We start from the raw sequence: 144,179 nt of genomic DNA, 5'->3' as shown, positions 1-144,179 counted from the left end.
ATGATGGAGGGGCAGTATAGGGAATAATTAATGATGGAGGGGCAGTATAGGGAATAATTAATGATGGAGGGGCAGTATAAGGAATAAATAATGATGGAGGGGCAGTATAGGGAATAATTAATGATGGAGGGGCAGTATAGGGAATAATTAATGATGGAGGGGCAGTATGGGAAATAATTAATGATGGAGGGGCAGTATAGGGAACAATTAATGATGGAGGGGCAGTATAGGGAATAATTAATGATGGAGGGGCAGTATGAGAAATAATTGATGGAGGGGCAGTATGGGAAATAATTAATGATGGAGGAGCAGTATGGGAAATAATTAATGATGGAGGGGTAATATGGGAAATAATTAATGATGGAGGGGCAGTATAGGAAATAATTAATGGTGGGGGGGGCAGTATAGGGAATAATTAATTGTGGGGGGGCAGTATAGGGAATAATTAATGGTGGAGGGGCAGTATAGGGAATAATTAATGATGGAGGAGCAGTATAGGGAATAATTAATGGTGGAGGGGCAGTATAGGGAATCATTAATGATGGAGGAGCAGTATAGGGAATAATTAATGATGGAGGGGCAGTATGGGAAATAATTAATGATGGAGGAGCAGTATGGGAAATAATTAATGATGGAGGAGCAGTATGGGAAATAATTAATGATGGAGGGGCAGTATGGGAAATAATTAATGATGGAGGGGCAGTATAGGGAATAATTAATAATGGAGGGGCAGTATAGGGAATAATTAATAATGGAGGGGCAGTATGGGAAATAATTAATGATGGAGGGGCAGTATGAGAAATAATTGATGGAGGGGCAGTATGGGAAATAATTAATGATGGAGGGGCAGTATGGGAAATAATTAATGATGGAGAAGCAATATAGGAAATAATGATGGAGGTGCAGTACAGAAAATTATTAATGATGGAGGGGCAGTATGGGAAATAATTAATGATAGAGGGGCAGCATAGGAAATAATAAGTGGTGGGGGGAAGCATAGGAAATAATTAATGATGAAGGAGCAGTATAGGATATGTGCAGTGTACAGAGGAATTTCTTATTTTTTTTTATTTTTTAACTTTAGTCCGGCCCTTCAACGGTCTGAGAGGGACCGTGAACGGCCCTCTATGTAAAAAGTTTGGGGACCCCTGATTTAGAAGAAGTTATGATAGATATACCAGGCAATATAACCGGATAGGAAGAAGACAGAATTATTATAAAGGTATCGTTGGAATAATTGCCAAAGGCTCTCTTCAGCAGTGATAACATTTGTTTTTGTCCCTAACTTTTCAGTTACGCTTTACAGATTTAAAAAAAAAAATCATTTTGCTATATTCTGACGAAAATAACCTTTTTCATACATTGGTGTTATTTTTTAAAGGCTAAAGAGACAACACAAAAAAACTAATGTGTTAATGAGCGATATATATCGTAGTGGCAGAACGCCTGAGGAAGCCAGTCCCCTCCCTATACATCTGATGCATGAGCTGAGGTGTTTATGTGGCTTTTCGAAGGAGACTGTGATTTTTAGCTTCTCATGTGACTTGTTATGCTTAGTGTCTCGGCGCCCTATGTGTGTGGATGGTACTTTGTGTGGCAATATATCATTCTGAACACTAGCTTTTAGCCATACCGGCTATGGGGGACTAGGTTTGTCCAAGCACAGAAGTTATTGACACTTTTATGTGTTTTTAATGTTTTTTTTAAATCTTTTTCTGTTTTCTGTGTGCCAATGGCAGGATTGGATGGTCAGAATAAAAAGTGGGACTTTGAAGGACTTTAAAGTACATCTACAACCAGGTTAAAGGATAATAAACCTAGTACACTTACATACTAGTGTGTGCCTCCTCTGGAAGGATCTTCTCTTCTTTTAGCTTTTTACGCCCTGTAGTTAATTTGCATAATTGTTAAAGCCTTTTTTCTTAAACACAACGGCATAAAAAGCCTAAAGAAAAACATTGCCTTTCAGAGGGGGCACACACCAGTATCTCAGTGTGCTTGGTTTACAATCCATCATCCTGGTGGTAGATGTCCCTTAAATACATTATTTTTGGTATTTTGATTATTTACTTCAATTTAAATGTATTTAGTAGAAGACATTTCCCAAAGAGAACGACACAGATGTTATTTTAGTTGTTATTTTTGCTATTCTGTAGGAAACATTCTACTGATTTCAATTTTTTTCTCACTGGGACATTTATCAAATAATTTATTTGCTGCAAATCACTGAATGTCCAAGAACCTTGATTTCTGTGAAAATGATTCTCTTATCCATCATCAGCTATAGCTTCTTCACAAGATATCAGTGATTTGTTTTTCTTACAGAAAGAAGAATATCCTGTACATAAAAATAAATCTACGCTCTTCCTTTACTCTTTTATATCCAGCACTGCTCATATATTAGACTAATAATAGGATGTTTATACCCAAAAGATGTCAGTTTTCACATTCAAACAAAGGGCACAGACAATAACCAGTTTTCGACTTTTTTTCACTTCATATTTTTAAGGATTTGGTCTCATGTTTGGTTGTTCTTCCCTTGCTCGCTGGTAGGGGTTTTGTCTGCCGGGACCCCACGGATCACCATGATGGGGGCTCCATTCTTACTAATTGAGACTGAACATCTGAATCTGGCCAATAAAACTAATGTAAGCCCATTCTTATGAAATGATGGACAGGTAGGTCAAGCATATGCCCTGCCGCTCTGTTCACAGTTCTATGGCAGCGGGCGGAGATGGTCAATCTTCAACCGATCTCATAGAATTTAGGGGAGCCGCAGGGCGGATGCTTGGCCTGCTGCTCCATCCATAAGTGAGAACGGGATCCCTGTTCTCCTAATTGGGGGATCCCATTCTTATAATCGGCGTTGGTTCCAGATATCCTGTGGAATGGGGATAACTACAGTAGTTGGTATAACCACCTTACTGATCCTGACACTATATTATTGTCCCCACCGTATAAAATTCCATGGATTCTCTTAGAATGTCTCACTTTCTGTTGCACCCTTCTAAGAACCCCTCACATTTTGAACCCCTCTTGTTCATGATGGTCCCTTTTTTCTTTTTTGCTTTGAAAAAGAATATAGAAATCAGAAACTCACCTTTCCCCATTCCTCTGCAGCAGTCCTCATCTCCTCTGGGCTGTTCAAAGGGATGATGCCATCAAGTCACAGTAACAGTAGGGGCTTAATAGTGATGTGGGGAACTGAGGGCTCCCTTCTTCACCACTAAATTCAACTGTATCAGCATCAGGAGGACGCATATAGAGTTGAAGCTTAGGATGACAGGGCAGATCCTGGAAATCCGCTTATCTGTCTGACATTGGCCTTACAGAGCATAACACACTTTCCTCCATCACTTTTACACCCTTTTTCTTTTTTATTTAGCTCATCATTCTACCCGCTTCTATGTTTTATTGTTGTCTGTATGTGGTTGTTGCCCATATCTACTAATTTCCATTGTGTTTGATGTACTCTAATTATCTATGTATTTCATGTATTCACAGATATGATGTCATGTTATGTTTATTTTGTGACCATTGCTAAGATCTGAATACTATTCTGAAGTCCAGAAATAACCACTTTAGACATTCAGGACATCTCACTGCAATCACTGTATAAACAGTGAACATGAATGATCCTAATCCTCAGTAACCACAGAGGGTCACAGAGAATTTAGTCGTTGTGTTTTCAAATATTACAATATACAGGCAGGTTATGTACAAGATAGGGTCTGGAGGTTTGTTCTTAAGTTGAATTTGTATGTAAGTCGAAACTGTATATTTTATAATTGTAGATCCAGACAAAAAAATTTTTGGCCCCAGTGACAATTGGAGTTTAAACGTTTTTTGCTGTAATGGGACCAAAGATTCTCAATAAAGCTTCATTACAGACTCCTTACAGCTGATTATTGCAGTCTGGGAGTATAGTAAAGCATCTACAGAGCTTCACCAGAGGTCAGAGGGATCTGTCTGTAACTATGGGTTGTCTGTAAGTCGGTGTCCTCAAGTAGGGGACCGTCTGTAAGTGAATGTCATTAAAGGAACAATGTATAGTAAATGAAAGGAATTGTGTATCAGGAGATTTATGAATGCACAGTGTAGATATGAGGTTTGGTTACAGATACATGGGGGGTTATTTATTATTGGTTTTCCTGTTTTTTTTGTGTAAAAAACCCTCAAAGTAGTCGCAAGTTTTTTGAGACTTTTCACTGTTAAAGTCTCACAGGACTATTTGCACCTCTTCATTAATCTGTGCAAACATAGAACTACTGCAAGTGCAACGCCGTGCAAAGCCAGATTCACGACTTGGGATTTTTTGTAAAAAGTCTCATAAAAAGTCTTACAGTCACTCCAGTCCCTTGGTCTATGTGCTGGGACTTTTTATGCATTTTGAGACTTTTTGAAAAAAAATCCCTTACAGAAAATAGACCATAAGAACATTTATTAAAGGGCCAAAGCCACTTTAATGAATCTGATGGGCAGCGGAACAACAGAATTGCAGATTAGAGGTGGAGAAATAAAACAAAGCTGTATAATATATTAGAATATGGGTGGCACTGTATATATTTGTATTAAAGGTATTCACTATATGCTAAAATAAATTTTAGGGAAGCGCTCTACATCATAATAAGAGTTTCCATGCTCCAGCACAAAATAAAAAATCCAACTTTTATTTCTTCATGTCTAGCATGGCCCCCTTTATAATGAAATTTCCAGCATGGCCCCCTTTGTAATGATATGTCTAGCATGGCCCCCTTTGTAATGAAATGTCCAGCATGGCCCCCTTTATAATGATATGTCTAGCGTGACCCCCTTTGTAATGAAATGTCCAGCATGGCCCCCTTTATAATGAAATGTCCAGCATAACCCCCTTTATAATGATATGTCTAGCATGGCCCCCTTTGTAATGAAATGTCCAGCATGGCTCCTTTATAATGAAATGTTCAGTATGACGTCCTTAGTAATGAAATGCCCAGAGAAGCTCCCTTTATAATGGAATGTCCAGCATGGCCCTTTTGTGACTTCTTCTGGCCGTGCGGACAGAGGCACACCTACACACTTTTCCTGTATACACATTATGAGATGGCGCATCTGCTGACGTAACAGTGTGTGCGCAGGCAGAGCACATAGACGTGCCTCTGCCTGCACCGCCATAAGGAGCTATGAGAAGTGGAGCATCGGAGAGAGAGGAAGCGGTGGAGAGTAAGTATACAAGTTTACTATTGTTATATACTGGTGTTTAAGCCGAGTGGGGCTTTTTCAACACAAAAATTGCGCTGAAAAACTAGGCTTATACACGAGTATATGCAATACATTTTATTCAGCATTCCACCATAACAAGCATCACGTTTCGAGTGTTGCCACTCTTCATTATAGCTGTTTCTGATTGGTGGGGAACAATTTTAGAACATTTTAGAACGGTGTTCACCCAATCACATGTTAGGACAGCGCTCTATATACTTACTCTGGGGGATCAATAACACTGCTTAGTTAGTAATTTAGTAATTTTAGTAATTTTGGGCGACTTTATCGGATAAGCCTTTATTGAAAATTTAAATGGTTAACTAAGTCCGACCCAAAATAAAAGGACACATCTCTGTGTCATGATATAATTAAACAAAATCCCCCCAAATTACACCAAATCTCACCTTCCGTTAGGTGCAGGGGGAGCATATGCTGACAGCCCGTAGTATAATGCTGCAAAACTAATCTGAGCCTCGAGCTGTAGAATGAAGAAGGAGCCGGCATATTATTGGATTACATGGATCTGCAGGATATTACACCACATAACAAAATCGGGATATTTTGTGTATGGCTGCGGTGCCGCGCTGTATAGAAACAAGTGTGATATGTTAGACAGATACAAGCATTTGTTTTACACTCCTTTGCCAGCTAATCACACCTCATTGTTAGGAGTGGAACAAACAGTTCTCATTCCACCTGAGAGAACAGCAATAAAGAACTATAAGTAGCGCAGGCAACAAAATTATTCTAAAATGTATCCATTATAACCGCTGTCATTTATCCCTGCCAAGCCTTACCTCTAGTGATCCGATTTCTAGTCTAGAATTAAAAAATATGTTCTTTTTGCTGCCTGGTAGCTCCATTCACCTGCAGACTAAAGACGCCATTATTCCAATATAAGGCAACATAATGCCAGGTGTGAGTTAGTGCAGCCATTTACTTCCTCCCTGCAGGGCCAGAAATAGAGCATAAACTGCCATAGACATTCGCTCTAGTCCCTATTCCTCTTACTTAGTCTTAAAAAAGTTGTTCATCCTAATGCAGATACCAGAGGGTTAATAAATAACTTTGGGAGTAGCATAGCAAAACCCCAGTTTCAATATGATACTTGCAGGAGCTTTGACAGTAATGTCACAGTACAGAGATAATACACACTGTGATGTCACAGTACAGGGATAATACACATAGTGATGTCACAGTACAGGGATAATACACACTGTGATGTCACAGTACAGGGATAATACACACAGTGATGTCACAGTACAGGGATAATACACACAGTGATGTCACAGTACAGAGATAACACACACAGTGATGTCACCGTACAGAGATAATACACACAGTGATGTCACGCTACAGGGATAATACACATAGTGATGTCACAGTACAGGGATAATACACATAGTGATGTCACAGTACAGGTATAATACACACAGATATGTCACAGTACAGAGATAATACACACAGTGATGTCACAGTACAGGTATAATACACATAGTGATGTCACAGTACAGGGATAATACACACTGTGATGTCACAGTACAAGGATAATACACACAGGGATGTCACCGTACAGAGATAATACACACAGTGATGTCACCGTACAGAGATAATACACACAGTGATGTCACGCTACAGGGATAATACACATAGTGATGTCACAGTACAGGGATAATACACATAGTGATGTCACAGTACAGGGATAATACACATAGTGATGTCACAGTACAGAGATAATACACACAGTGATGTCACAGTACAGGGATAATACACACAGTGATGTCACAGTACAGGGATTATACACACAGTGATGTCACAGTACAGGCATAATACACACAGTGATGTCACAGTACAGGGATTATACACACAGTGATGTCACAGTACAGGGATTATACACACAGTGATGTCACAGTACAGGGATAATACACACAGTGATGTCTCAGTACAGGGATAATACACACAGTGATGTCACAGTACAGGGGTAATACACACAGTGATGTCACAGTACAGGGATTATACACACAGTGATGTCACAGTACAGGGATAATACACACAGTGATGTCACAGTACAGGGATTATACACACAGTGATGTCACAGTACAGGGATAATACACACAGTGATGTCACAGTACAGGGATTATACACACAGTGATGTCACAGTACAGGGATAATACACACAGTGATGTCACAATACAGGGATAATACACACAGTGTTGTCTCATTACAAGGATAATACACACAGTGATGTCACAGTACAGGGATAATACACACAGTGATGTCACAGTACAGGGATAATACACACAGTGATGTTACAGTACAGGGATAATACACACAGTGATGTCACAGTACAGGGATAATACACACAGTGATGTCACAGTACAGGGATTATACACACAGTGATGTCACAGTACAGGGATAATACACACAGTGATGTCACAATACAGGGATAATACACACAGTGATGTCATGGTATAGGGATAGTTAACACAGGGATGTCACAGTACAGGGAGAATACACACAGTGATGTCACAGTACAGGGATAATAAACTTGTTTACAAATACACATATTTACCATTCTACACATGTGACATGAAAATGTAGTTTTTCTGTTTGCTTCTCATCCTATAGAAATTCAAGATGTTTGAATACTATTTATTATCTGTTTTAGGGTTACAGGCAGTACAAGATAGGTTCTATATGTTTGTTATTAAGTCGAAACTGTATATTTTATAATTTTAAATCCAGACAAAAAAATTTTCTTTGCCCCAGTGACAAATGGAGTTAAAATTTTTTTTGCTCTAATGAGACCAAGGATTATCAATAAAGCTTCATTACAGACATCTTACAGCTGATCATTGCAGCCTGGGACTATACTAAAGCATCCAGAGACTTCACCAGAGATCACAGTAGGGAGAGGGGTCCGTCTGTAAGTCTGGTGTCCTTAAGTTGGGGACCACTTGTATTTCAATTAAAGTGAATTCTTTTACTTAGAACTTTGTGTATTTGTGATGGGGTTTTTATTTGTGGAGTAGGCTTGCATTATTCGCATAGGGAGGCCACTTGTGTGCCTAGCTGTTTTTTGAATATTTCCATGCTTGTGAAATGTTTTGGGATATAAAATTGGTGGGTTTTTGCCTACATTGTTCTATTGTGTAAAACCCCTAAAGGGCGGTGGTATTCTTCTTATATTTGTAATCCATTTCTTCTAAAATCAACTTTTAAAAACTATGCTAAAGAGCCTTAATGCCCATGGGGGCATTACCAGAGCCCCTCTGTGCTGCATATTCACAGGCTGTGATCCTAACTCCGTCAAAAACATCAAAAGGTTTATCTCTGCTGCAAGGTTCCTTTGTTAATAACCAAATAGAACAGTAGCTCCCTATATAAGTCCCTCTTCCAAAGTAGAAACTGTACAATGATCCAAGCGGATAAGAGGGTATTCAGTCTTACTAACCACAGGGGTCCTCCGATCTCCAGGATGCCCTTGGGTTGTATTCCTCATGGCACAGTAGCCACAGGTCTTCTGCTTCTGGATCATCTCGCTGGTTCATGCTCCAAATCTCATTCAAAGAACAGATCACAGCATGGTGTGATAAAGAACACTTCAAATCACTTTCAAATAGATTTTATTAAGCTCACAAAAATAACCTGAACTCATCTCTGCTCGTCCGCAATCTGTAGACGTCAGCGGGCTCAGGTCCGGAGTCTGCAACAATGTCTTAAGACGTTGGTAGATGCGGGAGCAGGACCAGGTCTCCGGGTGTCGGAGACACAGAGAGACCCTAGGGAGAATGGAGATTACCCTTCTCCACTCCTCACAGCGTTGCATGAAGTAGTGCGATGCATAGAGGAGCAGAACCGGCACTGCCCTCGGCTTTATAGACCCGGCGGTCACGTGTACCAGGTCTAAAGGGGTGAATCAGAGCTGCTGAGTCTGATCAGCATCAGCCCTCACAAGGGCCACTTCCCCCTGTAACTAGGGCTCTTATAGATGCCTCAGTTATGGGGAAAAAACTTGTAAAAGAAAAAAAAATGTGAAGATGCGAAAAAAAAATCCCCTACCACAATATAAAAAACATCACCAAAGTAGCCCCGTTTACCCAAGTCTATACATATTATACATCAAAACAACCAAAACAAAATAGTGAATTCATAAATGATGTTAATTTTGAGTTAATTTGAAATTTTTATTCAAAAAAGTAATATAAATTTTTTAAAAAATATATATTTTTTCCACTTTAAACCACTAAACCGTAACCATAAAACTAAAAATGTAAAAAAAAGGTTTTTAACTTTTATTGCGTTTTAGCTAGGTCTATGTGTCCCACAGAAAAAAGGAAGCAAAAGTTTTAAGGTAGCACACAAAAAAAGAAAAGTGATGGCCCTTAAACCGCCACATACAAAAATTTGCTAAAAACACCCAATCCCCAGAGCCTTTTCAGGCCAATCACTAATGAGTTAAAAAGGTCTTGTTCCCACAATGTCTCCTGCGGCCTGGTGCGCACACTGGCTTCCTCACTTTTAAAGCGCCAGCGAGCCGCTGATTGGCGCTGGCCACCCTGTTAATTCAATAAATAGCCGGCCCTTTCCTACATACCCCGCCGAAACTTTGTGCCTTGTGACCTAGAGAAAGCTTGTTTCTTTATGTCCTGCGCTTGTATTGTGATTTCCCATTGTGACCTTGATTCTTTTCCTGCTCTTCTGCTGCCAGCCCTGACCTTCTACTTTGCCTTTGACTTCAATCCCATGCGGCCTGTCTTGACCTCCTGCCTGTCCCCGACCACGATTCTGCTTTTTGACTCTGAACTTTGCCTTGGCCACCACGGCGAGCAAAGTCACGCCTGTGGAGCGTCCTGGTGGTATCCCGCTACACCAAGTTCAACCCGTTTTGTAGCGGGCTCTGGTGAAAACTGGGTGCCACTTAGATTCCGCTCCCAGCTGTCGGCTTTTGTCATCGATCGCGGTGGTACAGTGGCTCCACTACCCCTGATCCTGACAGGTCTAAAATAATTCTGCTATAAACAGCAATGTGATCCAAATCAGGATAATCACAACCAGCGTCACCCTCTTTATTATCCTCTTCAAATTCATAGATTTGTCACCATACATAATTTTGTTGTATTTCTCACAAAATAATGAATTCTATTGTTTGTTGTTTATCTGAGGTTGTTTTTATTACATTTTTTATATGTCCTTATATGCAAAATAGTATCCTTGAAGGAGGATGTCCCTTCTTCTTTCTCATGATTGTATGGGCATCATTTGTATTTCCTGATTTGTATTTCCTGATGAGTGAGTTTTTATTTTTCCTTTGTTTCCAAAATATCAAAGTAGCACTTTCTTAGGTTCTACTTTTCTCTCTATAAAGTAGTCTAGTCCGGAGATGATCAAAAATCATTTGTTTTGCCCTTCAGTGAGGAGCCATGGGAGAAGCTGTCAGTATGACATATAGATCATAGAGCAGTGGATGAAGGTGAATGGTATCCGTGTGTATTACTGTCACTTATGGGAAGATGTTATAACATTGTCAGGTGAAGGATATTTGTAGCAAGGATATTGAAAGTATTTTGTATGTTGTTAGTGAACATACATAAGCAGGTCTTCCATCTTCTTGCTTGGAGATGCACATGATTAAATAGGTAATTTACAGGAGGCAAGCTGGGAATCAGGATAAAATGCACCGCCAGCACCGACCGTGCATCTCCTCTAATGGGTAAGGTCATCTCCCTGATCCGCTCAGTAATGCTACATCTCATAGAATATGGTGCTCCCTAAGTAATATTTGTAGACCCATCTACAAGGTTAAAAGCTGCTTTGAAACCAGATTCTTGCTGTTTATTTCCAAGGACAAATTTATCGGGGTCCATTTGTTATCAATATGCTCATAGGAACAAAACTTTATCCAAGTTAAATCACCTAAAGTATTTACAGATAATGCAAACTGTATAAGGGTATATATATATATATATATATATATATATATATATATATATATATATATATATACACAGAAGTATAATAAATTTTGGCTTTCACCAACTATATAAATTTTAACTGTCCTTGAATTTTCTTCAGGGGTAGCAGCCATAGCAGCTGCTATGGACCTGCAGTGTCAGGGGGCCCAGCCACCCTACCTGCCTCAATAAAGAATGGTCAGTAATACATTCATTTAGCCCTAAAATTTACACTTTTCCAAGAGATAAAAATTGGCACCTTTTTGTAGGCATTTTAGTTTTTCCGTTAGTGGGGCCGTGTGTGGAAAATTTTTTGGCAGGATGATATGCATTTTCCAGTGTTACAGACATTTTGGGGTTGCTATGCCCTATTGTTGAAAAACATATTAACTTTTTTTTGGTGGTGGAGGAGTGGAAGAGCATCAATTCTGTAAGTGATTTTTGACTTAATTTTTTTGGGTGTTCACCATAAAGCGTATAGAAAAAGCTTAACAAATGGAGCGAATAATACTGAAGCAGTCAAATATATCTGAAGCACGGCAATTCCATTACTACAACTTAACATCTACTTCTGATCAATAGAATTTTGCATATGCATCACATACAAACAAAAATGTGTATAAAAAAATCTGTGTACCTTTAACACCTGTACACGGTAAAAAAGGATTGGTCTTACCACAGCCTGGTAAAGCCACTTGGTCAGGAGTCTCAGGGAGAAGGTGAGTACCAGGGAGCTCTGTCTCTTTCCCTTCTTATTATCTGTGCCCTTACAAGCCCAATGACTCCTGCCCTTACAAGGACAGTACCCAGAAACTGTCCCTGTAGGTGGCTATTCTGGCCCTTAACGCACACATACCTACGCTCCCTACACGTTTCGTCCATACTTTGACTCCACAGGGGATTTAGCGGTATAACTCCCGCAGCCCTCCACCTTCACAGAGGGCTAAGATATGACCAATAATGCCGATCCACACTTATGGCTGGCGACCAGCATTGTAGTTCCCCTGGTCTATCAAACATGGGGGGAACAAGTTAGTATTGGACCTCATCAAGTGAAGACTAATCTTACTAATAAAGGAATGAAACCTCCTGTTACATCTCATGTTTTGGAAATGTATATAATATTTAGAATTGTCTGTTTGTCTGCAGTGTTCGTATCTAGATTTGATTGTAAGATATACTGTTTTTTTTTTACTGGAAATGTACTGATGTTATACCTATTTGCTGGCATTTACTTACCTGGTCCTGCGGAGTTCAAGTGTATTGTCTGACGATAATGCACTGTGCCGCAATTCACTACGATTGTGCGCCGATATCCTCCATGTGTCACTTCCCCACTCAGGTCCGACAGAGTTCACCTTCTTGTTCAAGGTGCACGTAAGTACATTTTCTTTCAACACAATTTAAAACTTAAATCCCGCACTCAGTCCGAATCAGTCAGATCGTCCGACGGCACGCCCGCTGATTTCTGTTGCATTGAAGTCAGTGCAGCTGTGCCACAATCCGATCCCCTACGACACAATCCCAGCACAAACACCTGTTAAATACCTGTCAAAGCTGCGCAAATCTCGAAAAAGGCGAACAGTCCGACGAAAGTGCGATCTGCAACCTTTAGTAAATAAGCCCCATAGCGATATTCCTGATTTTTGTGGGGGTCAGATAATGTTCTAATGTTTATGGAGGCATCCAATCTCTCCTTTTGAATGTGATGTTTAAGGAAGGAGGGACCAAGTATTTTAAATTTGACAAGTCCAATCATTTTGTTCTCAGAAGAAATAAGTAGCCTCAAGCTGCTATAGGGATTATAAAGTTACCAATTTCTGCCTTGGACCCCCTCACCACTAACTGCTTGGTCAGGTAACTGCTGGCCCTCAACATGGCTGATGTCCCATGGAAAGAGGCTTATTGCACTTTTCCCCACGGACCTGGAACAGTTAAGCGGAGTGTTCTTGCCAAAGTGGAGGTGATACAATTAGGCAGTTTCAAGGTGGAAGCAGCCACAGGCTTGAGATGCAGAAAGGAAAGCATGGAGCCTACAGAAAGAGAACATACAGATCCTCAGACCAGATCTCCCTTCCTTGTAATGGAACCTGGCAATAATTTAGGTTTCTAATTTAGGACAAACCTCTGCAAGTATGATGGTGGCCTATAAGTAGAAGGCAAATATTTATTTGCCAGCAAAAAGGCTAAGTTAGAGTCAGGATCTGTTATAGATAAAGTGTGGCCTTGGGCAAAATTAAACCTGTGGCCCTAAGTACTGAAATACAATTTTTCATCCTAAAACATGATCACATTGCAATTATTTTACAAAATTGTGCTTACACAAGCTTCAACATTTATGTTCACACCAAATAAACCGGTCGTATGATAAATATCCCCCATTGTACTTAAACCACTACAATTGCAAATTTGCTAAGAATACCCGGTCAATAATGAATGCCCTTAATAAAGGATGTATGGAGGGGAAAATAGCTTATTCACTACACTAGTATGAAAGATTCTTCCGAACCAAATCAGAAAAGTTTTGGTTTTGATCCGGTGCCTGAAAAATACCAGATTAGCACCAAATCTACAAACCAACAAATAGATTATCTCTACATATAAATTTACATAATTGAACCAAGCTCCACTTCAATTATCTTTTGCCTTCACATCAAAGGATCGGAAGTCATGTAAATATCCCATTAAATGTACAGAACTAATGAGATTTCCTCCATGGCTGGAGACGTTCCTGGATTGGCATGTATCAGTGCCTATGCTCGGCTATTAGGCCAGTGAAAACATGTTTCCCAGCAGATTTGTGAGACATATTCTCCAGTTGGAGGGAGCGAGGGAGTGCATAGAGGCGAGGAGGGCCACTGTGTGAATCATTTATGAAGCTTAATAAATATGCTAATCTGGAGCGGTGCAGGAGAAAGGCCTGGTGCTCTGCCATGTTAATTATTAAAACCTAACTATTTCACAAACGGAAGCCGCTCGCTTAATGGTGAGCTTCTATAAGAGTAAAAGGCATCGGGCATTGGAGGTCTGGCCAGAGTGTGCTGTGCCGGTATGCCCTCCACCGGCTTCAATCTGATTATCTGCCAAGGTCAAGAAGAAGCTGCTGGGTCTGTAGCCCCCTGCAGAACCGGCAGCCGCTTCAGAGATGTGCTTCTTTTAGCTCGTCTCCATCTCACTCCCAGTTGTCTTGCATTTTTTGCTTACAGCTTATTAACAGGTCACCGCTTTTGGCTGCTTATTAAGTATAAATATACAAAGCGTTACAAGTCTAAATCAACAGTCTGGGTCATTCCGTAGACTGCTGGGTCATGGGGCAGAGCTAAGCACTCATTGGCGGCTACATACAGCGGAATGAAAATAGTCATGAAGTGCAAAGACTATACAAAGGCCATTCTGTGTGTATATACTTAAATATTCTGCCAGAGATCAAAGGTTTGTACAGTCACAGGCCCGGTAATAGAAGAGACTGGATAATTCAAGACGTTATCATTATCAGACATAAGAATCAGAGTGTTCAAGAGGTTAAAGGGTTGATACAGTTTAAAAAAAAAAAGTAATTTATACAAGTTTACAATTTTGGCTAACCAACCTGAATTCTCAACCCATGATATATACTACATATAGGGGGAGATTTACTCTGGCTTCACTGCCAGTTTTCTGGTGGAGATAGCATGCAAATCTCCCCCCCTCCGCATGCCACATGGCCATGTAGGGTGGTCCATGGGAATGCAGGGGGCTATATTAGAAATCTCCACCATATCAGACCTGGACTAAACAGGTCCGGCCTGGCAGAGATTTCTACTAAGAGACCACAGCCACGGGCTAGTGTGGGAATTTTAAGACTGGCGGTTAAAACCTTAATAAATCTCACCCATTTTCCTTATTTTTGCAATGCATAGCTCCTTTAATGTAGTCATGACTTACGGTACTCATCCAAGATTTGATTTGCTGAAGCTTCGCCTAATTTATTTCTCGTAAGATTCAAATCATATACAAACCGATGTTGCCACAAATTGTCCTGTAAATTGATATCTAACACCCCCCCCCTCCCGACCCCCCGGTCCTATTAAACATAGTTATTATAATAAAAATCTTGTTTCATTCCCCTTCTACATTTTTTAATTGTGGTTAGTGTAAGGTATAAGGTTAACGATATGCCTAACCCTAATCCTTGTACTAAGTTCTGAGATGATTAACATAAGTAGCGCTAGTTATAATAATCTTTATATTAATCTTTATTTATATAGCGCCATTGTATTCCATAGCGCTTTATAAATTAGGAGAACGTATACACATCAAATAAGACAGAGTAAAAACATAGTCATATGGAACGAAAGGAGTGAAGGCCTTGCCCACAAAAGCTTACAGCCTAAGAACGTGGTGGTCCCCATTGACGCCTATGGCACAAGGATGTCTTTTTAGTTTTGTTTTTATGCAAATTCTTTTATATGCAGCCTCTTGGTGCACCTGTAATTTCTCTTGACATCTCTCTTATAGAAAAAAAGATCTCATAAAATAACAATCTCAGGACTATTGTTCTGTTATTCTTCTTGGAACATATGTGCTACATGTGCAACATCCCCCACCGGGGCCTAGCCCTTTGAGGTGAGGCCTGGAGACAGCCGGGGCCCGCGGTACCGGAGTGGCTGGTGGTTGCGGCCTAAGCACGCTATGGTCACGGTGCTTGGTACGGGGGAACCGGAGGGCTGTCCTACAGCCTGGCAGGTCTCCAGCAGGGTGGTGTTGGCAAGAAAAGATGAGGGAGAGGCTGCTATAGCGGATCTCCCTGGGGCAACCCCTTAATGTCCCGAGTGTGAGTCTCTGGGTGATGGACAGGGTGCCAGTGATGAAGGCAGCCGTATTAGCAGGGACCAGACGGAGACAGAAGTTGAAGAAAACAACTTACAGTTCTTTATTTGAACCGCAGGAACCGCAGCAAACGTGCCTTTAACAAGATGGTGGAGTACTGGAGAGGTATTTGGAGGGAGCCACAGGATGTAGGTCACCAGCCTGGATGTAGAGGGCAGGCTGGGAGGCAGCTGTGTCCTTAGAGGATGCTTCAGCTCGGTCCTGGATCTCTTCAGGTATCACCCTTGAAGGTAGGATGATACCCCTTTCCTCACTAAACTAACTCTAGTCTTATTCTCCACTTCAGGCAGGGGCTAGGCTCTTCCTGCACTGCTCCGGTGTGCTAGAGACTCTGAGCTGCTGCTCAGCTAACTACTCTCTGCATGCGTCCTGCAGACCCAGAGGGCCTGACTAGGACCGGTCTCTTCTCCCTTCTGGGAGAGACTGCTCTCCTCTCTCTCCTGAGAGAGACTTCTCTCCTAACTCTCTAGAACATTCCTGGCCAGGGGGTTTTATTACCTCCCTTTGGTCAGGTGGTGGCTGCTCCTCCAATTACCTCTCAGTTCACAGAGACAGGATGTAACACAGATCATTGGATACTGGACTTTTACATCATATACAGATTTAACTTCTGCCTTGCCAGGCAGGATTAACCACTGCAATGTCCCCTGTGTGATGTGGTGACATGTTATGGGGCTTATTCGCAAGCACCCACTCGCCATTGCATCGGCGAGGGTGTTGCACATGTGATACCCCAAAGGGTATCTTGAGCATAAATAGTGCAACTAGTCACAACCCATTGACAAGTAGAATGATATCAATTTATTTGTACATTTCCAGGAGGAATAACAGAGGAATGGAATGCTGATGAAATATTTCAAAGAATGCTCCAGAAATGTGTTATATTATTCATCATCCTTAGTACTGCTAAATATAGAGCAACAGTTATATAAACTAATGAAGCTCTGAAATGAGATAAATGTAGCATGACTGTTATAAGAATTGCAATTCTTCTTACTTCTCATAGTACTGTGTATCAGCTGCAATGGGAAGCTTAAAGTTTTATATTGCTGCATTATCATTGTAATGATGGGATCAACAATTAAAGGGGCGGTCAGATGGAAAACTTTTACTCTCCACTGATTCTAATTTTGGGATGACAAATCCCTTTGCAGCTCACTTAAATTACATGGTAACATATATACTGCATAATAAATTTACAACTTGGCCCCAGCTTCGTTTAGTGCATTACATTTCTTAATATTTAATAGTTTTGTATGCTGGAATAAGTTCACGGCTGGGGTAATCCATGTATAATGAAGGGAACCTTACAACAGAAGTGGAATGAAAAGAACCACTACCAGTATGTTGTGAAGCAGAGTAACATCTTCCAGATGTAAATTGGTTGTAAAACATGGAGGTGGAGAGTGCTGAAGTCAAGCTCTCCCCACCTCAGAATTCCTGTTCTGCTGTGATCAACATCATTCACCACACTTCAGTAGAGACGGTTAGTGATATCCCTGGATGTAGGGCTGTTAATTACAGTGAAGAGGGCATTCTTAGGCAAGGAGAACTTGACTTCAGCAATGAACTCTCCGCCTCGGTGACTTTATACAACTAGTTTACATCTCACTTCAAAGTTGATTTTCTGTATGATGTCACTACAATAGGCCGAGAAACGTGATCTAGAAGGTGTTAATCTGCTTTACAATTAACTGGTAGTGGTTTATTAGGTCCATTTCTGATGACAGATTCTCTTTTAGTTCTAGTTAGAAGTTAATGAATATTATTTAATAAGTTACCAGGGTTCAGGGTGATTTCAGGGAGGTCCAAAACCGATCTAAGAAGTTTTCAGATTACAGGAATACAGTTACATTTGCCTGTCTTTTGGGTCCCTCCAAATATGCAGTGAATTTAGCATTAGTCAGACATCACAAAGTCACATTGTGATGTTGGGTGCCCCGTATTATCAAAGACTTTAATTAAGAAGTGTTATTTTACATTAAAAGCGTCAATTATACCTAAAGTTATCACAGGATTTTGGATACCATCCAATATCCATGCTGAGTGAAAATAACACTAAAAGTTAATGAAAGATAATAATTCTTACATAATATAAATATTATTTTTATATTATTATATCATTGCAAAATGATTGGTTAAAAATAAATAAATAACTGAAATGGTAATTTGACAAAAGATCATTTTTTGTGATATTTTAACCCGTTCCCGAAAAAATGCCCTAATAGTACAGCACAGTGGAAGGTACTTCACGATGCGCGCCATACTATTGCGGCACGCGTTATTGTGCTGGCTTTGTAATATTTTCATGTTATGGCATATTATGGCCACTTTTACATTTTTTTTAAAAATCCGGAAACATAGCATAATAACTAGAGAGATGATGTTTCATACAATTATAATCTGGGTTCAACAAACAGTGGGTACGGAAAGTATTCAGACCCCTTTACATTTTTCAATCTTTGTTTCATTGCAGCCAAATGGTAAGATCAATAAAGTTATATTTTATGCTCAGTAACAAACACTCTGCAGCCTATATTGACAGCAAAATGTAGATATTTTTGATAATTTATTAAACAAGAAAAACTGAAATATAACATGGCATTCAGACACTTTGCTTTGAGACTCTGTATTTAATTAAACTCATTAGACTTGATTAGGAAATTGCATGTCAGATCACATGAGAATCATAAGTCTAAGGAACTGCCCAAGAAGTTCAGAGACATAATTATGGCAAGCCACAGATCTGGGCAAGTTTACAAAAGAATTTCTGCAGCACCCAAGGTTCCTGAGAGCACAGTGGCCTCCATAATCCTTAAATGGAAGAAGGTTGGGACTCACACCCTCACACCTCCCCAACAGCATTTTACCTCCAGATATGAAGTATTACCATACTAAAGAAAAATTGCATAACAACCTATGGGATGCATTCTAATTTTTCCATGTGATATAACTCCTGTCCAGTACGATGTGCTCCCTCTGTGGGACCGAACATGTTCAGGGGGCCAAAGGTTCCTTATCTTAGCTTTGAGGAGTTTTCTTATCTGTCTTGCTTAATTAAGTATGTATTATTTGCCCTGAAATTCAAACATTAAAATCAAGCAAGATAAACCAGGGACACTTACTCATAGATCCAGACTCTATGACTGTAGGATTATTCTTATAGTTATCCATGGCCTCCTTTCTTCTAAAATCAGCTTTAATAATTATGATAATGAGCCAGAGGGTGTGGTATGGGTGTGTTATCAGAACCCCTCCATGCTGTAGCTTCAATGGCCCCCACAGCGCCCAGTAAGTAATGTCCTCCCACAACCCCTACTAAGTAATGTCCCCCACAGTCCCCCCAAGAATGGATGTCCACAACAGCCCCCCAAACATGGATGTCCCCATAAACCCCCTTCTGCAATAAAAGATGTTTCCCACAGCCTTCCACCCCAAATTATGTTCCCCACAGCCCACCACAGCAATGGATATCCTCCATTCTTACATCGTCTCATTACAGTTAAAAATTTAAATAGACCCTAATACTCACCTATCTTTAGTGTTGCTTCCCTTTTCCTGCCAATGTGCGGGATGGAGTGCAGTGATGTGTCTCCTGCTCCTGCCATTATAGCCAGCTGCTTTAAGCAGGAGATATGGTGTTGTGGTGTCATCATGTCTTCTGCTCTATGCAATGGAGGACAGAGGCCACAGCTCCATTTCCACCAATAATAATAATTCTTTATTTATATAGCGCACACAGATTACGCAGCGCTGCACAAAGCATGACAAATTGTTCCTTGTCCCCATGGGGCTCAATCTAAACTACCCACCAGTATGTTTTGGAGAGTGGGAGGAAACTGTAGGAAACCCACGCAAACACGGAGAGAACATACAAACTCTTTGCAGATGTTGACCAGGGTGGGATTGGAACCCAGGACCCAAGTGCTGCAAGGCAGAAGTGCTACCCACTCAGCCACTGGACGCAGACATGGTGAGATAGGGGAAAGCTACCTGGACAGCGGAACAAGTGTCCTGCTGACCAGGGGACATCAACAGTATGGGCCCTAGATATTTCAGCATAGTGATGCCCCTTATATGGATTTTTAGAAAAATAATTGAATGGGAAATGGTAAGAAGATCTGATGACATGTTCCCTTGCTGAAATGCAAACAGACAAAAATAGACAAAACTGTAACTGGTATTTCCACTGGGACATTTTTGAATATGCATGTACCATAGATGCTAGTCCTACCTGCCACGGGTGGTCCCGCAACCCATATCACGGGTCGCAAGCTCACCCATACCTCTTGCCCCCCGCCCAAGAAAAAAGGAAGGTATTTGGATTCAAATACCTCCAATCCCGGCTCTCACCACAAAAAATGGACAAGATCTCCCTTTTCCTCAGGTGCACGGACCGGTCAGGAGCACAACCGTAAGAACAGGATACCCGAGCAACAGCTACAAGTCCAGCACGACGTGGTAAGGAGATAAAATCGTTACTTTATTTTCATCGTTAAAATGCTTCCATAGAGGACATCACAGTTGGCGTCACAGACCGACGCGTTTCGACACAGCAGTGTCTTTTTCAAGGTCTAATAAAAATACATGTAAACTTACCATTTGAAGGAACCGCGTCCGGAAGCTCCGCCCACGTAACGCCCATCAGCGAGACACGTGATCGGGGCAAACCGGACTGCGATCCACCCAAATCATATAAAACATGATATTACTATAAAAGATGCATAATCTATATAGATAAACAAAGGCATGGAGAAAGATACACTTGGTTATTGTCTACACTTCAAAATTTGTCAATAAACTTATTCTTCATGTTGGTCAGACAAAGCATAGGGTATAACATTTAAACAGACAAACGAGGAGGAAAGGATACAATAAAGCTTCGGAGACCTATGTGTAAAATACAAAAATAGGCAGAAAGTGGCCTTTATCACACTATTCAGGGTATCCCTATTTCGGATATAATGTGGAATATTAATAACATAGGATAATATCCTGTCTAGCATTAAGACCCTCAGGTATTCTGGTCCCCATTAAAAAAAAAATCCAAAAGGACTCGCGATTTAGTAATTTTCTTTGGTGGTCACCCCCTCTCTTGGGGCGATTGACCCTCTCGATGGCTTGCCACTTGAATCCCACACTGCTTTTATTGTGAACATCCCTAAAGTGCCGTGAAACGGCAGATATATTAAAGGAATTATTAGTAATATCCGACATGTGTCGGCGTAATCTGACCTTTAGAGGCCCAGTAGTGCAACCCACATATTGAATTCTGCACATCGTGCATGAAATAACATAAATTACATATGTGGTGTTGCAATTTACATAGGACTTCACTGCAAACTGTTTGTTCTTCGAGTAAGAGAAGACTTGGTTGCCCTGTATGACATAAGGACACATTTTACACAGCCGGTGTCCACATTTATGGTTACCCGGGTGTGCAAGCCATGTTGGAGTAACACTAGTAGCACTTTGATAAAGGCTCGGGGATAATTGTTTACCCAGTTTAGGGGCTCTTTTGGGAATAAATCTGACCCCTTCTTCAATGATATTATATAGGTCTGGATCTCGTGACAAAATGGGGAGATTTTTCTTAATGATCCTCTTGATGGCATTAAACTGTCTGCTAAACGGGGTGCTGAACGTGAGGGTGTTGTTGGCTTGAATGTCTCTCATATTTTTTTTTCTGTTGCTGTCATACAGCAACTCTGACCTACTGACTGTCTCTATATGTAGCTCTGCCTGCTTAATGATGTTAGGTTGGTACCCTCTCTCCTTAAGTCTGTTGGAGAGGGACAATGTTTCCTGCTTAAAAAGCTTTGCCTCCGAACAGTTTCTTTTAGTCCTGATTAACTCCCCGTATGGAATGTTGTTCTTCACATGTAAGGGGTGGCACGAAGTAGCTAGTAGAATGGAGTTACCCGCACTTTCTTTACGGTATGGGGCTACACCTACTTGTTGTGGGCCACCTTTCAAAACAATATCCAGAAATGGGACACTTTCGCCCCCAAAATAAAAAGTAAAAGCCAAGTTCATATCATTTTTGTTCAGGTAGAGGGCAAACTCCTGGAAGAGAGACTCGGTCCCGGTCCACACCCACACCAGGTCATCTATATATCTCCCCAACCACCTAATAGACGCCCGGTGCGGGTTATCGACCGAGAACACAAATCTCTCCTCCCATTGGATCATATAGATGTTGGCCAACGAGGGAGAAAATTTGGCCCCCATGGGAGCTCCCTCTACCTGAAAAAAGAATTGGTCATTGAACAAGAAAAAATTATTTTTTAGCAAAAATTCCGTGGCTAGCATTAGAAATTCTTTAAGTTCACTGGTATAGTTGCTATATGTATTTAAATGCTTACTTAAATATTTTGGTCCAAGGACATGGAGGATGGACGAATAAAGCGCCACTACGTCCGTGGTGGCCCAACTAAACGAATGATGCCATTCCAATTTATCTTGCCCCCCGCCAGCATGGCGCACGCGCAACTTATGGGTTCCCGGCTCCTGATCTGTCCTGTCCGGCCCCGGCTGCTGCTGCTCCGTCCTCCTCCTCGGCCATGTGCGCGTTCCCGACTCCTAGAGCGCGTGCTCTAGCTTCTGCAGATTTAAAGGGCTAGCGCACCACTAATTGGCACTGGCCTTTCTAAGGTAAACTATTTAACCTTGCCTCTTCCTGTTACCCTTGCCGGATCTTCATGCCTATAGCCTTAGAGAAAGCTGTGTCTATGCCTTGTGCTGTTTGTGTGAATTCCCGTTGTGACCCTGGTTCCGTTTCCCCCCCGCTGAAAAAAGTAAAGGGTTGGGAATGGTCCCAGTGATTGGACTACCCCTTTTCGGCTTGGTCATCAATGTAAGATATAAGGTTTCCAACACCAGAACAATCATTGAGATTAATTAACAGATATAGTCAATAACTAAATAATAACGACACCTATAATCCTTTTGACATGCTGTGTGTACATATTCCATTAGCTATACAATGATCTCACTTATGGTCAGTGCTAGTTATTCTGCTTCCATGACTTGGATTTGATCTGTTCATTGTATCATAGGTTAATTTCCATTCTGCTCAATAGCTGACAAATATTCACATATTTATGTTCATTATTATTTATTGTCTCATAAATAATCTGTTTAGATTACATTACATTATTTACAGATGTCTCCCCCCCCATAACATCCGAAATAAATGCCAACAAGCTCTACTCTAAAATGTAAAGAAAGACAATAATTTTATGTTCTGCTTAATTATAAGCTTTGAGCAGCAAAGCATTGTGTCTGCATTGTTCTCTGGAGCACTGTAAGTGCGCTATTTAGTAGCTGAGCTAACATGCAAATCTAACACTGTCTACGGCGGCTATTAACATTCATGCAGTGACTGTACAGAGAGAAATGAGGACAGGGCGTGAATTTTGCCCCCCAAAGAAGAAACCCCTATGGGATAAAGAGCAGAACATAAAGGCAACAAGTAAGTTCCGCAATATAAAAAGAGCGCGGCTGGAAGGGTGAAGAACATCTGCCGGGGCTTTGTGAGCGGTGACAGATAATGAGGCACCTGGGAAGGCTGCGATGCTCGATCAATATCCCAGCCTCAACGTGTGATGTTCTCAAACTATTGAGTGGCTTGAGGTTTCAAACCTATATTCTCATAAGATGTCTTATAAGCTAAGAAAATCGATACATAATAGAAAATTTGGCAGATAACGCATTAAAATGGAAAAGTCGTGCTTACTTTCTCTATATCCCCAGCCCTGGCCGATAATGATTTCCTATGCAAAGCTATTTTATAGTATTAGATTTTAGAATGTTCCACTGATCAACTTTCAATTATTGTAACAAGAGTAAAAGAGAATCTTGTGGGGCTTCCAGCATATCAGCGACCAATGTTATATTGATAGATGATCCAATAGACCCAGGGGCGAAACAATTACAGTCACAGAGGGTGCGACTGCGACCGGGCCTGCTGGTAGAGAAAGGCCCATGGTTCTGCGTTGTGCTGCACTTTTATACACTGCACAAAACACATGTGGTTGAGCTGCACAGCCATGGGCCCCAGTGGCATAACTTGAAGCTGATGGGCCCCTGTGCAAAGTCTGTGTCAGGCCCCCGACTATAATGTATTGTTTATAGTACTAGTTTTTTCATATGGGAAAGTGACACCTTATGAGCCCCCTATGCCTCTTGGGCCCGGTTGTGACCGCACCCTCTGAACTCCCTCAAGTTACGCCCCTGGCGGGTCCTACTTTCCCGAGTGACATTCACCGCACCTGCTATTGCATGGTAGCTTCTAGTGTGTATGATGTCACGGGAAGGGGAGGGGCCTCCTGGGAAAGGGGTGTGGCTTCCTACACAGTCTCTTCACAGTGAAGTAGGTAGAAAAGCTGTAATGTCTGACTACATGTTGTTGAGGAGAGAGAACACACAGGAGCAGTGTGTGTACATGTGTATGGAGGTGAGGGGGCTTGACAGGAATGGATGTGATGGTTGAAGTGAGGTCAGGTGAACTGCTACAAGATATGTATGTTACATGGGACTGTGTGCCTGGCGGGGGCTGAGGTTGCATGAGGTTTATATTACATGGGACTGTATTTTCTGGGAGGGTAAGGTTTATGTTACATGGGACTGCACGTCTGAGGGTGAGGTTTATGTCACATGGGACTGCACATCTGGGGGTGATGTTTATGTCACATGGGACTGCATCTCTGAGGGTGAGGTTTATGTCACATTGGACTGCATGTCTGAGGGTGAGGTTTATGTCACATGGGACTGCACATCTGGGGGTGAGGTTTATGTTACATGGGACTGCACGTCTGGGGGTGAGGTTTATGTCACATGGGACTGCATGTCTGGGGGTGAGGTTTATGTCACATTGGACTGCATGTCTGAGGGTGAGGTTTATGTCACATGGGACTGCATGTCTGAGGGTGAGGTTTATGTCACATGGGACTGCATGTCTGAGGGTGAGGTTTATGTCACATTGGACTGCATGTCTGAGGGTGAGGTTTATGTCACATGGGACTGCATGTCTGAGGGTGAGGTTTATGTCACATGGGACTGCATGTCTGAGGGTGAGGTTTATGTCACATAGGACTGCACATCTGGGGGAGAGGTTTATGTCACATGGGACTGCACATCTGGGGGAGAGGTTTATGTCACATGGGACTGCACATCTGGGGGTGAGGTTTATGTTACATGGGACTGCACATCTGGGGGAGAGGTTTATGTCACATGGGACTGCACATCTGGGGGTGAGGTTTATGTCACATGGGACTGCATGTCTGGGGGTGAGGTTTATGTCACATGGGACTGCATGTCTGAGGGTGAGGTTTATGTCACATGGGACTGCACGTCTGAGGGTGAGGTTTATGTCACATGGGACTGCACATCTGGGGGTGAGGTTTATGTCACATGGGACTGCATGTCTGAGGGTGAGGTTTATGTCACATGGGACTGCACATCTGGGGGTGAGGTTTATGTCACATGGGACTGCATGTCTGAGGGTGAGGTTTATGTCACATGGGACTGCACATCTGGGGGTGAGGTTTATGTCACATGGGACTGCACATCTGGGTGTGAGGTTTATGTCACATGGGACTGCACATCTGGGGGTGAGGTTTATGTCACATGGGACTGCATGTCTGAGGGTGAGGTTTATGTCACATGGGACTGCATGTCTGAGGGTGAGGTTTATGTCACATGGGACTGCACATCTGGGGGTGAGGTTTATGTCACATGGGACTGCACATCTGGGGGTGAGGTTTATGTCACATGGGACTGCACATCTGGGGGTGAGGTTTATGTCACATGGGACTGCATGTCTGAGGGTGAGGTTTATTTCACATGGGACTGCACATCTGGGGGTGAGGTTTATGTCACATGGGACTGCATGTCTGAGGGTGAGGTTTATGTCACATGGGACTGCATGTCTGAGGGTGAGGTTTATGTTACATGGGACTGCATGTCTGGGGGTGCGGTTTATGTCACATGGGACTGCACAACTGGGGGTTAGGTTTATGTTACATGGGACTGCATGTCTGGGGGTGCGGTTGGCAGTTGAGGCAGGGTACATATAATTTTTTAATATATTTTTTTAATTTATATAATGAATTTATATATTTTTTTTAAATTTTGCTTTCCCCGTCCCAGCCTGCACAAGGTTGTCCAGAGTTCTTGGAAAACCCCTCTAAGTGTCCCAATTTTACCAGTTGAAACAATGGTAACTATGCACCCCACTGAACGTATCGTGGATGATAAATTGGTTCATTTGGTTACTACCGAGGCTACTCCGCCCTTATCTGATACTTTTGGGGTATGAAATAAGTATTTTGTCTATTATATGAATTTCATTGCTCTTACAGTAAGTCTAAGTGGAAGAATATAGAGTGGAAGAACATTTTTACATTAATTACCCCTCCACCATTGATGAACAGCGTCATGTACACATTAGTAGCTCATTCCACAAGTTCAAATGGCAATAAAACAACCTTTCTCCGCAAAAACATGTCGGAGAATAAATATTAGTTTAGACAAATGGCAGCCCTATTACCCTTCATTCTTTCATGTGACATTTACCTGTGAGCCACTTTCACAAATTGCTTGGTGTGACACAATCTAATACCCATAAGGCATTGCAATGCAATTTCTTCCAAGTGCCTTATTTCCAATCACTTACTTTTTTTCTTCAGAAGTGTCTACAGCTCATGGCGAACTCTGATGTGTGACAGTCGAATTGTAGGACTTAGAACTTGGCAGCTTGTCGATAGCGGCAATGTCAATTGAGTTATTGGGATTTGGTTTTTCTTTTTTTTTTTTGTACCTCGCTGTGAAGTGTTGATTACTACATGATGTTAGGATGCTGCAACCTCTCATACATTATATGAGATACTAAAGAGGAGAGGGAAACAGTCATCTACAAAGACTATTATTAAGAAGTGAGCAAATTGGGCAGCAGAACAAAAAAATATCTGGGCCAGTTTGACATTTTTTTCTAAATTCTCACAACTGTCTAGTTATTTTTTTTTAACAAGTGAGATGTGAATACTGAGGGTGGACACAGTTAAATGTAACTTTTAATAATCCTTCTAAAAACTCCATCTTATATAAAAACTAAGTAGTCCACCTTATATCAAATTTAATAAAGTAGACACAGGAGAAACTCAAAAAGGCAAATCAATGTTTCCACCACCATGCCTGACAGTGGGGATGTTGTTCATAGGCAGCAGTTCTCTTCCTCCAATCATGGCAAGTTGAGCTAATATTTGTCTCGTCTGGCCACAGCACCTTCTCCCAATCACTCGCAGAATCATCCAGGTGTTCATTAATAATAATTATAATATGGGCAACTTTAGATGGGCAGCACATGTGCCTTCTGGAGTAGGGGGACCTTTTGGACACTGCAGGATATAAAACCATTGCGGCGTAATGTGTTACCAATGGTTTTCTTGGTGACTGCGGCCCAGCTGCCTTGAGATCATTAACAAGTTCCCTCATGTAGTTTTAGGCTGATCTGTCATCTTCCTCACGATCAAGGATATCTAACAAGATGATATTTTGTATGGTGCTCCAGATCGATGTGATTTTGTATTTCTTCCATTTTCTTACTATTGCACCAAGTGTTGTCTCCTTCTCACCCAGCATCTTACTTGTCTTGTACAGGTCTATGATCTTGTCCCTGACATCCTTAGAAAGCTCTTTGGTAGAGGCAGACAGTAGGTGTTCTCCTTAAAGAGACAATGCCAATTAAGGCCACCTTAAAGGCATGTGGAGACTTAAAGCCATAGATGCTCCACTAGGGAATTCTGGGAAGAATGCAAATAAGTTTTCCAAGGTGTTAAATAGAAAACAATACCTCCTTACTGTCTGACCCTAGTCAATAGCCTCTCACATAGCCAAATCAGTTCCCTACGCTGTACTGAGGAGACCCAACCAGGTTGAAACAGCTCTGTCTACAGTTGGTAGTCTGTTCCTTCTGGAATAGATATACTGGTTTGGCTTAATCCCACACCATGTTTTTAGACTTCTTGTAGGTCATACTTGATGTTAAGGGGGCTGCCTTTCAAGGTAGCAAAAGGAGGTATTGTTTTCCATTCAACACCTTAGAAAACTTACTTGCATTCTTGGTAGAGTCAGAGACGGACTTGGATTTTACAGCCAGCCAGCCCCCTGAGTATACAGCCACCCCCGCGAGTATACAGCCAGCCGGGGCTGGGCTACTGGACTGAGGGTTGTTCAATGAAAGACGGCGATATTATAAACTGTGCATTGTAAGTGGGCGCCCAGGGGAGAAAAGTTAGCTTCATACCAACTGTTACACACACACATTTGTTGTAAAAATACATATATAGATATAAAAATTTTGAAAATATTCTGATATATTACATTCTATTGCATCCTAGAAGCAATATCTTTATAATACATTGGTATATGGAGCACTCTACTGCCCACGGCATTGTAGTACCTATCTAGTTGTAGTCCTTCTTTCCAATCCTCATAGACTGCTTTGGTTTTGTATATAATACTGGCAATATTCCACCGATTGAAGTAATGAACTATCTTTCCATCTTGCATCTCTGTACACAATAACCTTGAATCCCCATTCACTGGCGCGATTCTTCTTATACATGTGTCATTTTACATGATTTGCAGGTCTGCCGCTTCCAGATATTAGTCAGAGCAAATATCCCTTGCCGGATCACGAAGGGCCATGGAAGAGAGTTTTCATTAGGAATATGTTTCTTTTCATCTTGTTGCTATGCGTGAAATCGGAACATTTTCTCTGTGACTAGGCCGTGAAATCTACAAGCAAGAGTCATGGTGCATTGTGGGACTATTAGTGTGATCAATCCCCAGTGCGGGACACCTTCAGGAAACCACTAATAAGGAATTCTGGTAGGAATAAAATAAAGCACGAGAGAGGCGAAAAGTATAAAAAAAAGAGCAAGTGCTAAAAAAGAAAGAAAAACAACCAGAAAAAATATGTCTGTATCAGGAAAATAACTTCTTCTCGTAAACATGCATTTTGCTTTCATCGTTTTTACACAGCTGCTATGTATAATTAATAGGTAGCAAAGGGAATTCTTTACATGGGGTTTAAACACTATCTATTTTGCTAAGCTGTGAGATATAGGTCTATCATCAGAGCTTACTCTATGTCTTATAAATAAAATGCATGAATCTGCGCTACAAGATGTGGATTTAGTATTAGTGCTCGCTCTCAGTGGTAAAAACAGAGCACATCGGGGGAACACTACAGAAAAGAGCACTCGCTCGCTGCTGATCATCTGAGAAGCCTTATGCTAATGACAGAATCGTTTGCCGGATTTATTCATTAACTGGGATTATAAATGACCAGAGCTTAGACAGGAATCATTCATTCACCATTCCTAATTTCCCCTTGAATTGGTCAAGTTTAAAAAATCCCTTTAATGAATCATTAGTGACTATGAAGAATGAGTGGGATTGTTAATCAAGATTAATCCAACCAGGCCTACTAGGATAACAGAAATCTCTCTGGTGGGACTAATCTCTGACATAATAATGGACCTGGAAGGTCCACCTGGAGAAACCTTCAATTTCTGCTAAGCAATGTGGAAAATATACTTAACCTGCTCCAGCTCTCCAGCTCCCTCTGGTATTTTCAGTTTTTGGACCTATGCCCAGCCAGATGGTAAAGCGGTCAGAGGGCTCAATTGGTCCAAATAGTGGCCTCCTTGGGACACAAGGACTTCACTTCAATTGTTGTTCTGTAGTCTAAAGCTAACATTCATTGGGTTAAAGGGGTTGGCCATTTTTTCATGGCATGACTGCCATGGGCCCTGGACTGTAGGACTATTAGAGCCTCTTCAACTCTGGAATCACTTCTTACATAAGGGACTACAATCAAGCTTCTTGGGGAATGGAGGATGTGTCCCTTCTGCATGATCTTAATCTGCAGTTTCAGGACTTAGGGACCAAAAATGTACATGGGTATTGAGAGCAGCAACAAATGTACTAGGATTTCATGGGTGAAAGTCATTTTTCAAATCAAATTTTAATGAGTGGTTTAGGTGGCCATGGCCTCCTAGAAGACTTGGGCCTTGAGCTACCGCCCAAACCGCCTATATTATAATCCACTACTGACACCGCCTTGTAGGTAATCCCTGAATGTTCAAGTGATTCAGCAGTCCTGCTACTTACTTTTGTACTGTGTGCAGACCCTCGGTGCTTCTCTCTTTATATCTCAGATCGCTGGTGAATAGGAGGAGCTACAGTTATGAAAAAAAGGTTATGAAATTTCTTTTTTTCCTCAAACCAACCCACTAGGGGTTTTCCAGATTCCCGGAAAACCCCTTTAGGATTTATTCCTTCCTACTAGAGTCTATGAGATGAATTATAAATATTCTAGTTAAATACTTTAAAAGGGGTGTCTAAATCTTTATATTGATAGCCTGTCTTTAGGATTGACCAGCAATAACTAATCAGTGCCCAGCCAGTTGTTTGTTCACAGCAAAGTGCATGGTTCTTAAAGGTAGCCTGTCAATATGAAATTATGGAGTGGATTTGACTAGAAAACCCCTTTATTTGAGCATGACTCAGAGCTATGTTTCCTATCCAAATCTGAATTGGATGTTACAGTAGGCTAAGGGACTCTGACTTCTAGTATTGGTGATCGAAATTAGATTACAAAGACTGTTCTGATGTCAAAATTTGTAACAAAGTAAACAAATTCTTGTCCCAACATATTTTCTTGTTTATTTTACCATAAAATGTTAAACATGTACATATTAAAATGTATATAGCAGTACATCAATTTTTCAGACAAAGTTACATGTAAATTTCATACATGATCACAATATGCTATCAGACTTTCATAAGAGTCTTACTTTGTGCTTGGTTTTAGAACTGTAAACAGCTGTATTTTATGTCTATGACAATTATGTCAGAAATACATTGTTTCTAGGTATGTTCTTAATATCTCTATATAAAGATCAATTTATTGGGTCTTGAATCGAGTAATACTGAACGGCTTGAGATCATATATTGGTTGCTTCCCAATGCTGAGCTCACATAGTATCTTCCCAACCAGAGGTGATAGTTTAAAGCCGTGACCTAAGGAAAAAGGATAGGAGAACAATTAAAGTTTATTGATGTTTATACCCAGTGTTCTTCTTAGTCCAAGGTCTGAGGGGTTCCGTTTAAAGGGATTTTAATAACCTTATAGAGATAAGTCATAAATGGCCACTCCATTCATTAGATATGTAAAAAATACCTGATTGATGTAGAGCAGGTTGCCCTGACAATGCAGAAGAATATGTGGCCGCGCATGCGCACCTCTATTCAAGTCTATGGGTATGCTGAAAATATTGAATGCCATTTGCTCAGATGTTTTCTGATCTCCCTTTAGGCTTGTATGGAGATCAGCGGACTTGTACCCCCACCTCTACATTCTGCCCAGCTACAGGGCAGAGGTCATCACATTCTGTGGACATATAAAGACCCTAGATATAATAGGGGATGTCCAACACAACTTTTTACCTGCTTGTATAAAACAAACTAACCTGATCTCTCTGTCAAAGTGCTGTCCTCTTGCTTCCAGCTGATGGACCTCTGGCTTTTGACCAGTTATGTGAAGATCAAAGGCATCTTATAGCTGTAGTCATCCACTGGCCTCAGTGGAGACTCTAAACACATGGCATGTCGGAGACTGATCTTAGTAGTGATCTGCCATGTGTGTAGAAGCCACCTTTGAGGCATGTTAGGTGCAGCACTGACCTGTCCTTGACAAGTAATTTGGAACAGGAGGAGTCAGGTAAGTTTATTTTTCTTATCTAGTGGTTAGGAACCAATAACTATGATATTTCCCCAGGAATTGTAAATGGAGAAAGCAACTGGAAAGAAAATGCACTCTATATGCAATAAGAACCAGCAGCACCACCACGTTATATAGAAGTACCAAGCAGCATTGATCTACATAAAGCACTTGGGGCGATAAAAAAATGTACTGTAAGCTCCAGAACTCTGGCTGTCCTCCCTGTTCCTTCCCCTCTTTCTAGTACAGCAGAAAATGGGAATACAAATACTTTATGACTGAGTGCCTATATATCAGACATATACATCTAATAGGTTTTTTACAGCAACCAGATGAGACTCCAACCAGCAAAATTTGTCCGACAACATCTCTCACCTGAAAATCCAGATCCTATGACAATGTTTTTGTGGAGAGGATGGTAGTCCAAAATAAAATTGCAGTCTGGGGTACTCTACAAAGGAGAAAATATCTGGGAGATGTGTAATATACAGTTGTAGTCAGTATATGGTTGACTCTGTGGGGGAGATTTATCATCAAGTTTTTAAGTTAAACTGGTCTAGTTGCCTATGAAAACCATTCAGAGTTCAGCTTTCATTTTATAAACAGCTGTGGGAAAATGAAAGCTGTGATCTGATTGGTTGCCATGGGCAACTAGAACTAGTTCTGCTCTAAGAGACTTATGATAAATCTCCCCCTGTGTGTCTCCGGCTTCTTTCTTTAATGCATTGTATATGTGCTCCAGGGGCATGTAATATCACTCCCAGCACACTCAACATTCCCCCTCGTCTCGCCCCGTGATTCGCAGACAGCTAGTGATGTCACCCTGGTGTCCGCAAGTCTCGCACATCCAACCGTCTGTGCAAGAAAGTGTGGTCGCCATGCACGAAACTTACATCTGTCTGTGGATCAGCGGGCGGGACGAAGGGGAATATTGTAACTCCTCATTTGCATATTTTTGTAAAGTAATTTTTACGATACGCCCATTCCAAGACTAATCTAAAATGGTGCCATCTCCTAGAGACCATATCGAGCAAGTAAATTAGGGCAGTCTACCATCAGTAAATCTGACGGTGTATGTCCTTTAAAGGTGAGCACAACGAGCTGCTTAATGACCTACATACATAAGGTAAAAGTAAGTCAGACTTTGCAGTTTCAGTGGGAATAGCCAACTACCGTATATGTATACAGATTCCTGTTTTTATCAAACAAAATGTATCATGCACAAATTTGTGTTCCTCTATAAGTTTGGGCATCATGATATAGAATAAACACATGGACACTTGGCCAAAATGAACATCCATTCGTATGGATGAGAAGAATATCTGGCAGCTATGGGTATGGCCAACCACTATTGAAGTTGTGTGGACAACTTTAGGTATCTACCTTCGAAGACCTTCTACTTGGCTTGTGTAAATGCCATGCCTAATGTCAGACTTGACTACAAGAGTTCCCGAGGATCCTCAGGGGGACCAGGTTCTAGCCAAAGGCTGTACTCCAGAGGTGCAGCAGAAGGCAATCCAGTTTGAAGCCTACCTGGGTATATTTCCCAGGGGCTGAGAGAAGGTGGGCCCAGGATAATTTTATCAGGTGGGGCCAAGGAACCCCAGTCCAAAACGAGCTGTGAGCACTTTATTAAAAGTGACAATTCATTGCAGCATATTTTTTACTCATTCCCTCATAAAAAATGCAGAGCTTTTAAATTTCTCTTACCGTATACATGCACTGTTCTATCACTGCAGGTTTGGGGTGCAAGTCAGGAAAGTATTGGCTGACAAATTTGCAGAGAATTTGGATGTCTTGGATCTCGTTGGGTTTATCCTGGAGCTCACGTGCTTCAGGGTCTGCCTCATTTCCACCATGAAAGCAAATCTGCAAAACCGTAGTCATTTTATGACATATCACAGACATAAGGCACACTCTAAGCCACCATGGGAATTGCAAGACAGCCTATTTGGTCAGAAATATTCATCTACAGGTGCTACTAAAAAACGTTGATGTCCCTGTACTGTATGATCTTACAACACATACAGATATTGATCATTAGCCTTATAAAATCTAAAAAAAATCTCAAAATTTTACATTTGGGGATGTCACCAGCTTTCCCTTGCTCCCTTGTAGCATAGTGTGTGCTACTTTTATCACTCTCCTTTTTTTCCTTCTTATTTGCTTTTCCATTTTGAAATTTATACTGAACTTTGTCTTGCTAACAAGAAAGACAGAAACTCACGGAGCTGTCAGATTAAAAGCAAATAACCAAGTTACACATTTAACTCAAGAGAGGACTCCAGCACGTAGTCTGATTCAATCCATTCACAATGGTGCACAGAGCTGGTCTGAAGCAAGACCCATATAATTCCAAACTAAGAAAAAAGAAAAAAAGAGTGCCCCTGCACAACAAGTGGTGGATTGAATAAAAATTGTCTACTTTATCCATGAAAAAAAACTCTCCATACATCCTGAGCACCGGTAAAACAGCCATGCACACATAGGGGCACATTTACTAAGGGTCCGAACGCTGCATTTTTGTCGGGTTTCCCGACTTTTCTCCATTTTGCCCTGAATTGCCCCAGGCCTTTGGCGCACGCAATCGGATTGTGTCGCATTGGAGCCGGCTTGCATGCGACACAAATCATTGATGTGGACGTCGGCGGACCTCAGTGGGGGAAGCGATGGATGCAGGAAATTGGATGCACGATCCTCGTCGGGATTGCGAAGGGATGGGTAGGTAAATGTGCCCCATAGACTGAAGCGTTTCGACTGATCTTAGGCTCCATTCACACTACCTAAGGGGAGATGTAAGTACGGCCCCAAACTTGCAGCCATACATCCGTCCTCCATGATGGCACCAGGGAGTTATACCATGCCACACACCCTTGGCACCGTACAGCTCAGGACATTTCCAATTTTTTTCCCATGTACAATCTCTCCATGAATTGCTATGGAGAGGGGAGGGATCCCCCATCCTCCTCTCCAAGGCTATGGCCCGGCGGGCATACCTTTGTGTGCATACAGCCTTAGTCTTGGTCTCAGTCTATGTGTTCAAGGTTGTTTTTCCTATACTCAGTATGTATGGACTTTTTTCATTTTTTTCATAAATAAACTAGATAAGTTTTGTTGAACCCACCATTTGTAGTTCTAGATCATTCTTTTTTCAGTGCTACAGATCATCCCTCCCCTCTCCTTGAGGAGGAGTGTAGTACGGCTGCACCTACAGGAAAAGAACGAGCAAGCTCTATTATTTCTTGTCCATGGTACTGTATGGTGGGAGACATGTCTATTCATGTGGAAGGTGATATTGCCTATTAAACTGAATGTGGTTGTATGCTGCCTGTACCGAATGGTACGGTATGGGTAGACTACAACTGAAAAAATCTGAGCTGTAAGAAAACATCACATATTGCCTATTTTATTCCTCCTCTATACACACTGGACTACTGATTGATACAAGGTTTAGTTAAAGGTGGGGAATTCTTTTTACTTGCAAAAAAAAATCTTTAATTATTCTAGGCTGCAACAGAGTAACGCAATATAATTTTAGCTATGTCAACATTTCCGCTTGAATCGTGTTTCTTCATATCCCTATAGTGTTGGGTCTAGACATACACAAACCTGTTCTCATTAATTAGTGAAATAAATTATAGGAAATTAGAAGTAATTATTTAATTTTCGAGTATATCGCTTCATTTACATATTGCCGAACGATCTTTGAAAACCATGATAAATTTGGTTAGATTTTGCAGTTACCAGCTACGTTCACTTCTTATGGAAAAAGACATGCAATCAGCGTTTCTAAAAATCGTACATAAATGACACAACAGACTCCAAAATGGGCTATGTATTATGATGCTGAGTTTTAACTGATGCCCCCTTTGGGTCACTTAGCACCTTTTTGGAGTCTTTGGTCTAATTCCCTATTGGCCTGGATATTTACAATTCTGTTGAAGAGGGGAGTCCTACACAGATTCTTACCCCTTAGTAGCAATGGGAATAAGACCAACCATAGCTGGATCTCCACTCTTTAAACACCTGAATAGAGCCGCATCTATGACACGTGTGCCCACCTACAGTTATTGTGAATGTTCCTATATTAAATACTAATAGCTCTATAATACCATGTCAGACCATGAGTATGCTATGGATGATTTTTTATAATATTTTTCCTAGTTAGTTGTGCAAATTTGTTAAAGACAGGAATCTCTCTCACTTTGATTTATTGTTTTTGTATATTTTTGTTTGCTAAAATCTTGAATATGTCCTGTTAAAATTTCAACATCATCTATAACTTTTGACCACTTTGCCCTTTTTGCAATTGTTCTCATTGTAGAAAATGAAATCAAGGTTAGTAAGTATTTTTATAGAACTTACTTTTGGAAATTATTTTCAGTGCAGGTATAAAGCCAAGACTGTATTTTTGTATTTTATCTTATCATGATCTGAATATAATGGTAGTCCTGTTCCCCTTTATTGTAGATGGACCTTTAGCATGGTCTTCTTGTAGAATAAGTGCACCATAAGTACAGTACATGTCAAAACAGAACACAGCAAAGCTTTAACATGTCCAGCACATTCCTCCAATTAAAATGATAATTTATTTCAAGTTCATTAAAAACGTGTTGTGGTTCAAAGTACAGAGCTGTATAATGTGAACCACATGAAGAGGTTTTAAATGAACATGGAAAAAAACTATCAATTTAATTAAAGAAAGTGCTGGTTTAATGCGGAAGAGGAATACAGCAGCAGCAAGTAAAAATCTCCCGTAGGCATTGACTTATGTAGGTGTTAAATTGGACTCCTGCATTCAACAATTTCAGTTTGGTAACATTATCCCAGCACTATGGAAGACTTCCTTAAGACACACTTGCAAAGGATTATTTAAACTTTTTAATAATTTATGTGTAACGATCCTGTCCAGCAACAGCACAACCACAACCAGACTTGGCACTAGCTGTCAGCATGGGTAAGTGGTGGTAAACCCACCCTTCAACATCTCTGCAGGCTGTGGCCCTGATGCAGCAGAAAAAAATGCCCTGACAAGGGTGAACCTACTATCACGAACCTGCCAATCCCTTAGTGACCATACAAGGTGACAGGTAGACTTACTTCATTTGGCAGCTGTTGGATGGTCCAGAGGACAGGTAACTGAAATACTGAGACTGACCAGTGTTCACACTAGTCTAGAGAAAAGTGTCAATCCAGAACCAAACAAATCTGGGACTGGAGAAGAAGGGTACCACGGAGAGATACACGACACTGTTGGACAAACAACAGGTACAGACAGACAAGAAGAGTAGGACAGAACCTTGACAAAACCAAGATTGCAGCAAAGGTACATAATCCTATAGCAATAGATTGGTCAGTAAGCATAGCAGGGGTAAAATACACAGAAAAGCAAACAAAATAGCACTAGATAGTAAGAGAAGACTGAATAACCAGCACCCTCTGAAGGAACTGAGCAGAATATAAAGCAGGCAATGAACACTGCTTCTAGCACTGACTGGTTCAGCCATCCATCACTCAAACCACAGCTGCAGACAAACGAGCTTAAAACACACACCCAGCTTTCCCAAGGAAAGATCAGAAAGGGAGCTGTTAATCAGAGGCAGTTCTGATTTTCAGGCACAGAAGCCTGAAACCTGATTCCATTTAGAAGTTCTGACAAAATGTCTTCAGTTAGCTCCCTCTACTGGTGGCAGTCAGAAGTTGGAATTATATGACGTAAAGGGCTGAATTCTATCTCAGAAATTTAAGACTTAGTCACTGGAATTGGGGTCCGCTGACTTCCTTCCCGCAGCCAGGCTGATATGCGGCCACTCTCTGTTTAACTCTAAAGGAGCAATTAGTATACAGTTTTTGTGAGTTTTGTCACTCCCTTCTAGCTGTGAGTAGGGGATCAGCAGACCCTTGTTCCCACGATAAGTGGATAAGTGTGGATCCCGGAGTTAGGACCTATCACACCTATTATTATTCATGACATGTCCTTTGAATATATCATGAATAATCTAGTTGGGAAAACCCTTTAAGAACAATTAATTGGCTGTGAATTCTTGATTATTTTCTACTTATATGGGAGTTCCAAAACCAGCAAGGTTTACATAGTTTTGCAGCCCTTTAAAGATTTCATAGGAATGAATGGACTGTGAATAGAGTCACTCGTCCAGATTTCTGAGGGATCCAAATCTATATTTGTGTCATAACTGGAAGAGTTGTCTGAAATCTGAAAACTACATTGGAGGAACAAAAAACTATGGATCTGTTGATCCATAATGAGGTTCAAGATTTGTGGGACTCAATATCGGAAAGCTATGATGCTCCATATATACAGTCCAAATAATAAAGCAAAATAAGGAGACATCCAACATTGCGTCATCTAAGATGCACCTTAAAGAGCCCCGGATACTCCTGGGAGGGTAGACCGTACACCTCATGCTCTTCTCCATTTGGATTTACAGCCAGGAATGTAGGGAAGTTCTGCAGGAGTCCCGATTTTCCAGGAATCTTTTCTTTCCAGTAACAGACATTAATTCTCAGTGTCTGGGAAACAAAGAACATGAGACATAGTAAGGGAATCACATTACTGTCATGAAACATTACAACTACCGCATACTATACATGATTTAATAAAGTCAGCTAAATAACTACATTATATCTTACTCGTACACACTGTTGTCCTGTAACTACATTACCCAATGCTACTTAGCATACAATAACCAACGTGCAACTTGCACAATGTAAATTATTCATCATGCTATATGGTAATAGGGAAAGTGGCTCACTACAGTCAATGCTAGACTTGCATATTCAATAGAGTTTAAACAAAAACTAATTATATTGATTTTGAGCGAAATATAGTAGTTGGTGCAAGTTAATGTTGTTAGTCCTATAAGATATCTTCAGTATAACCCCGGAGGATATTACATGGATAGTGCTGTGTTATAGGAGGAAATCTATAATGGGTTGACAAGACCTTGTACATTTCTGCATGATACTTATGGCCATGACAGGGATGACCGTTTCAAGTCCTTGGTACAATCTCCCATACCGGTTGTATATTGGTAGCATCCATCTTCCACAACATATCACCTAACACTAAATTACAGAATATCTGGCAAACACGCACTAAACAGCCTGTGAGCCCTCTCCATGCACCGCGGCCGACCCATGACATGCTATCACAGGTCGTTAAAAGGGTTAAATACTAACACTAGAGAACAGAATTTGTCCAGCAGATGGGAAATTAAAAATGTGTGGCTTTTAGAAGGAGGGGAGTAACACAAAACTGAAATGCAACAACAGAATAGGACCCAGTCTTAAAAGAGAACCTGTCATCATGTTTTACCCCAGGTAGGGTATATAGAATATCCCTCCTTTACGTGAAATCTTGTTTTTCTATGTAAATATGTCAGGCAACTATTACTATTCTCACTTCATTTTCAAAGAGACAAATCAAGTTAAAGGAAATCTACCACTTATGCATTACGAATCAAACATACCTTGAGAATGCTGTATCTACACTGATGCAGAAATATATCTTGTTTAATCCCTGAGCTGAAAAAACAATAATAAAATTATGATAATGAGGCTCTATCGCTCCTGTGGCTGCCCCAGCTCTTCTCCTCACCCTAATTATCCACTGCTCCAGAGAATGCTGTATTCACTGTGTTTTCCCAGACAGGCAAAGTAATCAACTACTGCACCATCCCCGAGTTGCAGTGTATGAGTCATCCAGCTCAGGTTGATTAGTCCTGTCTGGACAGTTAAGGAAGCTCCGTGTAATGTGTTTATGTAGACAGCCAGGGCACCCAGCTTTCCCAAGGTCCTGAATCTTATAATTGTTTTTTGAGCAGAACTACTCGATTAAGGGAAGATATGTTTCGGCATTAGTGTTGGTATCTTTGTATCTTTGCTTCACAATGCATAAACACAAATGGTAGATTTAAGTGGTTGCTAAGAGAGCATCATTTCAGAAGTCCCTGTATTCTGTTCTATAACACCTAGAAACATACTTTTTGCGTCACATTAAAGTTAATGATCTTACATTTTAGACCACATCAGACTTATGGATCTGTGAGCTACAGAACTAGAGATATAGGCGGTTGATGGAAATGCAATCTGTAGAAATAAATCCAGCTCCCATCTATTTTAAGTGCCTTTTTGTAGCTCACAGAACCACAAGCTCACTGCAATCTGAAAAATGAGATTCTTATCTTTAATATGACACAGAAAGCTTGAATCTAAGTACTACAGAAGCAAAGATAGGGGCATCTGAACTGAAACTACCCCTGGAACCGCTAAACTTGACTCATCTCATGTGAAAAGCGTCATATTTGCCTGACTTTGGGTGATATGTGTAAGATTTGACATAAAAGTGGGGATTCTAGAAAGCAGATTTCATACCCTACTCTAGTTGACTTGTAGTTTAGCGGGGCAGAACCTGGTGACAGGTTTCCTTTAAGGGGTACACACTTAAGGGGGAATTGGTACTGTTGAAGTGTATGAGAAAATAGGTGCAATCTTAGAAGTTTTTAGAATTGTTATAATTGACAACTTTGTAGGCAAATTGACAAATGCTTTCTTATGTATCCAGAATGGTAAGAGAGAAGGATCTAGATGTATTTGCACTGATCTAATCCTTTGATATGACTGTTCGGATGAGCTCGGCTTTGCTCTCCTGTCATAAGTTATTTCATTACTTACCGCACTGACAATAGTCCTCTGTTACAGTGTCATCCTGTTCTTTTGGCAAGGTTTTAAAATCCTTTGAATCAATATAATATTTTAGTGTTCCCCAGTCCCCACACATCATTCAGTCTGCTGTAATTGTTTTATTATCACAGAACAATTGAATCCTATGTACATTCTCTAATGTTCTCCATAATAAGTGGATGATTTGTGCACATTAATATGAACAAGCAGGAGATGATGAGCGAGAAATGATGGCAGCTTTCTGATATATACGGATTCATGGGAAATTGTAATGTAAAGCCATGAGAGCTCGGTACAATGGAGCAGTTATTTTCAGAATGTATTGCAGGATGATGCATAATTATATCGTTACCTCTGATTTCTACCCCAGGCGTTATATGAAACATGAATGTCGTATATATAGCTTGGAGGACATGGTAGAGGAGAATAAAAGGAATTAAAAGAACATAATAAATGATTCCATCAAAAAGATTGGGGGATTGCCGAAGGTCATACATTGGCAGCACAAGGTTGTGCACTAAACTTCTCTACTTTGTGCGTTTCCTTCATAGATTCAAATATATTTTTGGGGAATAGACAAGAGTAAATTTATATATTATTAAAGGGGTTTCCCGTGAAAAAAGTTAGATGATCGGTGTGTGTCTCAGTGATGAGACCCCACAAATCACGAGAACGAGGAGTCCGGTGAACCACGGCCCTTGGCAATCTCCATCAGTTCCATAAAGATGAATAAAGCAGTGTCACAGATGCACCTGCGATCCTTGCTGTGGATCGCGGGCACACCCGTGCCCCTCTATGTGTCGCGGTTCCCAGTGCCGCTGTCCCGCTCCCCGGCCTGGACTCACCTCTCCATGCTCCTGGCTGTACTCCTGCTAGGCCGAGCGCTCCCACTGCTCTTTAAGACTTAAAGGGCCAGCGTCCTCCTGATTGGCTCATGCTAATCCGGCTTGCCTTATAATCCGGCACCTCCCTTCACTCCCTGCCGGATCTTCAACATCATTCCTGCTAAGAGAAAGCCCTCCTGAGTTCCCTGTGTATCCTGTGTTCCTCTGTGTTCCAGCGTTACCAGCGATCCTCTGTGTTGCTACCATTGCTGTTACCTGCTGTGCCTTCCAGGGTTCCTGTCCTGGTGTGCCCTCCAGGGTTCCTGTCCAGCGGAATCTACTGTCTGTGCCATCATCACCAGTGTTCCTCTGTGTGCCAGCGTTACCAGTATTCCTTCGTGTTTCCTGCTGTCATCTCAGGTTTGGACTGTTTCCTGCTGTACTACCTCGGCTGCCACCGCGGGTCTCATACCACCTCCCGTGGTGGTCCAAAGGGTCCACAGACTCTTCCAAGAGACTTTTACACACTTTCCCTCCTCAAGTGTGACAAGCAGAATGGACATGCCTGGCCATCTGGTCATCTCCAGGAGGGATGAGGGGCTCCAATGGAGGCACTTTGAACCCCATTGGATCTCCCCCCCACCCCTCCGTTCTCATAATCTGTGGGGGTCTCAAAAAAAATTACAATTTTATATCTTTATGTTTGAAGACTGAAATGTATGAAAAAGTAGAAAAGTTCAAGGGGGCCGAATACTCTAGCAAATTAGTCAAAAGTCCTACATAAATTATACTGTCTGCAACGATGATTTGTCAAAACCACTGGTAAATTCACCAGATTTATTTTTCTCTATCTTCTTTATCTTTGAAAGGCGCTTTTGTATTAGCCTGTTAGTTGGGTTCCTTTCAAGTAAACCTATCTGAAAGACCTGAAATACAGCTGTATCAAGTATCAGGATGCTTGATGGGGTGTACCTTGATGCAGTCATGGCTGACTGATATGTGCTACATATTCTACAATAACACGTGAGAGCCTTATGTTGCATCAGAAAATCTGTTTCAGATTTCACCACAAATTTTTCATATTTGCGCCAAATTGCCCCGGATTGTGGCGCTTCGGCGCTGGCATGCATGCGACGGAAATCGGGGGCGTGGCCATTGGAAAACGTATTTAAAAAAAAAAAAACGTGTCGCTTGACACGCACTTACCTGCACCAAGAAATAGAAGGTGAACTCCGGTGAACTCCAGCGGACCTCAGCGCAGCAACGACACCTAGTAAACATCGGGCGCACAGACTGTAGTGAATCCCAGCTGGACCCGAATCAGCGTCGGAGAACCTGCCGCTGGATCGCGACTGGACCGGGTAAATAAATCTGCCCCATTGAGTCCCTTGTGTTATTTCAGTAGGAGGTACCAGTTTTTAAGCAGTTACAAGCTTAGAACCCACTTGGATCATATTATGATGTATCCATGTATGTTTTTTTTTCTGGTTAGATATGACTGCAACAAGTAGCATGAGTAGCTACTGCCTGACAAATCTAGATTCTTTAACACCCCTCAGGTGGAGAAACTCTATGGATACTCTATGGATACAACTCTAGTTCTGTCAGACTTGAATTGTCCATACTAAATAGTGCAGTATAAATGGCTGGACAGAGATGACTTCCCCCTGCAAAGGAAGATTTCTTCATTAAAACAACCTCATATGACATGGTAACTAGAGATGAACAAATCTATTTATTGGTTCATAGGTTTGGGATGAATCTTCTATTTTTCAGTCACTTGGTCGAAGCCAAAACTCTTCTGCTTTGCTTCAGAAAAATCTTTAAAAATGGCAACTAGCTACATCCCGGAGCTTATAATGGGGGGGGGACTTAGCAAGGGAAAATGAAAACAATTTTTTTAGAGGACTAGATGGAGTTATACATCAATTTCCTGTACAGTTCGAAAGACATCGGTTTGGATCGAATAGATTCCGACCAGTAAAGAATCTTTTGAAATATTGGTTGAAACTTCAGTAAAGTGAATCTAATGGGAATGATGTGAAACTCTAATGATAATGTATGATCGACCTTACAAGAACACTTTTCTAATGCCATAAATACCCATGATGCCATGCTCCACATCAGCCCAGCTCTTGCTAGACTTCTTTATAGCCACTTGGTCCTGATGCTCTCTATGAACTCTTCCAGTGTTGACATTGCGCCACCCACCTAAATCACTGTATCTTCATAGCAAAGTAAATTATATTATTCAATGTAGGATAATAACGTGCAGCTGGATTTGTAAGAGCCTAATACATACTATTGTATAGAATTTTTCAGTAATTAGTTTAACTCATCAAGACTAATGCGGCTTATAAGGTGAATGTGTAATTATCATCATTATATTTATACCTTGTGCACCGTGACTACATAATCAACGGTAATTGTAGAAACATCTATTAATGTGCAGGGTCATGATCCTTCAATCCACACATAGTAGGTGAATAATATACATAATTGCATATACTTGCAAACTAGATAATAGGGATAGATTTATGAAACTGTCCAAAAGAAACATTTTATTGCCTACAGCAACCAATTGCTGGACAGCTTTAATTTTTTAAGAGTGTAAAATTAAATCCCAGCTGCACTGTGATTGGTTGCTTTTCGGCTAGGCATCAATTTGGTAGGGTATCAGACCCCAATCACTCTGATATTGATAATTAATTACTAAAAAACATCATAAATATATTTAACACAGAAAACCATTTAGAAGCACCCTCTATTCTTCGTAATTTTCCCAAGCACAATCATCAGAATGCAAAACACTTTTTGGAAACAGGTTAAATAATTACAGGATACATTTTAAGGGAACCTGTCGTCAGGATTTCACATTTTGACATAATGCCCGGCTCCCATAGACTTTTAAATACATTTTCCCTAATGACTTTTATAATTAACATTAACTTATTTCACTTACTTTTAAAAGTACCATATATAATCGAGCATAAGCAGAGATTTTCAGCTCAAAAAATGTCCCAAATGTCCCAAAAAACCCCATAAACTTGGCTTATATTCGAGTAAAAAAAAAAGAGTCAATTCTCATCTTTCCGACGCCCTTGCAGGTCTTCTTTTCCATCTGTCCGGCAGTGGCAGGTCCATGTGACATTACAGGCTCTGACGTCTGAGCTATGTGGTGCACAGACTTGCCACTGCCGGATGGATTGACGAGAAGACCTGCGGGGGGTGTTGTTAAGGTGAGTATTGACTTTCTTTTTTTTATGAATTGGGCAAACTGGTGCTGGCTGTATACTGAGAGGCAGGCTGTATACTTGGGCAAACTGGGGCTGGCTGTAAACTGGGATCAAACTGGGGCTGGCTGTATACTGGAGTCAAACTGGGGCTGGCTATATACTGTGGTCAAACTGGGGCTGGCTGTACACTGGAGTCAAACTGGGGCTGGCTGTATACTGTGGCAAACTGGGGCTGGCTATATACTGGGGTCAAACTGGGGCTGGCTGTATACTGGAGTCAAACTGGGGCTGGCTGTATACTGGGGTCAAACTGGGGATGGCCGTATACTAGGGTTAAACTGGAACTGGCTGTATGTTGGGGGTAAACTGGGGCTGGCTGTATGTTGGGGGCAAACTGGGGCTAGCTGAATGTTGGAGGCAAACTGGGGCTGGCTGTATAATGGGGGCTGGCTGTATACTGGGGGCAAGGCTGTGGCCAATGCATTTCCCACCCTAGGCTTAATGTTAATTTAAAAAAGCAGATTGGTAATAAGTATTAAAAAGGTCATTAGGTGGAAATATCTAACTCTGGACAACCTTTTTAAAAACTGTTTCTAAAAGTGTAAAGACAAAACATGGTCAATGAGGACCAGGCTGATATAATAGAAAATAATAAAGGTGTAACTTGAAGCTGTTATGTCACGAAGCAAAAAATACACCAGCCCCCCTTACCCCTCCTGCCAACTATAATGTATCATTTATGTTGTGATAAGATGGACAATGCTTTATAGTGCTGATCTCTTTGTATGGCAGTGAGACACAGTATAGGCTCCCTTAGGTTCTGAACTTTGCTCTGCATAAAATATTGTATTCATTGAGCCAATATATTTATATAATACAACATTATCAGTAACACCGTTAGTTGCATTCCTGCTGCTTTCAATCACTCTAGTAGCAAAGTTGTAGGAAATAAGTATTGTCAGACCAATCTATAATAATCAACCCCCTCAGAAGAGGTTCATAAATTAGGAACACATCTACAGTGTCTTGCTCTCTTAATGGCAACCGGCACCGGTTAAGACAAACGACCCTGTTATTTCTCTATCTAGAGCGTTCATATAAAGGGAAAAGTAATCCCTAAAGGGGGTGGGAAATTGACAGCCACACAACACTTGGACTTTGTGTTGTTACTTAGAATGATTCTCAAGGCTGCGGGAAAAGAAACTCGATGGCAATATACGGTAAGCTGTTTGTTGGGAGAAGAGCTTCTAACACATTGCCTTGATATATATTGCCCTAGGGAGGATGACAGTCCCAGAAACCTTTTAAAGGCAGTTCTGTTTCAGGATCAAACTGTAAATCAAATGAAAAGGTAATAAGTAATTCCTCTACTCGCCTACTTGAAAAAAGTGGTTTTATGATAGATGCCAAAATGGTTTAGCGGTGAAATGCTCAGGAAAAAGAATTTCTCACCTTCAGAGGCAGTTCAAGGCCAAGAGGGCTGAGCACCTTCTGGGCCCATGGGCCTGCCGTGATGACTAAGTGTTCAGCTTCAAAGACACTAGAATTGGTTGTCACCTTAACCACCTGTCCTGGCTGTATGTGCTTCACCTTTTCTCCATCTCGGATCACTCCACCCATTTTTAGAAATTGTTCCTGTATGAGAATCAGAAAAAAACGTCACAACTTTTTGGAACAGTTTGTAAAATATCAATCCAGGAATTAGGGGCTCAATGCAAATGTCTACATCCCAAACACCTCTTTGCCTTGAGGGAATCATATTTTAGGAATAAAATAAGGTAAGTTGGCATGTATTTTCATTACGCAACATTTTTCAGTATTAAGTTGCTATGATGTTTACTACCATAAACTGCACATAAAACACTGCCCCTTGAGATATATGTTATGGGCTTAAAGAGATGCTGCAGCATTAACGATAGAGAATCCTGACCAGTCTAGCTGTGAATCACATGCTGAGTGATGTACACCATCTACAACAAGCTGCAATAACATTATTGTGTGTCTCTGTCTTCACCCGGCAGCAACTTCCTTCTTTTGTCCCTCCTGCCCATAGACTTCTATGGAAAGCTTGTAATCTGATCCCTCAATGAGCTCATGATCTGATCTGGCTTGTCTTCACCAGAGGTCACAGTGGGCAGAGAGGTTTGTCTGTAACTAGGGGTTGTCCTTACGTTGTGTGACCTGAAGTCTAGGACTACCTGTATAGTCACCTTTGTCGACGTAAAAGAAAAACTTGTTTATTGATTTGAATTTGGAATACACTGGGAAACTACTTTTTATTCAGTTTTGCTTCACTTCATGAACATGGCAGCTCTGTTAATATGGAGGTTTATGTCCTGCAGAGAATTGGACTATATTTGTTCGGATCGTTTTACATTTGTATGGTCAACGTTAGAGTCTGATTACATGGGCCAAATGCCCATTAGCTTTCACTTTCGTGCACCGTTTTTGGGTATTTGCACGACTTTCACAGGTATTTAACAGGTGTCTGCGCTGGGATTGTGTCGCATGTGATCAGCTGCACTGTTTTGATGCAATTCAAATTGAACTGATTCGTACTGAGCGCAGGATTTAACTTTCAAATTGTGTTGCAAGCCCAAGCACTTACATGCACCAGGAAGAAGAAGGTGAACTCTGGTGGACCTGAGCGGGGAAGCGACACATGCAGGATATCTGGGGCACAATCTTAGTGAATCGCGGCACAGTGCATTATCGTCGGACAATGCACTTTCGGTGACCTCCGCAGACCGGGTAAGTAAATTTTTCCCAATGACAAGTTGTTCTGCACTGACAAAACATTTAGTATCTAGATTATCTTTTGAATATATGTTGTGAATATATCGTAAGTTAACAACCAATTTTTCATTCCTTTGTCCCTTTGGAACATAAAAGTTGTCCACGTTTATATCAAGGATGAATGTTTGTATTGATGATGATTTAGGCCTTTGTCATTTCTCTAAAATGCGTCTTCTTTTTGTCTAGCATTACTGTATAATGCATAGAAAGGTTAACTATGGCCCTATATATCTTTACGGGTGGTGCAGTATGGCTCTGTATTATCAGAGGATGTACAAAGCATAATTTCCATGTATAGGTTGTCCCTTTTCACTGTAACTGGTCAAGCTGTTACCCTACCTGGTATTACTCGATTTATTCATAGATACCAAGGCAAAATGTAGAACAATAAAGAAATGTAAAATAAGAGACTCCAGAATTGTTATCCCATTGGCAATTTGTGTATTTACTATGACACACTTGTCAGGAGAGGTGACAGGTCGTCATTAATTGTAATCTACATGACAGCCCGAGGTAGCGTTTTTCAATCATGTACAAGAAGGAATTAAGAAAAACTTTAATTAAACCTCATAACAAACCCGACTTGTAAACATCAGTCATATTGTGGCGCACAACCCTTCTAATTTGTCTGGATCTTTAATTAGATATAGATCAAACATAATGTACGGAAAAATGTTTAAATTGATCCCGTTTTTTCTTTTTTTTTTCTCCATCAGATGAACTTCGACGAAGTGAATCAGAACTGCCGCAGTCTGGTCTAGTCCCTGAAGAGTTACGTTGTTCTTTCCACCGTAAAACAAAGAACTATTTATGAACAAAGCAATTTCACACTTTGGGTACGTGTTCTCTGTAGAATGCAGACATGTCTGTACTGGAAATTAGATTTTTTAATTCTTATGCAGAAATACATTTTAATCGTTAGCTTAATCTAATTATGGGGAACGTTCCAAAGAGTCTAATGGGGGACACGAAATGTGTTGTTTATCAGCCGGGGTAGGGATGTATAATTATGTGTACATGCCTTAGTGCTTCTTATAGTCATAACATGGGGCTCTAATAGGGATCATCATGGGAAATTTTTTTTACCTGCACAGCCCGTAAGGCCTTGTCAGCACTCAAAACCCCACCATCGTGGTCACAACCGGCAACTTCTTCGGGGTTTAAAGAAAATCCAGGATATTTCTGCTTGAATTGCTCTTGCATGAGAGACTCCCATGGCAACTTCCTTTCTTCCAAATTCTTCCATATTGTTTCAAATTCTTCATTTCCAGGAGGGGCTATAACCACAAGGCCTGTTTTTCTGTCAAAATATTATAAAATGGTCTAAAAATGTATTCTATCAAATCCAAATTATACATCTCACTAAAGTCCTGAAGCCACAACACCACAATTGGTATATCTGCCAATCCTTGGCTGGTGTAGATCTCAACTATTGCCCGCTCCAGTTTTCTGGCAGTGTTTATTATAAATTTGGCTAACCAAGATGTCCCCGTCCTGGCCTGCCTTGTTCCCCATTCTGCTTTCTTTAAAAGTGTTTCACGTGGCAAAAAAGGTACAAAAGGGTCTCTATAGTGCAAGCTATATCATAGATATAAAGTACAATCCATATTACAGGCCCTTAGGAGAGTCCATATTTCAGACCTATACTATAGTCAAATTTACCAATAGTACTGTGGCCCAGTTTTTCCTTCTTTGTAGCATAAAAACATAGAAATGTGCTCTTACGATGGCCCTGAAGCACAGAAACCACACAGAGACCTATACTGAATATATATATATATATATATATATATAAACGTGTGCTGAGACTAATCCCCTTCCCAGCTGTCCCTGCCTATTGCCTCAACTTACCCAGGGTAGAATGGGACAACTGGATGATGTTCCCAAAATGATGTGTGTACTTATAGGTGAGAGCTATGATCTCAACGATCCGCTGTGGGGTCAATGGGTCAAGGATTTTGCCTTTGTTTACATACACTTAGGCTTAAAAGGGTTTTCCAACAAAGTACATTTGGTCATCCTTGTTGGCAATCCAGACATTTACTACAGCATGGTGGCTTACAGTAGTCTTTTCTACTTTGGGTGGAGTTGAGGAGACATCCTAGAGTGTGGTCATGAGATATGGTGGATAGAAGCATAGGGTCAGTAGTGACCGTGGCACGTTCACATTTATCATAGATTCATAGGTTAAATGGATATTCCAATGCAATTAAAATGGATGTAAAATAACTCAACATTGGACCATGTACTCAAAATAAGGTTACTCATCATCTGGACCAGGCGCTGCCCAGGGTCCTTAGGTGCCTTATGTCCGAAACAAAGAACATGCTCTAGGATGTTTGCTTGGCCAATCAGTGGTTGAGGAGGGCCACCTCTTTGGCTATTGATTGGTTAAGTGAATTGTGTTTGACCTATGATGTCAGGGGATCAGGGAGAGCTGAGTAACTTTTTATTATGCTAATGGTTCATTCGGATCATACTAATCTATTTTTGTTCACACTGGAATATCTTTATGGTTTCCTTCAAGAAAATAAAGTAGTCACCTGCTGCAGTTTCCAGGTGTTTTTCTTAAAACTTGTTTTATTGTGCTGAAATTATACTTAAACCTGGAATTTTTTGGATAAAGTCCTTATTTGATGAAGATTATTAACAGTCCCTGCGGTATGTAAACGGTTAACTTTGTGTCTTTCCTGGGAAATTGCACACTGTGGTCTCTAAAGACATTTACGTTACATTCTGTGATATCCCTGAAGTGGCTTAAAATAGATGTATTGTTAGATGAAACGTTGTGGAAGAAGCACAGCTACAGCCCTGTATAGTTGGTGTGTGGGGGGCTACATTAGTGCATATGGAGACCTGTGAGTGGCAGCTTGGAAATGAAATATGTAAGGTGGGGTATGGGGGATTTTTTTTTTCAAACAATTTTATCATAGAGGTGAAATTGCCCTTGACGGGGAGTCTCAGCTAGAAATAGCAATGTGCACACAAGAGACAAAGAACGCGTAGAGTACATAGTGATTTTCATTTTAACACTGGAATACAGCTGAAGACACCAGAAATAGCTATTATATTCTGTTCAGCAGGGCCGCAGATAGAAGACAATGAAATAATAAAAAAAAAAAAATTAATAAAAACGACAATGCTTGCATAGACTAGTCCAAACTAATGAGCAGAATACAATTTTAATGTCAAGGTCACATGAAGGTCAAAGTAAATTTAAAACTTTTACTCCACTGTAATTGCCTGGAATGTTGTAGTCGAGAAAACGTATATTTCTATTTCTAATTGGACATAAATTAAATATGTTCTTTATTTATGAGAATTCCCCCCCCCCCCATCAAAAACAGATAGTCTTACCCTGTTCTGCATGCACCGAGGCCTCTCCCCGGTGCGGCACAAGAGATGCGCTCCATTCAAATGAATGGATTTCCTGCACAGTTGAGCTTCCTTACAGTACACAAAATAAAGTGCTTAGAGTTTTGCTTGGCTCGCGTGGAAGGAAGGAAATATTTATAATCACTATTTTTCTTTCAACACTTATTGAAAAGAATATATATATGCAATTATAGGCGAAGGGCTCCATAAACTATGGCAACGGGTGAAAAGGACAAAGAAATTAGAAAAACAAATGTACTACTTTACTTTAATGCACTTAAATTATTTATTCTGGTGCATGTGCTCTGCATGCCAAATGGTAGGTGAAGAACTCCCTCTGTATATATATTATAATTAGAGATGAGCGAACATGCTCGTCCGAGCTTGATGCTCGGTCGAGCATTAGGGTACTCGAAACTGCTCGTTGCTCGGACGAATACTTCGCCCGCTCGAGAAAATGGCAGCTCCCGCCGTTTTGCTTTTTGGCGGCCAGAAACAGAGCCAATCACAAGCCAGGAGACTCTGCACTCCACCCAGCATGACGTGGTACCCTTACACGTCGATAGCAGTGGTTGGCTGGCCAGATCAGGTGACCCTGGGATAGACTAGCCGCTGCCCGCGCTGCTCGGATCATTCTGTGTCTGGATGCCGCTAGGGAGAGAGCTGCTGCTGGTCAGGGAAAGCGTTAGGGTGTTCTATTAGCTTACTGTTAGGCAGGAGTGATTCTCAAAGAACCCAACAGCCCTTCTTAGGGCTACAATAACGTTCTACTTTTTTTATTTTAATTTGCATCTAGTACCATTTTGTGAGGAATTAGCAGGGGGACTTGCTACCGTTGTGTTTAGCTCTTAGTGGCACACATATCCATAGCAAAGACCGAAGTGGGAAAATTTAGTAGGGGTTGGATTTCAATTAGGCACTAACTCAGTGTCATCTCATCTGACAGTAGTGTGCTTTGATACTTGGCTAGAAAATAGCCATAGGAGAATACAAAGAGCTTACTTACGCATACAGTAGCGTTCTATATATTTGATTTCTGGTTGATCTGCTGGTGGCTGTACTTTCTGCAGTGCATGTACTAGCCAATTCTGAGCAATTTGTAGTGAGACTTGCGACCGCTGTGTTCTGCGCTTAGTGACGCACATATCCATAGCAAAGACCGAAGTGGGAAAATTTAGTAGGGGTTGGATTTCAATTAGGCACTAACTCAGTGTCATCTCATCTGACAGTAGTGTGCTTTGATACTTGGCTAGAAAATAGCCATAGGAGAATACAAAGAGCTTACTTACGCATACAGTAGCGTTCTATATATTTGATTTCTGGTTGATCTGCTGGTGGCTGTACTTTCTGCAGTGCATGTACTAGCCAATTCTGAGCAATTTGTAGTGAGACTTGCGACCGCTGTGTTCTGCGCTTAGTGACGCACATATCCATAGCAAAGACCGAAGTGGGAAAATTTAGTAGGGGTTGGATTTCAATTAGGCACTAACTCAGTGTCATCTCATCTGACAGTAGTGTGCTTTGATACTTGGCTAGAAAATAGCCATAGGAGAATACAAAGAGCTTACTTACGCATACAGTAGCGTTCTATATATTTGATTTCTGGTTGATCTGCTGGTGGCTGTACTTTCTGCAGTGCATGTACTAGCCAATTCTGAGCAATTTGTAGTGACGAGACTTGCGACCGCTGTGTTCTGCGCTTAGTGACGCACATATCCATAGCAAAGACCGAAGTGGGAAAATTTAGTAGGGGTTGGATTTCAATTAGGCACTAACTCAGTGTCATCTCATCTGGCATAGTAGTGTGCTTTGATACTTGGCTAGAAAATAGCCATAGCAATAGGATAGCATTGTTTGGTTTTAAAAACTCAAAAAAAAACAAAAAACACAAAAAAATACAAAAAAAAACAAAAAAAAACAAAAAAAAGTAAAAAAAAAAATAAAGTTATAACTCTCATTTTAAAAATGTTTAACCCGAGGGCTAGGGGTAGAGGACGAGGGCGGGGACGTGGGCGTCCAACTACTGCAGGGGTCAGAGGCCGTGGTCCTGGGCGGGGTGAGACACCACCTGCTGATGAGGGAGCAGGGGAACGCCGCAGAGCTACACTCCCTAGGTTCATGTCTGAAGTTACTGGGACTCGTGGTAGAGCACTGTTGAGGCCAGAACAGTGCGAACAGGTGATGTCGTGGATTGCTGACAATGCTTCGAGCAATTTGTCCACCACCAGTCAGTCTTCCACGCAGTCCACCCATGTCACCGAAATCGCCACTCCTCCAGCTCCTGCACCTCAGCCTCCTCCCCCCCAGTCTGCCCCCTCCCAGGAAAATTTGGCATTTGAACCGGCATACTCTGAGGAACTGTTTTCTGGACCCTTCCCACAGTCACAAACCACTTGTCCGGTTGCTGCTGAGCAATTTTCCGATGCCCAGGTTTTCCAACAGTCACAGTCTGTGGGTGATGATGACCTTCTTGACGTAGTGGAAGTGTGTAAAGAGGTGTCCGACGATGAGGAGACACGGTTGTCAGACAGTGGGGAAGTTGTTGTCAGGGCAGGAAGTCCGAGGGGGGAGCAGACTGAGGGATCGGAGGATGATGAGGTGACAGACCCAAGCTGGGTTGAGAGGCCGGGTGAACACAGTGCTTCTGAGACGGAGGAGAGTCCTCGACCAGAACAGGTTGGAAGAGGCAGTGGTGGGGCCCAGGGCCGGTTCTAGACAAAGTGGGGCCCTGGGCAAAACTAAAAGTGGGGCCCCAAAATAAAACTATTTTATGACCAGTCACAGTCAGCAAGAGGCTCCTTTAGTATGGTAAAACAAACTGTAATATGGGAGAATTTTATAGGAGATAGATAAATGATAGGGAGTTTTATGGGCAGCATAGTGGCTCCGTGATTAGCACTACAGCCTTGCAGCGCTGGTCAACATCTGCAAAGATTTTGTATGTTCTCTCTGTGTCTGCGTGGGTTTCCTCCGGGTCCTCCGGTTTCCTCCCACACTCCAAAAAATTACTGGTAGGTTGATTAGACTGTGAGGCCCATTGGGGAGAGGGACCGATATTTTCTGAAAGCAGACACTTGCCCCATTTTCAAAATTGCATCAAAGAGTTTATAGACATAGGCGCCTTCATGCAATTTTGATTCAAATTGAAACATTTTATTAAAAATACTTAAAATTTGACTTTGATGGCAAAAAATTTGATACAAACATGGACATTTGTAGAGTTCACAAATGTGCCCTATTGATATGTTCACATGAATAAATCCACATAATATCACTAAAACTGTAATAACTAGATATCTGCTTTTCAGCTAGACATTTTTAGACAGTCACAACCTGCAAAATATATCAATAAAACAGAATAAAAAGTAAAGGCGCCATAAAACCTATAGAATTTTGAAAGCAGCCAACCAGGCGATGCATTTGGCAATTAACATTCAAAATTTCCTCTAAAATTTGTACAAATCCAGATACTTGTATAAAGAAAATCTACTTTCCTAAAACAGTAAGATGTGAGGAGAGCATACAGACCCCACACCAATATACTGTATTCACCAAAATATGCAGCAAAGGGAACTGCAGAAAATTCACACATATGTATCATTGTCTGTTCCTTACACAATGGTTACCCAAATAATAACTATATATCCATAAACCTCTCTAATGAGATAATAAGTCACATTTAGATCTGCGCCAGTGTTTTAGCTGCACAATAACAGAATCCTCCACACTTCATAAGAATGAGAGTGAGAATGTCATTACATCGGTGGAAACAATGGAGGATGATGGGAAATAAAAACTTTATTCCAGGACATGTGTGTGTTTTTGGTGTTACATATAACTTTATGGACATGTTCTGTAGTCACATTAAGCGAAGAGGATGGAATGTTCATCGTATCATTCAATTTTCCCAACAAAAAATAACTATCACAAAATAAAAGGGAATAAGAGAGAATGGGCCACATTTATCACTTTTGTGCGCCTAAGTGTAGTAGTTGCGCCTAAATTCTGGCGCACTGTTTTCCAGAATTATCACAAGCTACAACCATCTGTGATAAGTATATTTTCTGCCTCTTATTAATCACTTTACTTTAACAAAGTTTAGGCGCAATTTTGGCACACTTTCGTTGATATGTTAGATTCGGGCACTTACATGTGATCCTGCTACAAGCTCCTCTCTGCTTCTCCCACAGCCCAGAATGAAGATAACACTCACAGCAGCACCCAGGTGTGTGACACCCAGCACCCAGTGACCTCCTCAGCAGTGGCTTCTCCTGGAGGGGATCCCCCAGTGCTGGTCTCCTGCTGCACCCCTGTAATTCTGCACAGTATCCCCCTCAGACACACTGGTGATACTGTGCAGAATTACATGGGGACACTTGTCAGTACTATGTGCAACATTCTGTAACGTTCTCTTCTCTCTTGCTTTGAGCTCAGGATTCTGCAGAATGTTTTGTAAATAGAAGGTGATGAAGTGTAAATAGAGTCTGAAGCTCCTGTCTGCAGAGTATCTAATGACTGTATTATCTGTACTAGTGTCTGCAGAGTATCTCATGTCTGTATGATCTGTTCTAGTGTCTGCAGTGTCTGGATGAGCTTTGCTGCTAGAAATAAGCTGTTCTGCACAGGGGCTCAGTGCTTTCTTTTCAGTTAACGCCACCTTCGGGCTGGAGTGTTTTTGCGCCTAAATGAAAAGTCGCAAGTGATGAATATCATTAGGCGCATCAAAACATCTGGATTGCTAGGATAAATGAGGGAAAGCTGGTTATTTTTGCTGCGCAGCTAGTTTGGCGATTAGTTGCAAAAATGGCACAAAAACAACAGAAAAAAACGATTGATACATGTGGCCCAAAGTGTGTTCTTAGATTTGCATAGAGAAGGGTTGAAAACATCAATATTAGTTGATATAATCCCTTCTCAAAATGTAGTACTAGTAACATATAAAGTGAATATTTCCATTATCTGTGAGGTGCAGCAGCTCCTGTGTGCAGCTAATACTCCCTGCAGCCTGATGGCTAAGAATCTGGAGATGGGGGAGACACTTCAGGGGGCTGTATCTCTGGTTCTGTGACTCATAGAACCTCAATTCTTTTTTCCTATGAAAGAAGAGAGGCTCCTCTTTTATATGAATATAAATATTATAATATATTGTGTTTCTAAAATGTAGAAAAACTGAGATATTTATATATAAAAATGTCACCTGATATCCTCACTTTAAACCTGAATATCTCTGGATCCAGAGCACCTAGAAACAAAATTCAACATTCATTTGAAAGAAGAGATTCTCACCTTTCTCTCTGGGGGCCCTGGGCAATTGCCACCTTTGCCTACCCATAGCGCCGGGCCTGGTGGGGCCAGACGGAGAGGCAGGGCCAGAGCTGGTGCATCAGCGCCAAATGTGTCAACTAGTGAAGCTCCCGTGGCGAGGGCTCCTGCGGCGAGGGCTAGATCTTCAGAAGTCTGGAGGTTCTTTAAGGAAACACCGGATGACCGACGGACTGTGGTGTGCAACATTTGCCAAACCAGGCTCAGCAGGGGTTCCACCACTACTAGCTTAACTACCACCAGTATGCGCAGGCATATGAATGCTAAACACCCCACTCAGTGGCAACAAGCCCGTTCACCTCCGGCCGTGCACACCACTGCTCCTTCCCCTGTGTCAGCTGCTAGTCAGCCCCCTGCCCAGGACCCTGCCACAAAAACCCCATCGTCGCCTCCACGATCCTCCACAGCATCCACCAGCGTTCAGCTCTCCATACCCCAGACGCTGGAGCGGAAACGCAAATATAGTGCAACCCACCCGCACGCCCAAGCCCTTAATGTGCACATCTCCAGATTGCTTAGCCTGGAGATGCTGCCCTATAGGCTAGTAGAGACCGAGGCCTTTCGCAACCTCATGGCGGCGGCCGCCCCTCGGTATTCGGTCCCCAGCCGCCACTACTTTTCCCGATGTGCCGTCCCAGCCCTGCACCAGCACGTGTCAGACAACATCATCCGTGCCCTGACCAACGCCGTTTCTGACAAGGTCCACCTGACCACGGACACGTGGACGAGTGCTGCCGGGCAGGGCCACTATATATCGCTGACGGCACATTGGGTTAACTTGGTGGAGGCTGGGACCGAGTCTGACACTGGGGCTGCTCATATACTGCCGACGCCGAGGATTGCGGGGCCTACCTCGGTCCAGGTGTTTCAGGCCTACTATGCCTCCTCCTCCTCCCACCCCTCCTCCACCTCCTCCGAACTACCATCCGTGGGCACGGCGCCATCAGTCGGTAGCTCTAGGCACAGCAGCAGTGCCGTCGCTAAGCGACAGCAGGCGGTGCTCAAACTGCTGAGCCTAGGCGACAAAAGGCACACCGCCCAAGAGCTATTACAGGGCATCACGGCGCAGACTGATCTGTGGCTGGCACCGCTGAACCTCAAGCCGGGAATGGTTGTGTGTGACAACGGCCGTAACCTGGTGGCGGCTCTGCAACTCGGCAGACTGACACATGTGCCATGCCTGGCCCATGTGTTAAATCTGATAGTTCAGCGTTTCCTCAAGACATACCCCAATCTGTCTGATTTGCTCACGAAGGTGCGCCGCATCTGTGCGCATTTCAGGAAGTCCAGCCCAGATGCTGCCACTCTCAGGGCAGCGCAGCGCCGCCTCCAACTGCCCGCTCACCGACTGTTGTGCGACGTGCCCACGAGGTGGAATTCAACACTGACCATGTTATCCAGAGTTTACCAGCAGCGCAGAGCGATTGTAGACTGCCAGATGTCAACTTCCACCAGAACTGGTAGTCAGGTCAGTCAGCTTCCTCAAGTCTACAATGAGGAGTGGACGTGGATGTCTGATATCTGTCAGGTGCTGAGTAACTTTGAGGAGTCAACACAGATGGTCAGTGGCGATGCCGCCATCATCAGCCTCACCATCCCGCTGCTTGGCCTGTTGAAAAACTCTCTGGTCAGCATGAAGTCGGAAGCTTTGCGCTCGTCACAAGAGACAGGGGAAGAATATTCCCTTGTTGATAGCCAAAGCACCCTCAGGTCTGTTTCTCAGCGCATATCGGAGGAGGTGGAGGTGGAGGAGGATGAGGAGGAAGAGGAGGAGAATGTTGGTGAGACACAAGAGGGGACCATTGTTGAGTCCTTTACTGTTCAGCGTGTATGGGCAGAAGAAGAGGAGTTGGAGGAGTTGGAGGAGGAGGAAATGGACAGTCAGGCCAGTGAGGGGAGTGAATTCTTACGCGTTGGTACTCTGGCGCATATGGCAGATTTCATGCTAGGCTGCCTATCCCGTGACCCTCGCGTTCAAAGAATTTATTCCAGCACCGATTACTGGGTGTTCACTCTCCTGGACCCACGGTACAAGCAAAATCTTTCCACTCTCATCCCTGCAGAGGAAAGGAGTGTGAGAATGCATGAATACCAGCAGGCCCTGGTGCACAAGCTGAAACAGTATTTCCCTTCTGACAGCGCTAGCGGCAGAGTGCGTAGTTCTGCGGGACAAGTAGCGAGGGAGAGTAGGCGAGCAGGCAGCTTGTCCAGCACTGGCAAGGGTACGCTTTACAAGGCTTTTGCCAGCTTTATGTCACCCCAGCAAGACACTGTCACCTGTCCCCAGTCTCGGCAGAGTAGGGCTGATCTTTACAGAAAGATGGTGAGGGAGTACGTAGCTGACCATACCATCGTCCTAAATGATCACACAGCTCCCTACAACTACTGGGTTTCAAAGCTGGACATGTGGCACGAACTGGCGCTGTACGCCTTGGAGGTTCTTGCCTGCCCTGCCGCTAGCGTCTTGTCCGAGCGGGTTTTCAGTGCAGCTGGTGGCATCATCACCGATAAGCGTACACGCCTGTCGACTGACAGCGCTGACAGGCTGACGCTTATTAAAATGAATAAAGGCTGGATTTCTCAGAATTTCCAATCTCCACCAGGTGAAGGAAGCTCAACCTGAATAATTGATCCACTCCTCCTCCTCCTCATTTTCCTCCTTCTCCTCCTCTTTGTACAGTAAAGCAGAGGAAAATGGCTATTTTTTGACAGGGCCCACTGGCTCTTGCTATAGTACTTCATGCATTTAATTTTTCTGGAGGGCCACCTACCCGGTCCTCTGTTTGAAACAATTTTTGTGAGTGCCACATACAGGCACTCAATCTATTCCATTTTACTGCAGGGCCACCTACCTGCTCCTCTGGTTTGAAACATTTTTGGGACTGCCACATACAGGCACTCAATCTATTCCATTTTACTGGAGGGCCACCTACCTGCTCCTCTGGTTTGAAAAATTTTTGGGACTGCCACATACAGGCACTCAATCTATTCCATTTTACTGCAGGGCCACCTACCTGCTCCTCTGGTTTGAAACATTTTTGGGACTGCCACATACAGGCACTCAATCTATTCCATTTTACTGGAGGGCCACCTACCTGCTCCTCTGGTTTGAAAAATTTTTGGGACTGCCACATACAGGCACTCAATCTATTCCATTTTACTGCAGGGCCACCTACCTGCTCCTCTGGTTTGAAACATTTTTGGGACTGCCACATACAGGCACTCAATCTATTCCATTTTACTGCAGGGCCACCTACCTGCTCCTCTGGTTTGAAACATTTTTGGGACTGCCACATACAGGCACTCAATCTATTCCATTTTACTGCAGGGCCACCTACCTGCTCCTCTGGTTTGAAACATTTTTGGGACTGCCACATACAGGCACTCAATCTATTCCATTTTACTGGAGGGCCACCTACCTGCTCCTCTGGTTTGAAAAATTTTTGGGACTGCCACATACAGGCACTCAATCTATTCCATTTTACTGCAGGGCCACCTACCTGCTCCTCTGGTTTGAAACATTTTTGGGACTGCCACATACAGGCACTCAATCTATTCCATTTTACTGGAGGGCCACCTACCTGCTCCTCTGGTTTGAAAAATGTTTGGGACTGCCACATACAGGCACTATCCAAATTAAATTGTCTCCATAGCAGCCTCCACACGTTGTCTCCATTGCTACCTCCAAAAGTCGTCCATATAGCTGCCTCCATACATCGTCCCTTTATCAAACGAGGTGTGTCAGGCAGAAATTTGGGTTGTTTTCATGGATTACACATCAAAGTTGTTAACTTTGTCGCCACCCTGCTGTGTTATTCACAAAATATACTGGCAAACTTTTACCATTTAGGGATATTATTTCAGCGCTTCTTGCGCATCTGTTTACATTCCCCTCACCCGCCATATCCTAAACTTATAAGAACGCTACTACACTTGATCTTATACAAAAGGTTCTTAGAAGTGCTGTTTGGGGAGTAGCCTAGAGACAGGGGCTTGAATTGGCGAAAGCTCGCCTGGCAGCGGAGCGCCAGCTCCATGCGCATCATGCGCTTCTTGCGCATCTGTTTACATTCCCCTCACCCGCCATATCCCAAACTTATAAGAACGCTACTACACTTAACTTGGTGCAGGCTGGGACCGAGTCTGACCCTGGGGCTGGTCATATACTGCCGACGCAGAGAATTGCGGGGCCTACCTCGGTCCAGGTCTCAAAGGCCTACTATACCTCCTCCCACCCCTCCTCCACCTCCTCCTCCTCCGAATTACCATCCGTGGGCATGGCGCCATCAGTCGGTAGCTCTAGGCACAGCAGCAGTGCCGTCGCTAAGCGACAGCAGGCGGTGCTGAAACTGCTGAGCCTAGGCGATAAAAGGCACACCGCCCAAGAGCTATTACAGGGCATTCCACATCAAAGTTGTTAACTTTGTCGCCACCCTGCTGTGTAATCCACAAAATATACTTGCAAACTTTTACCATTTAGGGATATTATTTCAGCGCTTCTTGCGCATCTGTTTACATTCCCCTCACCCGCCATATCCTAAACTTATAAGAACGCTACTACACTTGATCTTATACAAAAGGTTCTTAGAAGTGCTGTTTGGGGAGTAGCCTAGAGACAGGGGCTTGGATTGGCAAAAGCTCGCCTGGCTGCAGAGCACCAGCTCCATCCCAAGATCCAACTAACATAGTTGCAGCACCTTTAATCTACTACTAGTTCACTGCCTCCATAATAATAATAATAATAATCTTTATTTATATAGCGCCATCATATTCCGTAGCGCTTTACAAATCATAGGAAACAAATACAAATGTATTGTAACAGAGCACAACATTTGTATGGAACAACAGGAGTGAGGTCCCTGCTCGCCAGAGCTTACGGTTTATGAAGATGATGGGGTAACACGAGGTAAAAGAATATTTAACGGTCAAGCCATTCTTCTTAGGGAATAGAACAAAATATAATAAATGGAATTGCTGTCGCTTGAACCACTCAGCCGTCATCTTATATACCAGGTCCAGGGTGAATGGGACTGCAGAGAAGTCTGGTGCCTGTTGGTTGCTGGATAACAGATGGGAGGACGACACAGGACGGGTTAGTAGAAGAGTTAAAACTTCATGCAGTTAATGAGTGTTATAGGCTTGCCTAAAGAAATGGGTTTTAAGAGCACGTTTGAAACTTTGGAGGTTAGGTATTAGTCTGATAGTCCAGGGCAGAGCATTCCATAGAATTGGTGCAGCTCTAGAGAAGTCTTGGAGACGCGAGTGGGAGGTCCGCACTAGGGTAGAGGTTAATCTAAGATCACTGGCGGATCTAAGAGCACGGGTTGGGCGATAGACTGAGATAAGAGAGGAGAGGTAGGGGGGTGCAGCATTATACAGAGCTTTATGGATGAGGGTTATTATTATTTTAAACTGTATTCGAAAGGAGACTGGCAGCCAGTGCAGCGACTGGCATGAACTGTAAGCATACATGGTCCCCTTATCAAACGAGCTGTGTCAGGCAGAATTTTGGGTTGTTTTCATGGCTTCCATGTTAACTTTGTCGCCACCCTGCTGTGTAATCCACAAAATATACTGGCAAACTTTTATCATGTACCGATATTATTTGAGCGCTTCTTGCTCACCTCCTTTGGTTCCTCTCTGACACCCATTGGTTTGAAGCCTGAGTCCAATTAGGGTATGTCGCCATGCCACTCTCTAGCCTGCTGCCGCTGCCTCTGCCTCTGCATGCCGTCCCCTGTAGTGTCAGGGTCAATTATTGGATGTTTTACATGCTATCTAGCTTCATTCTGTCACTCTGTCATGGCCATGCTGTTGCCCATAATTTCGGCATAATGGTGCGATTAAGCAGCCTCAGAGGCATCCATGCATGCTGCCCCTGCTGTTTCCTGTCCATTTCCGTGGTGTTTCCATCCTTTTCTGAGGTTCCCAGGTGTTTGGCCAAGCTTCCCTGTGCAGAGCCTTGGTCCCCTTGAAAAATGCTCGAGTCTCCCATTGACTTCAATGGGGTTCGTTATTCGAGACGAGCACTCGAGCATCGGGAAAAGTTCGTCTCGAATAACGAGTACCCGAGCATTTTAGTGTTCGCTCATCTCTAATTATAATCTAACTGTAGTTTAACGTTAGAGCTGAATTGCCTCTCTATCAGCTTTGATGTAATCATACTTTTCACCTAGAAGCAACAGGATAATTTAAGAAATGGGCAAAGGAAATACACATCAATTTATTAAAGGGGTTATCCGGGTTTAAAACATTTTTTATGTCCGGGCTGGGGAGGGCTATTTAAACAAAATAACATGTACTTACCTCCTCCGGTGCTGCCGATGTCCCGCGCCGCGGTCCGTCTTCTCCGTGCGCCGGTTTCATTACACTGCGCACCATCTCCCAGCGCTTACAACGCTGAGAGATAGGGACGCATGGGAGGAGCCGTCCACATCGCGGACCGGAAGCTCCCTGTGCGCGGCTTCCGTGCCCCTGTTTGTTTACAGGGGCACGGATCGAAGTGACCGCGGCGCGGGACATCGGCGGCGCCGGAGGAGGTAAGTACATGTTTATTATGTTTAACTAGCCCTCCCCAGCCCGGCCATAAAAAAAAATTTAAACCCGGATAACCCCTTTAAACTTATTCCGGCTCTCTGGATCTCTGTGCCTCAATAATAAAATCATTAGGATAAGTCTAAATGCAACACAACACATTTCCAAGTTTTCTTAGTTACCCAATGTTCTGTGCAGAGCCAAGACAGGTTGGAAAACTAGAAGAGTGAGCTAAAGACGTGTTTGTACATGGCTTGGGACTGCAAATTCAAATACATATTGCTTTGAAGAGCTGATAAAATTGTATGAAGTCCTCGCCAAAGGCGGCAAATTGCGGACCCCTTTTAGGGGCGGCATATCGCCGCTGGTAGAAGGGCCAATGACTGGCAAGTTTGGCAAGTTTGTACTACCTGAAAAATAAATTACATTGGTGCCTTTAAGGCACTGATGTAATTGATGGGCAGACCGGTGCAGCACAGCTGCCGGCATGCACCTCTCTGTAGGACACAGGCCGGCATGCATGATCATGTTAACACGTACGCTGGGCTTTGTTACTACAGAGAGGCTGTGTATGCTGGGTAGGCTGTGTATACAAGGGGCGCTGTGTACACTACTTGGGAAGGCTGTGTATACTGAGGGGAGGCTGTGTAAACTGGGGGAAGGCTGTGTAAACTAGGGGAAGGCTGTGTATACTGGGGAGAGGCTGTGTATACTGGGGAGAGGCTGTGTATACTACTGGGAGAGGCCGTGTATACTACTGGGAGAGGCCGTGTATACTACTGGGGGAGGTTGTGTATATTGTGTGAACTGGTGAGGGTCTGTATGTAGGGGCTAGATTTTAATGAAACTGGGTGGCCTTATATGTAGTACTGTAAATCATTTCGTTTAGAAGTATGTATATGGGGGCTAATAGCCAAATAGGGCACCCAAAAATTGTGGGTACTGTGCTACTATTATTTATTCGGGTGACTATATAAAGGATGTTTTATATGGGGAATAGTCTGTTCTGTCATGTTGTGAGGATAATATATATTAGGAGCATGCTCCATTATACTGTTGGTGACTGTGGTATTTTTAAGAGTGCCGTGTGGTGTTGAGCTGAAGCATGGGGGCCACGGGGCGGCAGCATTCTCAAGTTTTGCCCCAGGCAGAAAAAGGCTAGAATTGGCCCTGAGTACATAATATCTGAATATGTGGATAGATTTCTGTCTGTCTAGGTTTTTGCCACAACATATGACAATGGAGGCCTTAAAGGGTTGTCCACTTTAGCAAATAATTGATATAGTTTGTGTAAGGAAAAGTTATCCAATTTTTCAATATACTTTCTGTATCAATTCCTCTGTTTTCTAGATCTCTGCTTGCTGTCATTCTATATTAAGCTTTTTGGTTATTTCCAGTCCATAGAAATCTGTCCATGGTCACACAGGTGAGCGGCTCATTATATCACACAGCTCTGATTACTCTCTGTGATATAACGAGCCGTGCACCTGCGTGATCATGGACAGATTTCTATCCACTGGAAGTAAACATAGAAGCTTTCTATAGCAGGAAAACAAGCAGAGATCTAGAAAACAAAAAAATCGATACAAAAAGTAAATTGGAAAATTGTATAACTTTTCATTACACAAACAATATCAATTATCGGCTGAAAGTGGACAGCCCTTTTAATTATATACATGGTATACAGGATATACAAAGGTGGATTATGGATATTGTTGTGAAGGGTCTGGGAACAGAATAAGACAGAGACTCATCCCCGTCCTAGTTGTCCCTGCCAACTGCCCTAACTTACCCAGGGTGGGACAACTAGACGACGTTTCCTCCCTGCACCAAAGTTAATTGGTAATTGGTAATTGCTGAGAAACCTTTATAACAGACAAAGATTATATTCAATAATCAATATACAAATAATGAGCGGGCTATTTGGTATGATAAACTAGGGAAAATTTTAGGGAACTAGAGACTGTTTTAGTTTCTGAATTTTTAATGCCACCATGTGAGTTCACTGCAAAGGAGCCTAGTGAGGCGCTGTCGCCCAGGGGCCTACTGAGACCTGGAGCCGGCCCTGATTCTACACACAAACCTTTTCTTAGCTTATGAGCATTCGTATGTGTAATTTGACTCATCCACTTTACTATAATTATCATTTTTACTCAAACTGCTATGGAATCTAAAAGAAAAGGAGAGTAATAAATTGCATGAAAAAACTGTTTCAAGATACAAAGTGTAATCTGAGACTAAGTATACATAGAAATTCTACTAAATATATCAATTAATGGTTTACTATAATGAACTAAAAGACATAAATGTGAACGTGGTATTAATGTGTAATAAATAATTTACATTAAGTAAATAATGACATTAATACTTATTCAAGTCAACTGGTTGGGTTTGTGTCGGTGCTGTGAAGATATCATTGCTGTGACTGCTGATATGATATTGAGCCTGGTATAACACCCAGTCCTATGGTTCTGACCCTGGTGCCTGAGTAATACTGTGATACCACTGGTGCCATTTGCACACAGTAATATCTGCAATTACCCAGGGGTTACATACATGGAGGGCAAGAATGTTGTGCCCCAGAGACAATAAAACACACCAGGTTACAGCTTCATTCAGTACATTTGTTATATAGCAGAAAATTCTACCTCTCATATGCAAATTAAGTTCTATTTTGCAAAATATTTCCATAAACTCAGAGAGTCGCCTGGTTTGCCATTCTTCTGGGAAGCCAATTTTAGAGTGATCTGATGAAGTAATTATTGGAGGCAGTGATACATAAACTTTCTGTATTTCACTAGGGTTTAGACACTTGAATATGGTGTATTTTCTTCTTACCAGGGTTAGAGCTTATAAATTACTATAATAACTTTCTCCAATACTCCCGCGAGTGGCTAAAACTGATATTAGGTGCAGTAGAGCAATCATGTCACCATGAATGGAATGGGCATTGGACCCCAATGATTGACCTTCCCCACATTTATAGTTGGGCTTTTCATGTGTTTCATATAACTATGTCTAATTTTTTTCTAATACCGTTTTTGCTATTGTTTGTTACATCCTCTTACATTATATGGATTTTGCATTTTTCACTAAACTACAAAACACAGCTTGCGCACTTTCACATGGATTTGTATTAGAGGACAAGAGGGCAGTCTTAATTACGACACAGGTCAGTAAGATGTTCAATGGTTGTTCCCGTTTCAGAAAATTAATGTTTTTGTTTATATAATGAAAAGTTATAAAATTTTCCAATATACTTTCTATATCAAAGTCTCCTGATTTTCTAGATCTCTGCTTGCTGTTATTCTATCAGAAGCTTCATTGTTTACTTGCAGTGGATAAGAATCTGTCCCTGGTCATGTGATGTCACACAGGTGCACAGCGCGTTATATCATACAGAGTAATCAGAGTTGTGTATTATAACGAGCCATGCACCTATTTGATATCACATGACCAGATCTCTCTAAACATAGAAGCTTTCTAGAGAAAGCAATAAAATCTAAAAAACCAAGAAAAATTGATACAGAAAGTAATAGCATTTATTTGCTGAAATTGGACTACCCCTTTAAGATTAACAAACCTGAGGAATTACACTGTGTCATTATTTATTTACCAAATGAAATCAAAATACAGAAGAAGTGTGTGAAATGTTTTCATGTTATTAAAGGGGTTTTCCCACGAACCAAGTTAGGCCCTGTCAAAGGATAGGGCCTAACTTGCTGTTCGGTGGGGGTCTGAGTGATGAGACTCCCACAGATCATAGGAACGAGGGGTCCGATGGGGTCCCAGGTACCTCAGTCGGACTCCTCGTCGCTCCCAAAGGCGCGCATGACGGCCGCGCATCACCGTTCTGCTCCATTCATCGCGATGAAGCTGACGAAGATCGCCAAGGGTGGCGCTTGCGAATTTATGTCAGTTCCATAGAGTTGTATGGAGCAGAACAGTCATGCACGGCCATCTGCTCCACTTAACTCTTGTAGCGATGAGGGGTCCGACTGAGGTACCTGGGACCCCATCGGACCCCTCGTTCCCATGATCTGTGGGAGCCTCATCACTCAAACCCCCTACGAACAGCAAGTTAGGCCCAATCCTGTGGACTTGGTTTGTGGGAAAAACCCTAACAGGAAAACATTTCACACACTTCTTCTGTATTTTGATATAATTTGGTGAATAAATAATGACACAGCATAATTTCTCCAAAGTAAGCAGCTTGAAGCAAGATACTAGCTATGATTCATTAATTATCAGCAAGTGTGGCCAAATCTATAAAAGCAGCAGTTTTGGCTGCTTTCCAAGCTGGTACCTTCAGGGGTTTATTAATAAGAAGGGAGCGGTATGTTCTACAAAATGTGGTATGCAAAAAAGAGAATGTTTTGTAGACATTCCCATGACAATCATCATTGGAGCATTCTAATGAGAGCTAATATTCGGTAAAAAAAACCTAATGCCAGCACAAAGTTCTTCAGGGAGCAAAGTTACATTTGCACAAACTTCAAGTCTTCTGGAACAACGTCCTTTGGACAAATCTGACTACAGGTGGTGCTATCTATCTTATGCATTGGCCTAAAATAAGTCATTCAACAGGACAATTATCCCAAGCACACCAGCAAATCTACAATACAACGGCTGAATAAAAAAATAATCAAGGTGTTCAACTCAAAGAAAGCTATGGCGGAACCTTATTTGGGTTTGTCCTAAGTCCCCTGCACCAAGTCCCCTAACTTCACACCCACCCCACCATTAACACCTGCGATTAGCTGCCATCTGCAGTTGAGTGACTAAACTGTGCTCACCGGCACTAGCATGCTGGTGACATGGAGCGCCACAATTTTAGGGAGAATCCTCCATATTATGGCCAAAATGGTGTCCTGCAGCACTACCAGCATGTTAGTGGCGGCACACACGCTGCCAATGGAATTAGATACTGCTGGAGACTTTGCCAACTAACAGTTAACACTCACTATGGGTGCTGGCACCTATCGTGGGTGTCACTGGTAGGGGTTATAAAATTCCCAGTTTTTACGGCTCTACTCATCACTAGAGATAACTGAATGTACTAAAGAAGTGTTAATATAATTGTCCCTTAATGGGACAACCCCTTTATTTACTAGGGAGACCCTCACACTATCGGATTAAATGTTATGCTACATTCATATACAGGCAGTCCCCAGGTTACGTACAGGACAGGTTCTTTAGGCTTGAACTTAAGTTGAATGTGTATCTAAGTCGGAACTGATATATTTTGTAATTGTAACTACAGACAAAAATGGTTTTGTTTGTCCTTGTGACAATTGACTTTTGAAATTTTTTGCTGTCATGGGACCAAGGATTATCAATAAAGCTTCATTACAGACACCTTACAGCTGATCATTGCAGCCTGGGACTAAAGACAACATCCACAGAGCTTCACCAGGGGTCACAGGGGGCAGAGGGGTCTGTTTTAACTAGGGGTCGTCAATAAGTCGAGTGTCCTTAAATCGAGGACCACCTGTACCCTATTCAGGTCAGCCCACTAATCAAATAATTATGGCATATTCCAATGATAAGGCATAACATTGTAACATGTAAATACTCGTTAGAATGAGATTGTTTTCTCCTGTTTCACAAGTTGATAATTATAGGAGAACATGAATTATCTGAGTTGTTGCCCTGAGGACTCCTCGTGACCTTTAACAGTCCTGACCTTTGGATTTCCACACATAACAGCATGCTATAATGAAAGCTATGATGATGCTCCACCACTAGCTACCTCTGCGTGTGGGGATTCCCAGGAGAGTCTAATACTACTGACGTCTACAATTCTTGCCTTTATGCTCATATTTCATTTTCTTAAGGTGCTTGAACTGAAGATGGTCCTTAAGGGAACCAAAACATCAGTGTCTATTTAAAGTGCAACCTAGTATAATCCCTATATTTATTATAAAGCTGTGAGCTGAAGGCCCCTTGCAGACAGTCAGGCTTGCATTGAATATCCTCATACTTTTAATAATGAAACACTTCCCAGCTGTATGAAAACAGCATGTATTAAATATTCATTCCAAGCTCTGGAAGGAAAAAATATTCAAGGTCCTAATCTAATGTGACTATTACTCCTTCTTACAGGAACGTCTACCCATGTAGCCTGCAATAACAAAGTAGTGTAACTTATTAATTATATATATGTTTGGTGTGTGTATGTGTGTATATGTTATATATATATATATATATATATATATATTAGATTTGGTACAAATTCCTGGATTTGACGACTTTCCGGATCACAAACAAATCTGAATTTTTTTTCTTATTTCATTTGGATGAACCAATGTTGCTCTTATTGTCCAGGAAATTGGCATATAACCCCCTTTGATCATCTAAAAAACACATTTTTTTTATAAAACTGTTGGGATTGTATTTGGCAGGTGATGAGCAGTGCCTGGTTTTCTCCACACATCATAACACCATTATGAACATCAAAAAGTTCAATCTTCATCTTATCAGAACAGAGAAACTTATTTCTCATAGTCTGGGAGTCCTTCATGTGTTTTTTTACAAACTGTAAGCAAACTGTATGTATTGAATATGTCTTGGCCAGATCTGTGCCTTGACACAATTTTGTTTCTTAGCTCCTTGGGCAGTTCCTGAGACCCCATGATTCTTATGTGCTCTGACATGCCCTGTGAGCTGTGAGGTCTTATATAGACAGGCGTGTGCCTTTCCTAATCAAGTCCAATCAGTTTAATTAAACACAGCTAGACTCCAATGAAGAAGTAGAACCATCAGAAGGAAATGAACAGCATGTGAGTTTAGTATGAGCACAGCAAAGGGTCTGAACACTTCTGACCATGTCATATTTCAGTTTTTCTTGTTTAATAAATAAGCAAAATATCTACATTTCATTTTTTTCTGTCAAGATCGGGTGTACAGAGTAATACTTTTTTGATCTTACCAATTGGCTGCAATGAAACAAAGAGTAAAAAATATAAAGGTATCTGATAACCCAGAATCCAAGAATCCATGCCCACTGTTTGTTCTTGCCTACTAATAATAACATGGTAGCCGAAAGTTCCTCCTATCATTGGCAGAATCAGTTATTATCAGTGATAATAACCCCTTCCTGCATCCCACATTCCTGAGCAGAAACTAGTTGCTGAACATACAAGAGATGTTTGTCAAAGGTGGGTCACAGGTGGGTCACAGGCTCACCAATGCCCCTCTGTGTTTACTGGCGCGGCACCCTCACTGCCCCGTCTCCCTGCACACCCTGCTTGATCTTTGTGCTCATGCCTAAGAGAAAATTGTTTTCTGTGAGTTATCCCTGTGTATTGACCTCCTGTTGTGTCCCCTGTTCCTGACCACCTGCTCCATCTCTGCCTCCTGCCTGACCCCAACCATGAGGTTGCCTGCCGACAAGTTGCGCTTGTGGAATGCCTTGGTGGTACCACGCCGCAGCAAGGCCAACCCGCTTTGCGGGGGGCTCTGGTGAGACTGGATGCCACTTAGATTCCGTTCCCAGGTGTCGGTTTGTGTCATCGTCCGGGGTGGTCCAGGCCGTTCAATAACCTCGAGCCTTGACAATGTTTTTGTATTGTATATTTTATAACCAACTCTGTAGTTTATTATTGACACACAAGTCAACAATATGGCATCATGGCAAGCATGAGTGCAACTTAATTGAAAAAAGTTTCTTTATGCCAAGATTTTTCTTCCTGTTTTGAGGGTATTCTTGATTTTAAGAAAAAAAAAATCGGGCCTGTGGTGTGTTGTTTGTGGCTCTTGTATCATCAGCATTTGAGGTTTTCCAACATATCGATGACAGGAGCATTTCAAGGTTTTGGTAAGAACCAATAATTTAGACTTGTTTCACCTGTTCATTTCTGAGCCTGGACTGTACTTCACTATTCTGAGAGATTATTTTTCCAAGTGCAGAATAATTACCTATTCTGTATAAAGCATCTCTCAACATATGAAGTTTATTAAACACAAGTGCACTACACAGTTCTGCTATCAGGATGACCATCATTTTTCTGTTTAATATACTAACAGTTTTATTCTTTCAAAATCTGTTGTTTAAGGCCAAAAACACAGAGAGGGATGTAATGGGCAGGTAAATGAGCACTAAATTATGAAATTTGTCAATTTGATTAATTGTACTTTTGATTCAATTAATTTGATATATTATATATTAACCCCTTAACTCTCTGCGCTGTAGCTCTACGGCGCAGAGGTATAGGGAATGTATGAAGAGGGCTCACGGGCTGAGTCCTCTTCATACAAGGGTAAGGGTTGTTGCATATTGCAGCAAACCCCCACCGCTACTAACCCTTTCATTACCGCTGGCAAAGTCACCGGCGGCATTTAAAAGACGGCGGCGTGTGGGCGCCGCCATCTTTAATACGATTGTCTCTCTCCCGAACGTCATCGGGGGCCGGCGATCAGTTGCCATGGTAGCCTCGGGTCTTCTTTTGACCCGAGGCTACCTGGCTTCAGCAGATTCGTTTCAATGAGCCAGTGGCTCATTGTAATGAATGTGCTGCAAAAATGCCATATATTTCAATACAGAAATATTTCAGTATATGGTAGGAACGATCTGACCATCTAGGGTTAATGTACCCTAGATGGTCTAAGAAACAGTGAAAAAAAAAAAGAAAAAAAAAGTTTAAAAAATAAAAAAAATTAATAAAAGATAAAAAATTCAAATCACCCCCCTTTCCCTAGAACTGATATAAAACATAATAAACAGTAAAAATCACAGACACATTAGGTATCACCGCATCCCAAAATGCCCGATCTATCAAAATATAAAAACGGTTACGGCCGGCGGTGACCTCCGAGGCAGGAAATGGCGCCCAAATATCCAAAATGCGACTTTTACACCTTTTTACATCACATAAAATATACCGCACACATACCGCAATCGTACGGAACCAAAGAATAAAGCTGAGGTGTTATTTGGAGCGCACAGTCAAAGTCGTGAAAACTGAGCCCACAAGAACGTGACCATTTTTTCACATTTGGAATTTTTTTTCAGCCTCGCAGTACACGGCATGTTAAAATAAATAACATTACGGGTAAGTAAAATTTGTTACGCACAATATAAGCCCTCACACAGGTCTGTACACGTAAAAATGAAAAAGTTATCGATTTTTGAAGGTGGAGAGCGAGAAATGAGCAAAAAAACCCTGCGTCCTTAAGGGGTTAAATAGATAAAATAAATATAAAACCAAATTAATTTAATAAATAAATTTATTCATTAATTAATCAATTGTATTCTTTTTAACAATGTTGTCATGTCTCTTAGGACCAAAGTTCTGTAGTAATTATTGGTAATCCTTCTCAAATCTTTCAATAAATTTTTTTTCAAATGTCTTGGAAGCTCCAGAAAGATAGGGAGACCTCCTGGAGTCCTAGAAAAATCAGTGAATCTTGTAAAGTGGTAAGAGCTTAATTTTTTGGTTATCTACCTCATCTATGTATCTGCTCACATGAAATCACAACATGGATTTATACTCCTCCCCATCCTCCGTGGGGGCATGCTATGATTTCATGTAATCAGATATGTACATGGGATAAATTCTGCAAATGTAAACGGGTGCAGGACCTTAGATGACATCACCCTGTTGACATGATATGTAGTGCTGAATGGTGAAAAGAAGGCATGGGGAGGAGTAGAAGTTAATGACAATTGGAGGAGACACCCCATCTGACTCACTGCTTGATCTAGCTGTATACCAGGTAAGATAACAAAATTGATTTTATGGGGGTGTGAGGGAAACTGTCAAGATCGGAGGTAGTGGATCCTCTGGACCACCGCGGATGATGACACAAGCCAACACCTGGGACTGGAGTCTAAATGCCACCTGGTCTTCATCAGAGCCCGCTGCAAAGCAAGTTGGTCTTGGTGCGGTGTGGCACCACCAGGTCGTTCAACAGGCGTCACTTGTCCGTGGTGGCAGCCAAGGTCAAGGTACAGGAATGGCAGGCAATCTCATAGTTGGGGACAGGCAGGAGGTCAGGGCAGGCAGCATGTTATGAGAGTCTGGGACGTAGCAATAGGTCAAGGCAGGCAGCGGAGGAGTGTAGTCAGGAACGGACCTGGGGTCACAACAGGAAATCACAATAATAGCGCAGGGCATCAGACAAAGCTTTCTCTAAGGCACAAAACACAAAGATCCGGCAGGTAATGCTGGGAAAGCCAGCTTAAATCAGTTTCATGGTAATGGCCAGCACAAATTAGTGGTGTGCTTGCCCTTTAAATTCTAGAGTGCCGGCGCACCCTACAAAGCTGGGACGCCTGTGGCTGGAGCAGGAATGCAGATAGGTAATGTATTGCGGGGAGTTGGGGGCCAGGGGGAGGCACGGGTGCGCACACTGAGGGGCATGGGTGCTCATGTGACCCGGAAAGTGGGTCGCGGGGCATCCCTGACAGGAACTATTTATTGGCATTTAGTTAATAGGGCACTTTGGGATCCTGTCACTAGCTGTATTTTTAAAGTATGTGGTGGCATATTCCCTTTAAAAGAAAAAAGATAATTTGAGAAATTCCCTTCTAGCAATATCAACATTTTTACCCAGAATAAATTATTATTGTTACTCATTTTAGAGGCTCTTTGTTAAATTTATCAATGTTTTTTTTTTCAAAAGAATAATTTCAGAAACCAAAGAAAATAAAATCAATGTCGCCAATAACTTTTCAAGGACTATATAAGCTGAGTTCAGCAATAAGAATATTCCTTTCGTTGCATCTCGGAGGTAGGTGAGGGACAATACTCTAAGCTGTGCCTTTGTCGATGATTGTGTAGCCTGCTCTGGGTATATGCAGGGATGACTGAAGGTCAGAGCAGTACAGAAATCATTGGCACAGTAGGATTGCTTTGTGCCCCCTTTGTGCATCATGATACAGACAGATGATAAATCTGCCATGAGCAAATGAGAGAGAGATATTGATGGAAGGGGTCACGTGCCATAGGAACAAAAGACTATGTACTTTCTGAGAGCTGTTGAAACCAACTGGGATAATTAATAAAAAAGAAGTTAATTTGGATGAGCGAGGATGACAGAATTAGAATAATTAATACCTAATGAATGACTGCTGGAGTCCGCTGTCCTTTATCAGAAACCCTTGGCGGATAGAAATAATTATCTTGCGCAATACATTGCTAGTGTGTAGTAAAGCGGTGGAGCACCACTGTAGGATCCAGGAATACAGGGACACCTGTCTTATAGGGGGCTCCTGAAGGAGGGATATAATATATAGAATAATAAAGAAGAAATATAGGATTAAAAATGCACAGTTGTAGATATTGCATGAACGTAATGAGATAATGAGAAATACATTATTTGTGTAGCGCCAACTAGTATCATTCCACCACAGACTCTCCTTCTCAATTATGCAGCAGTGGCCTAACCTCATTGTAGTATCTTGTCACTGTCTAAGGCTTGCCGCAGTGTGCACATGTATTACAGAGGTGGTGGAAGTTCAAGGCAGAAGCCAATGAGGAGTAACCAGCAGGCTACTCACAGGTTCTCCAGAATAATGCAGCAATGCCCTGACCACATTGCAGCATCTTGCAGGTTATCTAAAGCTTGATGCAGTGTGGACATGTATTACTGAGGTGGTGTAAGACAGGAGCCAGTCAGGAGTAACCAGCAGGCTACTCACAGGTTCTCCAGAATAATGCAGCACTGTCCCGACCACATTGCAGCATCTTGCGGTTATCTAAAGCTTGCCGCAGTGTGGACATGTATTACTGAGGTGGTGTAAGACAGGAGCCAGTCAGGAGTAACCAGCAGGCTACTCACAGGTTCTCCAGAATAATGCAGCACTGTCCCGACCACATTGCAGCATCTTGCGGTTATCTAAAGCTTGACGCAGTGTGGACATGTATTACTGAGGTGGTGTAAGACAGGAGCCAGTCAGGAGTAACCAGCAGGCTACTCACAGGTTCTCCAGAATAATGCAGCACTGTCCCGACCACATTGCAGCATCTTGCGGTTATCTAAAGCTTGACGCAGTGTGGACATGTATTACTGAGGTGGTGTAAGACAGGAGCCAGTCAGGAGTAACCAGCAGGCTACTCACAGGTTCTCCAGAATAATGCAGCACTGTCCCGACCACATTGCAGCATCTTGCGGTTATCTAAAGCTTGCCGCAGTGTGGACATGTGTTACTGAGGTGGTGTAAGACAGGAGCCAGTCAGGAGTAACCAGCAGGCTACTCACAGGTTCTCCAGAATAATGCAGCACTGTCCCGACCACATTGCAGCATCTTGCGGTTATCTAAAGCTTGCCGCAGTGTGGACATGTGTTACTGAGGTGGTGTAAGACAGGAGCCAGTCAGGAGTAACCAGCAGGCTACTCACAGGTTCTCCAGAATAATGCAGCACTGTCCCGACCACATTGCAGCATCTTGCGGTTATCTAAAGCTTGTCGCAGTGTGGACATGTATTACAGAGGTGGTGTAAGACAGGAGCCAGTCAGGAGTAACCAGCAGGCTACTCATAGGTTCTCTAGAATAATGAAGCAGTGCCCTGACTACATTGCAGCATCTTACGGCTGACTAAGGTTTGTCGTATTGTGGACAGGTATTTCTGAGGTGGTGTAAGACAGGAGCCAGTCAGGAGTAACCAGCATGCTACTCACAGGTTCTCCATAACCATAACAGTTCCAGGCAAAAGCTGGAAAGTAAGCTGTCTTCCAATCTCTGTTTCCAAATAGGTTGGGCAATATTTGCATTTAGCTGTACAATGATGGGCTCCAGGAATGTCTTTTTTATTGGTCAGCCCGAGGTATCGAGCAAGACAATCAGCAAGTATGGTATACCACTACAGCTGAAATGTAAGAGCAGTTAGATACAAGAGCACACCAGTATGCTCTTACCCAAAAGGCTGTCCCTGGTGTTACACCACCCTTTATCACCTTTTGTCTAGTAGCCAATCCAAAATTTCCATTTTGCCAATGATGTAGGACAGGCAGCCTCGAACCCACAGACCTGACAAGCAGGTATCCTCTACTGTGGCCATCTAGCTAGCTCAGAATCCATGTGTTTGATTATTTTTCTCTTTTTTTGTTTTCCCTCTACTATCCCTTGGTTACTGGGAAAGAGTCACTCAGAGAATCCCCTGATGAGATCCTGTCAAGTGAGGAAACACACAGGATACAGGTCAAGGTCAAAAGTAGTCTCTGGCTAGGGGCAGACTTAGTTACCACCTTTGTCAGGGTGGAGCTATTTTATGGGGTGTGAGATGCGAGTTATAAAATAGGGGGAAATATCAATCCACTACATACTGACAGTACCCTGGGCGTAACTACGCCGGTAGCAGCCATAGCAGCTGCTATGGGGCCCGCATTGTCAGGGGGCCCTGTCATCGGATCTGACACACTAAAGAATGTGGGGTTAGGGGGCCTCATTTAAAAGTCTGGTATGGGGCCTTTCCCTCTCCTAGTTACGCCCCTGGACAGGACCCTCCAATACTACTTACCCTGCGGCTACAACATCTACTTGTGGTAAAAGCTTCCTTTCACTTTGAGCACTAGTGGTCGTAGTGGTGGACAATTTTTTAAGGTAATTTGTGTTTTTTCAAGTAAAGTAAAAGTTACTTGATAATAAATATGGCATGCTCTAGTATTGTAACATTCTGCCAATATTCTAACATGTTTGATCATTGAAATTTCACATTGCCATTTCCAAGACTTTTCTCAAGTTGCACATTTTCCTTGAAATTAAGGCAATCAGGTTAATTTTTATTTTCCACAGTTTTAATAAACCCTTACAGGGAGTTGTCTAGGTGTATAAAACTTTTATATATGGCTAGAGGGGCATATAGTTAACTCACATCCTTCTCCTATTCAACGGCAGTACCGGCAGTCACTACTGGGTACTAATTGTTTGTATACAGAGACGGAGATCTATGGTGTTTTGGAAGACGAACTTGCAATTTCGCTTTCTCAGTCCATTTAGGAAGTGATTATGGGAATAGTAACATATTTAGTCCGTAAGTAATGATGATACAGAAATTACTTTTTTTTTGCCCGGTTGGGAATTACATAATGCGGGGGAGGGATCCATGAAGTTCTTCTTTTTTTTTCTTTGTTGACATCAATTAAAGGGTTTTTCCCTGAAAGAAAATTCTCACATTTCAGTCCCCTAGTGATGTTAACGCAATAAAGATCATTTTAATAACCTTTACTTTACAATGTAAATCACTCCCTAGGCTGCTCAGTGCAAAATCCCAGGGTGTGGGTGGAGCCTCTCTTAGCAGACACATAGGGGCAGATTTACTTACCCGGTCCATTCACAATCCAGCAGCGCGTTCTCTGCGCTGGATTCGGGTCCGGCCGGGATTTATTAAGGTAGTTCCTCCGACATCCACCAGGTGGCGCTGCTGCGCTGAAGTTCCTTGGAACGCACTGGAATACACCGAGCCGGGCTGAGTGAAGGTAAGTACAAGCTCCGCGACACATTTTTTAAAAAAATATGCAGCGGTTTTTCCGAATCCGTCGGGTTTTCGTTTGGCCACGCCCCCCGATTTCCGTCGCGCGCATGCCGGCGCCGATGCGCGTGCGCCAAAATCCCGGGGTAATTCAGGGAGAATCGGCGCAAATCGGAAATATTCGGGTAACACGTCGGGAAAACACGAATCGGGCCCTTAGTAAATTACCCCCATTATGATCCAACTAGATCTGTGGGGTGACAATTTGGTTAGATTATCTGGCTTCTGACATTGTACTAACACACTGACACATAGAGAGATGAGACAGATAAGAGATGATGAGATGCATGAGAATTCTATTGCAGAGGCATGACAGACACAGGCTGAAAGACTTTTACACGGTTACACTGTGAGCTCTGCTAAAATTTAAGTATATATAGTGTTTATTATTTTTAAAGCCTCACACAACCACATATGAAAAGTTTGATATACCTGAATAACCCCTTTAAAACACATTTTGTAATACATAACATAATGTGCACTAAATAAATGAAAAAATATATTTTAATAATTATGAGCCCAGGCTGACCATAGGGTTTAGGGATTTGCCGATCCCTGTTATTACCTACACACTATGTTGCTCCAAATCTAATCCCTAAGAAAGAGATTCAGGAAGCCTCCATGAACATAGTTGGCACATGGAGCTCAATCATTTAGTTTCTTAGGTTAATAATCCCCAGTGTGCTGTAAATCTGTAAAATCAAATTGCATATAATAAGTCATTTTTTACAATGTAGTGGGTAATAAATTCTGGTTGCTTTTCAGTTAAAGCCTTTGAAAAAAGGTCAGGGCGAATATACAGAAAGCTGCTCCGATATAACTCTACAGCGGTAAATAACACCTCTCATTCACTATATGAAAGCATTTTGCACTCTTCAGGGTGATGATCGGTCTTAAAAGGTTTATGCAGGATTTAAACAACTGTATTAAAAGCAGCAAATTAAAAAAAAAGTTTATTCAGCTCATTTAATGCTCAAAAAGGTATGATTTATAGCAAAAAATCCACAGGAGGTGGAATATTTTTGTTTCATCATCAACCTTCTTCTAACAATTGGATGACAGGAGGAATGAAAGTAAATGTTACAACAATGGAGGTCAGAATACTTGGTGCAGTATTTCATTGCTCATTTTCATTTGGCTCTCCATTCATTCCAACTGTTGGAGAAGGTCTATGACTGGTCAATGGATGCCTTACAATCCTGGAAATCAGACTTCTGTGAGGTTTAGCGCTTTTGAATTTATGTTTTTTCACTTGACCTTCTTTTTTTCAGGTTACAATGACACTCTTTATTCTTTGGTTGAGCACAATCACTGAGATTCCAAACTCATAGGGGCACATTTACTAAGGGACGCACACCGCATTTCCGTCGGGTCGGGGGGCATGGCCGTCAAACAACCCAACTGATTCGGACTAAGCTCAATGGTGAACTCAGCGGGGAAGCGACACATGCAGGATGTCGGGCGCACGATCTTGGTGAATCACGCCGGACTTCATCCTTGTTGGACAGTCCAGATCGGGGATTGCGACAGGACCGTGTAAGTAAACGTGCCCCATAAAGGTGTATTATCTAAAATGTTGCAACCAAAGTGCTCACCATCTTCTGACACTTTCATACTTCAATCTACAGAACTAGGAAACTTGTCACTAGGATTAATTTACTTCAGTTTGATCACTACTTATTTAATGGAAAGGGCCTATTTATTTACAGGATCGGGCCTAACTTGCTGATCGGATTGGGACCCCAAGGATCATGTGGACAGGGGCCCGTTGCACCCAAGTTAACCAGAGCAGCTAGTTGCGTATGTACCCACTGCTTTGTTCAAATCTATGGAGCTGACGAGATAGACGAGTGCGGCGCTCAACTATCTTCATCAACACCGTAGGGATGAACAGAGCAGCTGGCTCACGCGGGACTGCCTACTCCGGTCATCTCTCCAGCAATGGACCCCTGTTTATGTGATTTGTGGGGGTCCCATCACTGAGACTTCTACATCCTGTCCATTTTTTTAAGGCACACACTATGCTACTATAGTACTGCCTCAAGCAGGGTGTAATAGGGGTCGCGAAGTGACAGGCTTGGGAGCATATTTTATGGCAAATGATCATCAACCCTCACAGGGCGGTGATTGTGTATTTTGATGGCAGGCCCTGCAGGTCTCATCTTCTGAAGGGGAAAAAGAGGGCAGGTTTTGATGTTATTTATGAATTTTGTGACAAGTCAATATTGTTTCCATCTAGTTCTTGGTTATGAAGATACCACATGTGACACATTTTGCTCCTTGGAATCCATATTTTAATTCTTGATGTGAAACTTATTAAAGTCATATCACTCCAGCCCAATCTAATTAGTCAGATGTGAAATGACCCTAAACTATACAAATTAATACGACATTTCACTGTAATTTATGATACGCCACCTGTACAGTTTGACCCCAGACTCCTTCTCCAACTCAGCCCAAAGTTGGTAACTCTCCTCCATCATGTTGGTGTAAAAATCCTCGGCATAAGCTCTACGAATTATCCTGGTCTGTCCATGAGAGCTGCCTCTGGAGTGGGGGAGGGGGAACTGGAAGAAAAAGGACATTTTTACAAAAATGTATTCCTGCCAGAAGCACAATATACAGGTTCCTTTTATGTAAAGTGATGTAAATTTCTCTGTACTTTCCATTCCGCCTGACTAATTATAGTCGTAGCGCACATCCTTGGTGACCAGATGTCTTCACGTCGCGAAAGAGATTTAACATTCGGCTGAAGACGGTCCCATGACTGACGAGTATATCTTATTATGTTTCAATCTCCATGTATACAGCTGTGTAAAAAGTATTAGCATATTAAAATGGACAACTTACAGTCCTAATTCCTATCAATTGCTTTCTATGTGAAACTCCCTGGAGAGAAAAGTTCAAGGTCAAATACATATTTAAAGCAAAATAATAATCCCTTTACCAACCTACTTCTTTCTTCCAAGTGTGGCATCCAGTATACAGACATTACACAGGCGTTACAAATCGCAATATTATGGATAAGTGCTATGTTCATGCTTATCCAAAAATTGTCAGCTTAGAGATTGACAGGAGAGTCCTTCACCGCTGACCAGTGAGTGCACCCTACCTGTACTGTCCAGGATCATATTCAACAACCTTTTTATTCTTAGAAACCAAACAAAAAGTAACAAAAAGGCATTGTTAGTATTACACATGATCTAGAGTGCAGGATAACATGTACAGCAGCTTCTACAGCTGGAAGCCTAACTCTACCCGGTTTTACTATGTAGTTGTGTCTATATATTATCCCTTGATATTGATTAAAATTTTGTTTGAATTATTTCTGTGCTTTTACATCATGACAAACCTTATCCCTGGGATGTGACACTGTGTGTATTATCCCTGTACTGTGACATCACTGTGTTTAATATTCCTGTACTGTGACATCACTGTGTGTATTATCCCTGTACTGTGACATCACTGTATGTATTATCCCTGTACTGTGACATCATTGTGTTTATTATGCCTGTACTGTGATATCACTGTGTGTATTATCCCTGTACTGTGACATCACTGTGTGTATTATCCCTGTACTGTGACATCACTGTGTGTATTATCCCTGTACTGTGACATCACTGTGTGTATTATCCCTGTACTGTGACATCACTGTATGTATTATCCCTGTACTGTGACATCACTGTGTGTATTATCCCTGTACTGTGACATCACTGTGTGTATTATCCCTGTACTGTGACATCATTGTGTGTATTATCCCTGTACTGTGACATCACTGTGTATTATCCCTGCACTGTGACATCACTGTGAGTATTATCTCTGTACTGTGACATCACTGTGTGTATTATCTCTGTACTGAGACATCACTATGTGTATTATCTCTGTACTGTGACATCACTGTGTGTATTATCCCTGTACTGTGACATCACTGTGTATTATCCCTGCACTGTGACATCACTGTGTTTATTATCTCTGTACTGTGACATCACTGTGTTTATTATCTCTGTACTGTGACATCACTGTGTTTATTATCTCTGTACTGTGACATCACTGTGTGTAGTATCTCTGTACTGGGACATTACAGTGTGCATTATCTAAGCCTTTTGGGGAAAAACATGATCTAGATTTACCTTTTGTTTCTAGTTTTAAGTTCATTTAAAAGTTCCTTTTTCAGTAGACATGTTACCATTAGGTTTTACTATGGGAACAGAGTGGACAAGAGCTCAAATGAAATGTAAATCCTTCTTTGTTACTCGACTATTGATAGTCGGAAACTGGGTCACATCAGTTGCCAAGGATATGAGAACGGCAGAAGTTAGGAAATACGGCTTAGAGATCAGTAAAAAAATATGGTATAAAACTGATGTGCAAATGGGAAAATGTGAGGGATTTTTAAAATTGTAGTTTTTATTAACTTCACCTACCTCTGCCTGAGTTTGTCTTTGAAAGTGTGGATGTTACTTCGGATTTAGTAATACGGTATGTGGTTTGTATAGTTTATAGTAGATTGAAATCAATGTTTGTTTTATTTCATGTGATTTTCTGGGTATTTAAACATTTTTCTTTGATTATAAGTCTAAGCATTTGACTGAAGTGCTTTTGATTTCACCCCAACACCAAAATAAAAAAAAAATCCCACTCCTTGGTGGGTGGGGGGCCCTGATCAAAAGACAATCTAATGGGAAATATGAGTGTCCCAGTACAAAGTGTTTGGTACAATGGTAGTACAGGCAGTCCCTGGGTTACATACAAGATAGGGTCTGTAGGTTTGTTCTTAAGTTGAATTTGTATGTAAGTCGGAACTGTATATTTTATCATTGTAATCCCAGCCAGAACTTTTTTGGTTTCTGTGACAATTGGATTTTAAAAATGTTAGGTTGTCATAAGAATCAGGATAAACACTAAAGCTTCATTACAGACACCGGTGATAACTGTTATAGCTGTATATTGTATCCTAGGACTAAAGCACAATAAATTACCAATATCCAGTGGTCCGTTTGTAATTGGGGGTCGTATGTAAGTCGAGTGTTCATAAGTAGGGGACCGCCTGTATAAGTAAAGTGACATGAATCAATCAACAGCTGGGATGTGATATGAAATGTGTTGGGGTTACCATTACACATAAAGGGATTTGTTTCTGTCAAATAGTAATTAGGCTGAGATCTGCTTAATTTTTTCATTTGGTCTGGAGTTGTATATCGATGATGTTTCATCTATTTTAAAATGTTCAAATAAATTTCTATTATTTTTAACAAAGATTCAGGGTTTCCTGGAGCTTGACATTTTTCCCTGTCAGTTGCTATTTCTACTTCCAAGGCGTCCTTGCTCGGTTATCCTGATCCATATTTCTACCTTCTGTTTTCCTTCAATTATGGGTGAATATATTAAAAAAAAATAGTTGAGGGAATGTGGCAAGTCTATCTGGGAAGCACACCCCGAAGAATCTGTGCAGCACCGGAGACGTCTTGGATATGGGTAAGGAGGTGTAGGGTTGTACAGCACCATGAATGTCTTCTGGAGTGGTAGTGAGAACTTTAAATTGTAGCCTATAATATATGGGAAATTTATATTATGTCTAAGGTCAGCTGCTATTGGACAAACAGATTTTGGAGGATAAACTGCTGCTCATAATAAACATATGACGCTCACAGTTGCCACTAGTGTCAAAGTAAACTCGGAGCACACAAATAGATCTAGTAAAGAGCAGAGCCCCTTCTTATATCAGGTACCTGTATAAATTATTACACACACCTTGCATGTGAAATGTTCCCGGTGAATATAATGAGCAGCAGAGGATAATATTAAGTGACAACAGCCGCATCCGACAAACAGAAAAAGTAATGGGGTTTTGTCAATATTACATTTTATTGTCCTCGTACTATGTTCTGTGGAGGCATCAAGGAGGGAATGGATATGAGAACCGAGATGGAAATGTACAAGTGAGAGGGAGGTAGATGACACAGTATGTCATTATACCAAAAAGGTAACATTTGTGCCACTTAGATTTTTTATGCAGTTTTTTGAAGCACAGGGCGCTCCAACACTAAGGAGAAATATCAATCCTTCCTTATATTCACCATGCCATTAGAGTGCAAGAATTCGAATAAACAAAAAGCAGAAAAACTGACATTTTTTGCAAAAATATTTTAACTCCAAAGTGATTTCTTTTCAGATTCCCTATACAGATTTCACACTGGTGTCCTATCCTCAGGATAAGTTGTCAGTTTTTCATTGGTGGGGATCCAACAAATAGACCTTGCACCGATCAGCTGTTCCATCCGCCCTTGAGCACCACTACCTGTACAGAGGATGGAACCAGAAGCACAGTGCTGTATTATTTGTATACAGCCACTATAATGCCTAGAGCCTTCCGCTTCCCCCTGAATAGGTACTGGCACACAGAAACAGATAGGACAGCTGTTCAGTTTGGGGTTTGGGTGTTTGATCCCCGCTAATCACAGACTGTTGTGATTGTAATATGTACAGACAAGTATATTTATTCTTGGTAGTTTTGTCTAAGAAAAGATGAAATCTTTACAGTGGCTACGGAAAGTATTCAGACCCCTTTACATTTTTCATTCTTTGTTTCAGTGAAGCTATTCGGTTAGGTCATTAATGTACACTCTGCCCCCATCTTGACAGAAAAAAACAGAAATGTAGATATTTTTGCTAATTTATTAAACAACACAAACTGAAATATCACATGGTCGTAAGTATTCAGACCCTTTGCTCAGTATTGAGTAAAAGCATCTTTTGAGCTAGTACAGCCATGAGTCTTCTTGGGAAGATGCAACAAGTTTCTCACACCTGGATTTTGGTATCCTCTGCCTCTTTCTTGCACATCCTCTCCAGTTTCCTCAGGTTGGATGGTGAATATTGGTGGAAGCCATTTTCATTTCTCTCCAGAGATGCTCAATTGGGTTTAGGTCCGGGCTGTGGCTGGGCCGGTCAGGAAAGGTCACAGAGATGTTCTGAAGCCACTGCTTTGTAATTTTAGCTGTGTGCTTCGGGCCAAAGGTTCACCTTCCAAGAAAACAATGACCCTGTCTGAGGTCCAGAACACTCTGGAAGAGGCTTTCATCCAGGATATTTCTGTACTTGGCTGCATACATCTTTCCTTCAATGGTGACAAGCTGTCCTGTCCCTCACTCCATAGCATGATGCTGCCACCACCATGCGTCACTGTTGGGATCGTATTTGGCGGGTGATAAGTCCCCGGTTTTCTCCAAACATACCGCTTAGAATTAACACCAAAAAGTTCAATCTTCTTCTCATCAGACCAGAGAATCTTCTTTCTCATAGTCTGGGAGTCATGTGTTTGTTTGGGAAGTGTATGCGGCTTTCATATGTCTTGCACTGAAGAAAAGCTTCCGTCGACAGACGGCCATAAAGATCCAACTGGTGGAGGCTGCAGTGATAGTTGACTTTGTGGAGCTTTCTACTATCTCCCTTCTGCATCTTTGGAGCTCAGCTACAGTGATCTTGTGGCTCTTATTTATCTTTCTCACCAAGACTCTTTCCCACGATTGCTTAGTTTGGCTGAAGTAAAAGTTTCTCTTACATATCAATAAGGATCAGAACTATCAATAGATGTATATTGGTAAATTACCTAATGTCCTGCCTCCCGAACATACACACACAATACAAAAACATGAATTAAAGTTGGCCGTCCCCTTTAAGAGACCAACTGCCCAAATTACAACCAAACACAACCAAACAGTCCTAGGCAGCCAATGACATGACTCTTTACAATATGACTCTAAGTGCGATCTGGTGTTTTAGCTTTCCTGCCACTGCCCCATAGTAATGTACACTAAATCATGTCAGGATTCTGCTGGTCACCTATAAAAAGTTACTAATCTGAAGAACATTTAAGTCATTTACCTTTTTGTTCACTTTTGTTTAAAAACCAAATCCAAAAGACATTAGAAGAGGAGGTAAAGGAAGCGGGTCCCTAAGAATTATTTCAGGGAAGTCATATATCTCAGAAATATGCCGGCTTGAATATACATTAATCTCTAATGCTTGCTAAGGACCATTACACTTCTTATATTAACTATGAAAATACACTTGAAGAATTATTCCTCACTTTTGCTCTTGAAGCACTATTGTAATTAATCTTTTGAAAATGGGAATCTAAAAATATCTGATCCCTTCCTCACAGGAACTTATAAAAAAAGACTGAAAAAAAAAAAGAAAAAGTAACATTTTGAAGGACTTCCTTGAAATGTAGCAGCGAGGTGTTTGATTATAGTAAAACATAATTCACTCTTGTCAATTAGATCATTTCATCAGATGATACTCATAATAATGTGATGTGATATCATCAGAGCACATTATTTTTACCACAGTAAACTTTCAGAAAACATGAAATAACAGAAATAATTGAAAAAATACTTGAAGCTGTGGAAGGTGCCCATTTTGGTCTATTCAGCAGTTTTAAAAAAATATGTATTTGCAGCATTGTGAGTCGTAATAGGTATTAAAAGTGGTTGTCCATGTAACTTTTCTCCTTCTACTGGTATAGGTGCTGGTTATACTGCTCCTTGTAGTTCTACCATCTCTATTGTGTTTTAATTTAATTTAAAACATTTAATTACTCTTTGCCTAATGATCCTGTACCTCACCGCCATCTTGGTTTTGACCCAACTACTCTAATTCTAACTCCATTTGTCTCTCTGTTCGTTTATCATCTGTATAAATTAGGGACTCTCATCCCATTGCCAACTTTATTTTAGCTGAGGTCCTGGCAAATTGTTTGCCGGAATAAGGTACTGAGTAAACTCAGGACCTGCATCTCCTTTTCTATTTTGACATCTAAGCTCACTGAGAATAGACAGACATTAAAGGACATCTACCACCAGGATGAAATACTGTATGCAAATGAGCCCAAGGGGCTCTAGGCTCCATTAACACCTATGGAGCCTGGAGCCCCTCAGTCTCATTTGCATACAGTCCTTTATCCTAGTGGTAGATGCCCTTTAAAGAAGTTTTCCAACTAAACAAGTTAGGCAACAGGGTAGGGTCTAACTTGTTGATCGTGGGGGTCTTGCAGCGCTTAGCGATCTCCGTCACCTCCATATAGATCGGTCATGTGTGGCCATCTGCTTCATTAATCTTGGGGAGTGACAAAGGGTCCGACAAATGTTTTTGGTGGTCTCTTTGCTGAGACTCCCTGCTATCAGCAAGTTAACTTGTTTTGTGGGAAAACCCCTTTAATTCAAGATTAATTCAAGATAAAGCACTACTCCTGTTATTCTTACCATTGAATTATTAGTTTGTTCTATAGAAAGTTTATCTTTACTAGATAAAAATGAAGAACCGTATTTACTAAGCTTCTGATTGGTGCATCAGTAGAAAGTGCAGGTACAATAATGTTACTTTGATCCTGGTGACTCAGGGAGCACTACAAGCCCCTCTGACCACAAAATAGAAACCACATAGGCTAAAAAGTGAAGAAGCCAAGAAAAGAGGACATCACATTTATCAAGACTGATATAGTGAGGTTGAGCAAATTCTTAAAATGTTTTTCTAGCAATACTGGGCTTTGTAGTTAATATGATAACTTCTTTTAAAGTTTACCTGGCTCCCTGCAAGCTTGTTCCCATGGTTCCTAGGCCAGCAGGTGCACTAACTCTGTAGCAAGTTGCGTACCCGGCTCACTGCCTAGCAACCCTATGCATGATGTGGCACATACACAGTTGGAAGTTGTCAGACTAACCTGATCTGCTTCTATGAAGAGGTGAGCAGATGCCTGGATGGAGGAGCGGCTGTGGATATTGTTTGTTGGATTTTGCAAAGGCCTTCAACTCTGTCATCGTGTCAACACTCATAGAAGCTTTATGGGTAAAATTAGATCTAGTGGTTTGGCAGGAATCATTTGCAATTGGATTGAGAACTGGCTGAAGGATCGTATCCAGAGAGTTGTGGTCAAATGATTCCTACTCAGAATGGTCACCAGTAATGAGTGGTGTACCTCAGGGTTCTGTGCTTGGCCCACTACTATTTAATATATTTATTAATGATATAAAGGTAATTAATAGCACTGTGTCTATTTTTGCAGATGACACCAAACTGTGTAGTGTGATACAGTCTATGGAGGATGTTCAATGGCTGCAGGGTGACTTGGACAAACTGAGTGTTTGGTCATCCACTTGGCAAATGAGGTTTAATGTGGATAAATATAATGTTATGCACCTGGGGGCAACAATCCACAGCCAACATATATTTTTGGGGGAGTAAATCTGGGATAGTCCCTTGTTAAGAATGATCTGGGTGTACTAGTAGATCAGAAATTCTTTTTTTTTATTATTAAAAAAAAAAAGTAGATCAGAAATTAAATAACAGCATGCAATGTCAATCATCTTCCTCTAATGCCAGCAAGATCTTGTCATGTATCAAAAGTGGTATGGACTCTCAGGATAGGGATGTAATATTACCACTATACAAGGCACTGGTTCGGCCTCACCTGGAATATGCTGTCCAGTTCTGGGCACCGGTCCATAAAAGGGGATGCTCTGGAGCTGGAGAGGGTTCAACGAAGAGCCACAAAAATAATAAGGGGTATGGAGGGTCTCAGTTATGAGGAAAGATTAAAACAACTAGATTTATTTAGTCTGGAAAAGAGATGACTAAGAGGGGATGTGATTACATTATACAAATATATGAATGGTCCACACAAAAAATATGGTGGAAAGTTGTTTCAGATTAAATCTAATCAAAAGACGAGGGGGCACTGCCTCCGTCTGGAGAAAACAAGGTTTAATCACCAGAGACGACAGGGCTTTTTTACTATGAGAACTGTCAATCTGTGGAATAGCCTGCCTCAGGCGCTGGTCACAGTAGTGATGGTAATGTGATAATATAGAATTGTTTCCCTTAAGCCTTCTGTGCTCCAGGGTGTACTATTGCTGTGGGGGTGTATGGAGACCGCTCACTGGCCCCAGAATGTGGCACAAAATTTGTACAAAATATTTAAACTTTTAAAAATCTCTTAAACCTAATAAAACCTATTTAATATATGTTAATTGTGTGATCTTATCGACCCTGAGAATAAAGAGGAAGTGTTATTTAGAGCACAGAATAAAACCGGCAAAAACAGAGCCCACAAGAATACGCCACATTTGTGTTTTTTTTCTTATTTCACTGCACGTGCAGCTTTCCAGTACATTGCATGGAATATCAAATGGCACCAGTAAAAATTACAATTCATCCCTCAGATAACAAGCCCTAACACATCCCTGTAAACGTAAAAATATAAAAATTATCGTTTTTGGAATTAGGGGAGTAAATAACAGAAACACAAAAACTAAAAATTCCGAATTAAATCCCTTCCTCATCCAATCCCTTTCTTGGTTAAACTTGATGGATGTGTCTTTCTTCAACCGTATAACCTATGTAACTATTTAGCAGTAGAGATTTGCGCTTGTCATCAAGAAGGTCCTGAACATGCCCTGCGGACCCAGGACACAAGTTGGCAAGATGCCACGTAAACTTTAAAATAAGTTATCGTTTTAACTAAAAATTCCATAAGTTTTATGGAAACTGGGGATATGTTATGTCACATACACTGTGGATCAGTATCATGAGTAGCCTTGAGAAGGCCCGAAACGCAAAGTTCGGGTTCATACTCAACTTCTTCAAGCAGTTAACACCTGTGACTGGTGCTTATACCGTCGGCGGGCGTTAACTCTTTAAAGGCGGTTGGAAAAGTCGCATTTAATGGCTGCGGCACCACAATTCTGGGGAAGATTATGTCATCGGGAGCAACAACCTTCCCCAAAATGGTGGGGCGTACCGCCTCAGCAGTTTAAATGTTGCCAGGGACTTTGTCAACAATCGATTTGTGCCAGGATTCGACAGGATTTTAAAATTCACATTCATCAGAACTTGACCGAACCTGAATTTTAATAGGTCCGCTCATCACTAGTCATTTGTTCTCTTTGTCCTTGAAATGCTTCCTTGGACATTTCCAAGAACCATGTAATTCTATTATTACAGTTGGCAGCATCAATGGGATTATGAATCTCACAGTCTTAAAACTGCCATATTCTGTCATTTAGATTGTGGTCAGTAAATTCCACGCAGTTCCCTGAGTCTACAAACAAGTCCGATGTCATTGGATAATGTTAAAGTCATTGCAGAATAGCAGAAGGTAGTTTACAAAAGACCAATCAATTTTTAAAACTCTTGATCTGGACCCAGGTGTTTAACCATATGTTGAAATGTTAGGATGGGTTGACACGAGTTTCCCTTGTACTGTCATTGGAGCAGAACAAACAAATCAAATGGAAGTCATCCTATTTATTATTAAAGGGAACCTGTCACCAGGAGACCCATTTTTAGCACTCCACCAGTCCCCACAGAGCATAGTACATACGCTGCCAAAGTGTTTTTCTATTAAAAATTGGTTTTACAGAAAAAAAGATATGTTATATTGTACCTTTTATTAGCATCTGCTGTGTGACTAGGCACTCGCCCACTAGGAGTGGCTGGAAAGGAGCAGTTTACCCCCCACCCTTGGGAAACCACTCCTCCATGTGTCCTTTTCAAATATATGAAAACACCCATCACTTGGCTTAGAGACACCCCCTGCTCCTCTACAGCCAATCCCGAGTGTGGAGAGTTATTCATATATTTGAAAAGAACACATGGAGGAGTGGTTTCCCAAGGGTGGGGGGAAGCTGCTCCCAGTGGACGAGTGCCTAGTCACACAGCAGATGCTAATGAAAGGTACAATATAACATATCTTTTTTTCTGTAAAGCCTATTTTTTATACAAAAACACTTTGGCAGTGTATGTACTATGCTCTGTGGGGACTGGGGGAGTGCTAAAATGGGTCTCCTGGTGACAGGTTCCTTTTAACCCCATATCATCAACGCTTGTTTTTTTGCTTGGTGACCAGACTCAATTTTTACAATCTGCCATGTGTAACGATAATTGGTTATAACTTCGGAACGCCTCAACATATCCAGGTGATTTTGAGATTTTTTTCTCGTGACACATTGTACTTCATGTTAGTTGTAAAGTGTAAGTGATAAGCTTTGCATTTTGCTCTGCAAAAAAATGAAAATTTTGTAAAAGTTCAGAAAAATTCTTCATTTTCAAAGTTTGAAATGTTCTGCTTTCCAGGCAGATAGTTAAAATACACAAAAAGCTAGAAGAATAACATTTCTGGAATGTCTGCTTTATGTCGGAATGATATTTTATGCATTCTCTAATTTTTTTTAGGATGTTATGAGGCACAGAACCTTAGGTGTGAGTTTTCAAATTTTCATGAAAATCGCCAAAATCCACCTTTTTAGGGACAACTCAGCTTTCAAGTGACTTTAAAAGGCCAAAATAATATTAAAACCCCATAAATTACCCCACTATAGAAACTACACCCCTAAACATATGTAAAACAACTTCTATTAAGTCTAATAACCATTTAAGTTTTTCACATGGGTTATAACAAAATGGAAGTGCGATTTAGAAACTTTAGAATATTTTTGTAAAATACATTAATTTACACCAAAAAATGACACTTTTTATAATGAATTAAATAATGAAATGCTCTGCCGAGTGTGATAGCCAATTTCTCCCGAGTTTACTGATACCCCATATGTGGTGGTAAACTGCTGTTTGGGCGCACGGCTGGGCATGGAATGAAGGCTGATTATGAGGCTGAGGCTGAGGAACGTATGAGGCTTATTATTTGCGTTGTGAGATACAATGTATAGATTAATCATTTTTGGGGTCTATATCTCATTCATGAAATTTTATTAACTATTTCAAGGGGGACACAAACAAAATCATCAATTTTATTTTGGATTTTTAGCACTATTTTATCTTTTTTCGCTTTTTTAGCACTATTTTATCTTTATTCTCTGGTACACTTTGATTACGGAGATACTTCATTTATATAGTTTTTCTTATCTTTTCTTATTTTTACTGAGCAAAACCAATATAGGAGAAAATCTCATTTTTTTTACTATCGACAACATTTTAGGGGCATAACTTCTGTATTTTTATGTTGACAGGTCTGGTTGAGGGCTTATTTTTTGTGGAAATAGTTGCTCTTTTCAGTCATATCATATTAGGGCGCATATCTTTTTTAATCACTTTTTATAACATTTTTTGGGAGGGTATTTAAAATTTGTAAAATTCTATATAAAGGGAAGTTTTTCGTGTTTATTTTTTACATTGTTCACCTAGGGCATTCAATATTGGTTTAGATTTTTTGTACAGATTGATACGGATAAGGTGATACCAAATAAGTACGCTTTTTGTGCTTTTGTGTTTTACATACATTTATTTGGATTTTATATGTACCTGGGAAGATTAGTGGACTTTTATTTTATTTTATTTATTATTATTAAATTATTTTTACAGGGTTTTTTTTTTACATTTTTTTAATTTTTCCCTCACTTGGGCTTGAACAAGGGTTCATCCAATTGCTTGTTCAAGCCCTTGTAAGTAACTGTAAGTTACAATGTAATTAACTGAGCATGTGTCAGCTAGTTACAGCAGGTCCTGCAAGGAGGCAGAACCTGGCCTGAAGAGGAGCTGGTAGCCTCGGGGCACACGCTGAAGCCTGGGGCTGCAGCAGGGAGGATTGGTTACCCCAGTAAGCTCACCTGGGGGTCCGATCCAAGGGGGATCCGATCCACTAATGCTTGACTGAGGTATGTAAAGGGTTAAACACTCGGTATCTGAGTTTTTCTGATCCCGGGTGTTAGTGTCAGGTCTGGGCTGTGAAGCACCTGACAAAGGCACTTGCAGGACCCAATGTCCTTCCAATGCGGTGATGTAAAAAGGAGGCGCATCAGAAGTACCCGTAATGGCCCCTATAAAAACACAATGGCGGTCATTAAGGAGTTAATCACCACTGACTTCCATCTATGCATCACAGCATATTATAGTTTTTTTCTGTTTTATAATGAGAAGGAGCTTTTTGCATATGGAAGTTAGTGAAGACTAAGGCCCCATGCACATGAATGTAATGGGGAACGATATCCACCCACACCATTTGTCGATAGATATCAGTAGTCCCTTTAAGACGCCTGTGGCTTTTGGTCATGGTGTGGTGAGTACACATTACTGCATTGTGACTGTGCATGGAAAAATATAGGACATGTAATATATTTTGCCATACTACGGTGCCAGCCGCACGCTTCTCTATGGAAAGGAAAGGGGTAAGCAGTGCCAAGGGAAAAGGTTTACCAGGCTATCATGGGAAAACTCCTTTAACCTTTGTAAACTCACTATTATGTGGCCAAACCCTTTAACGTGGCTTTGTAGTCACGTGGCAGTCAGTAGGTAGACTAGGACTTCCTGTTGTCGATCATATTACCAGTTTGCCCCACACAAAACATCACTGTTGTAACATTTTATTAACACAATATTCTGCTCCAAGCAACTGACAGATAAAGCACAATAAGCTCTACACCCTGGGCCACATTTATGAATAGTAAGACAGTATTTTATATATTTTAGGTATTTTATATATAAATTTGACAATTATTTTTTGGGGGGCACAATTATGACAACCACCTTTATATTTAAGCTGTGCTGGTTTATTCTTTTTAATGAAGATTATGTTTATAAAATCATTATTATTAGTAATGCCAGCAATTATACTGTATATTAGGTCACTGTAGCAGCCCCAGTGTGCTGTGAGCTGCAAACCAAGAGGGGAGGTGAAGGGTGAGAGCTCTTCACCCCACCCCTGAACATAGGAAGATGTGCAGCCATGCCCCAAATCAGAGCAAGAATAGATTCTGCTTTATCTTTTGCCGACCGGTGTGGTGAAACACAAACTGGCGCAGTCTGTACTATGTGCAGTTTGTCTGTGGAGTGTTCAGGGGGTGCCAGATTCATCAAAACTGGTGCCCAGTCTTCATGAATGTGGCGCACCCTGCACTGCTTGGGAAGTGAGCACCATTTTTTGGTGCACTTTGTTCATCCTGCAGAATTGTGGCGCACATCAACAATAAAAGTGGAGGAAACTCTGACTAAGCACTAACACGCACTTTAGGTGCACATTTTTTCTTGTCTTGTCGGACACAGTGCAGCCGCATCACAATTTGGCGCAGACACTTTATAAAAACATGTGTAAGCAGTTTGCATGTTCTTTCTAGTGCAAAGTCAGACAGAAAATTGGTGCAAACACTGGAGCCATGGTGCTCACCAGACAGTATTTGGATGGACTCTATTCACTACATGTAGGTTTTCAGGACACCACAATTGCTAATTTACAGCTGTAAAAGGAACAAAAGTAAACGGCTACGGCTTACACAATGAGAACAGGACCCAATGTGATCCTGAGAATGGGGATACCTGTTCTCACTAATGTATAGAGCACCTGGCGCTCCATTCTTTTTTATAGTAGTACCAAAAATAGAAAAACCATCATGCTCGGCTACTTCTGTCACTCATAATATAGTCAGTGAATGGAGCAGCAGCGCGGATTCTCATCCTGCTTATTCTTCAAATATAAACCAAAACACAAAACCCGGGGAAATACATTGATATACATGCAATTAGTGCATTGCATACATCTATAAATGTAGTATTTGTTACAATTTCTGGTATTCTGCTTCAAATAGTGAGAATGGGATCCCCATTACCCAGATCACAGGGGTTCTATACTCATGATCACTGGGAGTCCTAACAGGTCAACCAAGCAACTTGGTATATGGTAGGGAATAACTTCTAAACGTTGGACAACCCCTTTAAGGGCACTTGTACATGTAGCGTCCCAGATGTATATGACTGTTTTTTATTAACAAAACAAACATGTGATCATCTACTACTTATCACACTCTATCCCAGATTTTTTTTCATCATTTACCTGTAGAATATTATTAAAATCCACACATTCCTTAAGCCGCCTTTAATACCGCCAACATAATAGTGACCCTTAATGAGAAATATGTTACACTCTGATTTCACGTGAATATCTACTGTTACCATAATAGGATTGTCACATACATCAATGCTACTTTAATTGAATATGCATGTGATATACAGTGTAATAATAGCCGGCGATTCATTTCCGTGAGAACCCTTGATTTAAGTTGCAATTAATTTGATGCTTATAACATGTAAGAACTTTGTACAGTAAATAAATGATTCGGAGGCCTGTGCTATAAATATTATCAGGATAACACATAGTCCTGCTGTATAGACATACACCAGGGCAAGTCAGGACACTATGATGAATTGCGCCAATCTTCCAAAGTTCAACGTCCTAAGTAAACATAAAACGGACTGAGAAAAGGGTCACAGAATTTCTTGTGATTTTCTAATGAGCCATTTCACAGACTTGTGAAAGCCTTAGAAATCCTGTGTCTTCTCTGTCGCTTCCTAGGAGCTACTTGTTACATAAACATATGAGTAAATGACAGCTCGGTGCTCTATAACAACCCTCCCCACCCCTCGTGTACCTGCTCCAGTAGTAGGGTCTTCTTGTGGTTTTTAGCTAAGTGATAAGCAGTGAAGGAGCCCTGGATTCCAGCTCCTAATACAATGCAGTCAAACACTGAGCTGCTGGGAACAGCCATGTCTATTCGCTTCTTCACAGTGAATGTAGAAAGTAGAAGAGGCCACAAGCCCCCACCGAGGCTCCACCAGGAGGTGGGAACATGGACTCATTCCTCAGAGCAGAAATATCCAGTTACTGCTACAACACGTGTTACGTGAACTAAAGACCTTGTTACAAAGTTGCAACTGTTTGTTCTTTAAAGCCCTGACACTGGGTTTCAGTCATTGTAGGATTACAACAAATTATCTTTGGAAGTATTTGTTTACGTGATGTGTAAACATTTAGTTGTTAAATGTACAATTTCAGGTTCAATTCCACCTACAGAGTAAGAAAAAAACATTATAAGAAAAAAGCAAATGCGTGCAAATTACAAAAACATGACTGACTTTGTAGTGGCTCCAGCTAGTTTTGTGAAAAGTTAAGATTTAACGTATGGAAACCATAATAAAAACAACTGACTATAGATTAAAGATTAAAGGGGTTTGCCCATGATAGAAATTTTAATCCCTTAGTGATGTTTACACAATGAAGATCATTTTAACCCCTTACTTTACAATTTTACTCAGTTTTTGTGCTGTTTTAGCTCCTGTCACTCAGTGATGGTCAGTGTGGGCGAGGACTCTGAGCAGACACTTCATGATTTCTCTGTGCTGTCAGATGCTGTGTGCCGACATTGTGCTTAGATTATCAGGGTACAGGGTTTATGTACTCTTTAATTTAGCTTCTGAACATTCACAAGTATCTGACACATAGAAAGAGAGACCCCACCGATCATTCCTAAGATATTCTTCAATTCCAATGCCTGACCCATGTGACCATCTGACACAGCTATTCACCTCAACCCTCTTACCTACCTTCTTACTCACTCTTGTGTTTCCTTTCACCTTTTTCCATAATGGAAACCTTAGTGACCCTAGGGGTCTCTTCTGCTGACTTTAAGTTCTGCAGTTTAAGGACCTTTGGAGTACCTAGAAGGGCTCTTGTATATAATACAATACAACTTTAAAAGGTACAATACTGTATCACCTACGCCTATTTTGTTGTTATATGCAAATGCTAATGGGTCAATTCTCACCTTTTCGTGGGTATCAAGAGACCCAGCACACATAAATAAGGATTCTGTTTATTATCTGTACAGGGTAGGATCAAACTTGGTGGTTGGTTTTGGTGGCCTTGTATAGGTCTTTGGTAGGGATGAGTGGACCTGTTCAGATTCGGATGTGGCACTGGTAACACCCTGGCATCCATCGCGGGTGATACCCTTGCTGCCAGCAAAGCCACCACCATTTCTCTTTGACTGTCACTCCCAGTGACATAACTGGGGAGCAATGATCCAAGGAAAAATTACTTTCAAGGAGGTTAACCCAGTGGTCAACATTGTGGTTCGGGTCTGTTCATCCTAAGGCTAATGTCACACGTTCAGTTTTTCAGATGCAGTTTTTGATGCCCAAACCAGGAATAGAGTAAAAGTAGGAGGAGGAGCAGCAGCTTTCAATTATTTGTCACACACATTATGATTCACACCTGCTTTTGGCTTCAAAAACTGCATCTGAAAAACTGACATCACCCTTAGTCTTTGGCCCAAGACAGCTGCTCCAAGCAACCCATATTATTATCTGCTATTGCCTATCCCAGTGGTGGCGAACCTATGGTACGGGTGCCAGAGGTGGCACTCTGAGCCCTCTCAGTGGGCACTCAGGCTGTTGCCCCAGCACAAAATTTTCCAGACAGGAGTTGAGGGATCCTCCTGCATACCTCAGGGTTATTTTAAAGTAAAGCATCTGGGTCTACCTGTGACTGCAGGAAGGGAAGGTGTGGACAGGGTCAGATAATCATTGGTGCCATTGAAGTTCCTGCTCTTGGCCCCACAATTTTTCATGTTCAGGGAAGCTCCAATGGCTGAACATGAATTTCCAATCTGAATTTTCCCACCTTCTGTCAACGATATTGGTGTCCTCTGGACCTCTGAAAGTTGTGGTATAGCACGGAGCAAGTGCTGTGTTGGCACTTTGCAATAAATAAGTGGGTCTGGTTTGCATTTTGGGCACTCGGTCTCTAAAAGGTTCGCCATCACTGGCCTATCTGGTGAATAGGAATGGTCATTTCTAGTTAAATCATGGAGAATCCATTTAACTTCACATAAATGTGAATAAGCTGTCTGTAGGTTTGTATTATTGCGCCTGGATGTTGTTGAATTCCCCAAATAGCTCCTTCTATTGTACTTATTATTAGATTTTGTCTTGAATTCTTTCCAATGCAAAACATTTGGTTTGCGCATGAAAATTCTGCTAAGTGTCATTATGAATTTCCTTTCATTTTTCTTTCTATTCTTTTAAATAAAATTATATTTGTGTTCAGCTGAATAAATATGCAAATTTCCATCACGCTGCAGAGCAACAACGGAATATTGTTATGAAAGCAGCAATTGCTTGTTAAAATGTGGCTTGATTCTAAACATTTCACAAATATAGAGAAATAATCAAACAACCTATTAAATTGTCTCACTAGCCACATGCTCCAAAATCATCACAATGTATTTACGTTCCATAGATTGGAAAATGCTTTACGTGAAACCTTTTATCATTATGTCTTAGGCTTAAAGGAGTGTTCCCATTTCAGCAAATTAATGTTATTGTTTGTATGATGAAAAAGTCTGTATTTCTGTAAAAAAAATCCTTATGACTTTCTAGATCTCTGCTTGCTGTCATTCTATAGGAAGCTGCATTGTTTACTTAAAATAGACACAAATCTGACCTTGGTCACACAGGTGTGCGGCTCATTAGTATTAGAGTAATCAGAGCTGTGGGTTATAACGAGCCGCTCACCTGTGTGACCATGGTCAGATTTCTGTCCACTGGAAGTAAACATTGAACCTTCCTATAGAATGACAACAAGCAGAGATCTAGAAAACAATGAGGAATTGATACAAAAAGTACATTGGCAAATTGTATGACTTTTCATTATTTAAACAATAACATTTATTTACTGAAACGGGAACAATCCTTTAATGTTTAGTACTGATCTGTTTCTTAACCTTCTGATAACAATGCCTGAAATGACCTCCATCCTGAGGCTATTTACTACAGCTTTACAAATATCGTGGCTAAACAGCCCTAATCTTTGGGGTACCAAAATGTGACAAAATTTTTTATGTCACATTAAGATGTTTGTATATTTAGCTGTATATATATATATATATATATATACATATATATATATATATATATATATATATGTCGAAAAAACAGCAGCACAGTCCTGGTAAAAGGTGGTAATGGGTGCTATCCTTGACTCTATAGTTCAGTAGACATCAATTGAAAGAAAATGGCAGCACTCCAAAATAGTGAAAGAAACATTGGTGTTTATTCCACCTCCCGCAACGTTTCGGCTGTTGTTCAGCCTTTGTCAACAACTGACGAAACGTTGCGGGAGGTGGAATAAACACCAATGTTTCTTTCACTATTTTGGAGTGCTGCCATTTTCTTTGAATTGATATATATATAATTCTTATGTTGCTTTACAGCTTTTGAATGTATATTCTTTAAAATTGCAAATAGAAAATTTGGATCTTTTTATTTTCTTTTATTAGACATTGGCCCAGATTTGGTATGAATCATGTATTTATGAAGTGTTTGTGCTAGTATTGTATCTCGGCAAGTCTGACAGAAATATGGCGCTCCCCCTTGAACTGTCCACTTGGGTGCAACCAGCCTGTGGTCTTCATGAATGAGTTGCCCACAAAGTGCAGTTTGCCTCTCTAATAGTAAATCTGGCCCATTATATAATATTTAAGACTTGAAAAATAAAGTAGTCGTATATTTGATGAGATTGTGGCTGCCTACAATTGCATTCAATATCCATTTTCATTTAATTTAGTTTATTGTATAAGGAGAATGTAGTAGTAGTATATTCTTATTAGTATATCCAGAAAGCCAGAAAATGATGTTTTGTATAGTAAACTATGGTTTCATCAACTGTTTTTGCTTTTTCGATTTTATTGGGACATGTAAGTAGTTATGGATGAGGGGCCTCAGTCCTGAGGATGTTAGCAATGATTTGGGGATGAGCAGAAGTTCTTGGCAGTGGCGTAACAACCACCGTAGCAGACGTAGCAGCTGCTACGGGGCCCAGGCGCATGGGGGGCCCGTGATGGACGGGCAGGAAGCAGGAACTCTAGTATAGGGAGCTGAGCCTGGCACGGACATCCGAATTATAATTTGTTAATGATGTGCCCCTGGGTCCGTCCCACTACCTCCACTGCCATGCAGGCAGCATATGAGGTGAGCGGAGAGGTAGTGGGACGGGCCCGGGGACACATCATTAACAAATTATAATTCGGATGTCCATCCCAGGCTCAGGGGCCGTCCCGCTACCTCTGCTGCGGAACCTGGTGCCTGCCCCACAGACCTGACATCTAGCACGCCCAGCTCCCAACCGGTCCGTACCGCCCCCTCCACACATACGGCTCTCCTGCGGCCCGGCACGCTCGCCTCTTCTGTGGCCTTCCTGCCTTCATGCCTCACCCACGGTCCGCCCACCTCACCCGCGGTCCGCCCACCTCATCCGCGGTCCGCCCACCTCACGCGCGGTCCGCCCACCTCATCCGCGGTCCGCCCACCTCACCCGCGGTCCGCCCATGTGTGTGTTTATATGCTGTGTATTTGTGTTGTATATACTGGATGTGTGTGTATATATGCTGTATATCTGTGTGTATGTGTTGTATATACTGGATGTGTGTGTATATATGCTGTATATCTGTGTGTGTGTGTTGTATATATTGGACGTGTGTGTATATATGCTATATATCTGTGTGTGTGTGTGTTGTATATACTGGATGTGTGTGTATATATGCTGTATATCTGTGCATATGTGTTGTATATACTGGATGTGTGTGTATATATGCTGTATATCTGTGCGTATGTGTTGTATATACTGGATGTGTGTGTATACATGCTGTATATCTGTGCGTATGTGTTGTATATACTGGATGTGTGTGTATTTATGCTGTATATCTGTGCATATGTGTTGTATATACTGGATGTGTGTGTATATATGCTGTATATCTGTGCATATGTGTTGTATATACTGGATGTGTGTTGTATATATGCTGTATATCTGTGCATATGTGTTGTATATACTGGATGTGTGTGTATTTATGCTGTATATCTGTGCATATGTGTTGTATATACTATATGTGTGTGTGTGTGTTTTATATACTGGATGTGTGTGTATATGCGCTGTATATCTGTGTGTGTGTGTTGTATATACTGGATGTGTGTGTATATATGCTGTATATCTGTATGTGCTGTATATACTGGATGTGTGTATATACGCTGTATATCTGTGTGTGTTGTATATACTGGATGTGTGTGTATATACGCTGTATATCTGTGCGTATGTTGTATATGTTGTAAATTTGATGACTATATACTATATGTGTGTATAAATGTATGAATGTGTAAACATGTGTGTAAAAATGATTGCGCTTGTGTAAATGTGTGTGTATAAATATGTATGGGGAAGAGAAGGGGGCCCCAATCAAAGGTCTGCTATGGGGCCCAGCCTCTGCTGGTTACGCCCCTGGTTCTTGGATCTCCTTGGAGAATGAATGAAAATTCTGTGAGCCCCACACATTCCCTTCTCTGAAACCGTAAAATTGATCAGGGCTCTGAGGGGGCTTCTGGACTAAATTACATTTACAGTATGCCAAAGGTTAGGGCTTCATGGCTGCCAAAAAACTTTAGGATCACAGATGTTGAGCTGGATGCTCAATCGATAGTGAAGTGTGAAGTCAGTTTGGTATATTAAAACTGAATTAATGCTTTATACTTTATTCAGCTTCTCTCCTACTCACTGGATTGGCAAATCTATTTTGTGTGAACTGGATGTGAGTTTATCTATTCACAGGGAAAGTCTGTTTTTTATAAGAATGAAAGGGGAAACTGGCTTCTGGATCATACATAAGATGCATTAGACTATTGGAGTGATGCATTAGTAATCTTGGGGTTATTTACTAAGGGTCGGCGGCCACACTTTCGGCAGGTTTTCCGACGTTTTGGGGCTTTGCGTGGCTGTGACAGGTATTTAACAGGGGATTGTGTCGCACAGGATCCGATTGGCGCAGCTGTGCTGGCTTTCATGCGGCGGAATTTGGAGGGCGGGCTGTCGGACAATCCGACGGATTCGGACTGAGAGCGGGATTTAACTTTTAAATTCCATCGCAAGATCAAACACTCACATGCACCAGGAAGAAGATGGTGAACTCTGTCGTACCTGAGCCGGGAAGCAACACATGTGAATGAACCGTCAAACAATGCACTTTCGGAGAACTCCTCCGGACAGGTAAATGAATGTGTCCCATTATGTTGCACGTGAAGACGTTTCCCTAAACTGTAATTGGTGGTATTGAGAGCTCAGCTTTTGATAAGCAAAATGATCCTGCATTAAGCATAACACACTGTACACGTTTTCCTGGAGTGTTCCCTTAAGCAAGGGACAGATGTCTCACTATTTCTAATCGTAATGAATTCTGAAACATACTAGCCAGCTGTTGGCTACTCAAAAATGCTGAAGTATCAGGGTTAAAGATGTGGACACTAAACCCAAGAGGACTAAGTATTTTGTGCTGTGTCAGGAATAAGATAGTCTTCTTTATTTCTGCAATCACAGCCTTCAAAGGGGTCTCTATTGGAGTCAACGAACTAACCAGAAACAAGGTGATAAGGCCAGTCCTCTGCTGTCATGGATTTTAGTTCTTGTGCGATTGAGGTGAGAACCTCTTAATAAAAAATTTTGGGTTTAATTGGAATCTGTTAGATTCACCTAAAAAATAAAGTCGGAATAACAAGGCAAAGTTTTTTGTATAAGACATTTATGGAATATCCAGAATTCCCTTTAAAGTGGAATCTTTATCCATTCATTTTTATGGTCGTTTCACTCAACTACTTTCAGAACCACAGGAAATGCCCTAAATTTGCTGGCGCCTTTCTACTCCCAGTCCCAGAATCCACTATTCTTGAGATAGGTGAAGGTTCCTGAGTTGTATCTATAAGATTTTTATGGCACATGGAACATGAATTTGCAAAAGCTGTATAGAAAGAGTATAGAAAACCCCTTTAAATCACATTATTTGCAATACATATATATCTTATCCTCTATCTATCCATTTACTTAAAAAATGAATTATACATTAATATGCTGTTCTGAAAAGACTGCTCAAGCATCTATCAGTAAGGAAACTTTGATGTGCTGATCTGGTAAGAAAATATATGTAGATGCTTCTCTGTGGACATTGCTGATGGTGGTAAGCAATGTACCTGAGGGACATCCATGTCCATGCTGGAGTTGCTGGGCATTGTGGGATTTATAAAGTACTTTTAAAAAAGAATAAAGAATTAATCTAAAAAGTCTAACAAACATAGACCTACCAAGATAAAACAGCACCGGCTGCAAAGAGTGAGAGCAGGGTTGGCTTTTGAAGATCCCTTACTGCCTTCAACACATCCACTGAGCACTATTTCATGTATATTTCTATGTTAAGTAGTTCCAATATCTCCCTTTAGATGTTACCCCTCCTGGGTGATCTTGTTCCCTTTTATCTCCCCCTCCATTTCCCTTATGTAGCTCTTCTTTACTCCAGAAAGAATTATTCTACTCATCCGATCCCTCTATGACACATTAAACACTTCATTCAGTGTATGAGCATTCATCAAGTACGTGCAAGCCATTTACTTGGTTGTGCAGCTGGACAGGAAAGACTATGCTGCTTTGTATATTGGGGTATACAGCAAATGTAAACAGTATAGGCTAGGGATTAACATGTGGAATGGAAATGAGCAAAGATTTTGTCATGTTAAAGGGAATCTACCATTTGATTTAATGAATTATGAACCAATAATACCTTGAGAATGCTGTAACTGCACTGATGCATGCATATATCTTGTTTAATCCCTGTGATGAAGGTTCTATAACATTCAGGACCTTGAGAAAGCTGGATTGCCTTCAGCCTGCATGTTACACAGAGCTTTTTGAAAAGTCCAGACAGGACTAATCAACCTGAGCTGGATCACTCATACACAGCATCTGGGGGATGGTGCAGCAATTGATTACTTCTGCCTCACAGTGATTACTTCATTTTCTGGTGCAGTGCATAACTAATGTGAGAGGAAAAGCACTGAGCCAGGTGCAGAAGCGACAGAAGCTTCATTATCTTAATTTTATAGTAGTTTTTTTCAGCAAAACCACTCAGCTCAGGGATTAAACGATATGTTCCTGCATCAGTGTAGCTACAGCAGTCTCAAGGTTCATAATGCATACAATCAAATGGTAGATTTCCTTTAACCACTTCAGGACTAGGCCCTTTTTTGTGTTTGCATTTCTGTTTTTTTACGTCCCACATTCCAGAGGCGACAACTATTTTACTTTTCTATTTACAGCACCATATTAGGGCTTATTATTGCCAGAAAAAATGTAACTTCCCAATGGCCACCATTTCTGTGCAGTCTAGTAGAAAGGTGGAAAAGATCCGAATCCAAAGGCGGCAATTCCAGTTGGAGCAATTTCTTACAGACTTTGTGTTTCAGCTTTTATTGAGTGATCCAACTGACACATCCCCTTCGGGATGCAAAATCTATGTAGCTTGTTGTGTCTTAAAAATAACATGTAAAGCACCATATTTTTGGACTATAAGAGGCTCCCCACATCTTTGTCATCTCTTCACCCAATTTCCAGGACAATAGTTGCATGAATTCACAAAAATGAATGAATATCTAAAAAATGGTGTCACTGTATTTTGATAGTTTGTATTTTGATAGTAGTGTCAGAGGTAAATCTCATAACTGTGTAGCACGTAGGTCAAACGCTGTCTGGTCTAGCCTCTACCTAGATGAAGAATAAGGCACACAGCAGTCTACAGTAAAGCCCAACCGCCCCCCCATCCGAAGAAAGAGGGCAGTGGTCCAATAACTTAAAGGAGTTTTCCCATGAAAGAAAATTCTCAAATTTCAATCCCCTAGTGATGTTAACACAATAATGATAATTTTTAACCCTTTACTTTACAATATTACTCAGCTTTATTGCTGTTTTAGCTCCTATCACTCAGTGATGGTCAGTGTAAGATTTCAGAGTGTGGGCGGGGACTTTCTAAGCAGACACTTCATGATCCATCCAGTTCTGTGAGTTGACAATGTGGTTAGATTATCAGGGTACATATATATCTGCACTTTCATTTAGCTTCTGAACATTGTACTAGTATCTGACACATAGAAAGAGAGGGATGACACAGATCAGAGATGATGAGATCCATGAGATGCTTATTACACACAATGACACAGTCAGCTCTCCTACATCTCTGCTATTCCACAACACATAGATTTGCTGTGCCTTCCTTCCCTTCCCCAGATAAAGAACTTATATGTCTGTAGCTTTACACTCCTCACTCTGCTGCCTAGAGGAACTCAGTGGGGAACATTTACTTACCTGTCCAAGTTCACCTAAAGTGCATTGTTCCGACGATAATGCACCGTGGTGCAATTCACTAAGATCATGCGCCCGATATCCTGCATGTGTTGCTTCCCCGCTCAGGTCCGACGGAGTTCACCTTCTTCATCCCGATGTATGTAAGTGCTTGATCTTGTAACACAATTTGAAAGTTAAATCCTGAGCTCACTCTGAATCAGTCAGATCGTCCGACAGCTGGCCCCCCAATTTCTGTTGCATGAAAGCCAGTGCAGCCGCGCCACAATCAGATCACGTGCGACACAAACCCCTGTTAAATATCCGTCCCAGCGGCGTTGATCCCCAAAATGTCAGAAAACCCGACGAAAGTTTGTTTGTGGAACCTTAGTGTCTGTGTATCAATGTGAGCCCTGGACAGAAATGGGAGTGCAGGGAGCAAATCTAATGGAATATGTTGTCTTAATTCACACATGAATACTACCAACCACTTTTTTATATGCAATATTATTCTGTACAGGCACATTAAGTACATCTAACTTACAGATGAATCCTAGGTATGAATGAACCTCTTTGGTCACTGTGACCTCTGGTGATGCTGTCTGGATGCATATAATTTACTGAACATTAGCTCCAGAACTTGGATCTGAATGCTTCAGCTTGGCTTAGGACAATTGTTTTTTTAAAAAAACATTATCAGTTCACCGAGCCAGGTCAACCAGGTCAGCGATCCAACTCCAGATGGGTTTTACATTACAGAAATAAAAGCTCCCATGCTCCGTTGCTCTCCTTCCATCACATGGGCCAACAGTGTGTGGGCCGCATGATGGAAGATCTGGCGCCGACAACGACTGATGACGCATCTGCGTTGGGTCAACAGCGACTTGGTGCAGGTGGACATGTGATGTCACCATGCACCCTCTGTGCCGAAGCTCCGGAGTCAAGGTGCAAAAAGAGGAACAAAGGTATCCATGTTTTTTTTTTTTTGGTTATTTTTACCACAAAAAAACTGTGAAAACTTATTGACTTGAGTGTAAGCCTATGGTGGAGAATACATTGGTCACAGCCTCCCCAAACAATAAAATACCAAGCAGCCTCTCCTCACTGACAAAATGCCCAGCAGTCTCCCCCACTAATAAAATGTCTAGCAGCTTCCCCCAGTATTAAAATTCCCATGCACCCCCAGTAAAAGAAATGCCCTCCAGCAGCCTCTTTCATATGCACCCCCAGTATATACATACCCCCATGAACCCCCCAAGTACAGACATGCCTCACGCGCCCCCCAAAAAATATAGACATACCTCATGCAACCCTCCATAATGAAATGCCCTGCAGCAGCCCCCCAGTAATGCCCAGCAGCAGGCCCCCAGTAATGAAACGGCTTGCAGCAGCAGCAGTAGCACCCCTGTAATGAAATCGAGTAAAGCAGCCCCTTGTTGTATAGAAAAATTAACTTACATACTCACTTCCTTATGCTCTCCGTGGCTCTTCTTCCTTCTCCTCTTCACTCGTCTCTGCCCACTCTGTTATGGTTGAAAAGGAGAAGGGAGAGGAGCGTAGGGAGCATCAGAAGGTGAGTATGTAAGTTACATTTTTTATACCCTTTTTTAATACATTTTTTGTGCTAAAAAACTTAGCTTACACTTTAACCCCTTCCCGACATTTGACGTACTATTACTGCATGGAGGGAGGTGCGTTCCCGCAAAATGCAGTAATAGTACGTCAAGCTTCTGGCGCCGGCTCCGTCGACACCTGCCGACACCTGCCTCTAACACCCGCGATCGGAGAATTCTCCGATCGCGGGTGTTAACCCCTAACACGCCACGGTCGCGCTGACCGCGGCGTGTCAGGGGCATTTAGCTGGAATCGGACCCCCCCGCGGCGCTTACCGGAGGGGTCCGCTGCTCTGCCGGTGCCCGGGGCTGCGCGATCCTCCTTCCGGGAGCCGGGTCCGTGCCTTCTGGCAGGACCCGGCTGTGACACACTGAGCATGCGCAGCATGCTCAGTGTGTTACATTACACAGTGTAATACATCTGTATTACACTGTATTAGGTGAAGAATAGCTTGAACAAGTGGTCAGTGGATCACTTGTTCAAGCTAACCTGTAAAAGTAAAGAAAAAAAGTAAAAAACACTAATTCAACACACTTTTGAATAAAAAGAATTAATTAAATAAAGTTAATGTCCCCTAAACAGAAACATTCCCTATACACATCTAATAAAGTGAAAAAAATTGAAAATCACCAAAATACCCCACATATTTGGTATCGCCGCGTCCGTAACAATCTGTACAATAAGTCAGAAACATTATTGGAACCGTACGATGAACTCCGTAAAAACAAAACGCAAAAAACTCGCCAAAAATGTAAATTTTCATAAAATCCCTTCACAAAAATGTTCCAAAAAGTGATCAAAAAAAAGTTATGTGCACCAAAATGGTACCACTGAAAAGAACAACTCAACACGTAAAAAATAAGCCCTAAACTAGCACTGTCAACCAAAAAATATTAAAGTTATATCTCCGAAAAGATGGCGATGCAAAAACAAATGAGATTTTCTTTATAATCGTTTTTTTCCTGTAAAATATATAAAAAACTATACAAATGAGGTATCACCGTAATCGTAGTGATCTAGAGAATAAAAATATTATTGTATTTTTAGTGTGCGGTGTACGACCCCCAAAATATACAAAAAAAAGAACCCAAAATTGACAATTTTCTTTTCCTCCATACATTAAAGAGTTAATAAAATCTCATCAAAAAGCTACATGCCCACTAAAATGAAGTATTTGTAAAGTGCATCTCATGTCGCAAAAAATAAGCCCTTATATGTCCAAATTGCCAAAAAAATAAAGATTGTATAGCCATTATAAAGTGAAAATGCATAATCTGCTCTGAATGGCGCAGCTCCCCTCCATGCCCTGGCGTGTGCCCATAGAGCAGGTTACCACCACATATGGGGTATTGTTATACGCGGGAGGGATTGGGTGTCAAATTTTGTGGAGCGTTTTGGTATTAATTAAGTAAAAGAATTAATAAATTTCAAAATTGCATCCGATTTTGTTTTAACCCCTGTAAACCAATCAAAGGGTTAACAAACTTCATAAAAGTTGTTTTACGTACGTTGAGGGGTGTAGTTTCTAAAATGGGGTGATTTATGGGGTTTTACTTTTATTTAGGCCTCTCAAAGTGACTTCAAACCTGAGCAGGTCCCTCAATAGCAGGATTTTGCTTTTTTTATGAAAATGTGAAAAATTGCACCTAACGTTCAAAGCCCCATAACAGCTTACAAAAATGATAGTATGTATAAAAAAACATGGAGGCATAAAGTAGACATTTGGTGAATGTTAGTTATTACGTTTTCTGGTGTTATGACTCATGTGTGGAAAAAGTAGAACATTTTGAATTTCAAAAATTGAGAATTTTTCAAAATTTTCACCAAATATCTGATTTTCTCATAAATAAATGCAAAACATACCACCAAAGTTTTGTAACTAACATGAAGTACAATGTGTCACGAGAAAACAATTTCAAAATCACTTGGATATGTTAAAGCGTTCCAAAGTTATAACCACTTATAGTGACACAGGGCAGATTTGAAAAAAATGGGCCGTGTCAGGAAGGTGAAAAGTGGCTTCAGCGTTAAGGGGTTAAACTATAAACTACTACTTTCAACTAATACATAAAATTGCCTATATTAAATCATAGAGAATTCATAGCAATTTTGTTTTTCAAATGGCAATGACACAATGATAAAGTAGATGTGTAATTATGGATGACAGCGCACACTGATGGGAACAGTCACACCTATGACCATTATGTCTATAGCTACATTATATACATGGCAATAAAAAGCTGGATCATAATTCATCTTGAAAGAAATATCTAGTCAAGGAATTGTAAAAATAACAAATGAAATCTTCTTGGCATCTTTATAATTTATTGCAATTGCCACATAATATTTTGTCACCATAAATATATTTAGACAAGTTTTATGGGCAAGCTCCTGAACACATTTTAATGGACACTCTAATATACAGCCGTGGGTTGTACCAGCATGAAGAATTTTTCTTTGCGAATATTCTCTCTCTATAATCTCGTTTAATAGCTGGACGTGCTGAGGATGAAACTGCATCATGTTATTTTTTACAGGTCGTACAGATCATTTTTTAATTTTTAAAAAGAAATTTGCAATATATTGTATGAGTTCAGTATTACAAATTATAGGGCACAAAGGGTTAACTGCATATAAATACTTATTGTACAATAAAGCAGCTTACACCCTTTAGGAATTTTGTTATCTGGATATCATGTCCTTTAAGGAACACTTCATTCACAGCTGATTCATTAATAACCTTGTGCAGGGTCTGAAGGGAGGAGCAGGACTCCAGGAATACAATGAAAATGAGTCATGCTCCTCCCTTCAGACCCGGCACCATTCAAAATTCAATGAATTAACTTTGACTTAAAATTAGATAAATTCAGACAGGGTTCCCAATTGCAAATACATCAGGTACATTCTTTTTTGTGTTTCTGTTTTTACTCCCCCCATTCTAAAAGCAATAACTTTTTTATTTTTCTATTAAGAGATATGTAAATGGACTTTTTATTTGCAGGGAAAATTGTACTTTTTAGTGGCGCCATTTAATATTCTATGCTATGTAATGGAAAACTGGAAAAAAAATCCAAGTGCAGTGAAAAAAACACATTTGCAGAGTTTTCTTCTTGGGTCTGTTTTTACAGCTTTCAATCTGTGCTCTAAAATACAAAATCTGTGCTTCCCCTATGTTTTTCAGATCGGTACAAGCACTGGGATACCAAATAAATTTTCTAAGGTTTGAGTAAAATTGACCTTAAAATCTTTTGTACAAAAGAAATATTCGCCATTTTGGCAAATTCTGAGGCCAATAACTTTTTCATACTTTGGTGTACATACCTATGTAAGGTGTGTTTTTTGAGGTGGATGCTGACATTTTAATTTATATAAATTAGGACCCATATGACTCTTTGATCATTATTTATTCAAATATTCATGGATAAATAGCAAAAAACATGATTTATGATTTTTACTGTTTTTTTAAAAATTTTATTTAGTTAATATTATTTCAGACCCTTTACGGTGCTTTAACTATGCAGGATCTGATTGCTCATACTATATTTTGCAATCCTACTGTATTGCAGTATGTAGTTATTTTATTCTAATAGGCAAGCTATTAGAGATCACTATCCATGGAAAGTCTCTATGAGACCTTACACTGCAATGGTAACCGAACAACGCCCTCTTATGACATCACAGGGGTGGGGTGCCAATTGGCCATCCAAGATGGCGGCATCCACAGGCAGCTCTGTTAGCTGCCGCAGTACTTACAGGCTGGTTTCAGCTGTTTTATACAGTTGATTCCCGCTGCATATGGAGAGTGTATGTGAGATGTGTGTGTCAGCTAAAGGAATCTGCACCGTAGTGTTTACAATCACCAAATTTTGCATAGACTAGGTTTTGAACCAATATTTTTACAAGAAATACTGTTCTTAACCACCATATACACAACCCATTGTCTGCTGCTGTGGCAGGTAGAAGCTGAACCGTGATTGGTTGCTATTCTGCCACAGGTCATTAATTTAACCTCTGAACTTGCTATAGGCAATGAGTATAATACAGCTTATGTATAAGGTAAAATGGATAGAGGCAGGGAGACAGGCAGGGAGAGTGAGAGACAGAGACACAGACAGGGAGAGTGAGTTAGTGAGAGACAGGCAGGAAGAGTGAGTTAGTGAGAGACAGGCAGGAAGAGTGAGTGAGAAACAGAGACACAGACAGGGAGAGTGAGAAAGAGACAAAGAGACAGACAGACAGGGAGAGTGAGTGAGAGACAGAGACACAGGCACGGATAGTGATTTAGTGAGAGACAGAGAGACAAGCAGGCAGATTGAGTAAGTGAGAGACAGACAGGGAGAGTGACAGAGAGACAGACAGGAAGAGTGAGTGACATAGAGACAGATAGACAGGGATGGAGAGTGAGTGAGTGAGTGAGTGAGAGACAGGTAGGGTAGAGTGAGCTAGAGACAGATAGACAGGCAGGGAGAGTGAGATCGAGGGCAAGGACAACGCTGGGATCTACAGCTAGTATATATATAGACTGTGATTCTCGAGACCTAACCTCCATGACCCTTTAGGAAATAGAACCTTAATATTGGGTTGTCTTGTTCTGTACCTCTATGGCCTATTATTGTGCAAAAACATGGCCCCCCTTGAGGATCCTCTCTCGTGGGCCATCCTAATGGTAAATTTAGGAATGTGAATAGAAGTTCTATTTTGTTCTATACTTTCTATATAGTAAAATGTACAGGGCGCTCGCAGTGTGTTAAAATCAGGTCTAGGATGCAGCTGTCAACAAACACAAGTAGAAAAACCACAGCAAAGCACGTGTTTGCCAGGTTTAGGTGAATATAGACACATCATTGTTCACACTGCACACCTTGGCTGTCCTGCAGTTTTTCTGCTTGTGAATATTAACATTATATTCATGTTACCAATGCAGTAATCACCCACAGATGGTTTATTATGATGTAGTATACGCAGAGTCCTCTGTTTGTCCTTCCATTGTTCCCTATATCTGGTAAAGTATTGTCACATCATTTTACTTTTTCTGAGCAACATTTCATTGTGCTGCAGAGTCCTGTCGTGGGAACATTAATGACAGCTCGCTGGAACCCATCTGTATGGAGGAATACACCTGCATTCTCATTGTGCATCTCATTTGTGTTTGAAAGAATAAGTCTGGACAGGCAGCTCTCCCGCCTGGTATCTCTTCAAAGGAACATTCATGGATTCCCAAACATGACACATTTACAGAGGAAGAGATTAGGGATTTGTATTTATAATGAGACAGTCAGTTGTGCCATGTGCAGTCCAATATCCTCTTCAACACTCTGCCATAAGGGGTGATGAGAATATATCATTGTACAATCTGCCTTCTACTGCACAGAATTACATCTGCAGTTTATTTTTCTGCTGGACATTAATATTTGTGCACACAAACCGAGTGTCGTATTGTACGATTTTGTTCAGTGTTCAGTCTTTTAACCACTCATTTTTTGGAGCTCAAATTTTAAAAAAAAAAAAACTAATATCAGAAAACTAGAATAGACTATCTACAGTATCAGTCAAATGACAAATCAGACTCACGAGAAGAACGCTCGTGGGCAAGGGACTTTGTACAAAGAGAATGCCAGCCTATCATATCCCCTATTATATTATTATATTATATATTATATTAATATTATATATTATCAGTATATATAACAAGGTTAAGATGTATTATTACGACTACCTACTAATCGCTGGCAATAATTCTTTCAGACCAAGTACAACCATATCTATAGACCAGTGATGACGAACCTTTTACAGACTGAGTGCCCAAACTACAATCAAAACAAACTTATTTATTGCAATTTGCCAACAAAGCATTTTAAGCAACTCATTTTTGCTAAATGCTGGATGGAAAATATGTAATGACCCGCTGGACAGGGCCTTTACGAACCTTATACACTACTAATACCCATAAGATGTAGGTGACTTATGGCAGTCTAGATCCTACATCCTAAGTGGTTACACAGTTCCTGTGTGGAAAGGGAATGATTACATTGACCATTGATGGTTTGATTGGAATGTTTGATAAATGTGAATCCAATCTTGTCACAAGGCCACTGGTTGGACCCCTGGACACAATGTGACCAGATAAGGTTTATATCAAACTCCCTGTGGCTGGAAAGTTCCAGGTTAAGTTAGAGTTTTTTCTTAGTACAATCTCAGATCATTCTGATAGTCATCACTACTGTATACATAGTCTATAGCCATCAGGCCTCCTGCAGCTCTTACCCTTAACAGAGCTTGCCTAGAATTGCTGCTAAAGCAGCTCCTAGCTTCTCCAGCCCCAAAGGTATAGAAACTGTGAAAATCTTTTTCCTGACATTATCCAACCACCTACCTTGGACCTGGACAGATAGGACTTCTACCTCAGCCTGTTGCCACTATGGTGTTCGAGTTCTGGAATAACTGTGAGTTAATGTTCTACATCTCTTGTCTATGTGTGATCCCTGACTGCCGCTAAGATCAAGGGCCTCCACTCAAGCATCTACCTGGGGATCCTTTACACAAGCATACACCGGGAGTGTGGCCAAGGAGAACTATTTCCATGGCTTCTACTTCTTCATGCAACCCACCTGCTGGACATCTGCCCGACATGAACGAGGCCTGTTCTACCTGGACCAAGCGACCGTAATCCAGCCACTCAGGTACCAGGGGAATCCGGACCTCAGGTCAGGCGCCAGTGGTGGGATGTTTCATATGAAATAAAGTGCACAATCCACTTTCAGCTTTTCCTTTAAAGGAAAACAACCAGTTGAAAAAACACATAGAAATACTCACCTCTGCTCCTTTTGATCCTGATCCGGTGGTGTTCTTCGCTAGTCTTGACATGCCAGGAATACGTAGAAAGGAAACTTATATGTTCGCGCTCTAGGGTGCTAATTATGCACAACCCTCCAATGCTGAAAACATTGGAGGGCAAGGTGACATCATGCGGGATGGTGGGAAAGGGCAGTGTGGAGCCGTACATTATTAGTAGTCTAAAGTGCCAGACTTTTTCTCCCCACGCTCCGTTCTGCTAACTATCAGTTTCTTTTCTAGGTGATCCTGGCGTGTCAAGACGAAGAGGAGCGGAGATGAGTATTTCTAGGTGTTTTTGTGTTTTTTCAACCAGTTAATTTCCTTTAACCACCACTACTTCCATGGTTAAAGTAATGTGCAGTGATGGAGCTGTATTGGGTATTGAATGTTCAGGACCTGGGGCTTGATCTTCATCAAATCTGTGATGAGTTTGTGTCCTTGGAATCAACCAAAAGACGTGGAAAAAGTCTTCAATTGCCTATTCGTTGTATATGGTGTAAATACTATGTGTGAGGTCCCGTATCCTTTATGTATCCTTCTGTCTTTATATCAGTGACAAGTTGTTGATCGTATTCATTCGAAAAGCTTTTACATGATTTAAGATACCGGTATTCAGAATTTCTATAATCACAGAATCCTTGGTGACTTGGAGCTTTTCTATAATTTACAGTAGGGTATACATTAACCCATACATAATGTACAACTAGGATACCTCGCAATGTAATTAGTATTCATTAAGTGTCTGAAAAAGTCAAATCTTTTTTCTCCAGTTCTCACTGACCTTCTGAGTAATAAGCGCTTGGCCGGATTCTATGTAACATTATTAAGTCATGAAATTCTACGCTTATTTTAGAACGAGGTTGAATGGATCGGACAACCCATTTTTTATTGCATTTCCCCATGAGAACAACTCATCATCGAGGATAAAGGGAAGGATCCCAGGGCTAAAAATTCACTTGAATATATATTGCTAACTATTGTTACATTGTCTGCATGATTGTAGCATTGCTTGGCGCCTATTCAGACTAATCACATGTTTTATTTTTACTGGTTGTTTTCCTATTAGAAATATGACCCTAAAACCTTGGTCGTAACATGTAATTCCTTCTTATAGCACAATGTACAGTATATGAACGCGTTGTGCTTGTATAGGCATAGGTTTTCCATGTGATCGAATGACGGAAGCCTCAATCCTAACAATTTAACCCCTTGATGTCTAAAGTGCTGCCTCATGGGTGTAAGATTTTGAAAGACTAAATAAAAATGTAAAAAAAAATTCTCTCCATATAGGACATCATTCAATAAGCGGCTGTACAAATTGCTGGGGATTCAATCATTTACAAGGCATCATCGCAAAATCAAAAGAACAAATACTATAGGAGTTAAAACTGGCATTTGGTCAAGCATGCTTAAAGTGACCAGACCTCCACTTTAATGTAGGACGCTTATGAAAAATGTATTCTGCACAGCCTTGCTCCATGCATTTTTCATGTGTCCTAGACTAAAGGGAGGCCTGATCTGTGGAAATTCCACATTATCTAGAAATGTTTCTAGCAATACAATGCATTACCATTCAGCACATGGGCCACACCATTTAGTATTTAACGTTAAACTTTGCGTTGTGTCAGCCTCATTTACAAAGTTCAGTTCACAAATTGCAATTGTAAAGCGTGAAAATAAAGGTATATTTCACACATGAAGGGATAAGGGGCACAAATTTGGCTTTTAAAAATGGAAAATGTTAATAGCTTTTGAACATGTTCTCCATTCTGATAATAGCCATTCATTGTATCACTGGTCAGGTAATATGTCTCCAAAAATTGTAACTATTGAGAGTATATCTAAGCACTTAGTGCAAGCTTCATCTTTATAGAAAGCAACAGATCTGATATATCCGGGACAAAGCAAAGTTATCTCTGGGGCCCTCTAATCATAGAGTGGTGGTAAGGATGTCTATTGATCTCTATTCTGCTTTAATTTTACACTGTATTGGCATCCAAAGGACACCAATATATAGGTGGTCCCCTACTTACACCCGACTTACAGACGACCCCTAGATAAAGACGGATCCCTCTGCCCCCTGTGACCTCTGGTGAAGCTCTCTTACTATAGTCCCAGATTGCAATAATCCGCTGTAAGGTGTCTGTAATGAAGCTTTATTGATAATCCTTGGTCCCATTACAACAAAAAAATTTGGAACACCAATTGTCAGTGGGCAAAAAAATAAAATTTGTCTAGAACTACAATTATAAAATATACAGTTTTCGACTTACATACAAATTAAACTTAAGAGCCATAGGTTTGTTCTTATCTTGTACGTAACCCGGGGACTGCCTGTAGATCGAAGCATGGATGATGTGGGTCAGCATTTTGCATTTTCACAATGTGAATCTAGCTACTTGTCTGGAAGAATTGCCTGCTTTCTACGACTGTGTGTTCCCCATGCAATTGCAAGGGTTGCTTTACGGGCAAATGCACCTCTGTTTATATGCGTCAAGGCTTAATAGTCACATATAGGTGTTACTTAACAGAGTTTTTACTCACCTCTCCACTTGGCTATAGGTAAATTGCACAAGATGTTCTCAGTGGAGAGTGATATCTGGCTAAATTAGGGTGATTTGGCATTGGCTATTATGTATGTTTTGTGGATAACTCCCTTTCACCGGTCACTGTTCCCTATCCAATCTGTCTAACACTCCTCTCCTCCTATCTGACCACTGCTTACACAGTTTCTCTACCACTCTGGCTAAAGTCTACCTCATCATCTCCCACTTGGACTTCTGGAATATTCTTTAATATATCTGTAACTCTAGTGCCCGGCTAACCCATCTGTCTTTTTCGCTTCTCCTCTACCTCTCCTGTCTGCCATTCTCGCCTCTGGTTACCCATTGTACATTGAATTCAGTTTAAAATACTAACCATGACCTACAAAGCCGTCCATAACTTGTCAACACCTTATATCTCTGAACTAATCAGCCAATACTGTCCCACACGTAATCTTCATTGCTCACAGGACCGTCTGCTACATTCTATTTCCATCTGGTCTCCTCACCACCATGTCCAGGCCTTCTCCTGTGCAGCCCCCATACTCTGGAACTCTCTACCATAATGTATTAGACTGTTCCCCACCTTCCAAACCTTCAAATAATCAAAAAACCCATCTGTCTAGGATCACCTACAACATGCAATAACTGCACCAATAATCTCTCTCCCCTTGTGTCTATATCAACCCTCCGATATAGATTGTAAGCCCTCCAGGGCAGGGTCCTCCTTCGACTTGTTCCTGTCCAGTGTAGTTTTTGTGTTTTATATTTGCATTTGTTCTGTATGTACAACCATTATTGTTTGTGCAGAACCATGAAATTATTATAATAATATAACGCATATAATGTTAATTGAGACAGATCATATGTTTTGTGTTCTTCTTTGCTTGAGATGTCCTGACAAAAATATGTGTACCCCACAATGAACGAAAATGCACCAACTTATACAATTCATCTTGAGATATCTCAAACCCATACGAACGTCGATAAAGGAATCCCCTGTGGATATCCCAATAAGGTAGGATGATGTACTGTTTGTGTTAGTGTACATGGTCTACAGTGTTGAAGTGGATTTTTCCCCCTACTAAAGATGAAATTGACCCTACAGCAGCTATAAGGAAAACTTGCACATTCATTAAATTTATATCACGTTGGACTGAGAGATAATAGGATTACCCGTCAGTCTACTGCATGCTTTGGACTGTCAAATCACCAATAAAACTTTTCTAATAAAACTTTTATAGTTATAACGTGTTCAGAAACGCGATCATAAAGTTATAGCATTGCAAGGATGATTGTCACCCTAAGAAATGGGTAAGAAATGCCCTCGATAACCTATAGTAATTGGATGACAAGTAAAAACTAAAAAGTGCCCCATATGACACAAGTCAAGACTGCGGTGCGTATTTGCTTTCATACATTATACACAGCATTTCTACAGAGATCCACTTACTGTGACTCTTCTCTATACAATCGCAGCAGCAGAACAGCTGCAGCCAGGACTGGGAGCAGGTAGAGCACATTCAGCACCCTGGAGAGAGGCGCATCCTATGGGATGTAATTAGTTGTCTGGAGGAGAGCGGCTGCACGCTTACTGGAGTCTTATTACTAAACCCGGCACATTATATCTGTGCGCTGAGGTGTCTTATCTCTCCACATTGTCTCACTTATCTAACACCATATGATGTCACCTATGTAGAGAATAGTAGATGTTACTGACGGTGCATATACTGTAAAAATCATCTACGTTTCTCATTAACTATGGCGAGATGTTAGATTTTTGACATAGGGACTTTTTGATTGATGGTGTTTAATACTCTGTGTGCAATGTAATATCCTTTTTTGTGTAATATTTCTATAAAATGTGTTCATGAGATCATTTGCAAGAGAGTAAAGTTGACATTTACTGATCCACTACTAACATTTATGTAAGGATCACCATGTATTGTGCTTTCTATTCATATCCTTTCATTATTTTGCATATTTATCAGTGTATTGGCACTTGGTCCTTATAAATAGGAAGGGATTATGTAAAAATTCCCCTGCAGAACCTCCATAATATAATCTATAATCTATAATAGCAGAGGTTTTGGCAGTGTGCTGGTCTGAGGTATACAGGTGTGTGATGCCAAGGAGGAAAAATCTCACCAAGAACAATTGATACAATGTCAGAAGGGTTATTAGATATAGAGCTATAACAATTACCAAATTTATCTGTAATGAAGCTTTATTGTTAATCCTGGTTCTAATGACAACCCAACATTTTTAAAATCCATTTGTCACAGAGACCAAAAATGAATTTGTCTGGTTTTACAATAATAAAATATACAGTTCCAACTTGCATACAAATTGAACTTAAGAACAAACCTACAAAACCTATCTTGTACGTAACCCTTGTAACGGATTGCCTGTACATTGTGACTGCCCCCCACTCTGCCCAATAGATGAAGCTCCTGTAGAGAAGAACATTTTCTAAGAATCTCCTTGAACTTGGAGGATAACAATGGAAGTGATGTCCCTTGGTCAATGAAAGTGACATCCCGTCTCATTGGCCAAAACTGATCTAGTGACTCCCCAGAAAAGTGGATGTACGGTGAGAAGGATACAGGACCTGGGAGATGGATCAGCGTAAGGTTGCTTCCTTTTTCAACCCAGTCATACTCCAGTCCTCTAAGCAGTTCTCCAGGTTCCTGGAAAACCGTTTTAATGCTTAAAGGGGTATTCTCGCCTGGGCATTCACATTCAGTTTGACAAATCTGCCATACATAAACATTTCTTCAATTAGATGTTATTAAAAAAAATGTTACTGTGTGAAGATAATTTCTCATAAATGTAGTCATTTTGTCCCTTAGAAACGAGATGGCTTCCTCGGATACGGCCACGTCTGCTGGAGAGATTGCACAAAGAAACAAATTGTTTTTGTATATGAAATGTCCGGGAGTTACTACATGACCCACAGCCGTCCTGTGGTAATGATTACTGAACCCAGGTGGTCAGGCAGGACTCTATAGCACATGTCTGGCCACCGCTGCCAGAGTGTGACGTGGTCGTAACCGAGGAAGCCATCTCGTTTCTAAGGGACAGAATGACTACATTTATGAGAAATTATCTTCACACAGGAACATTTTTTTTAATAACATCCAATTAAAGAAATGTTTATAAATGGAAGATTAGTGAAACTGAATGTGAATGCCCAGGCGAGAATATCCCTTTAACCCCTTGGTGCAAATGGACTCAACTGTACGTTCGAAATGTAAGATAGTGAGTGCTGTAGTCGCTGCATCTATCAATCCGAAATAGTCTTCTTATTTAAATAGATCCTGTCATGAGCAACCTTTTTCTGTCCCCATAGGGAATAGTGTACACATTGGGGCACATTTTCTAAGGGTCTGGGGACCACATTTGGATTTCCCAACTTTTTCTATTTTGCTCCGCGTTTAACTGGGGTTTTTGGCGCACGCGCCGACTTTCTTGTGACACAAATTGGGGGGGGGGAGGGGGGGGCCTGGCCGTTGGACAACCCGACTGATTCGGACTAAACGCAGGATTTAACATTCAAAATTGTGTTGCAAGCCATGCACTTACATGCATCGGGAAGGAGATGGTGAACTCCGGCGGACTCCGGCGGACATGTCCCATGGTAGTACCCTCAAGAAAATGCTCCACCATGCTCCAACTATTTCAAGTAGGTGGGATATTTGTGTTTTTTCTATTGAAACAAAACCAACATGGAGCAGTTACCCACTTCTCACTGGCCACTACCATGGACACGGGACACTTCTCTGCAGATAAAGATAAACTTCTATCTTTTATCAAACTTTTCTTTTTTTTGGAAAAAGCCAGTTTTATTATAAAAACTCTTTGGCAATGTGTACACTATTATTTATAGGGACATGGGAGAGCCAGAAAAAGGGCTCCTGATGACAGTTTTCCTTTTGATTTATCAAGCTGTCTGAAAGTCAGAATATTTCTAGTTGCCCATGGCAACCAATCACTGCTCAGCTTTCATTTTATGCTCATGAATATTTTAAAGGGGAGTTGTGATTGGTTGCCATGGGCAACTAGAAATATTCTGACTTTCAGACAGCTTGATCAATCTGCCCCAATATCTTCATTCTCTTTATAAGTGATTTCCTGATAAGGAGGATTAGCAGCAATGAAATGCATATCACCAATCTCTTACCTTTAATGCCTGTAACCCTTTCATGACTAAGGGTGATTGGTACCTGAATGTCCAGGTCAATTTTTGTGGTTCTGTTCTGCACTTCTTTAAATGACAATATCTCTGGAAAAGCTTTATATATTGTAACAGTTTTTACTTAATTTCATAACATGTGAGATTTTAACTTGATAGGATAAGTCTTTTTTCATTTTTCAGATTAAAATTTTTTAATAAGAAGAAAATAGCCTTGAAAAAGTTTTGTTTAATATAATAAAATAATATATAATGTTTTGGATTGTGTTTTTATTCATAAAAATCGGAAAAAATATTACACTGTCTCACCCATCCCACTCCTCCTTCAGCACTTCCCCCTCCGTCTGCCTGATGCAATCTCACTGCTGCAGGGGTAGTTTCAGCACACAGGGGTACGGGAAGTGGTCCTGTACAGTGTAACTGTCTGTGAAGCTACAGCATGGCGGGGCTCTGGTAAAGCCATTTTGACTCATTAGCATAATGAAGGAAGGAGGCCATGGATAACAAATATGGCGCATGGGCTCGGTACGGTAAATAAGCAACAAGCGCTCACCGTTCCGAATCGTAGCCGCATATAGATAGAACCTGACCCCCTCCTTCTCTTCCGTACGTCAACGTGTGACCGGCAGGCTACAGCACATTGGACATACATTAGTTTTCATGAGCCCTAAGTGCCCTAAGTGCTCTGGGAAGAAGTTCATAGTATTCTCTATTACAGCATCTTCCTGCTAGAAGATCTGTAGAGTAGTTAGTGGGTTAATCCTCTAATATTACCAGGGAGGCAAGAAATCAAAGCCAGAACTAGTCTGTAAATAAGTCACTTTTGGAGAAAGACAAAGGATTCTAGAATTTGTGGTAAAAGGGATATAAATTATTAGTTCATAAAAGGGACCTTTTTTTAATGAGCTGGGAACACAGCCGCTATAAACATCCCCGGCTGATTTATGTCCTGGGCTCCTGATGTTTCAACAGCATTTATAAAAGTCAGTACATGGCTCCTTCTGTGGCTGGAAAATGGGCAACAGAAATCACAGTGACCATAACAGATAAACAGCATGTATCCTGATTTATAGGTCTGATACAATCCCAACACCAGAAATGTCATAAACAAAGGGGGAGAAGCGAGGATTTATGGCAGAGCCTAAAATGAGATCCTGCTCATTTACCTGGAGTTCTTATCAGATTTTAATAGTTTGTTGGATGAGTACACAGCCTCCGTACCTGCAGAGGGATCTGTGATACGTAGGTGACTGCATGATGTGGTCACTTACTTTCTACACCTCACGGGACATGTCATTAAATAAGTTGGGTTTTATTATACCGACGGAAATATGAAAAGTCCCTGCGTCAAAGAAAATCATATTGGCAAAGGAGCCGTAAATAAATATGACTCCAATAAAAGTCAAAGCATATGAACAACAGCTTTTAGCTGGGGAACAATTTAATGAGCGATGCTAATCGGTGGAGTCACCACTAAGCGAGCGCTCTTATACTAGGATCAATCAGGCTGGATTCACACCGGATGTATGGGTGGCATTTATCTGCTGAACTCAACAGGCATAGTTTACACAGGTATGACTGGTTGTGAACAGAAATGGAATTGTAATAACATAGTGGAAAAATCTAAAGACCATGAAATATTCCAGAAGGTAAAAAGCATGGTACAAAAATAAAAATATGTTGGATCTGCTGGTCCACTGTGTAAATTAGGTTAACCCCTTCGGGACTCAGCCTCTTTTGGCCTTAAGGACGTAGCCCCATTTTTCAAATCTGGCCTATCACTATAAGTGGTTATAGCTTTGGGACGCTATAATATATCCAAAGGATTTTGAGATTGTTTTCTCGTGACACATTGTACTTCAAATTAGTTTATAAATTTTGATGAAATCTTTTGTGTTTAGTTATGAAAAAAAAATGAAATTTGGAAACAATTTGGAAAAATTCTTTATGTTCAAAGTTCTAAATTCTGTACTTTTGTAGCAGATAGTCATAGCACCCAAATAAATTTGTAGCATACGTTTCCCAAATGTCTGCTTTATGTTGGCTTGGTTTTTTTTTTGAAGATTCCACATATTTTACTAGAATGTTATGAGGCTTAGAATTTGGGGGTCATTTTTCAAATTTTTTGGAAAATCACCCAAACCTGTATTTAGAGGGACCTGCGCAACTTTTATTTGACTGTGAAAGGCCTAAATAATAGCTAGACTTGCAAATTAGCCCATTAATGGAAACTACACCCCTCAACGTATGACAAAGCACTTTCAAGAAGTTTGTTAACCCTTTAGGTGTTTTATAGGGGTTAGAACAAAATGGAGGTGGGCTCTACAAATTGTAATATTTTTGGACAATACATTCATTTTGGGTGGAAAATTAAACATACCAAATGGATTAAATGAAAAAAGGCTCCACAATGTTTGATACCGAATTCCTCCCGATAACACTGATACCCCATATGTGGTGGTTACCTGCTGTATGGGCGCACGGTCAGGCATAGAATGGAAGGAGGAGCCATCCACAGCAGATTTGCATTGTCAAATTGTACAGGCTGTAATTTTTTTTTCTTTTTTAATGTGGACATCTAGGGGCTAATTTTTTTTGCCTCATGAGATGCACTTTTCCGGTACATAATTTTGGGGCATCTATAGCTACAATATAACAAACTTAATGGGGCTCATTTACTAAGGATCCTCGGAGTGCATTTTAGTCGGGTTTCCTGACAAATTCCGTTTTGCGCCACATTTATCATCGGATCGGATTTTGGCGCAATGGCACAGGCTTGCGCGCAACACAAATTGGGGGGCGGGCCATCAGACAACCGGACAGATTCGAACTACGCGCAGGATTTAACATTTTGAATTGTGTTGCGAGACACGCACTTACAAGCAGAAGGAAGAAGAAGATGAACTCCGGCGGACCTCAGTGGGGAAGCGACACATGCAGGATATGGGACGTACAATCTTAGTGAATCACACCAGACTTTATCCTTGTCGGACAACGCACCTCGGGGATCGCGACAGGACCAGTTAAGTAAATGTGTGCCCCAGTGTGCCGCCGTGAAGCGACGGATGCAGGAACTCAGGCGCACGAGCTTTGTGAATCTCACCGGATTTCATCTTCATCGGACCGTCCAAATCAGGGATCGCGACAGGACCAAGTAAGTAAATTTGCCCCAATGTGTTGCACACTTGGCTCCTAGGAGCTAAACAACGGTTCAGGACCAGTCCGTAATGAAAATACCTTATTTATATAGACTTTTTTCCAAATTTTACTGAATAAAAGGTAATTTGGGGAAAATATTGTTAATTTTAACATCACCGTCTTTTACATGCATAACTTTTTTATTTTTTGACTGACAAATCTGGTTAATGGCTTATTTTTTGCAAGAAGAGTTGTTCCTTTTAGTAGTCTTATTTTACAATGTGTAACCTTTATTTATCACTTTTCAGAGCCTGTTTTAAAATGTATTAATTAAAAATGATCTTTTTTTGGAACTTTTTTTGCGTTTTTTCCCCCCGCGTTTATCATGCAGGTCCAGTAACACTTCTTTTTTATTATACAGATTGATACGGACACGGCAATACCAAATATGTGGGTTTATCCTTGTATTTGTGCTTTTAATAGTTTATTAAGTGTTTATATGGGAAAGGGAAATTTTAGTGGCTTATATTTTTATGTATTTAGTTTTTATTTAATCTAATGTTTAAACTTTACTGTTTAAACTTTTTTTACTTATACAAGCTTGAACTTGAACCAGCGATGCTCTGATCCGTCCAATACACTGCTCTACAATATTTATTCATCGTATAGCAGTGTAAATTGTCTGAGCATGCAGATGCATGCGCAGACAGTTTATAGTCAGACCAGACTGCCAAGAACATCGGCCAGCCCTGGGGCACTCGGCAGACCTCAATGCTGCCCAGAAGTGGATCGGATCCTTCGGTAAGCCGTGTGGGGATCCGATCCATAGGGGGAAGACACTTACACGGCACGGTCAAGCATGTGTAAGGGGTTAACACTCGCATTTAGAGCTGGTTCTGATCGCGGGTGTTAGAGCGCGTTGTCAGCTGTAATATACAGCTGTCAGCCGCTGATTCTGGTGCCAGCTTGTTTCGAGAGCGCAGGGACGTACAATGATGTCCAGGTGCGCATAGGGGTAAATTATAAGGGTTAGGTTTTATGGAGACATTAAGATGGTACCCTACTGCAGTAAAGAATTGAGACAGAAAGTATACTGGAAAATTGTATAACTTCTCATTACACAAACGATATCAATTGTTTGCTGAAAGTAGACAACCCCTTTAAATAGGTCTGCTTGTTTTCTGTGAATGAATACATGTATTGTATAGCATACAATTAGGAGCTTCCTGACAATATTCTATACATCCAGTCCACTACTTTGTAATAGACACAATAGCAACACAAACCTATTGTACATATCTGGGCTAAAAACATCCACCACCAGAGCTTATTTTGATCTCCATATAAGTATAAAGGCATATATAAAATATCTGTGGTAAGGGACCACTAGAGGTAGGTTATATACCAATTACCAGAACAATACAGACACAAATTAAATATTCAGAAACATTTGTCGAGGCTTAAGCAAAGTGAGTCTTGCAAGAGCTTTAACCAAGATTAAAGCAGAATTACTTACCTAACATCCCCTGTGGTTCCAGTGCTGCTGCTCCTGTGCTCCTCAAATTTATTTACTTGTGCTGGAATAATTACAAATATCAGCACATGTGATCATCACAGCCAATCACTGCTCTCTCAATAGGGAGCACCGGAAAGGCAGTACTGGAACAGAGGGATTTCATTGTTCTATATAATTTCCCTATATTTTTTTTAATATTCGAAAGACTATTTTAAAGAGTAGCCTCCTGCATCCAGAAGTAATTCTTCATTTTTCCTGTGGAGGTGCTGCAGGAGGAGTTGAACACTTTTTTTTCCAGATAGGACCACAGATTATATCTCTAGGATTATCTATAGCTCAACAACTTCCCTGTCAAAGGATCTGCCTAATGGAACAGATATTAAAAGTGGATAACCCATTGAATTTCTAATACAGCGAGCATGAAAAATCACAATGTAGAAATTATCTTAGAAAGGAAATCTAGAACAAATGTTTTCGCAGGCTCATCTTCATCCCCTTATGTCAGCATTGTGGAGCCACATTTGCCAGATTCCGAGGAGATTAATGTCATCCATTCTGCCAGGATACTCCTCATTCTATTTCAATCCTAAAAGAGAGTCCCTCAGTGCGGCATTATTTAATAACCACTCTATTAAATATTCACATCCCTATGCACTATAGATGGATAAAGAGTCAGCTCCAGAAGATGATTAGTGGCTAGAAAATGGATAGAACCCCTGGTGCTCTGACTAATAATTCATACAGTTTAGTCTCCAGATGCTTTTGAGGAAACCATGGAAATATTTCGAACAAGCTCAATATGTGACATGTTGTCTTAGCGCTACTAGATACAAGAGAAATTCTATAAATGTAAACTCATGCATCATCTGCCAACTAGAACCATGAAACTTTTATAGCTTAGAGATGCCGTGTCACATGGGTCACGCTCGGATGCTTTTCACATTTCTATGTTATCTGCTGGGATTTTTAGAGTATAGCTAGGGTTAATAGGCAGGTCTGCTTCTCCAGCGCTCTGGTGTCCTTTTGCGCACCTTTCCTTGAATCATTTGGCATTGAAGAGCGTATGAGGAGCATTTCAATCATGAGGTTGTAGAGTTGGTGAATTTTCATCTTTCCTCCGCAGTTAGCACTGATTGCAGTATTACATATGCCGGAGCTTCAATCAAGCTGTTTACGAAAGCAGAGACATATTAAATGTTACCAGTATGCAACGCAACGTTCCTTCTATGTAGTCATGTTCTCCATTACTCACCGAAGTTAGTGACAACATATATTTCTTAGCAGACTTACATAACCCTTGGTACTATGTCGTACACAAAATAATGGTGGACATCTTCTCCATGGTGGCTCAGTTGTAAGCACTGATGCATTAGGCGCATGGAGGTTTGTGGTTTTTTTTCCTACACTGAGCAGAATGACAATGCAGTACAATTACCAATGCATTGTGGGAGTTCTGTGATCCACAGCCTCATATTTGGCTTGCTGTTTTTAAGGGCACTTTAGATACAATGGGGGAAATGTATCATTAGACCGGCTCCTTACGACAGTTCTATTTCTGTCAGATTCCTTAAAGTGGCTTTGGCCCTTGATAAATCTGCTGGCAGTGCTTCTTGTTGGGTGGTTTGTTTGCGACAGCTGCAAACAACCCCAACAAAAATCGAAACTTAGACCAGGGTAGGGACTGACATAAATTGTGCCAAAACTTGCACCTAAATGGAATTTTGCGCCAAATCACAAATCATGATTTCAGTCGTATTGTGAAAACTAGTCTATGCAAACAACAAATTTGGCGCAAGCAGAATTTGCACTGTTCTATGTTCATTTGGCACAATGAAAAGTCGCAAAACAGCATTTCTACCACAACTGCGCCAAAACAACACCAAACATAGACAAAAAACAAATTCTTCTGAACCAATGTTAATTCAATTGTCCTGGAATTTGTGATATAATTCCCCATAGTTCTCTCAAGCAACTTTCTATTTATTGAATTATTTTTTATGAATAACTTCTTTCTTGTTACATTAACCCCTTCCCGCCGGGTCCCGGTGCATGGGGAGGGCTCGCGGGCCGAGCCCTCTCCATAGCCGGTAAGTCTTTGCTGCATATTGCAGCAAAGGCTTACCGGTAACACCCGCGATCGGTGCTAGCACCGATCGCGGGTGTTTTCTCCGTGATCGCCGCCGGCAATGCTGCCGGCGGCTTCAAAGAGATGGCGCCGCATGGGCGCCGCCATCTTGTTGTGGGTCGCTGCTCCCCGATGACGTCACGGGGAGCGGCGATCCGTCGCCATGGTAACCTCGTGTGTTCCGAACACCCGAGGCTACTTCCTTTTAACCCATGCATTACAATGTGCTAATTGCACATTGTAATGCATGGGGAGTAAAATCCACATATACTGCCATACTGTAGTATGGCAGTATATGATAGGTTCGATCAGACTACCTAGGGTTAGAGTACCCTAGGGAGTCTGAAAAATAGTAAAAGTAAAAATAAAAAAAAGTTAAAAAAAAAAAAATTATAATAAAAAACCCTAAAAATTCAAATCACCCCCCTTTCCCTAGAACTGATATAAAAATAAATAAACAGTAAAAATCATAAACACATTAGGTATCGCCGCGTCCGAAAATGCCCGATCTATCAAAATATGATAATGTTTTTTCACTATGTTTAACCCCGTAACGGAAAATGGCATTTTTTTGCCATTTTGAAAAATATAAAAAAATTAATAAAAAGTGATAAAAAGGTCGCACAGTCCCAAAAATTATAGTAATGAAAACGGCATCAAAATTCGCAAAAAATGACACTATCCACAGCTCCGTACACCAAAGTATGAAAAAGTTATTGGCCCCAGAAGATGGCAAAATAAAAAAAAAATATTTTGTACAGGAGGTTTTAATTTTTTTAAATGTATGAAAACATTATAAAACCTATACAAATTTGGTATCCACGTGATCGTACCGACCCAAAGAATAAAGTAGACATGTCATTTGGGACGCAGAATGAAAGCTGTAAAATCCAAGCCCACAAGAAAACGTCACAAATGTGGTTTTTCACCATTTTCACTGCATTTGGAATTTTTTTCCCGCTTCCCAGTACACGCCATAGAATATCAAATACCGTCACTACGAAGTGCAATTTGTTACGCAGAAAATAAGCCATAATACAGCTCTTTATGTGGAAAAATAAAAAAGTTATAGATTTTTGAAGTTGGTGAGTGAAAAATGGAAGTGAAAAAACTAAAAAAGGCCAAGTCGTTAAGGGGTTAATTAAAAAAAAAAATTGAACGTTTTAATTTTTCCTTACCCATCCCCCCTCACTCAGCCATGCGATGATTGACAGTTACCACTTTGATAGATTTGTCCGAAGTGAATCATTAAAGGGGTATTCTCATCTGGGCATTGAAATTCAATTTAATTTACCTGCCATATAGATACATATCTTCAATTGTATGTTATTAAGAAAATGTACCAGTCTGAAGATAATTTCCCATAAATGTAACCTTGCTGTCCCTTAGAAACAAGATTGTTGTCATTGGATACGACCACCACTGCTGGAGGGATTGCACAAAGAAATTATTAGTTTTTGAATATGAAATTTCCTACAGTTACTGCATAACCCACAGCCGTCCTGTGGTAATGGTCGCTAACTCCAGCGCTTGTGCGGCCTCTGCTGCCAGAGTGTGGGGGTAGCTGTATCGAAGGACAACTATCTTGTTTCTAAGAGACAACATTTTGGGAGATTAATTAAATTAACTATAAATACTGAGATGAGAATACCCCTTTAAAGATTCAACAAATTGATTCAGTCATCTTTCTATGAAGATCAAGTGGTTGCTTTTGCATTGGCCACTCACGATCGGCTGCATCTGAAAAGTTTTAAGCAGTTTACCTCCTCCCTTCAAAAGTTTTAAAGGAAATCTACCATTAGTTTTTATGCATAATGAACCAAACACACCTTGAGAATGTTGTAGATACACTGATGCAGAAACATATCTTGTTTAATCCCTGAACTGAGGGGTTTTGCTGAAAAAAAACTATTATAAAATGAACATAATGAGGCTCTGTCACTCCTGTGGCTGCCCCGTCACTCTCCTCACCCTAAATATGCTCTGCTCCAGCCTTGTGCTTCCCAGCATAAGCTGAGAGTACACCATCACTGTCCCTGACAGGCAGAAGTAATCAATCACTTCACCATCCCCCAGCTGCTGTGTATGAGTAATCCAGCTCAGCTTGATTAGTTGTGTCTGGACAGGTAAGGCATGTGGAAGTAATGTGTTTATGTACGGCAGCCAGGGCACCCAGCTTTCTCAAGGTCCTAAATTTTATAATTTTTTTTTTTTAGCAAAACCACTTGGATCAGGGATCAAAGAAGAAATGTTTTTCCATTTAATGTTGCTACAGCATTCTCAAGGTAGGTTTGGTATACAATGCATAAAAACAAATGATTTCCTTCCCCTCCATTCAAAAATTTTAAGCAGTTTACCCCCTCCCTTCAAAGTGTGTCATGCCTTTCTACAAACTTTGCAGAAGTTGTTTCTAGTGTAGGCACATTAGGAATAACACTGATTCTTGCCATTATGTGACCTGTAATGTTCATTTTCTAGGAGATCTTCTATATGTAACCTCTGCCTACAAAGTTGCAATCGCTGAGTAAACACCTTGAAGCCATGACTCCTTGCTGACCCTCTCCTCTCCATTGAGTACTATGTAACATGACACCAAAACCAACTTCTGCCTGTCTTACTAGCAAGATGGAGTTCAGCAGTGTTTTTAGCTTGAAAATCAAATTAGGAAAGAAGGTCAAAATGATAATAGCAAAAATAAGCTTATGTATAGACTGCATACCTGTACTGTACTGTACCATATTCCTAAAGTATACTTTACCTGTACTATAGTGTACTGTATTTATAATGCATTTCTTAAACCAAGCATAAACAATAGAGAGGCAGCATTTCTGGTAATAAATGCACATCTTTAACCTTACTAACCACATAGTTGTTTGCTATTGTACAATGTTGATGTTCTTTGAAGCTCCTAGGATTCATCCTTTTATCTTTCTTCAAACATTTCCACAATGCCTATATGTTTCTTCATAGAAAATAAAAATCTGTAGCTACAGAAGATTATTTATAATGTTCCAGTGGGGATGCTCTGCTCCTCAGTATATGTTTGCATTGATAGAATACGTTTAGCTGGGGGTGTACTACATTGTTTTGGTCTTTGGATCAGAATAGTAGTATATAAAGGATGAGTGGATTCACACAGAGTGAGCTGTGACCGACTGGACGGAAACAAGAACTACATGTGAAACCACAAACAGATAAGTGCCAAAGATATTTTGTCTATTGTTACACAAGTTTTCAGTCTTTTTATTACCAGACCTATTGTAAATAACCTGTCAGATTAAACAAGATTTTTTAAAATCATGTTTTTAACCACTTACCGTATTTTCCTGATGATAAGGCGCACCGGACTATAAGGCGCATTATGAATAAAGGCCGGGTACCATGAATAATTCCATATATAAGGCACACCGGACGATAAGGCGCAGGGTTAGAAGGAGGTCCGTGGGCGTGGTTTGGATGCCGAGCGGAGAGGTCGCAACCAGCTCCGTTAAAGCGACTCTCCACAGACCCGGCAACTGTCAGCAACGCCGAATAGCCGCAGAGGTGAGCAATCACACAGGGAGATGGGGAAGGGGGTCCGTTCAGGTGGGGGAAGGCAGCGGACCCTACTTACATAGGTCCCCGCTACCGGAGACCGGAGACAGCAGATCTCCAGCGGGAACTGCAGACCATGCGGCAGAAGCTGTTGTTCGTGCCACGTGGTCTGCAATTCCTGCTGGAGATCTGCTGTCTAGGGGGGACCTATGTGAGTGGGGTCCGCTGCTCTCCTGCAGTCACTGCCAGTCACTGCCCTCCTCCATACATAAGGCGCACCGGACTATAAGGCGCACTTTGGATTTCTAAGGAAATCTTAGGTTTTTATGTGCGCCTTATAGTCCGGAAAATACGGTAAATGTACATTGTATATAAGAATCTATGGAGAGAGCTCATTGTCTGAACCCTCTCCATATGAGATAGGTGTCAGCTGCATTGCAGAGCTGACACCACCAGCCTTTAACTGCTGTGGTCTGGGCTGGCACCAATCGCAGCAGTTGACCTGTTAGGCGTCAGATGTGGAACCTGACAGCGGCACCTAATAGTTCTTAACCTGGGTGCCTCCATCTTTAAATGCTGATTGGTGCCCCCAGGATTTCATCGCAATGACAGCTAACTAGTTAAAATAAAATAGTAAAATATATTTTATAATCATAGACAGTAAAAAGTTACGTTTTACTTATGGTACTGGTACATTCTGCTGGATTTCTTACCGATTTTTGGATGTATTTTTCTTGACTTGAAAAGTGAGTAAGCCAACTAGGCAACCTTTTTCTGTTTTGTTCAGATTTAAACTCATAAACATGTTAAGTTTTTCCGGCATCCCAAAATGTCTGATCTATGAAAATATAAAAGCCATTGTTCGAATGGCCACTTTTATTTACCATTTCACAAAACATAAACATTTTTATAAAAATTGATCAAACATCATACAGTCCTCAAAATGATATCAATAAAAAACATCAACTTGTCCCTCAAAAATTGACAACTTACGTACGTTTAACTATGGAAAGGTTACTGGCATCAGAATATGGAAACACAAATAATTTTTTTTTACCTTTTTTTTTAGAACTAAAACATAATAAAACCTATATAAATTCAGGATCTCTGTGAGTAAATGAATAAAGAAAAGCTGTTATTTGGACCTCACAGGAAAAGATGTAAAAACAAATCCAGTAGGAATGTGACATAACTGTGTTTTCTTTTGCCAATTCTATCACTGTGACCAGGACAAGGGGGCATCCTCTACGCCTAGAGGAGAGGCGATTCTACCATCAACATAGACAAAGGTTCTTTACTGTAAGAGCAGTGAGACTATGGAACTCTCAAAACAATAAAATGTATAGGTTGGACTTCATGGACTGATGTCTTTTTCTTACTTCCTTTACTATGACAAAATGATATTTCTGTAAATGGAAAAATAAAAAAAACATGTGGCTTGTGGAAAGAGGGGAATAAAAAACACAACAATGGAAATGGCCTGGTGAGGAAAGGGTTAAGATTCTTTGATGATCACTGCCTAGTGTGAATAAAACGCTGTGATCTTTATATCATATATATATATATATATATATATATATATATATATATATATATATACAGTATATCATGACTTACTGTATGATAGCATTCTCGAAAACTCACCATGAAATATACTCAACCTTAAAAAAATATTTTTTCACTCTTCTACTATTTGCGGCTTTTTATGGTCAAAACCACTAAAATATTCCTTCAAATTATCCATTTCAATAAGGGTGCACAGCCTCTGTCACCTTCAGTATTATAATAAATTAGACTAAAGGGTCTGCACATTTGGTTAAATCAATAGTTCATATTTCTGCTCACATTTCTCCTTACAGGAAGAAAACTGTGCCACAAGAAGTCGAGGGATTATTAGTGTCACTTATGAAGATTTTTGTTAAAGCAACAAAGGTTTTTTTTTAGGGATAAGAGGGATTAAGTATTAATGAACTTGTGCAAAAATCAGAAACTTCTTTGGGCATCTTTGGGATATTGTACATGGAGTGGCTTGTGTGTCCGGGGGGTGTCCCATTAATTCATGTTACCTTTTGGATTAAAGAATGTATTAGAATAGATTGACTTTGTTCTTAATACCAAATACTTCAACCTGTTTTAATTTCCCATTCAGAATACCAGAAGACATTAAACTGACTAGCATATTTCATCTTGTCTAATTTGTGATTAAAATCCTCATTTTAAAACCTTGGCTCAGACTTGACGTAAGGACCTGAATATGAACACACTTTCGGCTGGCTAGAAAGACAAGTTGGAAAGACTTTGATGAGGTTTCCTTGTGATTTCTAATTGTTACATTGTAAGCAGGCTCAGTTGCTAACAGTTGTGACTGCAATGCTGATAGGAATGTGTATGAGTAAACATTTGGAGATGTTCTCTCCGTTACAGCACAGACTTAGATTTCCCTTGCAAATAGATTTGCTCCCATTTAACATTCAGAACAGTAATCACAGTCTGGAGGCTCCATCCAGCCTCTCTCTAGCATAGAGTTGTGCTACTCGAAAATTTTGCAAGTGTAGAAACTGTATATGTTTTGTGTAATTTCAGTATATTTAGACAGTGGGGCAGATTTACTTACCCAGTGCTGTCGCGATCCCTGCTGTGCATTGTCTGACGAGGATTCGGGTCTGGCGCGATTCAGTGCGTCTGATATCCTTCATGTGTCGCTTCCCCACTGAGGTCCGCCGGAGTTCACCTTCTTCAGCCTGGTACATGTGAGTGCTTGATCTTGCAACACAATTTCATTTTTAAATTCCGCTGGTTGTCCAACATCCACGCCCCCCCCCCATGCGCCAAAAAAACAGGGCAATTGGGCGCGAAAAGGAAATATTCGGGAAACCCGAATAAATGTGCCCCAGTATGTTAAAGGAAATCAACTAGTTCCAAAAACACAAAAAACTAGAAATACTTACCTCCGCTCCTCTTGATGTTGATTGTGGTGCTGTCTTCCGCTAGCCTTGACACATCGGGATCACCTTGGAAAGAAAGTTATAATTGGCAGCATGGAGTGCGGGGACAAGATGTCTGGCACTCCGGGCTGCTAATTAGGCACGCGTCACCTCGCTCTCCAATGCTCCCAACATGTGAGAGGGAGGTAAAGGAGCATGCATTAGAAGCCCAAAGCGCCGGACATCTTTTTCCCCGCGCTTAGTGCTACTAATTATAACTTTTTTTTCCAGGTGATCTTGGCATGTCAAGGCTAGCAGAGGACAGCATCAGGATCAAGATGAAGAGGGGCGAAGGTGAGTATTTCTAGGGTTTTTTTGTGTTTTTGCAACAGGTATAGAATGGGTATGTAGGGAATACTTTCAAAAAATTAACATAAGACTAGTAAGTATATGGCATCTATGTACTAAATTCCACAGCAGGTAAAGAAATACCTCATACAATGTGTCAATGATTACAGTAGCTAAGAAACCAAGGCACTGTATCACCATTGAGGGGTTTAACTGTTCTACTATGATTTTAAAGTTATATGTAGTGAGGTCATAGGGAGATTCCAATGGAAGCCCCCTATCCTCTGTGTAACAGTTGCAGTGTTTAACCAAAGGTCTGCTAAAACTTTTACTGAGAGCGAATGGGTGTAGCGGCGTAGCAGCGTGACACAAAGGGAGAGAATTATCAAACTGTCTGCGACAAAACCGTGCCAAAATTTGGCCCAAAATGGTCTAAATGCCTTGCACCACACTTATCAAGCATTTTAGACACTTCTGCCTACTATGACGAAAGGGACAAGGCATTGAAAATGGGGTATGGCCTTGTGGATAAAAGTTAATGTGTATTATGCTAGTTCCTCCCCATTTCTTCCTTCTTTTTAACCACATAAATGTAAGGATCAACATTGACTGTGATCACATCACAGAACTGTATTGAAACCGCTTAGGCTGTCAAATACAGGGATACAATGTGGGGCATTTATGAATTTTGGTGCAGGACCGTGCTTAATTGTGTTATAATTTCCACTGGGATATTAGCTTGTGGCTCAAGGAGTTAATGAATTGGCATACAACTGAAAAGGGTCAGAACTGTCTCCACATTCATGAAGGTGAAATAGACCAGCTTTTTGCAGCTCGGCAAATGTGTCTTCACATTCATGAAGGTGAAATAGAAATCCGTATACCAGCTTTTTGCAGCTCGGCAAATGTTGCGGTAAAAATAGACAGAAAACTATATGTGCAGGAAAAGTGTTGAGTTCCTATATGACGCCCAAATTGTGTGACCAAAAAAATGAAAAATTTGTGTCAGAAAATCAAAAATATTGTGGAGCCGACACTTGATAAATTTGGTGCCACAGACGCAGCAAGGGAAAAAAAAGCCACCAATGGGACATATTTATCAGGACCTCAGAGGCCCTGAAATAATAACAAATACTATCTTATTGCTAGCATTTGTGATTATTTGCCCCAATCCACCACCTTCACGCCAGTGGGGTATGAAGGGGCATGAAGGGGGGGGGGGCGCGGCCGGCCGAGCAGAGGGCGCGGCCAGGAGTGGGCCAGCGTGGGGCGTTACTGTCCCCGTGCTGGCACACTCAATGCCGGCACCGACTCTTCATATGTGAAAAGACGCCGTTTGTGGTCTTTTCTACGATAGGCCGAATAAATGGTTAGCAGCCCGCTGCCCCAATACATCAAGAGACTTCCACCTCTTGATGTATGCCGTTGTGAAAATGCGGCGGCAGGGCATAAGTGCCAGCGTATGATAAATATGCCCAAATGAGTCCACAAATGTCAAGGAAAACCTATCTCTGCGTATCTGATCAGACTAATGTTTCCATCTACCGTATTTTAACTGGTAGTAGTAGTAGTAGAATCTTCTCTAATCTCATGTCACCATGCTATAGTATAATTATAAATTCGGGCATAAAATGCACAATTTTTATATAAAATATAAATAGAAAAAACATCATCTTTATAAAAATTCTTCTTACACAAAAGTGTTAGAATTATTATTATTATATGGAAAGAGGCTTGAATATCTACAGCAAAGTCATATATTTTTTTTATTTTTTCTACTGCTGAAAGAACTTCACAGTTCACATGTGTGAAGACGCTCAGCAGCGTGTCATCCTTTGTACAATGATATCTATGCCATGAGGTTGCTGGCCATTAGTATAATTATAAGTGAAGGTCTGCATGTTATGAGTACTTGTTTTAGACCAAGGAACAGCATGAAATATGTCACTCATAATTCCCTCAGAAGATCTCCGTTTAATGCATGATGTAGTAGTTCTTTTACATTGTCAGTTTCATGCTCCTTAAGGTTTTTTCCATGTTATGATCTAAACCACTATCATATGCCCAGAGCTTCTCATCTGTAATCCATACAATGTGGCACATTTACTAAGGGTCCGTCGGGTTTCGCAATTTTTTCCGATTTGCCCTGAATTGCCCTGGGATTATGGCGCACGCGATCAGATTGTGGCGCATCGGCGCCTGCTTGCATGTGACACCAATCGGGGGGCGTGGTTGTCGGAAAAACCGACTGATTCAGAATTTAAAAATGAAATTGTGTCGCAAGATCAGCACTCACATGCACCGGGAAGAAGAAGGTGAACTCTGGTGGACCTCAGCGGGGAAGCGACACATGCAGGAAATTGAACGCACCATCTTAGTGAATCGCAGAAGCTCCAAATCCTCTTCGGACATTGCGGATCGGCGGCGTCAACGGGTAAGTAAATCTGCCCCAATATCTTCTTATAAATGTGTATGGCATACAAAGAATACTATTACTACTATATTTGGATGAGTGAAATTATCAGCACAATGTAGAACAGTGTAAACACAAATATTTCGCTGGGTTTAATGCTTGGATTTGGCAGGATTTACAGAACATGCTAAATTTACTTTGAAAAGTAAGGACAGAAATGCTGTAAGGACAAAGCCAGGATATGGAGGATCATATAGATGAAGAATGAGGGAATGAAAACCATCACACTATACTGCCGGGGGGCATCACTGATAAAATACACTTTTACCGGTTATATATTAGGAGATTAAATCAATAGGACTTTCATGTACACCTGTCCAAAAAGTTAAAAAGAAATACATTTTCCTCTAAATTTACATATTTTGTGATGAAAAATTGAAAACTACCATTTCACTGTATAGATGTTTCTGGACTTTTTGAATGGGGTTTTAGGAAACCAAGTCATAGGCTGTGCTGATGGAATTGGAGACTATTGCAATCTACAAACTATGCGGAAAATTTTTCAGAAGGTAAAACTGCTCTAGTTACCCATGGAAACCAATAAGAGCTCAGCTTTAACTTTATAAATAATTGTGGGGAAATGAAAGCTGAGCTCTGGTTGGTCATCGTGCACAACTAGAAAAGTTCTGCTCTCTAAAACTTCCCTCACTCTCCCTCACTTATATATGTATTGTGGCTGCAACTCATCATCCAGTTCATAAGTTGTTGGATCCCATTTTAGTGGTAAATGTTGGATGATAAGTTTTGCATTTGTTTACAAAAAAAAAGAAAAAAGAATTAATTTTTTTTGAAAAATTTGCCATTTTCGAAATTCAAAATCACGCCGTTTCCAGGCAGATAGATTTACCACCTAAATAACTTGCTGAATAACATTTCCCATTTGTCTACTTTACATTTTCATGATTTTTTATATGTCTGGATAATTTATTTTGATGTCACGGGGCTTACAAATCAAATATCGATTTTCTGTATTTTCAGAATTGACCATTTTGGGGATAAATACCATTTTGAATGAAATTTTACATGTTTAGCATCAAAACCACCTATATAATCAACCCATTATCAAATCTGCACCCCTCAAACTATCAGACACAGCTTTTAAGAAGATCGTTAACCTCTTGAGATCTTCATTGTAATTGAATCAAAATGGAGGTGAAATTTAGAATGGTCAAATTATTCGGTTATACATTCATTTAGCACTAAAATGTACACATTTCCAAAAGATAAAAAGAGAAAATCTACCATACAATTTGTTCTGCAATTTCTCCCAAGTACAGAGACCCCCCACATGTCGTTGTTACTTGTTTTATGGGTACACAGCGAGGCGCAGAAGGGAAGAAGTGCCCTGCAACTGCCAGGATTTTAGTTTTCTCGTTGCCTCCTTTTGTAGGCTATAACATTTTCGCCTTTTCATTATTGGGGCCATGTGATGGCATTTTTTTTGCGGGATGAGATGCTTTTTCCAGTGTTACCATTTTGGGGTTGGTATCACCTATTGGTGAAAATTGAGGAACTCGTTTTTGAGGGACAGGAGTAGAAAAGCATCAATTCTGTACTGGATTTTTGATTTTTTTTTCTTGTTCACCGTTTAGCCTAATAATCATGTTATCTTTATACTATGGATCAATACGATTACAGGGATACCAGACTTGAATATATTTTCATACGTTTTACTAAATTTTGTCAAATAAAACCCTAATGTGGGGGAAAATCTATCATTTTTGCATTGCCGTCTTCCAAGTGGAATAACATTTTTACTTTTTTGGCTACGCAGCCGGTTGATGGCTTGTTTTTTTTGTGGGACATGTTGTACTTTGCACTACTATCATTTTGGAGTACATATGTTTTTTGATCACTTTTTATTGAATTTTTTGTAAGATTGAATAGGTAAAAATGATCATTTTTGGTGGGTTTTTAACAGTTTTTTTTAACGACGTTCATCGTACGGGCTCAATAATGATTTACTTTTATTCTACGGGTTGTTGCAGACGCCATCTTTCAGGCACTGCCAGCAAGCACCTCTGGAGTCCTGATCGGACCCCAGAGTTGCCATAGCAGCGATTTGCGCCCCCCGAAAACAGCGCGGGGGCACCGATAATGGGGGAAAGACCCCCTAAAGGCATGTTAGATGCCGCGGTTGCGATGACCGCGGCATTTAACAGGTTATACACCTGCGATTGGAGCCCACTCCGACGGCGGGTGTTACACTGTGGTCCGGCTATATGTTACAGCCGGGACCCTGTGTTTGCCAATGCCGGTTCGGCTCCAATCCAGAGCTGAGGCGGCATCTTCTCAGCGGCGGATATATCCGCCGCTGAGCGCTAAGTCACTGCGCTCAGCGGCGTATATATCCGCTGCAGAGCAGGAAGGGGTTAAAGAGTAACGATCATTTCATATCATTTTGTCAATTGCGTAGGAGGAGTGCTCTCTGTTGTCAAGGGCTGAAGAAGGGCTGTTTGTTTACACAGCTGTGAGCAGTACATGTTGACCACTTCTACCCTCTTCCTGGCTGTAGTACGCTATGAGTATTATGAAACATTATGTATGTGTAGAGGTTAATTATCACTGCAAAGGAGATTAGATGTATCACTTTTTCATTTATTCCATAATTGAATAGAGCAGGTGATAAAATTAAACTTTGTAATATACTTCATTAAGTAAAGCAGCTTCTCAGTGCCTTTCACTGTTTCTTTTTTCTGCTGTGAGCAGTGTATCTAAAAGACTGTTGAGGTCTATCCACTAAATATTTCCCATAATGATTCAGCTCTGTAAAAAGATTAGACTATCCAGGGACTGCCTGTAAAGAGACACTTTATCAGGATCCTTTATCTCTCAGCTGTCAGTGGATACAGGACAGAAAGCTGATTTACTCAAACTGCTTAATTAAGAAAGAAAGACAGAGGAAAAAGAAGGGCACAGGAACATATTTATTTGATAAAATATATTTAAAAGTTTACTATTATCATCCTTTTTTTATAAGTTTAGTTATGTTTTTACTTCAGTTTTTTTTAATTTATAGTTTAGTTTCTTTATATGGAAAATAGACATGTAGTAAACCTCTAAGGCTCCTGGGCACCCTGTACACACCCACAAGTTGCACCTTTGATCCTGTGTACAAAAATTTGAGTTGCCCCTATCTTAAATTTCCAGTAAAGAATTAAAAAAAACCAAGAGCTGCAGAAGAATTTTCTACTTACACTTATGCCTATCATTTAGACATTGAAGGATTGCAGACAGCAGGGAGAGATCTTGTAATGTGGCAGTGAAATAAAGGAATGATTAGAGTGTGTGGGAGGTGGAAATGCAAAGTAAAATTGTTTCCAATAAATTTTGCGCCCAACCTCCTGCTGTGTAGTTGTCGCTCCCCCTCACAAACCTTTACGAGCAACTGTTTGAGGCTCCTTCTCTGTATAAATAAGAGGCAGTGTGTCATCGGAGAGCACAGGTACGAGACCCAGTTGCTGCTCTTGCAGAAATTTATATTCCAATAAAGTATTTTGCAGCCAGTTTGCTGCTGAAGGTTGGATGATTTAGTCGGGGAATGTGTTCACGTTACTATGCATATTATGAAGGTGCAGCATATTAACTATTGGTAAAACAGTTAAATAAACATGAACCCCCTGTATTGTTGTAAAGCAGATAATTTCATTTCTAACGCAAAATGTGTTAATTTTTCATACAGAGGGTTGTCCAACGTTAGCACATTACTGCTGAAATCCAAGTTCCAGGCTTATTTCCCACTATGATTTACTTAGTTTGATCTTAAGCACTAATTTAAAGGTTGATAAGAGGTGAACTGGTGCTGGGCTTTTGCGTAGAAGATACAAAAGTACTTTAGATACCATTTTATGGCCACAATACTTTACCTTCCATGGTTCTAAAGAACTAAACTTGGATGATCATATGGTACTATGATGGTCTTCAATGCATCTGTACATGGTGCTAATTTTATGTTTTGTTTTTCATTTGGATGAGACATATCTGAAGTACCACTGTAGGAAGAGACTACATGCAATTCATAGTGCTGGTATATTTTTTATTTATTTATTTTTTTGTTTTTTTTAGAATCTCTGATCGGTCTAGACCAAATTCCTTTTCACATTTCCGCACCAGAAAATGTCAGATCTTCCATCATATACTTTCAAATTTTGTCAAAGTAAATAAATACACAAAATACAACCAAATACTTCATCTTACATCAACAAATACAGGCAGTCCCCGGGTTACATACAAGATAGGGTCCGGATGTTTGTTCTTTAGTTGAATTTGTATGTAAGTCGAAACTGTATATTTTATAATGGAAGTTCTAGACAATTTTTTTTCTTTTGCCCCAGTGACAATTGGAGTTTCAAAATTTTTGGTGTAATGGGACCAAGTATTATCAATAAAGCTTCAATACAGACACCTTACAGCTGATCATTGCAGTCTGGGACTATAGTAAAGCATCCAGAGAGCTTCACCAGAGGTCACAGTGGGCAGAGGGGTCCGTCTGTAACTATGAGTTGTCTGTAAGTCGGGTGTCCTTAAGTAGGGGACCGCCTGTAATTTGTCTCCACTTTTGTGCCTGGTATATGATGATTATAAGGAAGCTGGTATATGGAAGCTATTCATGGAAGTTTAGTCGATTCACATTCAAGTTCTCCTAAAGATCTTGACTTCGTTAGGGAGAAATGTGGTGTTTACGGGACGAAATATGCACTATTGATGCATTAATGAGAGTTTTATCCTAAAATAATAGGGTATAAAACACCACAACACTATATAAAAAATATATCACTTTTATTTAATCAAATTTAAAAACTACACACAAATATTTCAAAGCAGTTAGGTGTTTTTACGTCGTTTTACCCAAATTTTACAGATTTGCGCCGTTTTTCCCTGAATTTCCCCGGGATTTTGGCGCACGCGATCGGATTTTGTGGCGCATCGGCGCTGGCATGCACGCAACGGAAATCGAAGGGCGTGGCCATTGGAAAACCTGTCGGATTCGGAGAAACCACCGTATTTTTTTTTTTTTTTAATGTGTCGCTTGACACGTGCTTACCTGCACCCGGCATGGCTTGGTGAACTTCAGTGCAGCAGCGACACCTGGTGGACATCAGGGGAACTATCTTAGTGAATCGCCGGAAGACCCGAATCCTCCACAGAGAACGCGCCTCTGGATCGCGAATGGACCGGATTAGTAAATCTGCCCCAATGAGTACTAATACAGCATATAGATACAGATTTAGCACTCTACCTTCCTTAAAACATGTTCCCTTCAACCTGACACACGTTTCGCTTCTGCTTTTAATTTGGTTAGGGCAAATTGTAGGGGTTGAGGGACAAAATATGAGATACTGGTGTGTTAATGGTACTTGGCTCAGCATTCATTCACATTATTAACATATTAGTATTAACATATTAGTACCTCCTAAACAATAAGCACCTATTTTATCTTTCTACCTGAGCTCCTTTGCACAGGTTCCCCTCGCCCCGAGACGCGTTTTGTATCTTCAGGAGGTGTGACCTCTGAGTCATGTAAAATGAAAGTACCCAATTTGGTTGGGGAGAAATATGGGGGTTCAGGGACAAATATGTAATACTGATGTGTCAATGTGACTTGGCTCAGCAGCAACTATAGGACTTTGGTTGAAATTGGGCATTCTGGGACAGTGATATCTCCATGCTTCAATCAAATTATTAATGTATTTCTTATTAAACACTACATTAATATGGGTTTCATTCCTCTTAAAAGTCTAGAATATTTCCCTCAAAGACCTTCACCCCACTAGCTCCCATGACAAAATCAAGTCCACACTCATTCTCCAAGAGGAAGCCTCATTACTCATCAGATAAAAGTAAATGTTCATTGCAAGTTAATGTAATGTGTATTTGATGTGGGATTAAGTTGTTTTTTTCCGTCTTACTCCAGAGAAGTCTCTTTTCGGTTTTAGTCTTTCGCAGTTGTTATACAAAAATGTGTATGGAAAAGCTTCCCACCTAATTTTCTGCCATCCATAATTCTCATTACCAACATAGACTGCTGCACAAATTCACACTGGCTGAAGAATTGTATTCAGACTTTCATAAAACAGCTGGAGATTGATTTGTTGCTTGACACAGACTCACACAAATCTCGCTCCCAAAAGCACTTTTTACTCGGTTAAAAAAATCCATCCCACATCTTTGCAGCTGGAAGGGATAAAAGAATAAGGAAAATATTTGCAAAAGCAGAAGCTGCCATTATCATTTCCCCTTGACTGTTTGTCTTTTTTTTACTGACACGTTGGTTTTTAAACCTTTTCCTTTTTCACACCACAGTGGAGAGAAACCAGACGATTCCGATTTTATCTCCCGAATTTTGCTTCTTCTTCGTTTGAACACACAAAGAGCGCTTTTGATTGGTGTGAATGAATAATACATGTGAAGGTTCGGAGGAGATCGTGTGTCTCTCCAGAAAGCTGCCTCTGTTGACATAACTTGCTTCACTGATGGAACAGTTTTGCTTTGAGCTTGTCAGACAGTCATTTTATAACTAATAAGGATTTTTTTTTGTTCTTGCAAATTAGAAAAACATTTTTGGTTTGTGCGTAGCACTGCGGTGCACCAAGCTCCTAGAGGAAGAGACGCTTCCTCCAAACACAATATTCGTGGTGTTTTCTGGACCAGGCACTGCTCCATAATAACAGCGCACGGGTGGCCTGGATACGCAGAGAATTCCAGACACTTCAGAATAAGATATTGCAATTTTGTTTTGAAGACAAAAATTGTACAAGAATTTTCAGTTTTTATCACTATTTTTATTTCCATCAAAAAGAAAAGATGATAAAATAATGGAAATATACTGGATACTTCGGATCCTGGCGCGAGACCAAGACATATTGCCAGATTGGTGGCTGAACAGCTAACCCGGCAAATTGATGCCCCTAGCAACTAGCCATGGACTATGAATGGCCAGGGGTGTTAAGAGCTATCAATAACTTACTTACGCTGTTTAGCATCTTTTAAGAATACCAGTGAAGAGAAATAGCCATCTTTACTATAATAAACATATAGCTTTAATTCGGTGCCAAAAGGTACTTAACAGGTTTCCTTTATATTACTCTCGCTATAGGAAGTGCAGGTGCTCATTTGACCTCAGAACCTAGAGCAGTACTAGGGACTTCAAAATTCAAAATTCTATAGTGGAAAATAATTTTATCAATGAGTCCCCTTACAGGTTGTGTGGTCTGGGCTCCAAAGCTGGAGCTACTGCGCATGCACAGAACCCGTCTTTCATGGACGTGTGCATGCAGCTCCCCCTGAGCTAAAGATGTATTGGTAGACGGATCACCAGAAGCTACTGGGGCGTGGGGTAACCATACGGTGTAGCCTCAGCTCCGGCTACTCCACGCCCCAGTAGTCTCTTCAGTAAATTTGCATACAAGGGCCATTAAAAATTCTAAAAGATTTAGAGGAATTAAGGATTAGCCCCTAAAAGGCTATCCTGCTACAGATTAGAGGAACTTGCCATGGGATCTACTAACAATGCAGAGTCCTGCTGATGATAGGTTTTGTAATATTACTTAATTGGACTGATCATGGCATCAAGATAAATTGTCACTAATGACTCATTCTTGATGCCACTCCCTTGCTGTGGCTCCACATAATAATTATCAGATGAACACATTTCCTTACTATTTCCATTCTCCTGTGTCCATATTTTAGAACAAAACATCAGAAATCTAGATATCCAGTGCTCTGAACCAAACTAATAAGGAAATCTGAATATGTCCCCTTCTTGCTTTATTTTTTCGGTCGCCGTTAGTTAAGTAGTCGGCTGTCACTCCCTCTCCCTGTCTGTCTCTCCCCTGCTGACCTCTTTCTATTTTTCATCAAGCTGTTTTTTGCCCTTATTTCTCTTTCAATCAGTCTGAATCCGCCGCCATCGTGCCCGGGTGCCACAACCAGAACATTTAATGAGCGCTTTGCTCCAAGATCCTTTTCTTGTGTCTCCCTTAATGTTGTCTGACAGACAAATGAGGTGCATGGCAGGGCTGACCTGTCACCTTCCAGCACTCTGTCTGCTGCTGCTGTAGACATGACACCCAGGATTGTGGCGAGACCGGCCGCTCCGCTCACTAAACTATATTTTTTTTTTAGTGGTCATTCACTCATATATCAAACTCACAATTCACATAGTACGTGCTAGAAATGTTGATCAGATCTGGAAGACGAGAGACTGAATATATGTCTTTAAAAAAGCTGCCTGCCATTATTTTCTATGTAAGAAGCCGCCACTCGTGTAAGAGGTGAAGTCACATTCAGACTGCATTTATACAAGCAAGGGCAGAAATCTCTTTCAGGCTTGTATTACTTTTCGTTTTTGCTATTCCACATTCGTTCCAAGATATTTGCAGTCAATGGACTTTGTCAGAAAACGGTCCAAAAGGAAGGAGAGATGCAATGGGAGATTTTCACTCACCCAAACATTTGCTTGAATATACTATATGGTAGGTGGAAGTTCTTGGGCAAGCCCTTTGCTAATAATCCCACTCTACTTTTTTGGTAGCACCTCCATTTTCCAAAGAAAGGAAACAATTAATTTATATGGTATCGATCTCTGCTATCTACAGTATTTGCTTTTCCTGTCTTTATTGCTCACAGTTTGTAAGATAGTACAGAGCATTGCCTCAATGTTAGCTTTGATGGTAGATTGTGCCTAGAACAGAACAGTGAGGGGGAACCTTTTAGAGACAAAGGGGGATATTTATCAGGACCTCTGCGCACCGCCAGTGGCGCAGAGGCCCTGAAATAATCGCAAATGCTAGCTTATTGGAAGGGGCGTGAAGGGGGGGGCGCGGCCGGAC

The 144,179-nt window shown here is 41.0% G+C and overlaps 1 protein-coding gene across 1 annotated transcript; it reads right to left on the bottom strand.

Moving 5' to 3' along the window:
• Positions 1-30,777: 30,777 nt before the first annotated feature.
• PIPOX (pipecolic acid and sarcosine oxidase) lies at positions 30,778-94,722 on the bottom strand. Its single transcript, XM_072138288.1, has 8 exons — positions 94,554-94,722; positions 79,543-79,691; positions 48,506-48,719; positions 46,076-46,258; positions 38,239-38,391; positions 33,571-33,729; positions 32,236-32,311; positions 30,778-31,160 (listed from the first exon to the last, which is right to left on the bottom strand). The coding sequence occupies exons 1-8, from the start codon at positions 94,668-94,670 to the stop codon at positions 31,045-31,047; spliced, it is 1,167 nt and encodes a 388-aa protein (XP_071994389.1). The 5' UTR covers positions 94,671-94,722; the 3' UTR covers positions 30,778-31,044.
• Between the last annotated feature and the right edge of the window lie 49,457 nt (positions 94,723-144,179).

This window comes from Engystomops pustulosus, chromosome 2 (genome assembly GCF_040894005.1).
Source record: "Engystomops pustulosus chromosome 2, aEngPut4.maternal, whole genome shotgun sequence".
Classification (NCBI taxonomy): Eukaryota; Metazoa; Chordata; class Amphibia; order Anura; family Leptodactylidae; genus Engystomops; species Engystomops pustulosus.
This window is presented reverse-complemented; position numbering and strand designations above follow the sequence as displayed.

Coding starts and splice junctions, on each gene's coding strand:
- PIPOX (XM_072138288.1), bottom strand. CDS start 94,670: ATGGCTGTTCCCAGCAGCTCAGTGTTTGACTGCATTGTATTAGGAGCT. Junction 48,720..79,542: donor TCTGGGGTCAAACTGTACAG/GTGGCGTATCAT, acceptor ATATTTTGACAG/AAAAACAGGCCTTGTGGTTA. Junction 32,312..33,570: donor TAGAACAGTGCATGTATACG/GTAAGAGAAATT, acceptor TCTCCTTTGTAG/AGTACCCCAGACTGCAATTT.